Source organism: Anabrus simplex, chromosome 1 (assembly GCF_040414725.1).
Source record: "Anabrus simplex isolate iqAnaSimp1 chromosome 1, ASM4041472v1, whole genome shotgun sequence".
In the NCBI taxonomy this organism is placed as follows: domain Eukaryota; kingdom Metazoa; phylum Arthropoda; class Insecta; order Orthoptera; family Tettigoniidae; genus Anabrus; species Anabrus simplex.
This window is the reverse complement of record NC_090265.1, coordinates 678,931,631-679,075,809: the sequence shown is the minus strand read 5'-3', so window position 1 is coordinate 679,075,809 and position 144,179 is coordinate 678,931,631.

The window sequence follows — 144,179 nt, the reverse complement described above, 5'->3', positions numbered from 1 at the left end:
AACTGTAGTAATTGGTACGTGTAATAAGTAGACCGCGAATTTTTAGGAGCTAAAAATGTTATTTTAGGTGGCTAAAATAAGCTCTTAAATATGAAAAATACGTTCTAAAATATATTTTAGGTAGCTTCAGTTTTACGTATTCTAATAGGCATCATTGAAAATGCCATCTTTATTTTGCTAAATTGATAACTCGTTAGGGGTAAATGCAAAACAAGTTTTACTCATCTCTTTGCTGGAAACGTCGCAGAATATAATTTTACCATCCGATGTGAAACTCTTGTAACCACTGTTTAATTAAAGATGACTTGGAAGCTGACACTTTTGGGCATAATGCATACACTGAACAAACGGAAACAATTTCCCTGGCACGGGGCTGGGTGTATGTGTTGTCTTCATCATCATTTCATCCTCATAACAACGCGCAGGTTGCCCACGACCGTCAAATAAAAAGACCTGCACTTGGCGAGCCGAACCCGTCCTGGGATATCCCAGCACTAAAAGCCATACGTCATCTCATTTTTTGCTGAAATATTCTCACAGAAGGAAATGAAGAGTTGTTTCCATAGGTCAATCGACAAGTTCTCCCTCCTCGTGATATACACACTACGAGCGTGTTAACCGCGGGAGGACCTTACGGACTTCCGGGGAATGTAATTTACAGCTTCCTATATTTAAAATTTTGATTGTAAAGTATTTCAAGAATATACTGTTCAAGTATTATTGATGGAGCCGAAGGAGTATGCTCGTTATTCTATTCCTCGAGTATTTGATAACTCGAAGTGTTTTCAGACTTCACAAGCACTTCAAGATATCGGAGTTCGACTGTATTAATAATTTATTCATTTTCTGTAACAAGTATTACAGGAAAGCGGTTAACCAGAAACTGAAAATTGGATAATCACTTTGTATTTGTGAACAATACAATTTTTTTGTGTCTCTTCGGATGTTTTCTGTTACTAAACTGTGCTCTTTTTTGTCGTCGCAGAACGGCCTAAAGGAGATCGTTTTCAAATCTCGTCACTAAAAAGAGTTATTTTTTGCCTTGTGTTTTTATGTAAAAATCTTTTAATGTTTAAAACATTTGTTAGCAGACAAAATTGGGGTTCCTATACCACAAAAAACGTGAAATGAAGCAATTTCCTCAATTGTGCCGAAAGTTGGAGTGTTAAAGCCCCGGAAAGGTATCAAATTGTGAATCTTGGATAGATCTATCAAACCGAAAAAAATCGAAAATTACTTCTGGCCTAAATGCAGTTCCGGAAAAACAGCCTAAATCGCTTGTTTCTTTACTTGTTTCCTTTTTTATTCAAATCCTAGCCAAATTAACTTATTTATATTATTCTGTCCGTAATGTGTTTCTTGGTTCAATACCCTCAGGCTTTTTTTTATTTTTCTGAAAATTTCCACACCGAATGTAGTTATAAGGGCTTAAGTGAAACTCTGCACGACTTACAGTAGCGCTCGTAGTGGTATAAAAGCCAAACTGCTAATCTGATCGACCGGATGATGATTAAGAAAAGGAGTGCAATTTTTAGGAATAAATAAATAATATATTCTCATACATTATTATATTTTATTTACCTAAAATTCGTAGCTCATATCCCTAGGATGCTTTCAATATCGAGTTGCTTGCCTGAAGAGCTGTGGATTTTTTTTTCTTTCCTTGTATGTATGTTCAGTCTTCAGCCCTAAGGCTGGTTGGATCCTCAACGGCTCTGCCATCAGCTGTCATAGATGGCCTAGGCATCACTGAAGAGGCGTACTAGGGAAATGAGGAGTGAGGTAGTTTCCCGTTGCTTTCCTCACTGAGCCAGAAGTTGCTATTACATATCAGTCTGCCAAGCCCACTGAAATGCATGCACCGACCGACCCTATGAGCAACATTTTCATACCATTCATAGCAGGGACTGGCTGTACAAGGAATGGCATTACTAGCATTGCTCATACCTCAGTCACTTTCATATTGTCAAAGCCAAGGATAAGACAGAGACAGATCAATGAAAGTAACAAAATTGCTCTAGCCCATACCAGAAGACATAGTGCACTGTAAACACTAGGTCCTGCCAGCAAGGCATTTTCTTTCCTTATCAACAGTAATATGATACAGCGTGTTCCTATGATGTACGATTAAATACTACATTAAACATCAATACTCGTCATAATCATCTGCTTCTATTACTAGTTGTGACGCAGTTGCTGTTTCAGTACACCCGCTGTGGCTGTGGTGAGTTCTCTTGCGGTCTAAAATCCACCAAGAACGGTGAAAGAGTATTTTAAACCCACTAATTTCAGTCTTCCTTCCACTGTATTTAAATGAACAAACGACCCGCTTTCATCACCGTTCTTTTGAAGCAAACGATTCTCCCTTCTAATATAAATCTCAAAATTACGTCTCTTGAAAAAAGGAGAGGAATAAAGATAGTAAGTAAAGGCAAATATAATTGGCGTATCCTCTTTTATTTTGAATTTTATTACTGATCGTACTCTTCTATTTCGATCCGTTGTTAACTCTTACATTTTATTGTTGAAAGCTCTATTATCAGTTTCTGCCAAGCGAATTTGTTTTTAATATTCGAAATGACCACAGAAATCTAAGATTTAATGCATTTGAGCACCAATTATGGCGTTAGAGAGTTCCCAGTTATGTGTAAGTTAGTGGTAGCAATACAAATTCACAATTATTAAGGGGAAATGAAATGGCATATGACTTTTAGTGCCGGGTGTGTCCGAGGACAAGTTCGGCTCGCCAGATGCAGGTCTTCTGATTTGACTCCCGCAGGTGACCTGCGCTTTCTTAAGGGGAGTCGTGACTGAAATGTTGGACCAAAAAATAGAATTTGCGATTTTAACAGTAAAAATCTCCCGATTCTTCTTTAAAATCCTGTATGTATTTTGTCCAGATAAAGAGTTAGGCCTACAACCTCAAATATTTTTATAATGTACGTAATTAATTATAGTTTTCACTATTACATTTTAAGAGCCTTTTTAGAAACATTTCTAATATAATATGGAGTTAAGGTGTGGCTTGTGGTTGTTTGGATTTAAATTATCTGATAAACTCACCAACAATCCAATCATGCTTACCGGAAATAACATGAGTTAGTTTATTTATTTGAAGGCATACTCTATATCTATCTGGTAAATACACTTACATAGTTCTTGTACTTTAATCTTGGATAGAAAATATCTATGTCCTCACTCGTGATTAAATTTCCTCTCGCCATTTAGAGCCTAGCTATTATCATCGGACACCTGTTAAATTTTAAATACTAATTTCAGAAATTCATTGAACATGGAAAGTCACACAACACTGCAACACTGTGCAAAATCAAGCAGTAAACTTGTTGAATTATGTAATTGTATTACTTTTTGCTTAATAAATAGCAGCAATTTTACTTCTTTTTAAATGAAAATACTGTTTTGTCCATCCAAGGAATTGTAAATCGTAGCTTGTACGCTACCTTTGTAGATTGTTTATATCGAGCGCAGTATAAATCGAACCGGAATTTCTTGAATAGGTCAGGTTTGGGGGGGGGGGGGATTATAGCGTTTTATTTTAAATACTGGACCCTAGTTAGAGTTTCTCTGAGTAGTGGTGGAGAGCTTCGTAATCAGTATCGAACCTCAATGCTCCCTCCCTTCCCTGCAAAGTGTGCCCGCTCTCTCCCTCCACTGTGACGTATGCTTGTTACATAAGCTACCCGCATTTACGTCAGGCCAGCCCGGCCGGACTGGGCTAGCCTCAACAGGCGCCCAGCTGAGCACCTCTGATTTAAAAGAAAACTGTTCACGAATGTAGGCAGACCCGCAGCAAAGGAGGTGTGAAGTGGGAAGGCTATTTAAACCCTATACAATCTTTATACTTGCTTTCTACAAGATTATCGTTTTGTAGGTGAGCAACGTCAATTTTACGAGCAATTTTACGTTCGCTATGTCGTCCCCGGTGTCCCCTGCTCTTCGTAAGAGGCGACTAAAGATGCCCCAGGCCCCGCAGTGTTCTCCCCAGAAATTTACGTCAGCCGGGTGGTAGGAATGAGTAGCCAGGCGGGGAGTTATGCGTAACAAATGAATATGATAGTATTTCAATTTATTCCCCTCAGGGCATTAACAGTGATATCAGACAGGTAAGCATTAACTGCAAAATTGAACTATTTTATTGTTACTATCAAGAACAAGACATAACAGAGGATTTTGAACTAGTGTTCTAATCATGTAACACCGGGCTTACCACTCGGTTGTTGTGGAATGCCCTACGGGTTTGTGACGTCTTGTGGAATCGCGTGCTCGCATGCGATTCTACGCGAATCCAGACACCGCTCGCGCACGACACTACGTGATAGTCAAGCTAAACATTTAAACTCCGATCTAATTATGCTGACAATAATGAAGATTTATCATTTAAAGAGTGTCGGGCTGAGTGGCTCAGACGATTGAGGCGCTGGCCTTCTGACCCCGACTTGGCAGATTCGATCCTGGCTCAGTCCGTTGGTATTTGAAGGTGCTCAAATATATCAGCCTCGTGTCGGTATATTTAGTGGCACGTAAAAGAACTCCTGCGGGACTATATTCCGGCACCTCGGCGTCTCCAAATACCGTCAAAATTGTTAGTGGGACGTAAAGAAACAGTTATTTATTTACAGTCATTTTTACAGTATTTACATCCTAAATTTGAAGCACCCAATGACTCAAGTAGACTACTGTATGTATTGAAATGAAATGGCGTATGGCTTTTAGTGCCGGGAGTGTCCGAGGACATGTTCGGCTCGCCAGGTGCAGGTCTCTTGATTTGACTCCCGTAGGCGACCAGCGCGTCGTGATGAGGATGAAATTATGATGATGACGACACATACACTCAGTCCCCAGCCAGAAGAATTAACCAATAATGGTTAAAGTTCCTGACCCTGCCGGGAATCGAACCCGGGACCCCTGCGACCAAAGGCCAGCACGCTAAGCATTTTGCCACGGAGCGGGACAAATATGTATTGATATTATGTAACTAGCATATATCTAGGTTATGTTAGCCGGTCCTAGGGAGAACTGAACTTGGGAACATGGGTGACAACTACGGTGCCCTTGCTTAGCCTGGCATTGTTTCTACTTACTTATACCAGTCTCCTCTTACCGTCTGAGCCGCCGTTCAACCCGGCTTGAGTGTAATTAAGCATTGGTACCTCTGTGTAGAACTACAAAACCGTGAATTGTCGTCGTCGTCGTCATCATCATCATCATCATCATCTAGTAGGGGCATTGTGTAGTGTATTTTTTCGAAGATATCTTTACGTAGTTCTTCACTGACACTTCATATTACCCTTGTAAATTTAGACTTCCAGAAATGCTCCTTTAAACAAACTAACGAGACCTATAAAAACATCCGCATTTACACATTCACCATAGTGAAATCGGGGTATGAGAACTGAATGGAGCAAAACAGTTTGGCAGAGATGATTGCAGTGTTAGTATCCCACTTGTGGTAGCTACAAACTCGTTAGCCGAGCCATGATTGTTCGGTTGCTATGCGACAGGCCTGCCGTTGTCATCTGTACAAAGGTTCCACACTACTACACCTGTTTGTGGGAGTGAGTGTTCTGCCTCCAAATTGAATTGGGTTAATGTATCGGCGCCATGGGAGAATAGCACTGGCTGATTCTGAACGCGCTTCCATCATGCCTACTGTCACCACTGCACTCTCTGTGTGCGGGTTACAGCCGTGCTCAGAATAATATACCCTCTCCGCCGACATTGCAGCGCGTGCTAGTGATACGGCGCGGCAACATTTTGGTATGCGGCTAAATATTTGACAACATTTCGAGAATGGAAGAATAATATATAACCGGGCGAGTTGGTCGTGCGGTTAGTAGCGCGCAGCTGTGAGCGTGCATCCGGGAGATAGTGGGTTCGAATCTCACTGTCGGCAGCCCTGAAGATGGTTTTCCGTGGTTTCCCATTTTCACACCAGGCAAATGCTGGGGCTGTACCTTAAGGCCACGGCCGCTTCCTTCCCATTCCTGGGCCTTTCCTATCCCATCGTCGCCATAAGACCTATCTGTGTCGGTGCGACGTAAAGGAAAATAATAAAGAGAAGAAGAAGAAGAAGAAGAAGAAATTATCCGCTTCCCCTGCTTCTTCCAGACTCTGGGGTCGCAGTTTTGAACTGTGTCACATGTCACACGTGTGGACTTGGGCCTGTTTTACAGTCGAATTCCCTTCCTCATACCCAGCCTATGTGGAGGAATGTATTCACGACTGCGTGTTTCTGGTGTGGTATAAAGGAGAGCGTATTGGGACAAACACAATCACCCAGTCCCCGAGAAGAATTAATCAGACGCGGCTAAAATCTTCGACCCGGCTAGTAATAGAACCCAGGACATTCTGAACCGAAGGCTTCGACGCTGACCATTCAACCAAGGAGTCGGACAAAATATTTTTATCTCTGTAATGGAAATGAAAATCCTCAGCATGTTTCCAGTCATTCGACCGGGTCAAGAATGGAATGAATGAAGCCCCCCTCTAGCGGTGAAGATAGGAATTGTGCCGGCTGCCGAAGCCTGTCGCACTCCTCTGAGGCAATGATTAATGACTTGGCAGATGAAATGAAAACATGTTGGATAGTATTGCTGGAATGAAAAATGGCAGGGAAAATAGGAGTATCTGGAGAAAAACCTGTCTCGTCTCCGCTTTGTCCAGCACAAATCTCACGTGTAGTAACCGGGATTTGAACCACGAAACTCAGCAGTTAGAGGCCGGCGCGCTGCCGCCTAATCCACGGAGGCTTCTTTTTACCTGTATAAATTAACTCGAAATAGAATTTCAGAGTATTAGGTCGTGTTCAGTACAGAACACTGTGAGCTTGCATTCGGGAGATAGTGGGTTCTAATCCCACCGTCGGCAGTCCTCAGTATGTTTTCCGTACTTTCCCATTTTTACATCAGGCAAATGCTGGGGACCGAGCTCGATAGCTGCAGTCGCTTAAGTGCGGCCAGTGTCCAGTAATCGGGAGATGGTGGGTTCGAGCCCCACTGTCTGCAGCTCTGAAGATGGTTTTCCGTGGTTTCCCATTTTCACACCAGGCAAATGCCGGGGCTGTACTTAATTAAGGCCACGGTCGCTTCCTTCCACTTCCTAGACCTTTCCTATCCCATCGTCGTCATAAGACATATCTGTGTCGGTGCGACGTTAAGCAAAATAGCAAATGCTGGGGCTGTACTTTAATTAAGGCCATGGCCGCTATCTTTCCTATCTTTCTGTCGCCAAAAACCTTCCGATGTCTTAGTGCGACGTTAAACAAGTGGCAAAAAACAAAAGTAGAGAACAAAAATAGCCAACAGTTCACTCGTCAGGAAATAACAAACTCAACAATGTTTTGTTTAGGTACATGAAACGTATTTCGCACGGTAGTTCTGTGTGTGCTCTATGTCAGCATTGCCCAACTGGAGAACCGCGATATCTTACCTCCAAATGAGGGCCATCCTCATAGAGTGCGCCGATCTCTCTGGCCTAAGACGGAATCTCGGCCTGCTCTTCGTTACAGCGGAGAGTTGAAAGTATCTATAATTCCTAAGCAGTTTAACTATGGAACATTTCCGGCGCACCTTTTCCGCATAGGAGTGGTCAATTCCTCACAGAGTCAATGTCAATCCCCAGGAACTGGTAACTTGAATCACATTCTATTCCGATGTGCGTATTATTCTGCACCAAGGATTCAGAAATTTTCCTTGCTTCTGGATGTAAAAAGCTTAGAAGTTCTAGCAACATTCATGAAATTTTTGAAATCGTGTGGTATTAGAATATACAAGTGTAATTATGATGTGATGTTTGCTACTTTTACTGAGTATGGACACGAACTGTCTAAAGTTGGAATAAAATGTAAGTAAATTCTTGATTGTATTGTAATATGTGTTGCAAAGTTTTATGTATTGCTCTATGTATACTGAGTGGCCAAAAGTCATGGTAAGACACTGAACGTGATGTTAATAACGAGTTACTCCTCCGCGAGTCATCAAAACGGCAGCAATACAGCGAGGCATCGACTCTACAAGGTGTTGGAATCGTTCTGGAGTGATCTGGACCCATGCTCATTCACTGCTACCCACAATTGGTCTTGTGTAGTTGGTGCGGGGTTCATGGAGCGTACACTAGTATCGACAGCATCCCATAAATGCTCGATTGGATTAAGATTGGGGAATTTAGAGGGCCAATCCGTGATCGTAACTTCACTAGAGTGCTCCTCCAACCACCTGCGAGCCACCACAGAGCGGTGACAAGGCGCATTGTCCTGTTGAAACATGGCATCTCCGTCAGGGTACTCTAGGGCGAGGAAGGGATGCAGATGGTCTGAAAGAATGTCCACTTAACGTGCACCTGTCAGCGCTCCTTGCAGCCGGACAATGGGGCCTAATTGCGACCATGAGAAAGCCATCCACAACAGAACTTAGCCACCTCCCGCCTGAACACAACCTTGTTGACATGCAGGATCCATAGCTTCATGGGGCATACGCCACACTCCCACGCGCCCATCAGCTCGATACAACTGGAACCTGGATTCATCGGACCATACCACACGCCACCACTATTCCGTGGTCGATTGCCGATATTCGTGGGCCCATGTATGTCGTTGAGCTCTGGGTCGAGGTGTCAGCAAAGGGACACGAGTTGGTCGTCGGCTGATGAAGCCTATGCGGTGCATTTGCCTCCTTACAGTCTTGGTAGAAATGGGTTCCTGACTCCCAACATTCAACTGAGCGGTGATCTGACTCAGTAGTCCGTCGAGCGCCCAGTATGGTTCTACGGAGGCGACGTGATGTCCGTTCGTTAAACACCTGTAATCTTCCCGTACGGCGGTTTACACCGGTGGTAATATTCTCTCTGCGATATTGAAGATCCACCCTCGACACTGTTGATCTCGAAAACTCGATTTGGCGTGTAATCTCCGCAATGCTGTGACCCTTGCGCCGTGTGCCGATGATCATCCCACGTTCATAGTCGGTTAACTCGCGACGTGTTGCCGTCTTCACAATACTGGTGTCTGCGACAGACTGCTCAGCTAGCAGCAACGCTCAGGGGTCATACACAGCACATTTTCTAATGGGACACCCCTTCCCATGACTTTTGGCCACAGTGTATATTGTGTTATATTGATGTATGTGATGTCTAAATGGTAATGTAGCCAAATGCCAATAAAAAATAAAAAATACTCGGCCTGCTAGAGACTCTCGAACTCATACTAGCAGATGACGACAGTATCGCTAACCTCATCATTCGTTTTATCTGTGAGAGTGGGTTAATCAAAGGTTTCTAAATTTCAAGTTTTCAGTGTAGTTTTCGGCTTAATAAAATTATATTTTTAATTTTTATTCATTTCCAAATTATTCCATTCAGTACGCAGTTTTAATATAATTTTCATATTTTCCCCACTTAATTTGTTCGGAGAGAATGGTTACCGGTAACTCTTAAAACAAAATTCACCACCAGTACTACCCCTGGGGATCCTCAATGTGGTAATAAAGGGAGCGTGATTATTCTTCAGATGCTTTTATAATAATTCCAAGATCCGAAGATTATCTGAATAAAATATTGAAGCCGAGAATTATAAAGCACACATTCCTGCGAAACGAATATCAAGTTTGTTGTAAAAGTTAAGTATTTCATTTTTTATCGTCAGGCTAAAGATTCTTATACATTGTGAACATGGTGAGCGTTTGTGGCGTAATCAGTTTACAAAATACAGTCGAACCTCGGTACCTCCATTGCTCGAATTTTCAGTATGTATGTATGAATGAATGAATGAATGAATGAATGAATGAATGAATGAATGAATGAATTTATTGAACTGAACATAACAGGCTTTCGCCCAGTTACAATGTTCCAATATGCAATTCAAAATAAAACACTCACAGACTATTTATAGCTAGACACTAACTACTTAACTACTTCTAAATCTACTATGTAGCATCTTGCACATGGGCGGATCGCCAGCTCCACATGCAACACACCACCAAACTAAACCAACTACTTTACTACATGAATATATACTAAATCTATCCTAAATCTGTCTGGCCGCGACGTCACCCCTGGTGAGGAACTGCTACCACCCTTCCCTGGGATGTCACGACCAGACATGTCTCATGAGGCTCGGGAACCGATACCTCATAGACCCTTTAAGCTGTCAATGTTATTTCCTCACCACTCCTTCCTGTAACAACCCACATGTGTGCGGATGAATTTTCAGTATCTCGAAGTAACTTGAATTTCCCGGCCGTTTGTCCTATTCTTCACGTGTATTTACTTCTCTGTTACTCGAAATTCGGTTACACGAATTTCTGTATTTCTGGAAGCAAGCATTTCCTCCTTTGAAGCAAAAAAATACTTTGTAACTCGAATTTTGTACGACATTAACTGTGCAATACGGCATTTGTGGTGTGTGAGGAACAGTTAAGAAGTAAAGAAAGGGTTACAGGGATGCTGTAATGAAATGGCGTATGGCTTTTAGTGCTGGGAGTGTCCGAGGACATGTTCGGCTCGCCAGGTGCAGGTCTTTCGATTTGACTCCCTTAGGCGACCTGCGCGTCATGATTAGGATGAAATGATGATGAAGACGAGACATACACCCAGTCCCCGTGCCAGAGAAATTAACCAATGATGGTTAAAATTACCTATCCTGCCGGGAATCGAACCCGGGGCCCCTGTGACCAAAGGCCAGCACGCTAACCATTTAGCCATGGAGCCGGACGCAGTGATGCTGTGAGCTAATATGACGTGAACCGAAAAAGTGGAACTTCTAGTGATCGGAAAATCGGCAAAGCCTCGTTACTCGGGTGCGGGTGACAAGCTCCATTTACAAATCTCGGCTCCGTGGTATTGACGAGAAGTTTCAACGTGAAGGGAGGAAAGACTAACAGTAACGAACAGAAGAGACTAACGTATTTTTTCCAAAGGTTAACGGAGGTATGTTTCTTGTTTCACTACTGTATGTACTGTATCCTGTCTTCTAAGAAGTTACTATAATAAGGGTTATAATTACATTGATGCCGAAAAATAGTTTGTATATGTTTAAATACTGTTAAAAATAATGTATTCAGTATAAGCCCATAGACACATGTGATTCAGTTATGTGCTATACATGCTCAAAAACTGTATTCGAAACAGACTTTCAACGTATTAGGTCGAGTTACGTACATGTAGTACGTGTTGAAGAGATGTTAAATACAGAACAAAAATGGCCAGACGGACACCAGTGGGATCCGAACCCACAACCTCCCGATTTCGCGGCGGTTGCTCTACCAATTGAGCTATGGTGGCCTAGGCCATCTTTGTTCTGATCGAAAGGATCTGAGCTACAGGTCTGGCACTGCTGCTAGCACACTGTCGAGTGCGTTTAAGTCGCCCGTTGTGGGGCATTTCAATGAATATCCAATATTCAAAAACTGTATTCTCTATATCTCGAAATTTCGATATTTCGAAATAAAATTTAGCTCCCCAGATGATTCGAGATATCGAGGTTCAACTGTATATTGTTAAACATTTATTAATTTCAAGTACATTTGATTTTGAACTGTCGCCTTCGTTTTAATATTTTTTAATGCACACATGAACACTTCAGGGAGCCGCATGGATATAATGTATAATGATTCCATATTGGCTGTTATCTTTTCGTTCACATTTACATCTGTCACTCATAGGTACTTCCAGGGTTCTCATTCCTCAGCGGTTAAGGATATTTTCTAATACTCTCATCTTCATTGTTACAACCCGCGGTTAGTAGTAGAATTAGAAAAGGATAGAATGGAATACTCCTATCCCTAGTTCCGGATCGCCTGAAACTAGGAAGAGAGCACTCTTGTATTGCAGTTCATTAAAGTTCGATACATGCATAATTATTTTACTATTATACACTATAATTTATTTTGTCCTAGACGTTAACAATGTTATGTTGTCTAGAACAACATGTATCTTTTCCTTTCCTTAGCTTGTTTAATGCTCAATTTTGTGTCACAAGTCTTTTGGAATATCTTACCAATAACAACATGCCTTACTTAACGGCTGAATTAAGAATAGAAAATGACACGACAATTCAAACAATTTATATATTATTCACATTTGATGTATTTAAACTAGGCTATTAGTAATTATATTAATTATTCTACGACAAGGAGGCCTCTCATCCATCTTATCCTTATCCTTCATTATTCTCGTTAGTATTTGTTTAATTTTTTCATTTCCTTTTCCCATATACTTTTTAAAATACAAAAATGTGTTGCTGATCTTCCCGATGTAATCCAGTCTTTATTTAATAGTTTAACAATTGAATAGAATTCTCTTATATTTGTGTTTGTATTTTATATTCACTTCCCAAGAGCCTCCGTGGCTCAAGCGGCAGCGCGCCGGCCTCTCACCGCTGGGTTCCGTCGTTCAAATCCCGGTCACTCCATGTGAGATTTGTGCTGGATAAAGCGAAGGCGGGACAGGTTTTTCTCCGGGTACTCAGGTTTTCCCTGTCATATGTCATCCAGAAACACTCTCCTATATCATTTCATTTCATCTGTCATTCATTAATCATCGCCCCAGAGGAGTGCGACAGGCTTCGGCAGCCGGAACAATTCCTATCCTCGCCGCTAGATGGGGGCTTCCTTCATTCCATTCCTGACCCGGTCGAATGACTGGAAACAGGCTGTGGATTTTCATTCATTCACTTCCCAGTGCTTCGGCCTCCCTACAAACTCTTAATAGACGCGCTTCTTCCATTTCTTCTTCACAGAGTAGAAACTGATTTTCTTTATTTCTCTCCCCCTGACTCTTATTTTTATATATATTCCCATTAGCCACCAGAGTTCGTAAAGGCACGGCTCCTGGACCGGACAGAATCCACAGTCAAGTGCTGAAACATTTGAGTGACAGATGTCTCAAGGATATCCTCACCCTATTCAACAGAATATAGAGAGAGGGTGTGTTTCCATCTCCATAGCGTGAGGGAATTGTGATACCAATTCCCAAGCCTGGTAAAGATCCAAAACTTCTGGATAGTTGTAGGCCAGTATGCCTTACAAATGACCTTTATTAGCTATTTGAAAGGATGTTTAACCGGCTCTTGTGTGGGCCATGGAAAAGGAAGGTCTCTTGACTAACTACCAGTGTGGCTTCTCATCGGTCTGCCACTGATCATCTGGCCAGACTGGAGAGTGCCTTTCAGGAGGCCTTTCTCCGGAAGGAACACTTATTCGCCGTGTTTTTTGACCTGGATTAAGCTTACGATACTACCTGGCGATATGAGATTCTCTCCACATTACACCAGTGGGGATTTCGGGGAAATTTGCCAACGTTTATTGACAACTTCAAGTCCCCCCGGCTCTTTCGAGTCCGAGTAGGGAATGCATTTTCTCAATATTACGTTCAGGAAAATGGAGTACCTCATGGATTGATACTGAGTGTCACGCTGTTCGCAATCGCCACAACTTCATAATTGCCGTTCCATCGCTGTATGTAGACGATTTAGCTCTACATTACAGCTCCGAAAGGGTGGCGTTTGCTGAGAGACAGCTAAAGCAAGCTATTAACCGAGTCGACAGATGGACCCTGCAACATGGTTTTCGATTTTCAGCGGCGGAAACCTCAGTTGTACACTTCTGTCGACGTCGGCTTGTGCATCCTGAACCAGAGCTCCGCTGGCGAAACAGTGTCTTGCCAGAGGTAGACACCTGGAGATTTCTGGGTCTCCATTTTGATAAGAGACTAACGCGGCAGCCCCACAGCCGTCAGTTGAAGGTTGCCTGCATGAAGAGACTTAACATGCTTAAGTTTCTCAGCGGCACCTCGTAAGGGGGATGACCGTGTGGTGCTGCTACGTTTTTACACGGCAACGGTCCTCTCCCGAATTAACTGGGGAAGTGCGGCTTATGGCTCAGCATCAAAATCCACGCTGAGCCTTTTAGACAGTATTCACCACAGTGAAGTTAGGCTGGCAACGAGAGCTTTCCATACTAGCTCCATTCCCAGCCTACTCGCTGAAGCGGGAGTTCCATCTTTACGGATAAGGAGGCAGCAGTTACTCCTCACGTACACTGCCAAAATTCGTGAAATGCTGCTACATCCAAGCAACCTATGGATCTTTAGTATCCAATACCACCAGAGGTACCAAGACCGGCCGAATGCCACACGGCCGGTTGGGTTTCGAATTGATAGCTTTTGTCGTGATTTAAATATAGATATAGGTGGTTGTCTTGAACAAACTTTTAGGGAGGTACCTCCGTGGTTAGTTCCACTACCGGATATACGTCTAGATCTACTCCGTGGACCAAAAGTGAACACGGGTTCATCCGTTTACCAGAGGTATTTCCAGGACTTCGTTCACTAATATCCGGCCGCGAGACATATCTTCACGGATAGTTCTAAAATCGGAGAAAATGTTGGTTGCTCATTCGTCACCGATGATACGCCATCTTAGAAGCTCTGCAGTTCGCACTGGGTGACGAAAGAAGTCACTTTCTTATCTGTACCGACGCGTTAAACTCTCTGCAGTCTATTGAAACCTGTTTCTCGCATCAGCCTCTGGTGCAGCAGATTCATGACCTAGCCAGGTTAAGTGATGCTGTCACTAGAATCACTTTCGCGTGGCTTCCAAGCCATGTAGGGATTGCGGGAAACGAACTTGCGGATAAGGCTGCATAGGAAGCGGTACTTTTACCTCCAAGACCTGTCAATGTACACGATAAAGATATTCTCAGCTACGTGGAACCATCTTGGCGTCCTGGGATTCGGAGTGGCTAGCTATCCGAACTCCCAACAAGCTGAGGGCAATTAAGAAGACAGCTACCATGTAGCGGTCCTCTTTCCGGCCTTCACAGAGTTTGTATAGGCTGAGGATAGGTCATGGACCATCTCCGCACTTTTATCTCCTAAAGAGGGAAGACCCTTCCCCCCGGTGTGTTCTTGTGATGCCGACTTCACCGTGGCCAACATCCTCACAGTGTGCGCCGATCTCTCTGGCCTAAGACGGAGTCTCGGCCTACAGGAAACACTCGAACGCATACTAGCCGATGACGCGATGGCACGATTACTGCTGATCTCGTCATCCGCTTTATGGGCGACAGTGGATTAATCAAGGATATGCAAATTACAAGTGTACTGTTACTCAGGGAACACACGTTCGCTTTTGATTCGTTAGTAATTTTTCGGCCTAATTCAGTAATTTGTTGTTTTATTTTGTACTTCGTTTCCAAGTTCCTTCGCTTTTTCACTAATTTGTTCAGAGAGGATGATTACCTAGTTGTACTTCCTCTTAAAACAAAAATCACCACCGAACTAGGTCAGGATTATCGTTATCATCATCGCCGCTCCATCAAAAAGGCTGAGAAACACTGCTCTGTGTAATCTTGTCTGCCACTTTTCTGCGTTGTTGGCACATTAACTGTGACACAGTCCAGATAGACCCGTCTGTCTCCTGTCAACGCCATTAAATTTTCCTCCTCGAATTAAACCAATCTACGAGTTAATAACTATGCAAATTCACTCTAATAGATTCATGCTATATTAGAAAAGATAGGACGTTGGGGTTGGGTAGAGAGAGGAGGTGGGGAATTTCTTGAAACAGTTCAAATGTTAGGCGTACATTGTTAGGAAATGGATTCTACTTTTTAAAAACAAAAGTACACTTAATGTAACCAGAATAGAATTATTTCTGTCTCTCTCTTTCTCTTTTAGAAAGGATTTCTAAAACCTTCACTTCCATTTGAAACTAATGAGGGTGCTCTGTTTTGCTCCCCTCTGCCATTTATCGTGGCCGGGGGTAGATTAACCTGGCTGCCGTCTACCCCGCAACGGGAGACAAATGGCGGGCTCCAGACAGCGCTGAACCCTTTACAACGGCGCAAACATGCCTTTTATTACAAGAAGAAAATATCGGGGACTGCGTGAATCACATCGTGGAACATTTCAGTTTTGTAGGAAAATATATATCTCTCTGTCTTCCTGTAAGGAGTGAGCAACACCCAGATGCCAGTGTGTATACGAGGGCTTTAAATAAAGTATGGCAATATTGATAGAACGCAGTATTTATGAACTAACAAGTATACCTTTTGCCAAATGTCGGGAAGCCATTGAAGACCGCTGTCTCTGTTGATGACAGCGATTGAGTGCCCTACTGCACTGAGTAAAGAAGCCACGTCAGGGAATCCGCGGCCGCGGAGGGGTTCCTTCAACTTCGGAAACTGGTCGAAATCACAATGACTCATGTCTGATGAGTACTGAGGGTGTCCCAAGACCTCATTTCGACCCGCACGAAACGCCTTGACCCATCGTGCAACCACCCTATACGGTTATTCTCGCCGCAGGCTTATCCTCGATAACATTCCGATGGATTTTTGCCACGGGCAACCTCGATTTTATTACACGAACGCTGATCACCTTTTGAAAACATGCTTTAGAACGGTGAAGTCGACACTCTTCACTTCAACGCCACACAGCAACAACACTCCTAACTGGTTGCTCATAAAATACACACTACACATCGACAAGAGCGCCACCTGACCGCTCCCATATCCTATTTGCGCACGCCCGATCTCCTGAGAGTGCCTGGACTACGTTGTACTACCGCACTTTATTTACAGCCCTCGTATCAACAGTCATCACTACCAAACGAGTTGACTGCGCCGTTCGAGCCGTGTAACTGTTAGCATGCATTCGAGAGATGGTAGGTTCGAACGCTAATTTCGGCAGCTCTGCAGATGATTTTGACCGAGCGACTTGGCCGTGCGGTTAGGGGCGCGCAGCTGTGAGCTTGCATTCGGGACATAGTGGGTTCGAGCCCCACTGTCGGCAGCCCTGAAGATGGTTTTCCGTGGTTTCCCATTTTCACACCAGGCAAATGCTGGGGCTGTACCTTAATTAAGGCCATGAGCGCTTCCTTCCCCTTGTTTACCTAGTCTCCTTAAATGATTTCAAAGAACTGGGAAATTTATTGAACATATCCACTGATAAATTATTCCATTCCCTAATTCCGCTTCCTATAATTGCCCCAATTTGTCCTCTTGAAATTGAATGTTATCTTCAGAATATGTTCTTTCCTACATTTAAACACTCTAGTCAAATTTATTCGTCTGTTATTGTCATTCCACGCCATCTCTCCGCTGACATTTTGGAACATATTCTGCTGCTTGGTCGAGTCAAGAAGTGCTCATGAGAGCCAATGTTCGACGAGAACTTCTAACAACTCTAAACTGTAGGAAATTGACATACCTAGAACATATACTAACGCGTAATCGGTTCCAACTTCTGAAGTTAATCCTACAGGGAAAATGGAATATCGGTATTGGAAAATGAGTGTTTTGGCTGGTGAAATATTAAAGATTGGGCGGGTATACGAATTATTGCACATCAGAAACGAATACGCCATATGAACAGATTGCCAGCAATGGGGGTTCCGTCTCGTGGTGAGCTTTGCCTCTTACCCAAAGGTTCCGAGTTCGAGGGTAGGGCCGGGGTTCACTAGGTTTCCCGAAATCAGCTAGGGATTTATCTCAAATGACGGTCAAGAAAGTCAGTCAGTAGGGATGAAATAGCCATCATACAGGCCATGCGACATTCCAGTTTCTGCAGACCATCTGGTAGTAATTACGGTTCTTAGCGGAAGTGTAAAGTGATAAATCTGGCTCAACTGCAGACGTTTTGGCGTGCCGATAACGGACTTAATGGATCACAGATTCTTTCATTTAACATGGATATGTTTGTAGGGCGGTAGGTCTACCTGAAAAATTAGCGTCATCAAATTCCCGAAACCATTGTGACCATGTTCGCAACATTGCAACCGACTAACATGTTCGTCCATGTATGCTAGGTTAGTAGCGTCATCTTCCCACTGTGTGATTTTCTTACTATAACTAAGAGCTTGATAAAATCTCGTATCAAGTGAACCCCGTTCTACTCCTCAGTCCAAAATTACAATCTTTGAACTGGCCGGGAAACGAACCCAGAACCTGAGAATAAGAGCAGGCACGCTACCTCTACACCACAGGGCTAGCTAATAATAATAATAATAGATTAGTCTTATATTTACGAGGTTCAGCACTGTTCTGAGCAGGTGTTATGTTCGGCTGCCGTACACCACTGGTTCACATTCAAGGAAGTATGACGGCTGCAGTATTCGAACACATCATTCTCCAACCCATAGTTAGTGGTTTTTCGGAGACTCTACTGTAGGAGGTGGGTTTATTTTGCGGGATGAAAACGCTCGTCCATATCGTGCAGCAGTTGTGAATGGATACCTAGAGAATGGACTGGCCAGCGTCTTCTCCGGACATGAACTGTATAGAGCATGCGTGGAGCAAATTTCCAACCATTAACATCGATCACTAACAATTCAGGCACTAAAAGATGCTGGCATCGAGGAGTGGGACCGTTTGCCACAAAAAAATGCTCAATGGTTTGGTACTGAGCATGCCTAGTCCCATTCAAGATTTCCTTAGGATTCGTGGAGGACCTACACGTTATTGACTCAAGTGAGTGCATTGAGGACTTTGTTTAATTTATTGAGAAGGTTCCCTAATCTGTTTGGGTTAATCACATACTTAATGTTTTTCTTTTCGTACTCGGTCCAGAGTTACCGAGAAGTGTACGTTTCAGTTGTATGTTCTGTTCTGAGTTTCTTCATTAAATAATATGATGCTGGTTCCAGCTCAACACAACAGATCCTGGTATATGCTTAATTTTTTTTTTTAATGAGTGTATATCACATCCAACTGCCCCTACCCCTCCGTGTCGCTTGTTTTCACTCTGTTCGAATCCCACTATCGGCAGCCCTGAAGATGGTTTTCCGTGGTTTCCCATTTTCACACCAGGCAAATGCTGGGGCTGTACCTTAATTAAGGCCACGGCCGCTTCCTTCCAACTCCTAGGCCTTTCCTATCCCATCGTCGCCATAAGACCTATCTGTGTCGGTGCGACGTAAAGCCCCTAGCAAAAAAAAAAAAAAAAATGTTTTCACTCTTTCGAAAAGTTAACAACTTTATGAAGTACAGTCGAACTTCGATATGTCGAAGTTCCTGCAGAGGCTGAAAATACTTCGAGTCATCCAAAATTCGATGTATAGAAAAACCTGCGTAGGCCTTACTACTGCGGTTCCACAAAAAATGGCAGTGTTCTTTTTTTTTAACATCTGAAAATTCTGTGTTATTCAGTATCGCATTAAAAATGATTTTGCCATAAGAAACAATATTCTCATATCAGAATACTTACAAATTCATATTTTTGGAAATAAATTTGTAATTTTTTGTGCGTAGTTTTCTCTGTAACCGTGTGCTTTCTACAACATTCTCTAACAGATTAACAGCTCTATAGAGGGATTACGAACTCTGGGAGGAAAGTGTTGTTGAAATTGATAGTTGTAAGTGCTTAGTTGTTACTATTGGAAAAGACTTAAACAGGTCACACCGAGCTCGATAGCTGCAGTCGCTTAAGTGCGGCCAGTATCCAGTATTCGGGAGATAGTAGGTTCGAACCCCACTGTCGGCAGCCCTGAAAATGGTTTTCCGTGGTTTCCCATTTTCACACCAGGCAAATGCTGGGGCTGTACCTTAATTAAGGCCACGGCCGCTTCCTTCCCACTCCTAGCCCTTTCCTGTCCCATCGTCGCCGTAAGACCTATCTGTGTCGGTGCGCCGTAAAACAACTAGCAAAAAAAAAAAAAAAAAAAAAAAACCAGGTCAGAGCAAGTGGAAAATGTAGTTAAGAAATCCTGGAGGTCGTTACATTTTATTATACGGAATCTCAAGGAAGCTACTTCTGGTGCCAAAAGTAAAGCTTATAGGCCTAAATGTTTGGTAAGACCGATTCTCGAATATGGATCTGCGGGCTGGGATCCGTACAGGATAGGTTTAATAAATTCTCTAGGAAAAGTTCAAAGAAGAGCGGTGCGTTTCGTAAAAGGGAATTACCAATTCCTCATTGGGAAAGTCTTGAATCTAAAACTAGAGCTCGCCTATGTGGTCTTTATAAGAGCTACACGGAAATGAGTGCCTGGAGTAGTATTGGGAATAGGTTGCAAGTTCCCTCGTATTTATTGAGAAATGATCACAAGCATAAAATTAGGGCCATAAACCAGCCTACTGATGTGGGCAAGTTTCCCTTCGTAAACAGAACCATAAGGGATTGGAATAAATTATCTGCAGCAGCCTTTGATATATTCCCTTCCGGTATAAAGGCATTTAAGGAGATCATTAGTGCCAGTGTAAAGTGAAAAGTAAAAGTTGTAAATCACAGACACTGTATTTGTGATTTTCTGCTTGATATAGAATGTTAAACTAGTAGTATTTCTTGTAATATTTTCTTTCCATGGAATTGCTTGTTGTTGTTGTTGTTGTTGTTGTGGTTGTGGTAATTGTGTTTTTAACTTTATTATCACTTGTAATGTTCAGCTAGTAGTACCCACTATATGAGGAACACCGTGGGTTTTTCGTTGCCTGTGAGTGGCGCCATTATGTGAGACACGCCATAGGTCTGCGTTAATAACTGTGCGTAATACATTACCTGTGAGTAGGACCACAATGTGAGTAACACCGTGAGCCTACTTTACTCGTGATTAGTACCGGTATATATACACCAGGCAAATGCTGGGGCTGTACCTTAATTAAGGCCACGGCCGCTTCCTTCCAACTCCTAGGCCTTTCCTATCCCATCGTCGCCATAAGACCTATCTGTGTCGGTGCGACGTAAAGCCCCTAGCAAAAAAAAAAAAGTACCGCTATATGAGAAATACCATGGTTCTATTTTACTAGCGATAAATACCATTATGAGGAGCCGTTGACCTGGACTTGGACCCCTTTCGACAACAAGCCTCATCGATTCAGGATTGTGCTTTGGAAGCAGCCCCTTGATTAGTATATTCCATTGTTTTAAGTTTCTGGGAAGGTGGGGGATTGCGGGTCGGATCCGCTGATGGTTTTAAGTTCATAATCATTCTTCTCCGCCTGTTACCATTTCTTGATGGATGCAGTATTTTTGTAACCGTCTCTTGGCACAGGCCAGAGCAAAGTGTAGGTTCCACTGAAGTCCCTGTCTCATCCATGGCTGTGACAACATGGAAGCTGCTGGGGTATGGGTAGTGCTGAGTAATAACATTTGAAGCACAACTAGTGTGTGAGTGTTATGAAAGTTGTTGCTCATAGGATCAGTCGTGCTGCAGTGGCAATGACAAACTACCTCACTCCTCATCTTGCCTAGTACGCCTCATTTGGGCTCTGCCATTGGTTTTTGCTGTTTCCCTATAACTGCATAGCCTTTGGTGGTGCTATTTGAGGATCCAACCAGCCTCTGGGCTGATGACCTAACAGACAGACAGAATCATTCTTCATCGTCGTCTTTGAATTCTAGTCAGTGGATTAATTTTGGAATTATTTTCAACTTTCAGTATTGTGAGTTGGATCCGCTGATTATTTTAAATTCATTCATCCATTCATTCCTCATCATCAGGTTTTGAATTCTGGTCAGTGGATGAATTTTTGAATTTTAAATTGTCATTACATTTCGTCTTATTCCGTACCATTAGGGACCGATGACCTAGATGCTAGGCCCCTATAAACAATAATAATAATAATAATAATAATAATAATAATAATAATAATAATAATAATAATAATAATAATCTTTTTTGCTAGTGGCTTTACGTCGCACCGACACAGATAGGTCTTATGGCGACGATGGGATAGGAAAGGGCTAGGAGTTGGAAGGATGCGGCCGTGGTCTTAATTAAGGTACAGCCGCAGCATTTGCCTGGTGTGAAAGTGGGAAACCACGGAAAACCATCTTCAGGGCTGCCGACAGTGGGATTCGAACCCACTATCTCCCAGATGCAAGCTCACAACTGTGCGCCCCTAACCGCACGGCCAACTCGCCCGGTCTCTTCATCATCATCATCATCATCATTTAGCGTAATGGCCTGAATATACTTCGAGTTATAGAAGAAAATTTCACATCCTCGGCTTGAAATATCCTTCGAGATATCGAAGAATTCTAGTAATAGAACTTCGAGTTATCGAAAATATATAACACATGAATTATACAGGATTCCGTCAGGAAACGGAAATTCCTTCGAATTATAGATATTCGAGTTATAGAAGTTCCTGCGGAGGCTGATAATACTTCGGGTCATCGAAAATTTGAGGTATAAGAAAAACCTACGTAGGCCTTACTACTACGGCTCCACAAGAAATATCAGCTGTACTTCCTCATTTTTGGCAGGGTTCTTTTTTTTTTTTTTTTTTTCAACATCTGAAACTTCGGAGTTATTCATTATCGCATTAAAAATTATTTTGCCATAAGAAGCCATATTTTCATATCAGAATACTTACAAATTCATATTTTTGGAAAGAAATTTTCTCTGTAACCGTGTGTTTTCTACAACATTCTCTAACAGATTAACAGTATTCAATATAAATCTCAAACTGCCTTCTTTAATCAGAAATCATGTAAATACACAGAACTCTTTTGTTCAGTTTGAGCCTTTCGCGCCGAACTATGAAAGGACTCGCTCAACCAACTTGTACTGAGGTTCCCTGATTGATCTTAACTCTGGCTACCGGTATTGTATGTATGTTAATCAAACAAGAAAATCTAATTAAACTGCAAATTACGAAGATTTTGTTGTGTCAGACTAAATGGGGAAACTCAGCAAAATTGAGTGTAGAATACCTTAATGTAACTTTTGTGCTAACTACGTCCTAGGAATGCATTGACACTATTTCCGAACGTTGTTCAGATTCAGTGTTTTAAAATGTTTCACACCAAGTAAACTAATTAAGCGATTCGTGTTTAGTTCTAAATTAATGTTCCCATAGCCCATTAAACATTCCTGATGGAATTCTGTTTCGAAGTTGGTTGGTGTTTAAATTGGTTTCTCTCTTAGAGCTTTTCCTACAAATTACATCTGAATGTAGGCACTAATAGAGTTGTGCTTTTCAGATAAAGCAACAGCCTTGTAGAAGAATATGCACGCGCGAGTTTAACTCTCTGTGCTGGCACTAGTGATTCTTTCTTTGTAGTTTTTACAGGCTTCGCAACTTCTACAACTTAATTAAGGCCGTATTGAACACACTTCACGACTCTGACTCGGAAGTTAAATTGACATTACCAGATTGTCCTTCGCTATGCTTTGAAGACGGAAATTATGGAACGAACTATTCAAATATTTTCGTAGTGGTTGTGAACTTTTACGTCCACCGAGCAAGTGGCTGTGCGATTTGGGTCCCATAGATATCAGCTTGCATTCGGGAGATTGTGGGTTCGAACCCTACTGTCGGCAACCCTGAAGATGTTTTTCCGTTCTTTCCCACTTTCACACCAGGAAAATGCTGGGGTTGTACCTTAAGTAAGGCCGCTGCCCCTTCCCACTCCTAACCCATTCCGATCCCATAGTCTTTATAGGACCTATGCGATGTAAAACAGAGCATACGAGACCAACACCTTACAAATCACTCCCCCACCCCTCTTCCCCACCCCTACAACCAAGTAAACAACCAAAACTGAGCAAATTCAGGCCCACCTCGATGGATTGGGTAGCCGAGACCTTGAATAAACCAGTCATTCCCCCACCCCACCTCCACCTCTCCCCCGCCCCTCTTTTTCAGGCAACAGCCCGGCTGAGTGGCTCAAACAGTTAAGGCGCTGACCTTTTGACTCCAGCTTGGCAAGTTCGATCCTGGCTCAGTTCGGTGGTATTTGAAGGTGCTCAAATACGTCAGCCCCATGTCCGAAGATTTACTGGTACGTAAAAGAACTCCTCCGGGAATAAATTCTGGCAACCTGGCGTCTCCGAAAACCGTAAAAGTGCCGTAGTTAGTGGGACGTAAAGCAAATAACATTATTATTTATTCAAGCAATCTCCCTCCCACCCCCCACCCCCCGCCCCCGCCAAGAATACCCACACTGAAAAATTCTCACTTCTTCTATACCTTAACACTCCAAGTCTTCTTCAACCGCTCTCTTCACAGCAAAACAAAATACACCTAAAGCAACCAGATGAAGCACTGGTCCTCAGGACACTAGTTTTTCCAGTTTCCTATACAGAGAAGAAACTTGGACACGTAGAGTACAATATATGAAGACACTTTATGCTTTCGAGATATGGTCGTATAGAAGGATGATGCTATCCTTTGATCATATAATGCGTCGGCAAGATGAAAACCTAGAGAAAACGAACGAGTGGCCGCATGGTTTGGGGCACGTAGCTGTTAGCTTGAATTCTGGAAATAGTGGGTTCGAATCCCATTTTCACATCAGGCAAATGCTGGGACTAAACCATAATTAAGGCGGCGGTCGCTTCCTTCCCGCTCCTAACCCTTTCCTATCCTATCATCGCCATAAGACCTACGAGTGTCGGTACGACGTAGGAAAAGTTTAAGGTCAAATATTTCGAGAAAGATGCCCAATGCGATGGACTGACCAAGTGAAAAGGAAAACTATCTGGACACAGGGTCAGTAAAATTAATAAGCAGACCATTTGCAATGAAGACAAATAGCGAAACATATTTTATCGGTTGCCACCTTTCATCACTGAAATGGTGAGTTGATGAAGATGATGATGATGATGATGATTATTATTATGAATCTTTTCATGGTTATTATAATGTTGTTGCTTCTTATCACCAGGGTATTAGAAAACGAGTTATTGGCTAACATTAGGAGATTCTTCGTGTCATTGAAGGGAACTAATATTATCCAAAACCTTTGATGATCTTGTGTGGGGGTTAAAATATATCATAGTTGATGAGGATGAGGGAAGTGCATATGGCCGTAAAACATGGCCAAATCCATATGCGCTACACAGTTCGCACTCGCGACCCCACAGGCATGGGAAAAGAGAATGAAGAAGTTGGTAAGAAAGAGGTACATTTCTCCTCATAAATGTCGGGGAGTGTAGTAAAGATACATCTGGTGTAAACCTAGGACCTTTTTTAAATAAATGGGACGAATGTTTTTCTAAACTGCAGGATTGTGTAGCTTAGACGCTGGCCTTATGAGTTCAAGTTCGTGGTTTCGATCCTGGATCATTCGGCTGGTATTGAACGGTGTTCATATATACACCTGCTGCGTGTCGGTAGATTTATTGGCACATAAAAGAACGCCTGCGAAACCAAATTCCGGTTCTTCGGCGTCTCCGAAAACCGTAATAAATAGTTAGTTGGACGTAAAATTAGTAACATTATTATCTTCTTCCAAACTGTTATTTTTGGGTAATAGTGGGTTCGAACCCCACTGTCCGCAGCCCTGAAGATGGCTTTCCGTGGTTTTCCATTTTCACACCAGGCAAATGCTGGGGCTGTACCTTAATTAAGGCCACGGCCACTTCCTTCCCACGCCTAGACCTTTCCTATCCCATCGTCGCCATAAGACGTGCGACGTAAAGCGACTTGTAAAAAAATTATTATTTCTTTTTATTATCTATGATCGTTCAGCTGGCGGAACGGTGTTCTTATCTCTATAACGTGGATAGCGATGTGGAAGTCAAGTGCTTTGATCGCCATAATCACAATGAGACTGCTTTATTCTATGTTATTTTGTCTCCTGATATCCTATGAATTGTTGCCGTCTTCAGCAGAGATGTGGCATCCTCTGTGCCGTGACAAGTAACTGACCTCTTTCTCTTTCTCCTGAAATTAGCACAAGTAGAAACTGCTAATCCTGTTCTTTTACCCTTTATAAGTAACTCATCCACCTCTAGTGTTTTGTTGTTTTTAACGGATGAAAATTAATACATTGTTCGCCCATTTGTATCATGTCATCTTGAACACATTCATTAATCATTACTTAAAAGTATGCCACTGTAGCAGTGCCGAATTCTTAACGCTCGACTGACTTGACATACAGTACATCATTCATGCTTTAGCGACCGATTTATCGTGAACTGGTCATTCATCGCGACTATTATTTAACCTTTCATTCATCCTCTCTCTAATTGGGCGTCCTTTCAATATTCTCTTGACTTGGTTTCGTAAGCATTTGGCATAGCGCTTCTCTGAATGTTAGATTCACGTTGCGTGTGAGGTTCGTACTTCGAATCTTGGTCTCTGAACTGAGGGTGGCCATTTTGAGCGGTTGTTTTCTTCTGATTTTCTTCCCCCCCCTTATCCATTTCACGTAAATGCCGGCATGAAGGGGCGGTTTGTGAATGTTCATATTGGACCTTCATGTTATGTTTTAAAGACAGACACATATTGTTACACATGCAGCAAGTATAAACATTAAAAGACAATATGTCAAAACACACCTAAGCTTACCTTGTCATTAATACTTACGTCAGATCCACCCTTCCTTAATTAGCTGTAGCAAATCATAGCCAGCGCATTGTAATTTTGAAAACACTTCTTAGCAGACAAAGTAGGGATCCCCATACTACGAAAATGGTAACATTAAGCAATTTCCTCAATTGTGCCGAAAGTTGAAAAACAAATTTCGAAGATCACTTCCGGCTTAAATGCAGTTCCAGAAAAACAGCCTAAAGTCGCTTGTTTCTTTACTCGGTTGTTAAATTTAATTTCTAGTCAAATTAACTTATTTGCATAATTCTTTCTGTAATGTGTTCCTTGGTTCAATACCCTCAGGCGTTTGTTGATTTTTAAAAGCATGTCCATACCGAATGTAGTTATGAAGGCTTAAGTAAAACTCTGCATTGATCCACATTAGCGCTCTTATTGATCCTTAAGTAAAACAATGCATTGGCTCACATTAGCTCTCGTATCGGTAGAAAAAGGCAAACTGCTAATCTAATCGACCGGATAACGATGATTAAGAAAAGGATTGTAATTTTTAGGAATACATAAAGAATATATTCTCATACCTTATTATATTTTATTTACCTAAAATTCGTAGCTCGTATCTCTAGGATGTTTTCGACAATGAGTTGCTTGCCTGTGGATTTTTCCCTCTCAGTTGCCATTGCACTTCTCAAGAAAATTTTCAACAGTAGCACAGTAGTTACTGAACTGTGTAGCTTTCTTTTTGACATAAATATGTCTTATGGCTGGCGATCATCCGAAAATGTTTGTATTGTAACGCGACAAAATGTGTGACGGTAGTGTTACCTAGCAACCGTGCAGGCTATGTCCTATAGCTGGTTGCCGTCTGAAATTAGCAGCCGTTGATGGATGATCATGACCGGGAGACATATTTATGATAATTTGATTTCCGCTAAGAGAAAAGTGCTTTTTTTTTTTTTTTCGTAGGTCGGCCTCTTCTTTTCTTCTCTAGTACTTTGCCTTCTATATTGGCGATGAAGGTGTTGTGTCTACTTCTTTCATTTCTTTTTCCATTTCTTTTAACAACTTCGTCTCCTCTTTGACTTCTCTTAGTACTTCCAGAATTGTTTTTCTTTCAGTCTAGCTCGTTCTTGTCATTTCCCTATGTCGGGATATTGATGACGCAAATTCCAGATAGACCCCCAGGCCAAAAACTTATCAATGTTAAAAGAACTAACAAACTATATCTCAGTGAATTTGGTGTGAAATAAAGGCTATCCTCCAATTATTTCGGAGAATCCTGGAATTCTTTGGTCATGTTGTAGGCTACGTTTGGATCACGTAGCTGTGAGTTTGCATTCAGGAGATAGAGTGTTCGTCGACTGCCTTGAAGATGGTTTTTCGAGATTTCCCATTTTTTTACACCAGGCAAATGCTGGGACTGTACCTCAATTAAGGCCACGGCCGATTCCTTCCCACTCCTAGCCCTTTCCTATCCCATCGTCGCCGTAAGATCTATCTGTGTCGATGCGACGTAAAGCAACTTGTAAAAACATCCTAGGGATATGAGCTACGAATTTTAGGTAAATAAAATATAATAAAGTTAAGAATATATTACAATCATTTTCTTAATCATCGTTATCCAGCCGATTAGATAAGCAGTTTGAATTTTTCTACCACTACGAGCGCTAATGTGAGTCAGTGCATTGTTTCACTTAAACATCACTGTGAGCGCTAATGTCAGTCAATGCAGAGTTTCACTTAAGCCCTTTTTATAACTACATTCGGTGTGGACATTTATAAAAAAAATTAAAAGTTGATGAGGGTATTGAACCAAGGAACACATTACATAAAGAATTATCTAAATAGGTTAATTTGGCTATGATTTGAATTAAAAAGGAAAACTAGTAAAGAAACAAGCGATTTTAGGCTGTTTTTCCGGAACTGCATTTAGGCCGGATGTGATTTTCGATTTTTTAAAAGTTTAATAGAGCTGTCCAAGACTCACAATTTGAAACCTTTCCGGGCCCTGTAGCCCTTCAACTTTCGACACAATTGAGGAAATTGCTTAATTTTAAGTTTTTCGTAGTATGGTAACCCCTACTTTATCTACTAAGAAATGTTTTTAACATTAAAGGAAAAGAGAATAGGAATTAAGTAAGAGAGGTGGACAAGAAAGATTAAAAGTTAGAAGTCTGGCACTAGTAAATGGAAGCAATGCCTGACTCAGCTAGGGCACCTAGGCCGACCCCTACCTTTTACGACAGGCAGGGGATACCGTGGATGTTCCCACAGGTGGAAACAACACTAGACCGTCAATCTTCTAAAGCTCAGGCTACTGTAGATTGCTCCGTGCCTGCTAGGGAGACGGTTTGTGTTGCGCTGTTTGTTGAATGCGGAAGGAATGCATCTAGCAGGTGAAGAAGTACTATAGTAGTGTATGTTACGAGGTTCACAGATAACACAAAGCTACCGACACACACGGAGATTCCGGGAAGCACACCAAGTAGCGAGCTTGCCAGCACGCAACTGCTGTTCGGCGAGTACAGTAGGTCTGCTTAGCATGAGGCGACTGTAGGGCTGGCATATCAATATGTTGTACTCATAGGCCTACCATCTTCTACAAATATAACATCTTCCCCTTGTTTCTGTTATAGTTTCCTACATCACATTCCACTTATAACGTTGAATGAAGGACACATAGGAACAAGATCAAAGTCACAATTTCAAGTTTGCGTCACAGCTCCCTAAATAGTATTAAGGTAAAAAGTTTTAACGCAACTTTTTACTGTAATATTGCAGATAAGTAAAATAATTATTTCGCATATTATGAAGTTTCAATGATCCGACTCTGAAGAGAAGTACCGTTTTGAAAGTACAGTCGAAACCAGTTTTAACGACTCCGAAGAGAACGTCAGTTAACGATCGTAATAGTCGCATAAACCGTTCTTTCGTCGTTGTTGTTGTTGTTGTTGTTGTTGTTGCTGAAAGTGTCATATATGTAAGTTTTAGCCTGCACACGTATACGGTTAATTAACAGAATAAAGTTAAAACTTCAAAAAGCGAAACAAGTCCTGTATTTGCAATACAGTATTTGTGGACTGGAACTGAGTGGAATTTTTCTTCACATCTTTACACAGTATGTCCAGCAATAATATGCCAGCAAAATATATTATAATTAGCTGTTGTACCCGTGCTTTGCTACGGAATTTTCAGAAAGACTGTCTTTGTGGTTTTCCCAACTTAAGTCAACGTAGGACATTAACAATGATGATGTCAGTAGGAATGTAGCGGTTAGAAGCAATGTTATCATACAAAATACTCGATCAAACGAAAAGCCGCACATTGTTTCACTTTTAACGAACAGTACTACGCTGGCGATGTAACGGTCCAACGTTCCAGTGCGAGAATGACCAGGCTGCAGACAGCCGCAATCAATCCTCTGCCAATATTCCGTTAAATGTGCACACTGCTTATTCTAATCAGTGCCTCAGAGTAGAGATTGACTAGCTGGAATGCTTTGATGAACCAGTGTGTTACGTACCAGTAGTATCAGAAAATTTATGAACCAGAGGGATGGCATGCTAAAGAAGAGAGAGATCGAACTCCCCAGCTACTTCCCGCCAATATTCAGGCAGGCTGTTTTACTCGGTACGCAGCAATAACCCCATCTATCGGAGATGCTTGATGATGCTTGTTGTTTAAAGGGGCCCAACATCGAAGGTCATCGGCCCCTGTCGGAGATGAGTGGCAGTGAGGAGACACAAAGCACATCACAACAAACAACGGTCAATGTAATGTTATTGGTGATCATTTTTATGTGCTTTACTATATTGTAGAGGGGCTGCCTGGCCGGTGCAGTAAAGGCGTGTTCGGTTCGCCCGGAAAGACGTGGGTTCGAACACGGTCAGGAAGTCGTAAAATTTAAGAAAAGAAATTTCCTCTTCCGGAACTGCGCATGGCCCTAAGGTTCACTCAGCCTACATCAAAAATGAGTACCAGGTTAATTTCTGGGGGCAAAGGCGGCCGGGCGTAGAGTTAACCACTCTACCCCATCAATTGCCGAGGTTGCGGATAGTGAAAGCCTTTACCTTCCACCCCTCCAAGGGCCTTCAAGCCCTGTACGGAGATGACTGACTTTACTTTGCTTGTACTATATTGTAAGCGTTCACAGTTTTCTCCCGACTCTGTGACATTAGGGCGTCTTATACAATTATTTATAGTGTAGACTGTAGTTCCTTATTTCCCGAATTCAATACCGATTTTCATTAAATTCTGTTTACCCATTTTCTTGTGATTCGGCGCTGATATGGACTTTTAGCAACAAAAATCCAGTTTCATGAATCTGTTGTTATAGCCGGTACGGTAAAAATGTATAAGATATAAATTATCGAAAATTTAATTCTATAATATAGTGTATCGGGGTAAGATGGTAATCGGGGTATGATGCCTATTTGCTCCTGTTGCTTCACTGTGTCGAGAGAGCTCAGCACTGATCAGTCCACTACTTCCTTGAGTCAGTGTCTCGAACGGCAAGCGTTCAGTGCAGTTGTGATAGTCATTTTCCGCCTTTGTGAGCTTAAAATCGGTGACAAGTATTAAAATTTCCGCTGTGAAATATTTGCAGATGCATTTAAAAACAATAATAGTGATTTCTGTACACCTGTACCAGTTGTAACTATGTGTTTATCATGTACTGTATATCTTGAAGTGTATGTGTGTCAAGTTACTACCTGTTTGCTGCCATATTGGATCACATATTTCAACTGGCATCTCACCCCGATCCCTGGGAAAGACGCCATATTTTCTTCGGGGCAAGATGGACACTCATAATAATTTACCATATATATATTAATTGGCCTAGAAATTATGTAAGAACACAAATAGAGGTCAGTGGAGTGAAAAGAGTCTCCATTGAGCAATGGACCCTGTATAATCTGGTGGCATGAACTTTTTTTGAGCTTCTCAAGAGTATGACATTCCATATCGGACCGTGAAAAGGCGGATAGGGAAAAACAATGGCAAAAAACGAGGAATGGGACCTCAAAGTAAGACATTTAAACATATTTATTTGAGTTTAAAACCATAAATAAAAAAATAAAAAATAAATAAACAAATAAATAATAAAATAAAAGTCATAACTAATGACAATAATAATAATTATCATAAAACAATATTACTTTTTAGCAATAAATATTGTGTGTTGTTTCGTAGCCAATGAGCAGGAAATGAGAAACAGCTTGCACTGTACATTAAGAGACTACCGACTTCCGGATTTCCTGCTACTGGAGACGGTTTGCGAAGACTAGCATTTCAATTTGACGAAGCGAATAATATTCCTTATCACTTCAACAAAGGATGCTTGCACGGCAGGCTAGGATTGGTTGCAGTCATACTTGAGACGTTTTCATGATCTTATGAAGAGGAAACCCCAAGTTCTTTCCATCGATAGGGTAATGGGACCCAACAGAGAAGACATTGGAAATTATTTCAAATTATTAGAGGATGTTCTCTTGCAGAATAACAACTCTCAACAGCCTGCTCGGGAACTGAAACTAGTACAAGTGTTGCAGCTAAACCAGGGACCTCGTTTGAGAAGATTGCACCGATACCAATTTTGGAACCACTCGAAAAACGGAGGAAAACTAGATCTGTGTTGACAAACCAGAAAAAGCTAAAATGTTCGAAAGAAGCACAACACAGAACGACCGGCCCGAAAAAACTCCTCCTACCAGTAAACAAGAGAGAAAAGGAAAATCGACTGCTGAAGACAAAACTGTGTTGTGTGCAAAAGAAACTATTACGAAAGAAACGAACCACAAGTGGTCTGAATTCAGTACATTCACTGTAAGAAAGAGCTTCATGAAACATGCACAGATGAAGCAGATATGTGTAAAGACTGCGCTAAAAACAGTAAACATCAACCGTAGAAGGGTTGGTAATTACAATGTATTATTGTTATTTTGTATTATTTGACCATAAATCACAAACTAAAATTGGTAACATTCATATATTTGTATCCAATTGATTTTGCCATCTTACCCCAATCTTCGGGGTGAGATGCCTAGTACGCTAACCTGTAAAAAATATTATACTACAGGATACAGATATTATGCTTTTAACATATACAGTGGTTTTCAGTTTGAAAAAACCTTGCCAACCATGTGTGATAAATCTCGTTTTGAAAATCGCAGTATTTCCCCTCCTAATTTCATGTGGAAACAAAAAGTATGGCATCTTCCCCCAATGTACTCTACTTAATCTAAGTTATGCAGTTATTGGTCGATAGGACCACTAATAACATAAACATTTGAGAATTAAGTTTAAGGCCTTCCGCTAAACTATCATTTTAGTCAGCATGAATAAAATTATTTATGGCCTAGATTGTAGCGACTTATTGCCCGACTCTACATACCGATTTTTATTAAACTCTCTTCAGCCATTTTCTCGTGATGCGGGTACATACATACAGTACATACAAACAGAAACTACGGAAAATGAAAACGTGTATTTCCTTTTTATTGTGGACACGACCGATACAGAAATACTATTATTTTTAAATTCTGAGCAATGTACAAACAAAACTCTTTATTTTATATGTATAGATTTGGAGATTGCTGACAATAATGCTACGCTTGTTATTGTAGATTTCAAATCAGTCTGTCGGTTAAATAGTCAAGGCAAGCATTGCTGTGAAGATGACTCAAAAGAAAAGGAAAGTGTTTAATATTGAAGAAAAGTCAGATATAATATGGCAATTAGAAAATTGGGATACAAACGTTAGCATTGCGATGGAATTGGTGTGTCATACTGAACGATTTCTACAATTTGGAAGGACAGAGAGAAAAACAAATATCTTTTCGAAGAAAAATCTTAAAGAATCAAGCGAACCAAATTATCTGAGCACAAAGGTAAGATGGTTTAAGCAGCAAAGAATAAATAATGTGCAGATCAATGGACCTAGTCTTCAAGCGAGCGAAATCCAATTAAATTCCTCGTAGTCCTACTCCACAAATACTGTACTGTAAACACAGTACTTGTTTCAGTTACGGTTTTTTTTTGAAGTTTTAACTTAATTCTTTTAATTAACCATGTGAGTGTGGAGATTAACAGTTACAGATATTAAGTTTTTAGAAATAAAAAAAAACGATTTGTGCAATAATAATAGTAATAATAATAATAATAATAATAATAATAATAATAATAATAATAATAATAATAATAATCGTATGGCCTCAGCTACCATGTGCAGACGTTTCAATTTGACGCCATTGGCTGGCTGCTCGTCAATTTCGACGTTCCGTTTTACTCTAGGCCCACTAGATGGCAGACAGAGTAAATCGGATCTCTCTCGGGCGTCTATGGATGAGATTTAATGAATTTTGTCGGGTAAATACCAAATGTATCACCAGAGATCTTTTACATGCCGACATCGTACGAAATGGAGTGTCGAATGGACTTTTTTCCGCCCTTCAAAAATCCGGCTACCTCTGCCGGGTTTGAACCCGTTATCTTGGGATCCGGAGGCCGACACTCTACCACGGATCCACAGAGGCAGCTATTTGTGCGATTATCGGCTATAACGACCCTGAAGGGACCGCCAATGAACCGTTTTCAACTGTACTTGTCCCCACAGACCTCACCAGAAGAATATGGATAAATATGTTCAGTTATGCTAATTATTCGATCCAACACGTTTCTCTTCTTTACAGCTACAGGTAGCTTCAATGGCGTCAGGTCAAAATTCTTGCGCACTATAGCCGAGGCCATACGATTATTATTATTATTATTATTATTATTATTATTATTATTATTATTATTATTATCTGATGTACCCGTGCTTCACTACGGGATTCTCAGAAAGACTGTATTTGTTGTTTTCCTAACTAAAGTTAACATAGGCCACTACAAAAACGTCAGTAGGAATACAGGGATTAAAAGCAATATTATCATATAAAATACTCGCTCAAATGAAAAACCGCTCATTTTCTCACTTTTAACGAACAGTACTACGATGCCGATCTAACAGTCCAAAGTTCCAATGCTGGAAAATTTAAGAACCAGAGGAATGGCATGCTCGAATGAACCGTTGTGTTACGTACCAGTAGTATCAGAAAATTTAAGAACCAGAGGAATGGGATGCTTAAGAAGAAAGTTATCTAACTCCCCAGCTACTTCCCGCCAATATTCAGGCAGGCTGTTATACTCGGTACGACCGGGCGAGTTGGCCGTGCGGTTAGAGATTATTAGGCTGTACCGTAATTAACGCCAGGGCCACTTCCGTTCCACTCCTAGCCCTTTCCTATCCCATCGTCGCCATAATACCTATCTGTGTCGTACGACGTAAAGCAAATATAATTTTAAAAACTCGGTATACAGCAGTAATCCCATCTATCGGACATGAGTGGCAACATAAGACACAAAGCTCATCACAAAAAACAATGGTTAATGTAATGTTATTGTTGTTGTATGAGCTTTCTGTATTGTAGGCCTTTACATTTAGTTTTTTTTAGACTCTGTGATATTAGGGCGTCTTACAAAATTATTTCTAGCGTAGACTGTAGTTCCGTATTCCCCGACTTTACATAACGATATTTATTCAATTCATTTTACCCATTTTCTCGTGACTTGGCGCTGATATGGACTTAGCAACAAAAATCCATTCATGAATATCTTTGTTATCATAGCCGATACGGTAAAGATTTATAAGACACAAATGATCGGAAATTTAATACTATATAACTTTAGTAATGTAGTATTTGTCGATATGACCACTAATAACAAATATTTGAGAATTAAATTTTAGGCCTTCTCCTAAACTACCGTTCCACTCAGCGTGAATAAAATTATTTATGGTCTAGATTGTATCGACTTATTTCCCGACTTTGCATACGGATTTTCATTAATATTAACACAAACATTTGGGATTTTATGTTAGGCGTTCCCCTATACTACCATTAATATCAGCGTGAATAAGATCATTTATGGCCTAGAATGTAGTGACTTATTTCCTGACTTTGCGTACGTATTTTCATTAAGATAAGACCAGCAATAACATAAATATTTGATAATTAAATTTTAGGCCTTCCCTAAATTACCATTTATCTTAGCGTGAATAAGATTATTTATGGCCTAGATTGTAGCGACTTATTCGCGGACACTACACACCGATTTTCATTAAATTCTCTTTAGCCGTTTTCTCGTGATGCGTGTACATACATACAGACAGACAGAAATTACGGTAAATTACAAAGTGCATATCCTTGCTACTATGGACACGACCGATACAGAAAATACCATCGTTTTAAAATTCTGATTATTATTATTATTATTATTATTATTATTATTATTATTATTATTATTATTATTATTATTATTATTTCAAAACTCTCGATTTCCTTGGCAGCTTGTTCTTTATATGGCTGTATACTGACCCTGCAGCTGACAGAACGCAATATCATTCCTACAGTGGATGCTGACCCGTTTATGATGGCTCTTCGCGCTATTCCCAGGCGGTTTTCCTATATTCTTATCATGGCTGTAATGTAGTGTTATGGAGGAAACTGAGATCTTGCTCCCGGCGCAACATGCAGTCGCTAGGTCGGCATGAAACCTTAAAATCTAATCTAGTATCTACTCTAATTCTGTATTATATTGCGTACTGCTGCGCTTGCAGTGCATATCCAGAAGAAATATATCTGTTAATTTTTTATAAGACTCTACGCTGCAGTGCTGTAACTTATACTACTAATTTAGTAGAATCATTTGTTTCAGAATTTAATCCAGAAATGGAAATAGAGTTACCTACCGCCTCCTAATATTTTTCCCGTCTACATTGTTTAAACTTGCCTAGTTTCATTCTTGTATACGGCTCGATTTAGATGACGCTCTGATATTTATATCAGTCCTCACTGATCTGCATTTAGGGCAGTTGCAGGTGGCAGCTTCCCTATCTGTCGTTTACCTAGCTTTTTCTTAAATAATTCCAAGAATTTGGAAATTTATTCAACATTTCCCTTGGTAAATTATTCCAGTCCCTAACTCCTCTTCCGGTAAACGAATATTTACCCCAATTTGTCCTCTTAGATTTCAACTTTATATACATATTGTGTTCTTTCCTACGTTTAAAATCACCACTCAAAATTATTCGTCTACTAATGACATTCCACGCCATCTCTCTGCTGACAGCTCGGAATATACCATTTAGTCAAGCTGCTCGTCTCCTTTCTCCGTAGTCTTCCCAGCCCAAACTTTGCAACAGTTTCATAACGCTACTATTTTATCGGAAATCACCGAAAACACATCCGGCTACTTTTCTTCGGATTATTTCTAGTTCTCGAATCAAGTAATCGTGGTGAGGGTCCCATACACCGGAACCATACTCTAGTTGGGGTCTTATCAGAAACTTATATGCCCTCTCTTTTACATCCTTACTACAAACCCTAAATACCCTCATAACCATGTGCAGAGATCTGTACCCTTTATTTATAATATCGTTTATGTGATTTCACCAATGAAGATCTTTAATAATCGTCAATCTAGTCCGTACAAGTTATCAAGTCTATTGAAGTGCTTCAGAAGCACGCTTTCATGCGAAATATGTTTTGCTAATTATTAAAGGGAATTATTTCCAGTTATTTCCAGAGTCACTTAAATCCATTCTTATGGATTTCATACTTGAACCACTGTATGCTTTCATAAAGCACTAACCTACTATTTGTCCGGCCCCGAGGTGTAGGGAGCAACGTGTCCGCCTGTCACCCGGCGGCCCCGGGTTCGATTCCCAGCCGGATCAGGATTTTTTAATTGTACATGATTAATATCCGTGTCCTAGGGACTGGGTGTCTGTGTCGTCCTTAATGTTCCTTTCCTCATATTCAACACTTCACACTTCCGCAATTTCCAAATACACGCAGGTTCATAACATATGGTGCAAAGTAGGGTCCAAAGATCTTCTTAGGTCGACGCCCCGAATAAGTAGCTTTTTTTTAAACTACTATTTGATGAAGCCGTACTGTCGTAAGTGTCATGTATCATGTTACTACAGTATAAGAGAAGTCCGCCTCCGTAACGTAACGGATAGCCGATGTCCTAGGAGGCGGGGGTTCAATTCCCGGTACTGCCAGCGATTTAAATATGGCAGAAGGGTTGGTATGTGGTTAAAATGGTACATGTAGTTCACTTCCAATGCGGGTGTGCCTGAAAAGAACTGCTACCTCAGGTTTACCTTTACTGTAGGAGTAAGTTGTAAATACTCGTATATTTGTTGTGACCGAGCTCGATAGTTGTAGTCGCTTAATTGCGGCCAGTATCCAGTATTCGGGAGATAGTGGGTTCGAACCCCACCGTTGGCAGTCTCGAAGAATGTTTTCCGTGGTTTCCCATTTTCACACCAAGCATCTTAATTAAGGCCACATCCGCATCGTTCCCACTTCTAGCCCTTTCCTATCCCATCGTCGCCATAAGACCTGTCTGTGTCGGTGTCACGTAAAGCAAATTAATGGCGTGGGTCCGAGTCCCCAACAGGAACTCAAGGAATTTGGAATTTAGACTTCAACTTTTAGAGAGGCACCTGGTCATGGGGTTCGCTCAGCCTACATCACATATAGCCAATTAGGGCAGTCAACTGCTGCTGTCCAGTGGTACTTGAAGGTGCTCAAATATGTCAACCTCGTGTCGGTAGATTTACTGGCACGTAAAAGAATTCCTGCGGGTCTAAATTCCGCACCTCAGCGTCTCCGAAAACCGTAAAAGTAGTTAGTGGGACGTAAAACAATAGCATTATCGACAACTGCTGCCCAACCAGATGGAATGTCGAGTGGTTAGGGTAGCGGTATCCTCAGCCGTACTGCTTGACTTTCTTGGCAGGGTAAGCTGTCCCTCAGAAGTTCTTTAACGTTCCAGTAAATCTACGTGCATAAGACTTCAAATTCCACCCGACTGAGCCGGGTTCGAACCCGCAAACTTAAGCTTAGAAGACCAGCGATCTACCGCCTGAGCTACTCAACCCGGCCCTCTCATGTTAGACAGCACCAGACTAGGATTCAAGAGGTTGAGTGGAGCCCGTTCCAGCTCTTAGCCCAGAATTAAAATCCTGGACGAGGCCAGTAAATAGATCAACCCCGTTGTGTGGGAGTAGCGTTCCTGTCTCACATACGTAGGCTCGTAATTCGATTCCCAGCCACTCCAATTCTGGACTGAGAGCGGCAGCGAAGTTCACTCCGCCACGCAAGACCAACTGACGAGCTGTCTGAAGTGGTCACGAAAGCCAAGCTGTATGTCTGATTATTTCGTCACGCTGCTCACGTGTCACTCCATCTGGCCAAGGCCCTTAATGGACTGTACGTTTTTGTAAAGTAAATGTTGTGAGCAGTTAAACCACTCTTTATTTATAATCTGTTTGAGTGTAAATAATATAATCTACAGTAGAAATGATAGATATTAGATTAGTTATTTTAATAATAATAATAATAATAATAATAATAATAATAATAATAATAATAATAACATTGCCGCTGTCACCCCCGGAGGTCCAGGTTCGATTCCCGGCTCTGCCACGAAATTTGAAGAGTGGTACGAGGGCTGGAACGGGGTCCACTCAGCCTCGGGATGTCAACTTTATAGAGGGGGGTTCGATTCCCATCTGACCCATCCTCGAAGTGGTTTTCCGTGGTTTGCCACTTATTCTCCAGGCAAATACTGGGATGGTACCTAACTTAAGGCCACGGCCGCTTCCTTCCCTCTTGTATATCTCTTCTCTCCCCCCCCCCCTCCTCACAAGGTCCCTGTTCAGCATAGCAGGTGAGACCAACTGGGCGCTGTACTGGTCCTCCTCCCCAGTTGTATCCCCGACCCAAAGTCTCACGCTCCAGGACACTGCCCTTGAGGTGTTAGAGGAGGGATCCCTCGCTGAGTCCGAGGGAAAATTCAACCTTGGACTGAGCAGAGGTAGAGCGCTGGTCTTCTGAGCCTAACTTGGCAGGTTCGATCCTGGCTCAATCCGGTGGTATTTGAAGGTGCTCAAATACATCATCCACGTGTCGGTAGATTTACTGGTACGTAAAAGAACTCCTGCGGGAGAAAATTCAGGCATTTCGGTGTCTCCGAAAATCCCAAACGTATCGTTAGTGGGACGTAAAACAATTATTATTATTTTTATTTATTTATTTATTTATTTATTTATTTATTTATTTATTTATTTATTTATTTATTTATTTATTTATTTATTTATTTATTTATTTATTTATTTATTTATTATACCAAACAAGTGGCTGCGCAGTTTACGTCACGTAGCTGTCAGCTTACATTCGGGAGAAATGGATTCGTACCCCACTGTCGGCAGCTTTGACGATGGTTTGCCGTGGTTTTCTTTTTTCACACCATGCCAAATGCTGGGGCTGTACCTTAAAATACGCCACAGTCGCTTTCTTCCCACTTCCAGCCCTTTCCTCCCTCATTGTCGTCGTAAGACCTGTCTGTGTCGTAATGCTAAGTGTAAAAATAAAATTAATAATAATAATGAATTCTGTTACAGAATTGCTCAGTACAATTCCGCTTTCTTTGCTAGACAGTAGCCCAGTCGGAAGGTCAGAATTGGCAGGGAGGTTGCCTGTATTCTCTAGATGCTCTCACTTTAGAAAATGTACAGCTCGTTGCTGAGGTCATAGGTGATTATGATGATGATAATGAAGACGACCATGAGCAGCAGCAGCAGGAGCATCAGAGCTCAACCGATGCAGAGCATTTTTTCGTGCATACAAGTATGTCAACTTCGAAGGGAAAAGGATACGTAGGAAATATTTTGTTACAAGTTACAAAAAATTGTGAAGATTTCCCTAATTTGATGAGCAAGTTTTCCTGATGTGTCCCCATACCTCGGCCTATGGGAACTATGAAAGTGTTTTATGAGGATTTATCGTCAACGTGTTGGGCCATGCGTAAAGCTTAGTAGACTTCCTATTCAGTGACCTGCATTTACACTAAACACCGCTAAGTAGCACTCTCCAGGATTCCTGACACGGCCAGTAACTCTTCTAAAGCTTCTGACGGGGAACCCATAAAAGAGGACACTACTGATATTATTATTATTATTATTATTATTATTATTATTATTATTATTATTATTATTATTATGTTTAATATATTCTAAATACTACAATAGAATTGCAGAATATACACAAAGAACTTCAATACACACAAATTAAAAAATCAAAGCGCTGTTGTTACAGTGTTGCAGCACCCATGAACTTCCTCACCATCTTCGTCGCCGCCATTACCACGCCTTCTGCGTCCTTTGCCATAGATGTTCTGACATTTCCAGCTCTGTACTCGCTCTCTAGCTTTCTAAGCAGCAAAAATTATCCATGATTCTATATTTTTCCTTGTAGCGGAGAAGTTACGTATATCCTTTTTCACATGTAGGCTTACGTATAATTCTGTATTCTCGAAAATGTTCCGCACATTTTCTCGAGATTTTATGTTAAATATTTGTTTGGATTTTCAAGAAACTGTAAAGCACACGAGCGCTATAGACAATCACTTTGAAAAAATAAAGTGTGTCCCAATGGGTGCAAAAAATGCTTATTTTGCTTCTGAGCCCCAAATTTTAACCCGCTCCCAGCCTGAGCAACTCGGGCATTTTTTTTTAGAATTTTTTCTTTTAAATGGATTATGGGTAATCAGATTATGATGGACAACGTTTTAAGTCCTAGATCGCCTAGACGTACCTAATTAATTCTTGCAATTTTTATAACTACCCTTATAGTTCGCTACACTTCGTACAGATAGATGATGACAAAATACTTGTGTAATTGGTAACGGCAGTGTGAGATACTGCTCGAAGTAGACAGTGATTCACATCACAGCAAATAATGCACCTGCCACTGTGTGATTTAAGACACATGTAGATAAAACTCAACAAGAAGGTATTTGACAGTGTGTCATTGTTGCACGTTCACAACATACTAATGACAAGTGTGAACTGCAGGTGCACTATGAAATACCATCCATACCAATAATTGAAGGAGCTACCTCCCATGTCCTAGCCCTTGCGTATTTCCGTGTCGCCGAAAATCTCTTTGTGTTGGAGCTTTGTTAGATAAGAGAACATCCATGTATATTGCATGTATAGAGAGACGTCTGCAAATTATTAAACTGTCAATTTTCTGAGTTTTCATTTTTTAGTAGCAACATCTCTAGAAATGTTTGAGGAAATAAGTATTTTTAACATGTTTGAGTCTTCTTTGGTTCATGCGGTAAATTAAAAAGGGTCTCCCTGGCCGAGACTGTAAGGATCACCCGGAAGAACGCGGGTTCGATTCCCCATTAGGAAGTCGAAACATTTAAGGAACGAGATTTCCACTTTCAGAGGTGCACATGGCCCTGAGATTCACTCAGCCTACACCAAAAACGAGTACTGATCAAAGGCGACCAGGCGTGAAGCTGATCACTTGTAACGTGCTCCCTTCAGCAGTCAGTAAAGTGTCCAGTGATATCCGTAACCTCGGCACTTTGTGGGATAGAGTGTATTACGTACGGTGGAACACTCTCGTACATGTTGAGCTTCTCTGACATGTGACTAGTGACGTCAACGAACTTTCTTGAAGCGGCTCCATGCTTCCACTGTTCGAGGACATTCCATCTGTCCTCCTATAATTATGCCAATTGTCTCCCTCTCAAATCAGTCCGGCTTCGATAGCGGTCTGGTCTGGAGGGCCTTCGGTAGACGTGCGTGTCTTGAGCACGTACAGTGACTCGCATGATTATTCGGACAGACATGATTTACTATAGTTTCCTTTTTTTTTTTTTAGTAGTTTCTTTAATAATAAAGCACTGATATAAATTAGATACTTCTGTAAGGAATATAAAACTAAACGTCCATCATTCTTCTAATGAGCACTGTCAATGAAAATGTCCCGGGGATATTGTGGAGCAGAGAGGTGAAAGAAGGTGGATGGCTGGATATACGAAAACCGAAAGATTGAATTAAATCTTTAAAATTGGCAGTTGTATTTCTTTTCTTAACCTTTCCCTTTTCTTCTTTTCAAATCTTAATACTTTGCCAAGTAATTAACAATTATTTACAAAAGTTAGCTCGTAAGCTTGAAAAACACTTTTAGAGAAATCTGAAATAATCTGATGACAATTTCAAAGACTGAGCTTGAAGCTCCCAATTACAATTTTTACCTGAGCACAACTGCTCCTTTCAATCAATAGTCAAGGAGACGGATCTCCCAATTTCTTTTACACCTCTAGTAACAGCATCTTTGTTCTACAAATTTATCTAGGAGACTACTCTCCAAACATTATACTTTTCCAGCCTTCCAAAGACACCATTCAACCTTTACATCAATATAGGAAAAGCGTCGTTGCTCTATAACTTTACACTTTACAGGCCTATCCAGGCACAACCTACATTTAACAAAATTAAACAGTCTACACCGCCTTATACGCTCTACAGTCTGAGATCTTTAACATGGAAATAATGAAATAGAGTTTAACAGGGGTAACTAGTACCCATTCTACAAGGCCTTTGGTAAAAAAAAGGTTACAGTTACTGGCGGCCCAAAAACCAAAATGGTGAGTAGGCGAACACTTGCGCTCCTTAAAATATACATAATTGCATAAAACCCTATTTATTTGGGCTTACGGCCCGACGTTACAGAGGCTAAGCCTATACTACGGAGGTGACTAGATGGAGAAAAATATTTAAGTTACAGAAATTACAAGATAGAAAAGGTTACAAAATCATAGTCACCTCAAAATCAAGTTGAGAGGGAATCCGAGAGGGTACCTCACTCTCTATTCCCTGATTTTGGTTAAGTTCTTTCAGTTTGTTTGAAATGTTCATTTAAAGTTTGAAATTTACATTTTAGAAAATAAAGTTACATTACTAAAGATTTGAAACATTCCTCTCGAGCTAGCTGGATCTGCCATTACCTTGAGCTGGTTGACCTCCCGAAGATGGATGAGGCGACCCCCGCCTCCGTTACGAACACACACTAAGCTGTAGACTGGAGGCATCACCGGGCGAGTTGGCCGTGCGCGTAGAGGCGCGCGGCTGTGAGCTTGCATCCGGGAGATAGTAGGTTCGAATCCCACTATCGGCAGCCCTGAAAATGGTTTTCCGTGGTTTCCCATTTTGACACCAGGCAAATGCTGGGGCTGTACCTTAATTAAGGCCACGGCCGCTTCCTTCCAACTCCTAGGCCTTTCCTATCCCATCGTCGCCATAAGACCTATCTGTGTCGGTGCGACGTAAAGCCCCTAGCAAAAAAAAAAAAAAGACTGGAGGGATCACAAAGATAATCTGGTCCGAAACGTGCCAACTTTTATAGCAGAGGGGAAGGTTCCAGAAAACTCTAGGCCAAGAGCCCGACACACCCAAAATTCTCATTGGATAATAAAATAAATACCAGAAAGTTATGATTAGCTGAAAAATAAATGTACACAATTTTTCATTGGCCAACATCTTAAGTTGGCGGGAATTGTTGAAACTTTAGCACACTGAAAACAAAGTGTAAACAATTCAGTTTAAGAAACCTTAAAATACAGAATTTATCTAGAATTTTAATAATTCATCTTCACACCAGAGGGCACAACATAAGTTTATAGTAGCGACATCTGTTAACAAATGTTTCAACTTCTTGTACTAGTTGTTGCAAGCTTTATATTTCAGATGGCATTCTCCAAGGCACTTAATTTAAATGCGCGGGGCGGGTATATCTCCGGTACAGAAAATATAATAATTAAAAACCAAAATCAAAATCAAAACCAATATTGCACAAAATTATTCGGACACTTTCCGTTTTACGTATGGCCCGAAAGGTTCAGTATCTGGTCGGCTTTCCTTTCGTTTTAATTACTTCCCTGAGTCGACTTGGCATGCTCTCCACTAATTTCTTGGTGTAATCGGGAGATTTCTTCTGCCACTCTTCTTGAAGTCGGTTTTTCAGTTGTTCTCTAGATGTGATTGTTGTTTTGCTTATTTCTTTATCAAGTTTGTCCCAAAGGTTCTCAATCACGTTCAAGTCTGGTGATTGAGGGGGAAGATGAAGCACCTTTGGGCAATTAAACAATAACCACATCCTTACATTTCAGGCCTTATGCTTCGGGTCGTTATCTTGATAAAACTTAAAATGTTCACCAATCCCCATCTTTTCGGCACTCTTTTTCATGTTCATATTCTAATGTATTGAAAGTGGTCCATTTTACCCTCAATAAAAACCAATTCACCGACTCCATTCGTTGACATGCACCCCCACACCATTTTACATGTCCACCACCATGCTTCACAGTTGCTTTCAGATTATTCTCTTGAAACTCAGTATTAGGACGCCGCCAAACTGTTATCCTCCCATCAGACAAATAGGTTCAATTTACTCTCATAAGCAAATATAACGTCATTCCACCACTCATTCTCTTCTCTAACATGTTTTTTTGGCGAACTGCATTCTCTTTCTTCGATTTACTTGTTTTATGTAGGGCTTCCTTCTTGCAACGCGGCCATGAAAGTTACCTCTTCTGAGCACTCTCCGTATTGGAGCACTTAACTTGGGTTCCTTTTTCGTTTTTCTGATGATATAACACTCTTCCCTCACAGAAAAAGTTCTTGGATGTTCCGTATGCGGTAGATATTCAATCCTGTCTTCCTCCCGGAATCTTGTGATAATGTCAGAGACTGTACTTTTCTTCATTTGTAACATTTTAGCAATTTTACGACAACTTTTACCTTTAGCAGGGTGAAAAATTTCTAACTGCCGCTGTTCGATTGTGCTCTCTCTTCCTGTGAGACCCATATTCGCTTACTTTGTACACAGTACTCCAAATCACTGAACGTTTACGTTCACACTGTCCGTAGCTCTTCTACACACGACCTGTGCACTGCAACTGACTTGTGTCCGAATAATTTTGTTGGAGCACGTTAACAGCGTTCTGAGGTTCCGAGGTCACTGGTTCTCTCCTGCTTTCTAAAAGTACACATTTCAACGCCGTGTTGAATCTGTCAAACTTGGTTCTGTCAGAAACTAGTTTGCGTGTACAGTATTCCCTCTGAACCATAGAGCCAGTGTGTAGCAAATTATTATGTGAGTCACTGTACCTTTTAATTCCGTCCAACTGGAATTCTCCTTCATGTGATGCTGGGTGAGCCAAGTGTTATGTTTATTTGGAGCATTGAACATTGGGAGTTTGTCTCCCGGTTCGCCCTTCAGACTTTAGCTTGAATTACTATCATCATGAAAATTTTTCATTCCTCTCCCTAAGGCGGAGGGGCGGGCCACCTAGAAGGTAACGCCTTCTCTCTGGCCAGGAGATTCGGCGGGGTTGGGGGTTTAATGGAGTAGAAGGGTGGCCTACTTTTTCCTTTCTTTATCTTATATCACGTTCATTCCTCAATTGTGAGAAATTAATCTTCAATCATTCAAAATTTATTTCTGTGGAAGATATAGTGCGGAAACATGTGGACAAGGACTTGTTCTCTATATCACTACAGCAAGCCCTAAACATTGAAATGTGTTCCATTGCTTCCTTTTTGCTTTAATTAAATAAAACACCGATGCAGGATTCAACCTCCCTCCCCCACTTGCCCTCTCCCTGTTCCGTACTTGCTGGTTTTAGGTAATTATTTTTAGTAGGCATCTCCGCTGGCAGGAAATGCTCTAATTGTCACGCTTGCGTTTTATTCGAGTGTAATTCTATGTGGCTGGTCTGATTAATTGTGTAACCTCCTTTATGACCATTCAATTCTATCTTTAATACATGTTGTTCTTTCAATGTCAGTGCTATAGATTCTGTTACTGCCTGTTGTCTTTTGTTGTTGGGATGCATGTATTTTTTTTCTTTATATTTTAATAGTTCTGTACCTACCACGCACCCTTCTGGGTTTCCATTACTTTCCTGACACTGCTGTTGAATACTGGATCGGCTCTTTGAATGACGGAGCATGGCACGGTCATGGGTCTTCGACTTTCGTGTTTGAAAATAAAATCTTGGATGATCTTCTGAACTTAACTCTTTACCTTCTAAATTCCACCGTACGTAATACACTCTATCCCACAAAGTGCCGAGGTTACGGATATCACTGGACACTTAACTGATTGCTAAAGGTGATTTCTGTATCAACAAGAATCAAACATATTGCTAGAAAATTGTGTATTGCACTGGTATCGGATCAGGATCAACTCAGCAATGAAATCTGTTGAAACTCTTTGCAGACAAACGTACAATCAAAAGCCCTTGATGAACAGCAATATACTACAGAAACTGTTTCTGCTGTTTCTAAAAACAGTCGAAGAGCAATCATCTATAATCACAGGACAACTTTTGTGCTGCAGAACGTTCTGCAAATCTGCAGTGAGGCCATGTCCCCAAGCATAGATAACTCCTCCTACGTCTTGGAAAGGATTGTGGTAGGGTTAAGAAATCAATGGAGGCAAAAACTATGTAAAAAAAAAAAAAAAAAAGCACCTTAAGCTAGGTTGTTGGCCAAACCATAACAGAACACTGTGCTATAAGATCAAGTTTTGGAAGAAAATTATATAAAAATGTTGCCGTGGATTGGCAACCCCATTGAAAATCTCTGGAAATTCATAGCGAAAGATTGAAGGAAAAGACAATTAAATGAAAATCGAGTTCATAAAAACATCATAGGCCTGTACGGCATTGTGATTAAGAAGTACAGAAAATCTGCAAGTATCGTATTTCAAGCATGTCAGGTAAAAAAAGGGAATCCACACCAATTACTGAAAATAAACTGTCTGTAAATAAAGTATAATGAATCTGTTTCAGACCTGAACCATTTCCTTTTTTCTAATAATTTGCGGTCGTCTAAACATGACACTTCATTTTACATTTTTGTTTTCTTCTTCAGTTTGATCAGACAAAATGCAGTCCCTGGAGATTGTTCCGGACGCTGCTCCATGCTGTAAATAACACTGCAGTCCGCGGGTGGATTGCTAAACTAACAGGCTATTGATTTTATCCATTGCGGTTAGCAGATTTTAGTTTTTATTTTGTGACCAACTTTATTGGATTCGGTTTGTGCATGTAATGGTGTGGAAGTGCATTGTTAATATTTATCTGCGTTTGCTCGTTTCTGTTTATTTGGACCGGTAATTGAAGTCTAACAATTCCTCGGCTTGATCATGGTCGGTGAAGTTCCATTAAAATATGATTACGTTGATGATGACAGTGGTGATGATGATAATAATAATCTATAATATATTAAAAGAGTTTACTAAAGACAGCTTTGACAAATCCGTTCGTCCGTTCTACAGGTCTCTAAGTTCAACCAACTTCGAGTAATCATGAAATCAAATCATTAAATATCACTCCAATAATTACAGGCGAAGGCTTACCCTAATCCGCAATACATTCTGTACTTAGCAGATTGCTAAACGACTCTTTCATTAAATACTGTATTCTGATATAAGTTATGTGATTTTCATTCTTAGTGATGTGATTGCATGCAGCCATGTTTGATTACTACCTGTCAAGCCAAAGAGTATACACTTCCTCTGAGCACGGAAGAATAATATTCCTTGCTAGTTACTCTTTGATTCTCTAACCTTTCCCAGCTTCCAAATACTGTATATTCAACAGATGGCAGAGCGTTCCTAGTAACTTACACACTGCTAAGAGAAAAAATCTACATGCAGATAGACTCCATCATGACATACGTCTTAGACATTTTCTGGGAACACCTATGGAAGGATAACCTAGCTACACTAGAAAGAGGGAAGGTAATGTACCTTAAAAAACGTTCTGTGCCTGTCAAAAAACGCTCCTTAAAGACTAACCTATGAGCTTACAAGACAACCGTAGAACTGCGAGTAAAAATACCATTGCCTTCTACGACACAATACCAAGCTTTACGTCAAGAACTGCAGAATGAAAAAGCGAATATATAGATATATTTTTACCAAACAGACGGCATGATGACGTCAGAATGGATGAATTCTGACTACGACCTGCGGCTCACCTTAACGCATTTCTTATTTTTTTAAAATTCATAAAGCCCTTGAAAAGGGCTGGCAAAACAAGATGACTGCAATAGACATATCAAGACGAGTTATCTGACCTATGTATAACTGATGTTTTAAGCCATAAAGAACAGACGCTATAGTTATCAATATAGTCTAGAAAATGTCAAGGAAAATGATACACGTTTTGCTCTGTTTAAACTTGTTTATACCTGAAAAAGAGATGGCACACAATTGGAATGCCTCCTAGGAAACCTTGGCACGCATCTCAGACATTTTTTCTTTCCCGCATGCATTCATAAACACTGCCGAGGCCTTCCTCTTCTTAGGGCTGCCGAAAACGACTGTAAAAATTTTTTAAAAAAAAAGGAATTGTACCCTACCGGTGTGCAATTTGACGCACCGATGTTCCCGAATGAAAGGCTCCTGCGATCACATACTGTAATAATTTGTGATGTTCGTTTCGTGATGGTGTTCTTCCGATTGATATTTATAAACCTAGATCAACTCTACACCATGATAAAGTTCATCTCACTTGCAGAAGACCCTTCAACAAAAATCAGGCAAGTGACCGTGGAAATTCTAGAAATATTGGATCATCAAGAGTCGGCTTGTTGTTTTTTTACTCCGAGGCACTTTACACTTGTTTTACGTCAAAACTTTAACGGCACTTATTTTCTACACCATCTAGGTCTAATTATTATTATTATTATTATTATTATTATTATTATTATTATTATTATTATTATTATTATTATGCCTTTGCTGGCGAGATGTAGTGTTTAAAGTTCACGATGTCGTCTGGTATGGGCTACAATAAATTTGTTACGGTACCTTCATTGTCGTGTCTTAGTCTCATCCTCGGCTTTGACAATATGAAAGTGACCGGAGTATGAGCGATGCTAGTAATACCATTCCTTATGCAGCTAGTCCCTATTATGAATGGTGTGAAAATATTACTCATAGAGTTAGTTGGTGGACTTGGCACACTGATATGTAATAGCAACTTCTGGCTCAGTGAGGAAAGCAACGGAAAACTACCTCACTCCTCATTTCCCTAGTATGCCTCTTCATTGACGCCTAGGCTATCTATGACAGCTGTTGGTGGTTCAAACGAGCCTTCGGGCTGAATACCCAGTATTATTATTATTATTATTATTATTATTATTATTATTATTATTATTATTATTATCAGGCGAGTTGGTATCCGGGAGATTGTGGGTTCGAACCCCACTGTCGGCACCCCTGAAGATGGTTTTCCATAGTTTCCCATTTTCACACCAGGCAAATGATGGAGCTGTACCCTAATTACAGCTACGGCCGCATCCTTCCCTCTCCTAGGCCTTCCCTATCCCATCGTCGCAATAAGAGCTGCATCGGTGCGACGTAAAGCAAATTCTAAAAAATAAAATGTTATGTTATATTATTATTATTATTGTACCAGGCGGTACACCTCTACTCCGGTCATTTAAAAGTTGCGCCAGTTGAAATTCCTCTTCTGGTGGAAATCTGAACTTTATCTACTCTATTGATTTTCTAGTTTCTCAGAAGATGTCACCACTTGGAAATTTTTGAGTTTGTGAACTGTGTCATTTTTGATGTGTCTTTGTTTCGCTTGAAGTAAGAAGTGTGAACTTTCTCTTCTAGAGGACACTACTGAAGAATTACGATAGTGCAACCTAGTGCGAAATCAAAGAACTATTTTGTTGGAGAAATTTTTATTTCAAGAGTTTGTTCTTTGTTAAATTTCTTTCTGTCATGGTTTAAGTTGGCTGTATACCCCTCTTTTTCCCCTTATTTTGGATCTAGCCAATCCCGAATTTCTTTAATTAATTTTCCACCAATAATGTGTTTCTTCTTCCGCTATGTAGGGGTTTCTTTTCCCTAGCCAATAAAAACTTTGAGGGAGGGTGTTTTATTTCCCCTAACGCCTAGAATCTTCCGCGAGAGGATATAAACTGCTGATTTTAGGGTCTCCAGGCCACTTCTGTTCCATCTTTCAGTGTATTAAGTACATAGCAGGAGGCGGGAAGCGCCTCTTTCTTCTTCAGCCGTTCAACACCAGGTAATGGCCTATTAATAACTTCTTTTCTTGCTAGGTCGGCAGTTTAACACTCGCGGCGGGTTCGAAGCATTTCCATCATGTAACCTTTTCCTAAAATGTAATTACTCTTTTCATCTTTTTCTTAAAAGCTACATATTGGGATAGAGAGTGCTAACCCTCTCGAGCTCCCACTCACATTTGTTTTGAGGTGAACGTATTTTCTCAAACTATTCTTCGTTTATGTAATGTAAAGTGTTCTTCTCTAAGTCACCTCTGTAGTATGGGATTAGCCCTTGCGTTAGCGGCCCAGAGCCAGATTAGGTTTTAAAAACAAAGTGTATTAGGAGTGCAAGATCGCCTCCTCTCAAATTGTTATTTTAGAGGTCATGTAATCAACCTTCTTTTCATGTAATAGACCTCAGTAGGTTGGGTATTTTACCCCTGTGAATACGTCCTTAGAGGACAGCTTGAAGGTAGATTCTGGTGTGGCCTTGTGATAGGCTTACAATTTTGAGAGCGGATCGCTCTTTAAAATTTGTTTCTGTATGCCTCGTGCAGGCTTTATGTGTAATGTTTGGAGCCAGTGCTCCTGGGCATGAATGGGGTTTTCTGCCCCTTGGCTAAAATTTCTTTTTTTTGGAGTAAGGCGGGGCTGATTGCCCGAGAGTTATGAAGTAAGGGCACTGAGCCCGAATCCAGTAATATTGTACCTACATTTTTGCTACTCTGTACCTGTTATGATTGTTATCTCTTGTTTTTGAAAAGAAAATATAACCTAGTTAAATTTTAAATTAATTTTACATCGCACGTTAATTTCGTAGCTTGAAACCCATTCACACCCGCACCTTCTTTCACCTCTACCTACCACGGATATCTCCGTAACAAGTGGTAGCAGAGCGTGGTTGAATGGGTCTCAATTTAGCCCCTTTTGACGGCTAAACATTGCTTTGATTCGAACTCTAATAATTTTCTCAGTTGCTGGAATTTTTTGAGTTTTTCAAAATTGTTCTGTCATCATGCCCGGCCCTCGCGATGTTCTCCTCCTTAACTACTTGCGCAAAGAGGAGTTGATATACGAGTTAACTATCAGAAATGTGCAATCTGGAGGCACGGTTGCAATCGACACCAACAAGCTTAGAGAGTCCCTTGATTTGCCCATTTCCATCCCCAATTTGGGAGAGAAAGAAATTGATGACTCTCTTTCCACGATCGTCGAGAATATTACCGGGCTAGCATCTGTAGTCAGCTTTTTTGATGAAAACGATCCGTCTCCTAATCAAATTAAGCGTGTGCAAGGCAGGCTGTATCACTTTGCAAATAGAGTTAATGATCTGTTGTCTCTAAAGGTGAATGACGTTCAGAGGAAGGACGCTAATACGCTCCTTGAAACTATTTCTGAATTGTCTAATAAGGTCACTCAATTGCTAACCGGCGAAGTTCCTCCCAAAACTGATCAACCCGCCGCGGTGAATGTAGGTAACGAGGAAGAGCCTCCTCAGGGAGAAGTCAATAGGATAACCGTTGCTGCTCAAACTATCTCTGCCCCATCGAACAACGAATCTGAACGCCGTGCGTCATTGGGTAACATCCGCTCTGAATTAACTTCTTTGCCATTGAAACCTTTAACGACTATGTCACCTGGGTTCAGTAGCTTGCCTCATCCATTGGCAATGTTGCTTAGAGGTATCTCTAAGTTTTCCGTCAACACCACCAGTGATGTAATTTCATTTTTAAGATTTCTAGTGGAATTTCAGGATCATGCTCTTGTTTTTTCTCTTTCGCCATGTCAAATTTTGCAAATTATCTATCCGTATGCTATTGGTATTCTCTCTGATAAAATCGTAAGAGCCATTGCCGAGCAATCATCTATTGAGGATTTCCATGCCCATTTGCTAGCTAACTTCATCCCGGCTAGGGCCAGGTCCTCCCTGATTCAGAAGTACTATTACCGTGTACAGCGCTTGGATGAAAACTTGGCCGATTTCATTCAAGATATCAAATTCTACACTAGGGTGTTTGCTCTGCACTTTCCTGAAGATCAGATTGTGCAGGCTATTGTAGAAGGTATTTCGCCATCCTACAGGTCATATTTGTGTTTCGCGGCGTGTCCGCAAACCTTCTCTGAACTTGAAGCATTGGCCGTCTCAGCGGAAGGAGTTAGATACGCCGATTCTTTGCGTGTCGCGAAAGAACCCCCGCCTTCCTTTAGTAACACTCGGCCTCCACCTCGCCGACCAGTCAATCCCCGTAAATGTTATGCTTGCGGGTCGCCTGACCATCTGCGGAATAAGTGTCCTCTGATCAAGTCAAGTGGGACAAGGAATGGAGCAGGGTCATCACAAGGCTGTTTTAAGTGTGGGGCCTTCTCACATATCGCCAAGAATTGCCCAAACTCAAATAGCACCCCCTCCTGCTCAACTTCTGGTGCAAATTCCAGCTATGCCAATAATAAAAAGTGACTAGTGGCGTCGGCTGAGCCGACTAATCCATCTTCCCGAGACTTAGCCCCTAGTAAACAGGTTGTAAATGCAGAGAACGACCAGCCTTCAAATTCATCTTTTGAATGCCCTAAAGAGTGTCTTAGGATTGCGGCGGATACCTCCGCACCTGTTCCTTTTCTTAAGATTGAGTTAAATAACGAGCCTATAACAGCTCTCTTAGATTCAGGCAGTGTTTGTTCCATTATTTCGGCTGATTGGTATTCTAAATTGAAATATGTTTGTAAACTCCCTGACTATGACTCATCTCCTGTTAAATATGTTTCGGCTAATTCATCTCCATTAGAAATTCTAGGTTCCTTACATGTCAAAATTCGGGTTTTTAAATTTACATGGAAGATCAAATTGTTTGTGGCCAAGCGTTTGTCTTGCCCCATCATATTGGGAGCGGACTTCATTTCTCACACTGGTCTTGTGCTCGATCTCCAGAGCAGGTCGTGCACATTCAAATTTGCGTCCAATTGTAGAATTCCCTTGTTAAAGTGTAATTCTGTATCATGTTCATCTATTTCGCCTACCCAGGATGAGATGTTGTTAGACCTTAGACATCTACCTGAGGAGCAGGCTGATAGTATTCGGAAACTGTGTCAGTCGTTTCCCGAGGTGTTCTCTGATACTCTTGGTGTTACTGACCTTATTGAATACAAAATTGAGGTCACGGATTCGATTCCTGTCCGTTTTCCACCGTATAGGCTATCTCCACCTAAAATGAAGGCTCTGAAAGAAATCATCGATCAGATGTTGAAGGATGGTATTATTAGGCCCTCTAAGTCAGCGTATTCTTCGCCTATTTTTCTAGTCCCGAAACCCCAAGGAGGCTTCAGGCCTGTCATTGATTACAGGGCTCTCAATCGGAAGGTGGTGTTGCAATCCGTGCCCCTTCCCGACCTTCATTCTTGTTTTTCATGGTTTCGTAAGGCCAAGTTCTTCACGATCTTGGATTTGAATCAGGCCTACAACCAAATTCCCCTTGCCGAAGAGTCTAAACATCTTACAGCGTTTGCCACGGACTGGAATTTATATGAATACAACCGCGTGCCTTTCGGGCTCCCCACGGGGGCAGCTGTGCTCACTAGGCTACTAGATAGGGTCTTTTCCGACATCAAATTTGAGTACTTATATCACTACTTGGATGATGTCGTCGTATTTTCCGAAACCTTTGAAGAACATCTATATCATTTGCGAGAAGTTCTCAATCGCCTTCGTAAGGCTGGGTTAACTGTTAAGTTGTCCAAGGTTGCCTTTGCTAAGCCCTCTATGTCATTCCTAGGGCATATTGTGTCACCTGATGGTGTAGCAGTCGATCATTCTAGAACACAGGCCATCCGTGATTTTAAACCTCCCAAGGACATTAAAGGTATCGCCAGGTTCATTGGCATGGTGAATTTCTTCAGGAAGTTCATTCCTAATTTTGCTAATAGAGCGGCGCCCTTAAACCTTCTCCGTAGGAAAGGCATCAAATTCGAGTGGGGACCGTCTCAACAAGCCGCTTTTGAAGACCTTAAATTAGCTCTCTGTAATGCCCCTGTACTTGCTATGCCTGATTTCTCGAAGAAATTCATCGTCCAAACCGACGCGTCGTCGTCGGCGGTAGCTGCAGTCCTTCTTCAAGAGACTGAACTAGGGAGGCGCCCCATCGCCTATGCATCTAGGACTCTCTCGGCTCAAGAAGCAAAGTACTCCATATATGAGCTTGAAGGTTTGGCAGTTTTATTTGCCTTAGAAAAGTTCCGTCTCTATCTGGAACATGTCAAATTCGACTTGGAGACAGATAATCAAGCCTTAAGCTGGGTCTTAGGTAGGCCGCGTCGTACTGGTCGTATAGCCCGTTGGGCCATCCGTATTTCTGCCTTCCAATTCGATGTACGACATATCAGAGGTACTGAAAATGTTGTTGCTGATGGACTCAGCCGTATGTTTTCTAACGACGTCGAGATCCATGAACCTGTCGACAGTTCATCACCTTCCGAGTCCATACTATCTGAGGTTAATGCCATCCTAACAGATGCTCCCATGCTCTTTAGGGATATCGAGAAATACCAACGTGAAGATCCGACGCTGGGTCCGATAATGGAAACCCTTTCTTCTGGGGAACATGTCGTCCCTTATGTTCTGAGGAATGGCGTTTTATGTTGCCCATCGAGGCATGATAAGATGATGAAGGTTGTCGTGCCAGCGGTTCTTGTGCCTATGATCTTCAAGTATTATCATGAGACCCCATTAGGAGGGCATCTTGGAATCTTTAAAACCCGTGAAAAAATTCGTGAAATGTTCATTTGGAAAGGTATGGACGGTGAAATCCGTGAACTTGTAAAAGCTTGTAAATCTTGTTTGCTTAGTAAACCCACCATGTCCACCAAGGTAGGCCTTTTGTCTTCGCATCAAGCGTCGCGCCCCATGGAACGCCTGTATATCGATTATGTTGGACCCTTCCCCCAGTCAAAGGGTAATGCTAACAAGTTCATCTTTGTGTGCGTAGATGGCTTTACTAGATTTTCTTGGTTATTTCCGACTAAGCTGGCTACCGCTCAGTCCACCATTACTTGCCTAAATTCTATTTTTGCTTCTTTTGGTCCGTGCCAATACATTGTATCTGATAATGCTAAAGCTTTTACATCAAATCTGTTTCGTAAATTCTGTTTTGACTTGTCCATCTCTCATGTAACTACATCTGCTTATTACCCTCAACCATCTCTGGCTGAACGGGTTAACCGTAATCTCAGGTCCGCACTTATTGCCTATCATCATGAAGATCATTCTAGGTGGGACACGTCCCTGCATTGGTTAGCTTTTGCTTTGAATTCGGCGGTTCATGAATCACACAAATTTACTCCAGCTTCTTTGATGTTTAAGTTCGTTCCCAACACGCCGCTCTCTAACCTCTGGTCTCTGAATGACATTCTGCCCGAGACAATAGATCCGGACAACATTAAAGATCTTTGGAAGAAGGCTAAAGCCAATCTTAAAGTATCTCATGAAAAGGTTAGGGAAAGGTATGATCGTGGACGGAGACCCACCACTTTGAAGGTAGGTGACCAGGTTATGGTCAAAAATTTTGTTCCCGCGGGCAAGCTTGCCCCCAGATTTCATGGGCCTTGTATCATTCTCGATTTTCTTACGCCGGTTACCTTATTGCTAAGTAACCCAGCCACCGAGAGGATATTTAGAGTTCACCTGTCCCAGGTGAAACCGGTGTAATTTCTGTGTTAACTTGCTTCATACTATTTTGAAAGGATATGAAGGTTATATTTTTTTTTTTGAGTTTCACTTTTAAGGCATTCTGCCCCTTCTGTAATATTTTGGTTTTAGATGTAAGCCTTGTGTAAAACCTGCCCCGACCCGTTAAACTGCCATCCTATTCTTGCCACGGCCATTACCACGCTCCCGTCTCCTGCTCCACCTTACACTGTGGCTTCATAATAGTAAATGCCATGGATATCTACACGCCGCTGGCCCCTCAACCTCTCCACAAGCCTGTACCCTCAAAGAAGATGATTGTCCAACACAATTCTGCCGCCTAGCTTTAATGTTTCAGCGCCCCCGCAGCCGCGCAGCGCCGTGCAGCGACTGGGGAGGGGGATGGGCCCCCTCCTCTCCAGCGAGGACGACATGTGCACGGCGAGCCGGAGCTCTCCTCCCGGCCAAGGCTGATGTGCGGCGCACGACCTGCTACATGCCCGCAGCCTGTATCTGTTCACCGCGGGCGCGGCGTACTTCAACACCTCTGCTCCCCTCATAGTGCGGGCGAGCGGTATCTCAGGGTACTTGAGGGGTCCGAGCGGCCTCCGTTGGACGCAAGCTGAAACGGCCGGTCTGGCCATCCGACTCAATCTACATCAACTACATGGACAGTCACCATAAGCAATAACTACACTTGGGAATTCAACAACAATATTTGGTGGACATTGCAAAATTTTTCTTCACCTTTAAGTATTAAAAGTTTATCTTCAGAAATTCAAATTCTACAAACATAAAGACTTTCATTCACCTGCAACAACAACATTTTGAAACTGAATTAAGAAATCTTGTAAATGCTACTGCAAACTATCTTCACATTCACATTAAAACTTGGACCTTACTTTCAATCAAAAGTTATGCTCTTCTGTGTTACCCCTTGGAGGAACTTTTGGGGGGGGAGGTCTGTACCGGGCGGTACACCTCTACTCCGGTCATTTAAAAGTTGCGCCAGTTGAAATTCCTCTTCTGGTGGAAATCTGAACTTTATCTACTCTATTGATTTTCTCGTTTCTCAGAAGATGTCACCACTTGGAAATTTTTGAGTTTGTGAACTGTGTCATTTTTGATGTGTCTTTGTTTCGCTTGAAGTAAGAAGTGTGAACTTTCTCTTCTAGAGGACACTACTGAAGAATTACGATAGTGCAACCTAGTGCGAAATCAAAGAACTATTTTGTTGGAGAAATTTTTATTTCAAGAGTTTGTTCTTTGTTAAATTTCTTTCTGTCATGGTTTAAGTTGGCTGTATACCCCTCTTTTTCCCCTTATTTTGGATCTAGCCAATCCCGAATTTCTTTAATTAATTTTCCACCAATAATGTGTTTCTTCTTCCTCTATGTAGGGGTTTCTTTTCCCTAGCCAATAAAAACTTTGAGGGAGGGTGTTTTATTTCCCCTAACGCCTAGAATCTTCCGCGAGAGGATATAAACTGCTGATTTTAGGGTCTCCAGGCCACTTCTGTTCCATCTTTCAGTGTATTAAGTACATAGCAGGAGGCGGGAAGCGCCTCTTTCTTCTTCAGCCGTTCAACACCAGGTAATGGCCTATTAATAACTTCTTTTCTTGCTAGGTCGGCAGTTTAACACTCGCGGCGGGTTCGAAGCATTTCCATCATGTAACCTTTTCCTAAAATGTAATTACTCTTTTCATCTTTTTCTTAAAAGCTACATATTGGGATAGAGAGTGCTAACCCTCTCGAGCTCCCACTCACATTTGTTTTGAGGTGAACGTATTTTCTCAAACTATTCTTCGTTTATGTAATGTAAAGTGTTCTTCTCTAAGTCACCTCTGTAGTATGGGATTAGCCCTTGCGTTAGCGGCCCAGAGCCAGATTAGGTTTTAAAAACAAAGTGTATTAGGAGTGCAAGATCGCCTCCTCTCAAATTGTTATTTTAGAGGTCATGTAATCAACCTTCTTTTCATGTAATAGACCTCAGTAGGTTGGGTATTTTACCCCTGTGAATACGTCCTTAGAGGACAGCTTGAAGGTAGATTTTGGTGTGGCCTTGTGATAGGCTTACAATTTTGAGAGCGGATCGCTCTTTAAAATTTGTTTCTGTATGCCTCGTGCAGGCTTTATGTGTAATGTTTGGAGCCAGTGCTCCTGGGCATGAATGGGGTTTTCTGCCCCTTGGCTAAAATTTTTTTTTTTTGGAGTAAGGCGGGGCTGATTGCCCGAGAGTTATGAAGTAAGGGCACTGAGCCCGAATCCAGTAATATTGTACCTACATTTTTGCTACTCTGTACCTGTTATGATTGTTATCTCTTGTTTTTGAAAAGAAAATATAACCTAGTTAAATTTTAAATTAATTTTACATCGCACGTTAATTTCGTAGCTTGAAACCCATTCACACCCGCACCTTCTTTCACCTCTACCTACCACGGATATCTCCGTAACAATTATTATTATTGTTATTATTATTGTTATTATTATTATTGTTATTATTATTATTATTATTATTATTATTATTATTATTAGTTTTCTTTTGCCCATTCAAAAAATACGTTCTTTGGTTCTTACCAGTTTTTTTTTTTGTTTCACCGTAAATTTTTGCTTAGTTGCTGTTGTCCATCTTGCATATGTATTCATAGAATTTCAAGCGTCTCTTGCATACGGTGTTAATGAACCTGTCTGGTAGACTGTAGAGGTTTTTCAGTTCTCCTCTTGATTTATACGTAGATTCCATATTTCTTCTTCTTCTTTTCAGTATTTTGTGAACCACGTTATTTCAACCGTTAGCACCCTTGAGCTTTAATTCTTCCTCCATACTCCCGCATTCGCTTTCTGTGTGCCTCATTTATTTCATCAGTCCACTTCTTGCGTGTTTTCAATTTGGCCTTTCTTGGAATCGCTGGCATGCTCGAACTTTCTTCCGGAGAGGAACACGTTCCTGGATGTCTACATTTGTGATCCTTATTTCTCAGATTCGGGTCCCTTGGTTTTCTTGTTCACAAAATAGGAAAATATCTGGTTGGTCGGCCTCTGCGAGCTAATACTGTTATGTGATCATAAAAGTTAATCACCCTCTTCCGAATGGTGTCCGTTATCCTTTCCACATGCACTGTACTGACTGACCATTTTCTCTGATTGGTCTTAGGATCATTCTCAGGATTTTTCTTTCTTTGGTTTCTTATTCAGTCAAACTCTTCTTATTAGGACCTCTAGATCAGAGGTGCTCACGCTGGGCATTCAGTCCCGCGGGCGCCCAGCACTCTAAGTGGGCGAGCTGGCAGGCGAAGCCATTCAACCACAGTGACGTCGTTACGTCACAGTCCGTGAAGGATGGGCGAAGTTCTCCCAGTCACTCTCTATCACTGCTGCGATACCCAAGTTTGAAATTGAGCCAGAAAATAATTGAAGAAGGCAGAAATCCACGTCATTTTCAGTTTGTTATAAGAATGATGTCCATTGCAGTTTATGTATTTTGACCGGATACAATAAAGAGTTAGGCCTACAGGCTACAAACTAAAATATTTTTATAATGCACGTAGTGAATTAAAAATGTCACTATTTATATTTTAAGAGGTGCTTTAGAAACAGTTTTAATATAAGACATGATACTGTATAGGCTTTTGGGTTTATGCCGTGTCAAGAAAGTAAGGTGAAATTCTTAACGTTTCGCAGGGAACTGTGCTCTGCGTCCTCAGAAGAAATCTCGAGTGTCCACGAGAAACGCACGAGAAAGGCTTCTTAAATAATGACACTTTAAATTGGACGTTATAATAGAAGTGGAAAAATGGTACGTTCATTCGCCACCAGATGGCCCCCAGGACGCGGCAACGCTAGCGTTCGCAGCGGAAGCTGACCGAACCATCACAATCAGTCCACGGCCGACTGGATACCTCGCTGCGCTCCTTATACCGGCCTTGACAATCGCTTGTGAAGCCCAGCATAAAGCTGTAATCGGAAAGTTTCACCATAATGCCGCTGGAGCGCTGGCCTACTACCCATTGACAGGATGCTGTAGACCGCAAATTGCCGCATTTCCAGTTTTATTTTTTTGGTTTTGCTGTCGTAAATGTTAGCAATGTATTCGCAATGATGTGCTTGTTGGCTTGATAATGAAATCTGATAGTTATGCGCTAGTGAGTTTATTTTTTATTGTGTAGTGTGGTGATTATATTTTTTTAAATTGTGTTTACAAATCTTGGAATTTGAGACATTCTTGTGCACCTTTTCGTACTTCGAGCAGAAATTTTATGGAAACAAGAACAAAGTGATTTCTCGCTGTAACTTCGTCCTGAACAAGGATTTTAATTTATGTGCTAATTCGTTTTTTAATGGTGTGTTGATTTGCTTTTCTTTAACTGTGTTAGGAAATACTCGAATATATATTGCTGTGTGCCTTTTTTGTATTCCGGACAGGAAAAAAAAGCAAAGGGACACTATCATTTTACGAATTCTCTGTAGACCAGGACAAAACTACGTCTTAGTTTTCCGTTTCTATGTCGGGTATTTACCTTCGTTCTTTCTTTCTCTTTTCTTACTCTGTTTACCCCTCCAGCATTTGCTTTTCTCTCGGACTCAGTGAGGGATCCCACCTCTACCACCTCAAGGGTAGTATCGTGGAGCGTGAGACTGCGGGTCGGGGGATACAACTGGGAAGGATGACCAGTACCTCGCCCAGGCGGCCGCAATTTCTATGCTGAACAGGGGCCTTGTGTCGGGGATGGGAAGATTGGAAGGCATATCCAAGGAAGAGGGAAGGCATCAGCCGTGGCCTTAAGTTAGTTACCATCCCGGCATTTGCTTGGAGGAGAAGTGGGAAACTATGCGAAACCACTTCGAGGATGTCTGAGGTGGGAATCGATACCACCCTCTACACATCTGACCTCCCAAGGCTGAGTGGACCCCGTTCCAGCCTTCGTACCACTTTTGAAATTTCGTGGCAGGGCCAGGAATCGAACCCGGGCCTCCGTGAGTGGCCGCTAATCATTTTTACCCATGAATTTTCTTTCATAGAATAATCCTTTAGGCGGTGTCCTATTTGCCATATGACAGCAACACAACACATTTTTGTTCAAGATAATCTGAACTTTAACATTTAAACATTGACAAGTAAGAATCACTACTGCTATGACGGTAAGGCCAGCGTATGAAGTGTTGTTACCTGAGCAATGGGGCCGATGACCTAGATGTTAGGCCCCTTTAGACAACAAGCATCATCATCATCATCATCATCATCATCGAGCAGAGAACAGTTTACATTTTATTTACTCAAAATACTTTTCTCTCACTGAATTTTTATTTAAAATTCTTCTTCTTTCGCTATTTGTTTTACGTCGCACCGACACAGATAGGTCTTATGACGCCGGTGGAATAGGAAAGGGCTAGCAGTGGGAAGGAATCGGCCGTGGCCTTAATTGAGGTACAGCCTGATGTGAAAATGGGAAACCACGGAAATCCGTCTCCAGAGTTGCCGACAGTGGGGTTCGAACCCACTATCTCCCGGATGCAAGCTCACAGCTCCACGCCGCGCGGCCAACTTGTTCCATCCTACTGCATTTCAAGTAAAATTTATTTTCTGAATTTAGCATGGAGAGCTTGCTCGGTATTTAATATTCTAGTGAAAGGTATGAATGAAATATAATCTGAAACTATATATATTGAAATTAACATTTAAACATGTTTGAGTCAAAATATTTATGTTCTGCATACAACGAATATGGAAAAAGTAAGACTCTTATGTTTTGTCCAGCCCCCTTCCTGAGAGCAGCGCTTGAAGAATTTTAAAACTCTAATTGAACAATGACTCTTAATCTCGATATTAACATCAGAAGACAAAAGCATTGTGGTAAGTTCTGCTATGTATCTAAATGCCATGATAATAAAAACGATTACTATTATTCCTCACAATTAAGGAACGTCAGTTGGACTACTCCATCCTCCGCAGTTTCATTTCACGACGTTGTTTTGGCACATATCAATGAAAGTAGCCTTTAGGATTAATCATTTTAACAATATTAGTCCATGTAACATACTATTTTATTCCCTAAATTAAGATACATCGGCAATGAGAGTCAATATCAGAACGTCAGCTGGACTAAGTCATCTCCCCGCAGTTTCATTTCACGACATCATTTTGGCAAATATCAACGAAAGTAACCTTTAAGATTAATCATTTTAACAGTATTAACCCATGTAATATTCTCCATAGCTCTAAATTACAATAAATCGGCAACCAAAGTCAATATATTTTCCATAAAGAAGTATGCATTTCTACCGCAAATAGGTCGGCCGCCAGCGCCACGTGGCGAGTTGTGTAACTACTCCGATTACAGTACGTGGACCCGATTGTCAAGGCCGGTAAGGAGCTAGCTAGAGCGACGCATCAAGTCGGCCGTGATCAGTCTAAGCGGTTCACATAACGTGTTTGCGTAATACATGGCATTGGCAGGTGTATGGCATAGACACAAGCCTGGAATGAAACATCTGGCGACGAGGAACGTACGAATTTGGAAAACACCGAGACGAAATAACAATAGTGAAGGGACCAGGAAGGGAACTACCTACGTAAATTCTTACTGGCTGGCAGCCAGGTATTAATTGATAGCCGGTGTCCCTGTTGAAATTGTTAGTTTTAATATAACTCGGAGTTAAGGTGGATTAGCTGTTGCTTGTGGTTGTTTGGGTTTAAATTAACTGATAAACTCACCAACAATCCAATCATGCTTACCGGGAATAACATCAGTGAGGTTATTTATTTGATTGTTTTTGTACTTTAATCTTGGATAATGAATATCTATGTCCTCACTCGTGATGAAACTCCCTCTCGCTATTAAGAGGCTAGCTATTATCGCCAGATGTCTGTTAATTTTAGATGCTATTTTCAGAAATTCAGTGAACAGCAAAAGTCACACAATACTAGAACACTGCAAAATAATTGTTGCATTGTGTAATTATATAATTTTTTGCTTAATGAATAACATGAATTTTACTTTTTTTAAAAAAATGAAGATACTGTCATTCCCATGCAAGGAATTGTAAATCGTAGCTTGTACGCTTAAACCCTGTACCTTTGTAGATGGTAACACAAACATTACAACGTGTCAGTTTTCTTTGAATGAATAAATATAAGAAAATTTAACTGACCGTTTATATCGAGCGCAGTATAAATCAAACCGGAATATCTTGAAAATGTCAGTGCTTTTTGTTGTTACGATTATATGGTTTTATTTTAAATAATGTATCCCAGTCAGCACTTTGGTGAGTAGTGGAGGAGAGCTTCGTAATCACAGTCGAACATCAATGCTCCCTCGCTTTCCCTCCAAAATGTGTTCGCTCTCTCGCTTAACTGTGACGCATGCTTGTTACGCAAGCTGCCCGCATTTACGTCACGCCAGCCCGGCCGCACTGGGCTAGCCTCAACAGGCGCCCAACTAAGCAACTCTGCTCTAGACGAATGACTGAACAACAGTGCCTAAGCTTGGCGTTAATGGACACTGATCTTTTGTTTTAAATATATCTAGTTAGCTGGTAAGCCACTTCTATCCTGTTGATCCTAGATGTGAATGCTTCTTTCTGAGAGTTACTAACCACTCGCCTAAGTACTTACAACTTTTCTGCCCGTTTGATTTTCCGCTGTTACAAAAATTAACTCTCTAGGAGCCGGCTTGATATTAGTTATAAACTCCGTTTTTTCAAAGGAGATTTGGAGGCCAATGTTCGCTGCTTGGGTTTTAAGTCTATTGATTTCTTTTGCTGCGGTATCGGGGGAATCGGAGAATATCGCAAGGTCATCTTCAAAAGCTAGGCAATCTATTACGAGGTCATTTCCCTTGTAAGCTATTCGAAGTAAATCTCGACCGCTTCTTTGCATATCCCTTTACGCCATTCGCGAATGATTTTCTCCAGTACACAGTTGAAGAGTAGAGGCGTTAATCCATCTCCCTGTCTAACACTTGTCTTGATTCCATATTATTTATTTATTTATTTATTTATTTATTTATTTATTTATTTATTTATTTATTTATTTATTTATTTATTCGTTATGCCCAACTAAGGAGCGCGTGTGAACTTATTTAGCATGTTCCTTCTTGTCTTCCCCAAATCTCTTCATCCTTTCGCTGTGCTTCTTTCTTCGTTCTTACGTCCATCCTGTAGCTTGTCTTTTAGGTTGATCAGCAAATTTGTGTTTGTTTATGAGAATTCTGATTTTTTTCGTCTTGCAAGATTTCATCATTTATACAATTTTTCTGAAGATCTTTGTTTATTTCTGTAAGCCAGTTGTGATTTTTAGAGATACTGCGAGATTTAGTATTTTCTTTGTTAGCCTATTGTTATCCATCCTGATTAGGTGAACATATAATTTTAATCTTTTTTTTTTCTAATGGTGTCTGTGATTTCTTGTGATTTCCTTTTCATCCAAATACCATTTTCGCATGTAGGTCCTAGGATTTTCCTGAGAATTTTCCTCTCTTGCCTTTCGATGCTTTTTATTTGTGATCTGCCACCAATTATCTGCCACCTTTGATGGTGCCAAGTGAGGATCCAACCAGCGTCTGAACTGCCAAGCGTCAGACAAATACCAGGGTTGGCTTAAAGACGTAAAATAACAGCCAGGAAATGTCTTGAGGCAACCTCTAAGGCTCAGACCGACTTCGATCGATCTCCCCACTATCTTCAACTTGTTAGCATGATGGAAATGTCAGTTGACAAAACAGTTATTATTATTATTATTATTATTATTATTATTATTATTATTATTATTATTATTATTATTATTATTATTATTTCCCCATGGATACATTCTTTCTGCCTCGTGGCACAGGCCAGAGGAGAATGTAGCTTCCAGTAAAAAGGATTCCCCCGCCTTACAGTACGGTAAGATTCGGTTGAATATTTCATTCTCCAACTCTTGGACCTTTATTCTTAAATAAAACGGTTTTTTTTTCTTCTTGTTAAAGCTTTCCTTGACTAAGGAAATTCGAGCGTTTATGTCTGTTACAGAGTGAATGTCTTCAGCCACAATACTTCCATGATACTTAGACTTATTCACCTATTCAATAATTTCTCCACCTATCTCCATTGTCGCTTTTTCACCTTTACCTCCAAGTATCATGAATTTAGTTTTCATTTTGTTTATGCTCATTCCATGCACTTCACACTTTTTGTTTAATTCTTTCAGCATTTTCCGGAGGTCCTTCATATTTTTAGCTATTACTGCCATATCATGAGCAAATGTTATGCATTCGATTATCTTACCTCCAATGTTGACACCTCTTTTACCATCCAAACATTCACAATTAATTTCCTCCAAATAAATATTAAACAAAGTTGGTGATAAGCAGCAACCCTGTCTAACACCTCTCCCCAGTCTGATTTCTTCTGTTAATTATCCTCTTATTCTCACTCTTGCTGTTTGGTTGTAATATAATTCCTTGATCAGTCTTTTCTCTCTCCATTCCAAGTACCTCCAAGAGCTTATCCCAACTCACGTTATCAAATGCCTTCTCTAAGGAAGGAAGAACAGAGAATAGTAGAGGCATTTGACATGTGGATTTGGAGAAGAGTTGAAGGATTAAGCTGGGAAGATAGGAAGTTCTGAAGAGAGTGGGAGAAGTGAGGAGCAAGCTGACCGCAAACCAACTAGGGAAGAGAAATTGGGTAGGGCATAATCTAGACAATACTACGAGTAGCAATGGAAGGGATGATGAAAGGAAAACGAGGAAGGTGAAGGAGACGATATCAGTTATTAGACAGCATTAGAAAAAGAAAGGAAGATTATGCAGAAGTGAAGAAAAGGACACAAGATCGAGAGATATGGAGGCCACAGCCATGATTGGACCTGCCGGATGGCAGAACAACCTATGATGATGATGATGATGATGATGATGATGATGATGGAACTGCTAATTATAAGTTTTAGTTATATTTAAGCGCGTATTTTAAAGGCTTTTAGTGCATAGTTACATCCTAATTATGGACATTTGTACTACATATAACTTCTCAGTCTACTATTGACATTTGGAGCACAAGAGTAGTGCGTCTGGATGTTACACAAGGTGCTACTCATAGAACCAGCCGTGCTGCGATAGCACCTTTTGGCTTACTGAAGAATGCAGTGGTAAACTACTTCACTCCTCGTCCTACCTAGTGCGCCTCAGTTTAGTTTCTCTACAATCACATAACCATTGATGGCGCTAATTTAGGATCCAGCCAGCATCTGAACTGCCAAGCATCAGACAAATACCAGCCGTTATCGTCGTAATCATCATCATCATCATCATCATCATCATCATCATCATAATCATCCTTATGTCCGCCTCCGTAGCGTAACGGTTAGTGTTATTAGCTGCCATCCTCGGAGGTTCGGGTTCGATTCCCGGTACTGCCAGAAATTTAAGAATGGCAAGAGGGCTAGTATGTGGTTGAAATTGTACATGCAGCTCACATCCATTGAGGGCGTGGCTAGAAAGAGCTGCACCACCTCATGATGAGGACGCGAGTTTTTTTATCATCCTTATTGTCATCACATCGTCATTTAAATCGGGAACTTGGAATTGAAGAGGGCAAAATGTCTCTGCCACTTCTATCGAAGTGTAACATACGGCACTGCTGTAGAAGTATATGCCTTTCGTCTCTGTCTGATAGGTACGTTAGTAGCATATGTATTTGCCCAGGTGAAACTTGGGTACTTTATCATCACTAAAACGTGAGTCTCTTGATTTCTAGTTATTCTGTATGCAGTAGGTGTTCTGTGACTAAACTCTCTTCTATTACACATGCAGTTTCCATGTTCTGAAGATCTGTTATTTTCTTCCTTTGTATACGTTCCCTTCAATTTATGCTTCACTTTTGAGTGCCTGTTAACAACATTTAAACTTTGGAAACACGTACTGTATGTTATTGAAATGCCACTTGGTATAGATCTGGGTTTCATAGGTGGCCTTGGAACGAATTTAACCCTTTTCGTACAAAACATATTTCAATACAGTGATGACTTGAAAAACTGTAATTTTTATTTACAATGTTATCATTTGAATAGGTTGAGTGTTGGTATCAAATAACATCTAATATTACGGTTCTAAGTGGCAGATACCGCGCAAGTTTTACTACACAGTGAATAACAGTAATTCCAATTTAGACTGTTGGTATATACAGAATGGTCGGAAATAACGTGAACCGAGTATATGAGCGTTACAACATTCGTCATGCTAATAAGTAATTTGAAAAAAATACGTCGATATCTCGCACCATTGTCATTTTATCATCTGCTGAAGTAAGACAATCAGATCCCTTCGCGGGCGAATTCAAATGGGCTTTACAAGGCGGTGTTGCTAAATCTGCTAAATCGGGCTTCAGAGCCATGCCAAGAAATTAGCATCAAACACTAACACACCGTGGTTTTCAGCCAACGCCACCGTAGTGTGCTTTCTGCGGGCTGAGCCTATCGGCAGAGAGGTTCTTGTTCAAGTCCCTCACCTGGAGAAGTTTCTTCTATTGGCGCTCTCAAGCCTGTCATAAGCCACGTGCAGATTTAGCAACACTGCCTCGCAAAACATACCTGAAGTCACCCGCGAAGCGATCTGGTTGGCTAACTTCAGCAGCTGATAAAGTGACAACGGCGCGAAATATCGACGTATTTTTTTCGAATTATATACCAGTACCCGCCTGTTGCCATTTCTTGATGGATGCAGTACTCATGTATCCGTCTCTTGGCATAGGCCAGACCAAAGTGTAGCTTCCACTGAAGTCCCTGTCTCATCCATGGCTGTCACGATATGGAAGTTGCTGGGGTATGGGTGGTGCTGAATAATGACATTCGGAGCACAAATAGTGTCTGAGTGTTATAAAAGATGTTGCTCATAGGATCAGTCGTGCTGCAGTGGCACATTCTGGCCCAGCGAGGAAAGCAATGTCAAACTACCTCACTCCTCGTCTTACCTAGTACGCCTCATTTGGGCTCTGCCATTGGTTTTTGCTGTTTCCCTATAACTGCATAGCCTTTGGTGATGCTATTTGAGGATCCAACCAGCCTCTGGGCTGATGACCTAACAGACAGTTATACCAGTACTAGCTGTTGTACCCGTGCTTCGCTACGGAATTCTACATTTTATACAGAATTCTAGGTTAGGTGTGAACACGTTGTGAGTAACATTGTAATAAATTGCATAGCTCTTAACGTTACACGTCTTTTATTTTGTGAAGACTGGGTTAGGGAATTTTCATTATAATGGCAGACTCACTCTTCACCTGCCTTTTTACATCCTCAGAAAGACTGCCTTAGTGGTTTTCCCAACTGAAATCAACATAGGTCATTGTAATGACGCCAGTAGGAATGTCGCGATTAAAAGCAATGCTATCATATGGAAGACGCGACCAAATAAAAAAAACCGCACATTTTCTCAATTTTAACGAACCGTAGTACACTGCCGACAGTCCAAAGTTCCAGAGCTTGAATGACCAGGCCGCAGACAGCCGTGAGCCGTGAACACTCTTTCATTTCTGGGGGTGAGGGATGGGGGTCGAAGAGTGGAGAGTCCCAGGGCAAAAACTATCCCTTTTTACTCTTTGTTTCCTAGGAGTAACCAATGAGTTGGAAAATCTCAATTCACTACACACGCGGGGGAAATCTATCTGACTTGGAGGCAAATTTTTCCTCCAAGCCAGAGGAGAAACCCCCTCTTGGCTGCTAATTTGGAATAAAATGCATGTAGAATTTAATAAAAAATGAACAGCAATAAGCTTCTCTTAAGAAACGGCTCATTTCGGGATTGAATTTTGAGTTATTTATTGAATTGCAGTGCTTTAATTTGGAATAGACCGAAATTGTAATTCTACACCGGGTCATAAGTGACCCTCTGCCATTATTCCGTTGTCCGGCTCCGTGGAAAATTGGTTAGCGTGCTGGCCTTTGATCACAGGGGTCCCGGGTTCGATTCCAGGGAGGCTCGGGAATTTTAACCATCATTGGTTAATTTCGCTGACACGGGGGATGGGTGTATATGTCGTCTTCATCATCATTTCATCCTCATCACGACGCGCAGGTCGCCTAAGGGAGTCAGATTAAAAGGCCTGCACTTGGCGAGCCGAACATGGTCTCGGCGACTCCCGGCACTAAAAGCCGTACGCCATTTCATTTCATTATTCCGTTAACTGTGCACACTGATCAATCCAATCAGCGCGTCAGAGTAGAGATCGAATAACTGGAACACTATTTATCTGTATTTGTACACTCCAGTAACCTGTCCTTTCCGCAACGTTTGATGAAGGTCGTAGCTATTTCCATGTATGATTTTTTCCATTGTACCCTGCTGTGGTATTTTAATTGTAACCTCTCATTTTTAAAATACACCGTATATACTTATCAGTTGCGAAGCAATACGTTTCGTCTGGCATCATACCTAAGACCAGCTGATCGGTACTGTGCAGCTTGCCCACTCTAGCGCTGTCTGGCGGGGCGCGCTTCAACTCGAGAAGTCCTCACACTTGTTCTTGTATATTCGTCATGTTATAAGGTAATATTATACCTTGATAAAGAGTTAACATTGCCAAGGTTTTAGTACGTTGAATATATACCTTGACCTTCACGAATACAGGACGAATTACAGCTATCGTGTCGTTATAGATAATAGCCTATTCTTTCTAAGTTTATGAAGGTCAAGAAACATTTTCATTTGTGAAATAGTATCTCTTTGGATTTGCATTAACCTTACTAAACTGTATTGACATAAATATACTTTATGGCTGTTTGACAACATAAAAATTGAACTAATGTTTCATTCGGGATTCTGCAGTCGTAACAGTGTGTTGATAAATCCCGTTGAGGGTGTTCTCATTTTGGGGTTTCAGAATATGGTACCCGTACACATCCTCAGTACGTATGTAGAGTTAGAGCTCACATGTCCGGACATAAGAAGTGTTCTCGAAAACACCTGTGTCAAATCTCAACGGCAAAATTTTAGGAATGGAATTCTCATATAGGGAGAAGAAAAAAAAAAGGATATGACGACATGGGTCCGGAAATGCATAATTCCAGAGTTATCCGACGTTTTATATGGTTCATAATCAACTGCAATAGAATATACGACAGTCTTCGTGTACCAAGAATTAAAAGTCCAGGGAGGTTCAAGTCAGGAAAGCATGGCGGCCAAGAAACTGGTCCAGGATAACACGCACCAAGATGCCGGCGGGATAAAAAAAACTGGCATATACGGAAGCACCATCACGCATGAAGTACAGCTTCGACAGGATGCTAGTGGTACGTCTTCCAAGTAATCAGGCAAACGTGCACGCAAGAAATCTTTGTAGATCTGTCCGGAAGAACGCAGAGTCCCATCAAGCAATTACTAAGGTGCAGTAGCGGCGATTGGCAACTAGAAGTGGGGGGATAGGGGGCGGCACAAAAGTGTATAAACAACAAGTACCGGTGGTCTGACGGATATAGGGGTGAGGGTTAAACAACAAAACTTTTATATAGCTGCAAAATTGTAAGTTTATAATGCTCTCTGAGCGAATTCCAACAGACAAATAAAGGTTGACGGTTTACACGCTTATCTTTTTCTTTTTCTTCTTCTTCTTTTCCTACCTCTTTTTTCCACACCTGTGGGGTCGCGGGTGCGAACTGCGCCGCACATGTGGATTTGACCCTGTTTTACGGCCGGATGTCCTTCCTGACGCTACCCCTATATGGAGGGATGTAATCACTATTGCGTGTTTCTGTGGTGGTTGGTAGTGTGGTATGTTGTCTGAATATGAAGAGGAGAGTGTTGGGACGGAAACAAAAACCCAGTCTCCGAGCCAGAAGAATTAATCAGGAGCGATTAAAATTCCCGACCCGGCCGGGAACCGAAGCCCAGTACGCTGACCATTCAGCCAACGAGTCGGTCTACAGTTTACACGCTTATCTGGGGTAATAATAGTATTTTTGTTTGTTTGCGATCTTGATTTTATACTATACAATAAAACTTTTACCAAAGAAACAATTACACATGTATTACAATTAAAGAGAAGTACGGCATGATTGTACAATATAAAAATGTAATTTAGTATTTGACTACACACTGAGTATCAGACACTATGGAACTACACAGAGTGAGACTGCCTGGTAAGGGGCAAAATTTGGCAAAAGTATAATCCTGCAACCCTTTCACACAACACATGCTAGATGCTGCTGCGCGAGGCTTCACTAATTGCTAGGATGCTGTACGAGTCGGTTAATCGCGACGCATGACATTTTGTGCGTATTTCCGCGAAGTACATTTTTAATTGTACCGGGCGGTACACCTCCACGCTGCTTATTTAAACCTTGCGCCAGTTGAAACTCCCCTACTGGGAGAAGTCTGAACTTTGTCTTATGTGTTAATTTTCAAGTTACCCTGAAGATGCCACTACTTGGAAATTTTGAAGTTTCTGAACTGTGTTGTTTTCGATGTATTTTGTTTTGCTTGTAGTAAGAAGTTTGAACTTTCTCTTCTAGAGGACACTATTGAAGAACTACAACGGTGCACCCTAGTGCGAAGTGAAAGAACTGTTCTTTTGGAGAAAATTTAATTTCAAAAGTTTGTTCTTTGCTAAATTTCTTTCAGTCATTGTTTAAGTTGGCAATATTAACCCTTTCTTTCCCCTTGTTTTGAATCTAGCCAATCCCGAATTTCTTTAATTAATTTTCCACCAATAATGTGTTTCTTCTTCATATTGTGTAGGGGTTTTCTTTATCCACCAATAAAATTATTGTGGGCGGGTGTTTTCCTTCCTGAAACGCCTCGAACTTTCCGCGAGAGTATATAAACTGCTGATTTTAGGGTCTCTGCGCCACTTCAGAACCATCTTTCAGTGTGTAAAGTACATAGCAGGGGGCGGGAAGCGCCTCTTTCTTCGGGGAGCAGTTCTACACCAAGGTAATGGCCTTTTAATATCTTCTTTTCTTGCTAGCTCAGCAGTTTAACTCTCGGGGCGGGTCCGAAGCGTTTCTACCATGTAACCTTTTCCTAAAATGTAACTACTCTTAGCATCTATTATCTTTTAAGGCTACATATTGGGATAGAGAGTGCTTAACCCTCTCGAGCTCCCACTCATTTTGTTTTGAGGTGAACTTATTTCTCACAACCGATTCTTCATTAATGTAAAGTAAATTGTTCTTTTCTAAAGTCACCTCTGTAGTATGGGATTAGCCGTTGCATTAGTGGCCTAGAGCCAGATTAGGTTTTAAAACAAATGCATTAGGAGTGCAGATCGCCTCCTCTCAAGTTGTTATTTTAGAGGTCATGTAATTAACCTTCTTCTCATTTAATAGACCTCAGTAGGTTGGGTATTTTATCCCTGTGTATATGTCCTTAGAGGACAGCTTGAAGGTGGAATTAGGTGTGGCCTTTGACAGGCCTGAATTTTGAGAGCCAGTTGCTCTTTCTCGAAAATTTTGTTTTCTGCGCGCCTCAAGGAGGCCTTACTGTGTAATTTGGAGCAAGTGCTCCTAGGCATGAATGGGGTTTTCTGCCCCTCTGTTGAAACTTGTGTTTGGGGTAAAACTGGGCTAATTGCTCAAGAATTGTGAGGTTGGGGCTCGAAGCCCAAATCCTGTAAATATTGTAATTGTATTTTTATTGCCTTGCCACTCTGTACCTGTCTTTCGTGTTATTTCTGAATTTTGGAAAGAGAATATAACCTTGTTAAATTTTACATTAACTTTAATTTCGTAGTTTGAGACCCGTTCACACCCGCACCTTCTTTCACCTCTACCTACCACAAAAATACGGTAACATTAATAATTAAAGAAATTAAAGGAAAGAATCATGTGATAATCCGACAGGGTTTGTATTTTTTTTATAACTCCTAGTTTTAGCGTACTAAAATGAAACCAATATGTATTTTTCCCAAAGGGGGACTGCACCCCATCGTCACCACCCCCTCCCGCTAGTCGCCGCCACTGCCAAGATGGTGGTGGTGATTACTGTTCTAAGAGGAACTACAACTGAGCGGTCATCCTCTATTAACACTATTTCAGAGAGGAAAAGATGAAAGGAATCCAACACTTGGAAAAAATGAAGGTATCGGCCTAAGAAAGACAAGGGGGCGAAGGGTGTGAAAATGAAAGACCCCCTAGGCCTCAACACTTAATACCGTTGGGGTCGGAAAAGAACAAGAGTTGACCAAGAGAAGTCGGATAGGCCTCGTGTTCGCCAACCCGCGCTCGCAAGTTAAAGACATGTGATGCCCCTTTTAGTCGTCTGTTATGTCAGGCAAGGAATATCGTGGATGTTATTCTACCGCCCCCACCAATAAGGGGTAAGCAATCACCAAGAACTGGAGAGGACTGGATGTCGTGTGCGGTGGCCGATAGCATGACGAATATAAGACCAAGTGCGAGGACTCAGCCATTATAGCATGATAGTTTGTGGTCCCGTCACTACAAGCACTGCAAGTGATTATATCCAACACGTGCGCTAGTAGTTCCGGTTAGTCGGGTATAGAAAAGTGCGAGAAACTTTATTGTGCGAGATATTTCAGTGAAAGAGTTGAATTTTATCTGCTTTCAGTTACTAAACTCAGTTCATTGTGTGTTGTGTACTTCAAATATATATCTTATGTGGCTTGATTAATTTAAGAGTTTAGCATGCGAACCAAGGACCCCAATGACCGAAGGTCAGCACGCTAACCATTTAGCCATGGAGCCGGACGCCTGTTCACCTTGTGGAGAAATAAGAAAAGTTTGTACCACGCGGCTGACAAACTGAGTAATGTCGTCCTGATGCCGACCCCGCGCTTAGGTAGCAAGCCTGCCTCCTACCCGGAGCTCCCAGATTCGATTCCCCGCCAGGACTTTTACCTGGACCTGAGTGTTTTGTCGAGATCACTGAGCCTGCGTAAGACAATTATTTAGGAGTTATCTGACGGTGAGATAGCGGTCCTGTTCATTGTCAAGAGAATCGTCTCGCTGGCTACGGATCAGCTCGTAATCTGCAGGCTTTAGGGCTGAGCAGCGGTCGCTTAGTAGGCCAAGGCTAATCAGAGCTGTAGCGCCATGATGTTTGATGTCGTGATCATAGTCACAGGAACGTGTTTCGATTTCAGACATGACACGTGCGTTGGTCTGTATTCGAACCACGGCTGCCTTGATGGGAAGCCAGAAACGATGTCACCCAGCTATCACGCCTTCACCCAAGGAAGATTTGCTATTTGTTTTACGGCACACCGTCACAGACATGACTTAGGAAGACGATGGAATAGGACAGGGAAGGAAGCGACCATGGCCTTAATTAAGGTATATTAACTGGTGTGAAAATGGGAAACCACCAAAAACTATCTTACAGGGCTGCGGACATTGGGGTTCGAACCCACTATCTCCCGAACCCAAGCTCACAGTTATGTGACCCAAACCGTATAGCCAACTCCCCTGTTACCCAAGGAAGAATTCTTTCCTGAGCTGACTGTGAGCAGATCACTCCACACTTTACAGTTAAGTAGGAAAGGGAGGAGGAATTGGAATGTACCTACTTGAAGTTTCCGGTTCTTCATAACGAAAACACGCGGTGTGTCAGCAGGTGAATAACGAAGTCGCGATTTTTGTGTGACGCCGTCCAAACAGCGCCTCGATTGTGATCTATTTTTACTGAGCGGGACACTGAAATAGTTTGTGCATCATTAGATGGCGTGAGAATAGGAGTACAGCGTTGCCATATTTAACATAATGAGGAGTAGTTTAAATATATCGTCCTTGGAAATTTTTATTCTTCGATTATTTTAAGACTGGATTCCTCTTTTCCAGCATTTTATCCAACTCGTCTCTCTCTAAAATAGAGCTATAGGCTTGCTGTATTAGCTGCGGTACCTTGATTGATTAGAAGCCATGTTCTGAAATTGCACGTGTAACTTCGACCAAGTATGCTGTGTTTCAGAATTTTTAAGTCCGGAGGGTTATTGGATCCTCTACTTGTTTAGGTTTAATTATTGTTGTATCTTAATTATTCAGCCCTTAGGCTGGTTTCATCCTTAACAGTTCCTCTATCATCTGTCATAGATGGCCTAGATGTTACTTAAGAGGCATACTAGGGAACGTAGGAGTGAGGTAGTTTCACGTTGCTTTCTTCCCCAAGTTGATATTACTATCCGCGAAATTTTCAGTGATACTTCGGTTCCCTAGTGCTGAATCGGTAAACTCAGCCTATGACAACAAAAATGAACCTATTATGCATCGCCGTGAAACGTTTGGCGGTGTAATTGCAAAACTTCAAATGCTATCGTTATTTACACAGCAAAAAACAAAGAAATATAGACAAAACTGAACTTTTAAAACCAATGCCTGAGGAAAATCCAAGTACATCACAGGATTACAGTAAAACTGCGTTTTTGTTTTTTTACATCGCACAGACACAGATAGGTCTTACGGCGACGGTGGGATAGGAAAGGCCTAGGAGTGGGAAGGAAGCGGCCGTGGCCTTAAATGAGGTACAGCCCCAGCATTTGCCTGGTGTGGAAATGTGAAACTACGGAAAACCATCTTCAGGACTGCCGACAGTAGGGTTCGAACCCACTATTTCCCGGATGCAAGCTCACAGCTGCGCGCTCCTAACCGCACGGCCAATTCCCCCGGTCGTAAAGTCCTACCTGGAAGCGAACACCACGTTCTATACACAAGGAGGACAGAAAAATAATAACTAAAGTACTGTAGCAGATTTCTGTGATACAGAAAGAAAGAAAATAAACAGTTACGCTTCCCCTCAGTAAGTCGATTGAACGAGCTGCCGCATATACGAGAAAATATGTTTCCATGATTAAGAGAATTAAAACATTTCCTGCTTCTCTTCTGGGGAATTTCCAGGCACCCCTTGTAAAAAGAGGTAGGCCAGTCCAACTATTTTATTATGATTGATATTATTATGGATAATGAAGAAGTCACAACGAGACATGATATGTACTGTATGTGCGTGTGTGTGGCGCAGTTGTGGGCTTTAGATAATAAAGGTTTGGAGAATTCGTATCGATCATACTATCGATTCAATTCCGATTTCAGTTCCGTTCAGGTGGCAGTACTACCGGAATCGTTGAATCCGTCTCCTTGTCCCTCACCCCCGTACTAAACGTTTCGCGCCCACTGAAATGCATGCACCAATCAAACCTATAAGCGACATTTTCACACCGGTCACAGTTCATTAAAGGGTCTGGCTGCATAAGGAAAAGCATTACTAGCATCACTCATACCTCAGTCACTTTCAAATCGTCAAAGCCAAGGATGAGACTGAGACAGGTCAATGAAAGTAATCGATTTGTTCTAGCCAATGCCATCAGACATAGTGCACTGTGAACACTAGGTCTCGCAAGCAAAGAGCTTCTTCTTCTTCTTCTTCTTCTTCTTCTTCTTCTTCTTCTTCTTCTTCTTCTTCTTCTTCTTCTTCTTATTATTATTATTATTATTATTATTATTATTATTATTGATGATGATGCTTGTTGTTTTAAGGGGCCTAACATCGAAGGTCATCGGCCCATTATTATTATTATTATTATTATTATTATTATTATTATTATTATTATTATTATTATTATTATTATTATTATTGTGTGTGTCCAACCCTTGTTCCGTTCCTCTACTGTGTCGTATATGAAGTGAGATGAATCTTTGTAGCAAATTTTACGACCGGATGCCCTTCCTGACCTTAACCTCTTCAGAGGAATTAGTGAGATGAAATGAATGACGCGATATATGATAGGAAGGGAGATGGTGAAACCCGATGCCGGCACAAAGGCTACTCCTGTCGAATAGCACCAAGGGGTCTGTTCAAAGCTTATCGTCCCCATCCGACGGATGCATCAACAGTGTAATATGCATTCGCTCTATATGAACACTACGCAAAGGTTTGGAATTTAATCCAGGCTTTTGGCACGCAATCTAGTGATTATAAATTGTATACCACCACCTCTCCTACCCTGCCGGCCAACTTTCTGATAGTGAAATTTCTTTCTCGGCCAGCGGGACTCGATTCGGCTAATCACGATGTCAGACCATACAGACTAGAAACCTTAATATGTTATTATTATTATTATTATTATTATTATTATTATTATTATTATTATTATTATTATTATTATTATTGTTTCGTTTCGGCCAACTAAGGACCACGTCATTCCAACTGTTTCCCTTGAGCTTTAATGTTGGTCCAGTACTCCTTCATTCGTGTACGGTGTTGCTCCTTTCGCTCTTCCGTCCATGCCTTTCCAGTTTTCATCTTCGGCTTTGGTAGGAAACTCTGATGTTCTTGGAGTTTTTTCTTAAGTGGGACACGCTCCTGGATATCTTCAAATGAGATCCCAATCTCCTGCAGATCTGTCTGTACCTCACTGAACCATGCCCCCTTTGCCTTTATTATTATTATTATTATTATTATTATTATTATTATTATTATTATTATTTCAACTGGGAGAATTTCGATCGTAGTGCATGTTTATAGTACAGCAGTGAAAAATTAAAACTTAAATTACTTAAGAACAACTAACATAGACTGATCAGGCGAGGAGGCGCGCAGCTGTGAGCTTGCATCCGGGAGATAGTGGGTTCGTGCACCCCTCCCCCCCCCCGAATTGTCGGCAGCCCTGAATATGGTTTCCCGTGGTTTCCCATTTCCACACCAGGCAAATACCGGGGCTGTACCTTCATTAAGGCTACAGCCGCTTCCTTTTCAATCCTAGCTCTTTCCTCTCCCATACGTGTGTCGGCGCGACGTAAACAACAAAATAAAAACAAAAAAACTATAGACTGAACAATTACACACGAAAACAAAATATTAAATTAATTATATCAAAACATGTCCGCCTCTGTGGTGTAGTGGTTAGTGTGATTAGCTGCCACCCCCGGAGGCCCGGGTTCGTTTCCCGGTTCTGCCACAAAATTTGAAAAGTGGTACGACGGCTGGAATGGGGTCCACTCAGCCTCGGGAGGTCAACTGAGTAGAGGTGGGTTCGATTCCCACCTCAGCCATCCTGGAAGTGGTTTTCCGTGGTTTCCCACTTCTCCTCCAAGCAAATGCCGGGTTGGTACCTAACATAAAGCCACGGCCACAACCTTCCCTCTTTCTTGTCTATCCCTTCCAATCTTCCCATCCCCCTGCAAGGCCCCTGTTCAGCATAGCAGGTGAGACCGGCTGGGCGAGGCATTGGTCATTCTCCCCAGTTGTATTCCCGGACCCAATGTCTCACTCTCCAGTACACTGCCCTTGAGGCGGTAGAGGTGGGATCCCTCGCTGAGTCCGAGGGAAAAGCCAACACTGGAGGGTAAACAGATTAAGAAAGAAGAAAGAAAGATATCAAAACAGGATGTTTTTTTGATAACGAAAGAAGAATAAAGACGAAATAATTAAGACCGGAACAGGATGCATTATTAATAAGAATTACGTCATCATCTCATCATCAGTTTCATTCTTGTTTTTTTTGGCAACATTTCTCCATACTTCTCTGTTTTTGGCCTGGTGGCGTGCCAGATGCGACCGTGCCGCATGCGACCCGTGCCACTAGCGACCGCATAATCTGTAACCGTGCCGGATGCGACCGGCGTTGACAGGATGCGACCGGCGTTGACAAGCAAATTGTCATTTGATAAGTTGTGTCATCACCCAAGATAAGGTAAGCTAAACGAAGTGCAATGTAATTTCAAAAAGTCTTATAAGCAGCTACTGCCCCTACTTTACGTAACACTTCTGGGGGAAACTCGTTTTACAACACGAAATATGGTGATGCGTTTACGTCTTTTCCCACCGGGCGAGTTGGCCATGCGGTTAGATGCGCGCGGCTGTGAGCTTGCATCCGGGTGATAGTGGGTTCGAATCCCACTGTCGGCATCCCTGAAGATGGTTTTCCGTGGTTTCCCATTTTCTCACCAGGCAAATGCTGGGACTCTACCTTAATTAAGGCCACGGCCACTTCCCTCCAACTCCTAGGCCTTTCCTATCCCATCGTCGCCAAAAGACCTATCTGTGTAGGTGAGACGTAAAGCCATTAGCAAATAAATAGTATTTTCCTAAAATATCTCCATATATGGAGCTGCGCATCCATGTCTGGGAGAAGGTACCAAGCAGGTTAGGTCAGTGCGTTGCCGGACGACTAGTTACAGCTACTTCGGTAGGCTGCTGGGTTCGAATACCCCGTCGGTCATCCTCAAAAATTATTTCTCGTGGTTTCCCATTTTTCATCTCCAGGAAAATGGGCGTGGTATTTCATTTCGTAAATCCCACAAATGTTGGCCGGGAATCAAACCCGGACTGCCTTGATTAGAAGCGAGCAGTGATGCCACTGGGCTCGTTTCTATTACTCCCCACTCTATCCGGTTCTTACTGCGGGTCAGATTTGGCATTTACGGCTGGATGCTTTTCTTGACGCCAACCATTAGAGGAGAAATGCTACGTGTTAATGTGGTGGTGGTGGTGGTGGTGGTGGTGGTGGTGGTGGTGGTGGTGATTATTGTTTTAAGAGGAAGTGCAACTAGGTGACCATCCTTTATTTAACACTAATCAGGGAGAAAAATGGAAGGAATCCGACACTACGAAAAAGGAAGATATCAGCGAAAGAAAGACAAGAGCCACGAAGGGCGTGAAAATGAACGACTCTAGGCCTAGAAAGTTCTAATCCCGTCGAGGTTGGAAGAGAACAAGATTTGACCAAGGAAAGTCGGATAGGATAGATGAAAATGAGGAGCCTGGCACAAGTAAGTGGAAGCAGTGCTAGGACTCAACTCAGTGCCCCGTGGTCACTAACCCACGCTCCCAAGTTGAGAGCCCATTACGACACGCAGGGAATACCGTGGGTGTAATTCTACCGCCCCCCTCCACAGGGGAATGTGGAGTTAGATAACTTTCTTCTTTAGCGTGACTTTCCTCTGGTTCATCGATTTTCTGGTACTACTGGTACGTAACATACTGGTTTATCATAGTACTCCACGCATTTGATTCCTTCTCTGTGACACTGACTGGAATGAGCAGTGTGCACACTTAAAGGAATAATGGCAGAGGATTGTTCACGGCTGTCTGCGGCCTGGTCATTCCAGGTCGGGAACTTTGGACTGTTAGATCGGCAGCATAGCACTGTTAAAAATGAGAAAATGTGCGGTTTTCTATTTTATCGAGTATTTCATAATTATGATAGCATTGCTTGTAACTGCGACATTTCTGTTGACTTCATTGTAATGACCTATGATGATTTCAGTTGGCAAAACCACAAAGACAGTCTTTCTGATGATGTAAAAGGACAGGTAGAGAGTGAGTGCCTGCCATTATCATCAAACTGCCCAACTCCACTGACTGGCAGTAGGCAAGTGGGCCTACCATCATAATGAAAACTCACCAAGTTTATTGTGACTGACAGTAGGCAAGAGGACCTGCCATTATAATTTCCTAACCAAGTCTTCACATGCGAAAATACGTATGGTGACTTGCCCGTCGCTTTTCTGAGTAACTTTAAGAGCTATGCAGTTTAATATAATCTTATTCACAACGTGTAGAGTATTTAACCTAGAATTCTGAATACAATGTAGAATTTGTAGCAAAGCACGGGTACATTAGCTAGTCATATCTAAATTTGTATCAGAATCTAATTATGCTGTACCGGGGACTCCAAAATTAAGTTTGAAACCCTTTCAGAAAACAATCGATAATGTTTGGTAACAAAACACACGAGTAGCGTTGCGAAAATATTGCAAATCTTGGGCTAGGAAGACTTAGAAGTAAGAAAACGAGCTGCTCGACTAAGCGGGATGTTCCGAGCTGTCAGTGGTGAGATGGCGTAGAATGATATTAGTAGACGAATAAGTATGAGTGGTGTTTTTAAAAGTAGGAGAGATCACTATATGAAGATAAAGTCAGAACTCAAGACGACATATTGCGGCAAAATATTCGTTTATAGGACGAGGAGTTAGGGATTGGAATAATTTACCAAGGGAGATGTTCAATAAATTTCCTACCGGGCGAGTTGTCCGTGCGATTAGGAGCGCGCAGCTGTGAGCTGGCATCCGGGAGAAAGTGGGATCGAATCCCACTGTCGGCAGCCCTGAAGATGGTTTTCCGTGGTTTCCCATTTTCACATCAGGCAAATGTGAAAGTCGATGTGTACTTTAATTAAGGACAAGGCCGCTTCCTTCCCACTCTTAGCCCTTTCCTAGCCCATCATCGCCTATAATATATATAATTTCGTGTGGCTATTTCTAGCCGAGTGCAGCCCTTGTAAGGCAGACCCTCCGATGAGGGTGGGCGGCATCTGCCATATGTAGGGAACTGCGTGTTATTGTGGTGGAGGATAGTGTAATGTGTGGTGTGTGAGTTGCAGGGATGTTGGGGACAGCACAAACACCCAGCCCCCGGGCCACTGGAATTAACCAATGAAGGTTAAAATCCCCGACCCGGCCGGGAATCGACCCGGGACCCTCTGAACAGAAGCCCAATACGCTGACCATTCAGCCAACGAGTCGGACATCGTCGCCTTAAGACCTGTCTGTGTCGGTGCGACGTTATACCACTAGCAAAAAAGAAGATCCTAATTCTCTGAAATTATTTACGACTTAGGCCTACTTACTCATCGTGTCCTATTAGTGCCGGGAGTGTCCGAGGACGTGTTCGGCTTGCCTGGTGCAGGTCTTTCTACCTGACGCACGTGGGAGGCCTGCGCGTCTGGATGTGAGATTATGATGAGGTAGAGAAAGATGAAACCCGGTGTCGGCACGTACCCTACTCCTCTCGAATAATACCAAGGGGTCTGCTCAATGCTTTACGTCCCTATCCGACGGCCGAATCACCATCAACAGCATCATATTCCCTCACTTCATTTGAACACTGCGAAGAGGTTTAGATTTGAATCCAGGCTTTTGGTACGCAATCTAGTGATTACAAATTGTATACACCAACTTTCCTACCCTGCCGGCCTACAATCTCATGGTGGAATTTTTTTTCATCCCGGCTAAGTGGCTCGACGGCTCAGACGGTTGAGATGCTGGTCTTCCGACTCTAACTTGGCAGGTTCGATCCTGGCTCAGTCTGGTGGTATTTGAAGGCGCTCAAATACGTCAGCTTTGTGTCGGTGGATTTACTGGCACGTAAAATAAGTCCTGCGGGACTAAACTCCGGCACCTCGGCGTTTCCTTAAACCATGAAAGTAATTACTGGGACGTAAAGCCAGCAACACTATCATATTTTTCTTTCGACCAACGGCACTCGAACCTGCTAACAACGGTGTCAGACCTTTATTTTAGAAAAGACCAAGTTAGCTACTGATAAGCAATCTGCCACTTGGTGACAGCCCTTAATGCAGATCAATTGTAAGTGATTGATGGGTCGCATGCGGCACGGTGCATATCCGCTCGGTCGCTATTGGCACGATAATGGCCGGGTCGCATCCGGCACGGTCGCATCTGGCACGTAACCTTTGGCCTCCCTCTTCATTTCCTAGTAGGTATCCTCACAGGATATCCTTGAGAAGCTCGTCATGTCTTAATATGTACACTATCAGTTCCATTCTTCTTGTACAAGGCTTCCTGCAGATGTTTTTCTTTCCTCCAATCTTTTGAAGGAAGAGTCTCCTTATGTGTAACTATCCTGTAACATGCGTCTCACGCACTACAGTTCTAGCGCTTCTAATAGCTTTCTTTACTCCCTACTTACTCCCCCCTGTCCAGGATCCACAGCCATACAGACCGATGCTCTGTACAAAAGTTAATTATATTTTCTTAATCTCAGAGAATCTAATTTCAGAGAAGCTGTCGAGGATGTTAACCTAGGGATCAAGATAAATGGCAATATCATTAATAACATCCGCTTTACTGATGATACGGTTGCGTTAGCCAGTAACCTTGCTGATCTTCAAATTATTATTACCGGGCTGAGTGGCTCAGACGGTTGAGGTGCTGGCCTTCTGACCCTAACTTGGCAGGTTCGATCCTGGCTCAGTCCGATGATATTTGGAGGTGCTCAAATACGTCAGCCTCTTGTCGATAGATTTACTGGCACGTAAAAGAACTCCTGCGGGACTAAATTCCGACACCTCGGCGTCTCCGAAAACCGTAAAAGTAGATAGTAGGACGTAAAGTTATTTATTTATTTATTTATTTATTAAGTTAGTTAGTTAATTAATTAATTTATTTATTTATTTATTATTCGCTAATCGACCAACAAGGGATCATGTTAAGTTTCATTATACATTCTGACGTTTACTCAATTTTCGTTTGATCCAGTAGGTTTTCATTAGCTTGCTGGGTCGAGCACGGCCATCATCCGACCACTTTGCACCAGCTGTCCACTTCACACACCGGAAAGTTCCTAAAGTCACAATGCTTGTTCTGAAAAGGTCTTGTTTTTGCTTGTCATCGGGTCGTAGGCCCATGTCTTCGAGGTCTTTCTTGACGTTAACGTACCAGGGAATTGTTGTTTTTGGTTTTGAGTCAAAATTGCTAAACATGCGTTTTGTCCGTGGAGAAACGTCCATCCGTCATAAGTAACCGTAGAAGTGAGCCCTGCGTTTGCGCATTGTGTCCGTGATATTCTCTATCTTAGAGTAGATTTCCTGTCCGCATTTTGTTATGTACATACCGTTTTTGTAGTTTGGGCCAAGAATGTTGTGGAGACTCTTTCTCTCTTTTTGCTCTAACTTATCGAGCGCACGTATCTGAGAGAGGATAAGGCATTCTGACGCTTAGAGAGATACTGGTGTTATAATGGTTATAATTTTGGTATTTATAGAAAAACACCTTTTGTTATATACCCCTATGTTCCGGGTGGTTTGGAAAGCTACCTCCAATTTCCTTGCTCTGGCTTCTAAGGCCTTTGGATCTAGTGGATCTACTCTTCAAGGCATTATAACTTACACGGTTTATTTTTACATACGTATTTGGTGTTCAGTTGGGTCGTGCTATTTTTGATGTTTGATATTACTTCCGTCTTTTCAAAGGATATTTTCAAGCCTGTTTGTTTTACTATCTCATTCAGCAGATTAATTACTTCTGTTGCAGTTTCAAAATTTTCTGTCATTATCGCTGTATCATCCGAAAAAGCTAAGCAGTCAATTTCTGCTCCTTTCTTCTTCATCCCAATCCTTATTAAAGGTCTCAACAAGTTTTTACCTTGTAGTATTTGGCTTGGCGATTGTATAACTTTCTCCAGTACGCAGTTGAACAAGAGTGGTGAGAGTCCATCTCCCTGCCTAACACCCGTTTTAATTTTAAAGGGTGCAGAGTAGCATCTTTAGAATTTTACTTTGGTATTAGTGAGGGTTGCTCGTATTGCCGCTAGCAGTTCATTGTTATTATTATTATTATTATTATTATTATTATTATTATTATTATTATTATTATTATTATTATTATTATTATTATTATTATTATTATTATTATTGACATTGTTAACATTAACATATAGCCTAATTCCAATGTACTGTATTAATAATAAAGAAAAATCATTTTAAATTAATAGATTTAAAATATTTTCATAAGCGATATTTTCTTCTTCTTCTTCTTCTTCTTATTTATCTGTTTACCCTCCAGGATCGGTTTTTCCCTCGGACACAGCGAGATATTTGTGCATTAACCTTTATGTATTCAAAATGTTAATCATTGCAGCATTTGGTATGTTCATGAATCAACAAAACAATTGTTCAGCAGGTGTCTTGGGACTACAGGAAGTGAGCATGCAGTTTCATCCCTTTAACGAATTGTATAGAGATTCTACGATAGATGTTATGCATTGTTCCGAATGAGGACAGTGAATATTTACGAGTTAGTATATATTTGAAACTAAACTTAGCCTGAAAACTGATGCTTATTGACTTGGATGTAATGGATACTGCGATACTAACAGCCAGTCCAGGAGCTAAATAGCGCATTACGTTTGTGTGGCCGAATATCGTTGTTTCTCACAGTCTGGTTATTTTACTCTACATACCATATTTCTCTCTAGTTGTTATCTACTTTGCATTCGAATGTCGTGATGGTCATAATAAAAACTACAGTACCAGAACAGGCTATAACTTACTGGAGTAACCTGACTATTGCCTCGTGCAGCGGAAGAAAATATTGTTTGAATAAGCTTTAGCTGTATCTATGTGTGACCGTTTTCAGCGGCGCACGTTCCATATGCAAATTACATTTGTATGTTTCAGCGGCGCGGTGTTCTACGTTTATCGCGCACACATACATAGTCTAGTCCGCAGGAGAGCTAGCTTTATAAAAATCTAGGTTAATATTTATAGTAACTACATGGCCAGCATAGATATGTAGCTGTGAGAAGAGACGGTGTTATTCCTACAGGATTAAGAGAATTTATAACAACTGCCCCAATTATCATGCACCATATATCTTACATAATTTTAAATAATAGTAATAATATTTTATTTTATTTTTTGCTAGTGGTTTAACGTCGCACTAACATATCGAAGTTTTTCGGCGACGCAAGAATGAGAAGGTAGCGTACGTGGCCTTAATTAATTAATTGCCACATATAAATATGGAAACCCACGGAAAACCATCTTCAGGGTTGCCGACGGTGGGATTCGAACCTATCATCTCCCGAATGCAAGCTCACAGCTAAGATACTCTAACCGCACGGTCAACTCGCTCGGTAATTTAATTTTTGCCTCAAATCTAATCTTTATATTGGATTAGGCCTATAAAGTTGAAAAACATGTTGCTGAATTTTTGTTTATTATGACTAGAGCTCGGAAGTTAGGCAAAATGCCTTTTTAATCTGGTATATATCGAAGTGCCACATAGAGACAAACATGTTTCCGTACGTTTGGGAACGGCATGAGCAGTTATTATTTTGCCTTTTTAGGTTCCGTAGCCTATTTGATGGTTTAATGCCTTTTTTTTTACCTTTTTTAAGTTCTTGTGGATAATTTCTGCTGTTATTTATGTGTTAAAATTAATCAGTGGAAAGAAAAAATATGATTCCAATGTACTGTATTAATAATAAAGACAATCATTTTAAATTAATAGATACAAATATTTTCATAAGCAATATTTTTTTCTTCTTCTTCTTCTTCTTCTTCTTCTTTATCTGTTTACCCTCCAGGGTCGGTTTTTCCCTCGGACACAGCGAGGGATCCCAACTCTACCGCCTCAAGGGCAGTGTCCTGGAGATTCAGATTCTGGGTCGGGGGATACAACTGGCGAGGATGACCAGTACCTTGCCCAGGCGGTCTCACCTGCGATGCTGAACAGGGGCCTTGCGGGGGTATGGGAAGATTGGAAGGGATAGACAAGGAAGCGGCCGTGGCCTTAAGTTAGGGACCACCCCGGCATTTGCCTGCAGAAGTGGGAAACCACGGAAAACCACTTCCAGGACGGCTGAGGTGGGAATCGAACCCACTTCTACTCAGTTGACCTCCCGAGGCTGAGTGCACCCCGTTCCAGCCCTCGTACCACTTTTCAAATTTCGTGGCAGAGCCGGGAATCGAACCCGGGCCCCCGGGTGCAGCAGCTAATCACACTAACCACTACACCACAGAGGCGACAAGTGACATTTTCATATTACACAAATCTCTAATGAAAACTCCACAAGCCAAATGGTCTAGAAGGTTGCCAGGTCTCGTCCTTGCTACGTGAAATTAAGTGCTGGTGGTGATTGTCGTTTTAAGAGGGAGAACAACTTGGCAACGATCCTCTGATAACAGTAATCAGAAGGAAAATGGAAGAGGTCCGGTAGTTCGAAAAATGAAGGTATCGTAAAAAGGAAGGGAAGGACCACGAAGAGCGTGAAAATGAAAGACTGCCTGAGCCTCGCAAATCTAATACGGCCAAGGTCGGAAAAGAACAAAAGTTGACCAAGGGAGATTGCCGAAACCCTTGGTTGTGTTAGTGCGACGGTAAACCACTAACAACAAAGAAAATATTAGTATTATGTTGACTTCTGTAAGACGTGTGATAATTGGGGTAGTTGTTATAAATTCACTTAACCCGGTAAGAATAACACCGTCTCTTCTCAAAGCTGCATATGTCTGTTGGTCATGTAGTTGGTGCCACATTGTAGATCACTTCTGATTGTGCTTCCTAAATATATGAATGCAGATACTTGTTCTATTTCTTCACCCTTTGCTGTTACATCCTTCTTACTCATTATCACGGCCTTAGTCTTCTTTCTGTTAATTTGCATACCATTCATACGATCTGCTCAATTTTTCCAGCATGATATTCATCATTTTCTCAATTTCTGCTAGGCCCACCATGTCGTCAGCAAATCTGATGCATTCAGTTTTCTTTTCTCCCACATTAACACCTTGCTTACCTTGATAACAACTTCGAATTATTTCTTTAAGGTATATATTAAACAAGGTTGGTGAAAGACAACAAACTTGTCTAACCCCTTTACCAATTTTGCTTTCTTCTGACAAATTCTGTCCTACTCCAACACGAACTGTTTGATTTATGAAAAGATTCTCTATCAGTGGTCTTTCTTTCCAAGTATAGTATTTAAAAATATCGTCCGACTCGTTGGCTGAATGGTCAGCGTACTGGCCTTCAGTTCATAGGGTCCCGGGTTCGATTCCCGGCCGGGTCGGGGATTTTAACCTTAATTGGTTAATTCCAGTGGCCCGGGGGCTGGGTGTTTGTGCTGTCCCCAACATCCCTGCAACTCACGCACCACACACAACACTATCCTCCACCACAATAACACGCAGTTACCTACAAATGGCAGATGCCGCCCACCCTCATCGGAGGGTCTGCCTTACAAGGGCTGCACTGGGCTAGAATGAGCCACACGAAATTATTATTATATTTAAAAATATACTTATCTGAGGGTGTTAGTTTCTATAATACTCGTCACGTACGTAAGGCTGTACACTAAAAGGCAAATATCGCCGCCCTTTTCACTTTCTTTCTAAAGTGGCTCATCATTGGTGCCAACCTGACTAGTTACGTATTAAAATCACGATACATAACCATCAACAAACTAACCTCAATGTAAGTGTCAATAATGGACGTTCTCTTACCCGAGTTAACAATCAGTCAGGATATTCATATTTAAGTCGGTTTTCAAGCTTAATGAGGAAAGGAAATACACACACTCACTCACTCACACTCAATTTAATGTTAGGTATTTCTGCCTTTATTCTGATATACACATTACTATAACCGTATACTTGGGTGTTTGCGTTGTGTAAATAATTTAGTTCCCTTCTTGAAATTTCCTATTATTTGTTGGACAAGAGAAACCACGTTGTAATAATACATACAAGCAAATATATTACATGTCCATATGCCGTAAGTCAATAAGAAAATACAAAGGCGAAGTCTGCAAACTGTGCCAAAGTCGTGACAAAACAAGGTTAGTTTAAATTGGGTTGATAAGGAAATTTCCTTCCATTTGAACTGAACTGATCTTTATAGGTAGGTAAGGGTTAATCTGCCCGAAGGCAGGTCCGAACCTCCGCAGAGGTGTTCCTGAGCCGGAGTTTACGTGCAGTAGGGTGGCCAGTTCCTTTCCGCTCCTCCATTCCCTTACCCCTCACCAACAGCGCGTGGCAACCCATCCAACTCCTGACCACGCCCAATGTTGCTTAACTTCGGAGATCTCACGGGGTCCGGTGTTTCAACACGGCTACGGCCGTTGGCCTGATCTTTATAGAGGAGGTAATGTTACTTTCCTTTTTGGAGGAGCTCTTGCAGATTTTTGTTACTTCTTAGACATTCTAATCGAATTCTGTAAGTAAGTATTGGACGAAATAGGACCGTAATTAATAAAATGCTGCGCTCATTATTTCACGCCAACTACGTTATTAAATGCATTATTCGAACATGCTACAAGTCTACTCACCTGGTATTGTTACCCAAACAGACTTACAATACCACAGAAAAAGGAAATATGCTTGAATTATGTCCACAAATGTAACATTAGTGATTTTAACAATACGGTAGTGGCAATACGTAACTCTCGCAAGTCACGAAATAATAATAATAATAATAATAATAATAATAATAATAATAATAATAATAATAATAATAATAATAATAATAATAATGTTATTTGTTTTACGTCCCACTAACTACTCTTTTACGGTTTTAGGAGATGCCGAGGTGCCGGAATTTAGTCCCGCAGGAGTTCTTTTACGTGCCATTAAATCTACCGACACGAGGCTGACGTATTTGAGCACCTTCAAATACCACCGGACTGAGCCAGGATCGAACCTGCCAAGTTGGGGTGAGAAGGCCAGCGCCTTAACCGTCTGAGCCACTCATACCGGCAGTCACGAAATAAACCATGACTATATAGTGCCAACGTACCGGATTAACAGTAACTGTAAGACGTCGTATCGGTAAGTAGAGTCCCTAAACTGTATGGTTAGCGACACTGAATCGAACCCAACAGTTAGAAAATAACTAAAAATCACTACCTTCAGTATTAACAGTGTATAGGCTTACGTCTCAGGGGGTATAGTTTATGCATGCATTTTTCGTAAACGTTCTGTGTTTATGGCATATCCAGATGTGGATCATGTAATAAATACATTTTAAAACTCTTCTTTGCTGCCCACGTAGCCGCTTGCCAGTGAATAAAAATATTAACATTGTAGACAATGACTGTGCGATGTTTCATGGACTGAATGGAAAGCTAGGGAATGCACTTGTTGGCACTTTTTTCTTTAGTGATGTTATTTTGGTTTGTTGCGAGTGCTGTCGGTGCAGAAGTGGGAGCGCGTTTGAAAGTGGTCAGCGGAAAGCTCGACCACTACCTAGGCTGCGGCTACGGGATTTAAAATAGCGACGCTCCGAGTTTGCTAAAAATAAAATTAGGTTAGATGAGGATGATGTCTTGCCAAGCAAGAAACACGTGGTCACCTGAGATGTTGGTATGTCGTAGACACACAAGGTCGCTGGCTCGCTTGTAACATTGTATACACTGAACACATCAGACTATATAATTCCATTTCTTTTGCTCTTCGATCAGTACGACAGTCGGTTATGCTTCGTTTGTCGACGTGATATCTTGTAATGTCCCGTAATAATCTGCCTGTACCGGGCGAGTTGGCCGTGCGCGTAGAGGCGCGCGGCTGTGAGCTTGCATCCGGGAGATCGTGGGTTCGAGCCCCACTGTCGGCAGCCCTGAAGATGGTTTTCCGTGGTTTCCCATTTTCACACCAGGCAAATGCTGGGGCTGTACCTTAATTAAGGCCACGGCCGCTTCCTTCCAACTCCTAGGTCTTTCCTATCCCATCGTCGCCATAAGACCTATCTGTGTCGGTGCGACGTAAAGCAAATAGCAATAATAATAATAATAATAATAATAATAATAATAATAATCTGCCTGTTGTCTGTGATAACTCGTTCCTCTTTCCACCGTAGAACAGTATCGTACCTTTTATGAGAATACCAGGTTGATTGACTGTACGTGATCTGACTTCATGTAACGAGTGTTTCTTTTATGTTGCAGGTAAGTCTATTCTGCTGAGATTCTGTAAACGTCAAGAAGATGTGGTGAGTTCTTACCATACTGTCATTCTTTAAACACTTACTTACCTTACCTTACCCCATGGCACTACAGCCCTTGAAGGGCCTTGGCCTACCAAGCGACCGCTGCTCAGCCCGAAGGCCTGCAGATTACGAGGTGTCGTGTGGTGAGCACGACGAATCCTCTCGGCCGTTATTCTTGGCTTTCTCGACCGGATTTAAACACTTACTGGTCTTGAAATTTGCTACAACTTAACCGAGAATTTAAAATGTAATGAGAAAGCAAATTATAAAAGTGCTTATAAACCTATTAGGGGTGATAAAATGATTGAAAGATGGCAGATACAGTAAAGACATATCTGTACAGGCCATGACAACCCTTGAAGGAGCGGAAAGATTAGTATTACACTATCCGTAAGGTGGTTCTCTTTGGCCGGGAGTCTTTGCCTCTGGGAACGTATCTGGTACTCCTTTTCGGTGTACGCCGATTGAACAGAAAAAATTCAGACCCCTAGCGACCGCTGCTCAGCCGAAAGAAGGCCTGCAGATTGAGATGTCGTGTGGCCAGCACGACGAATCATCTCGTTGTTATTCTTTTCTTTCTAGACAGGAGCCGCCATCTCACCATCAGATAGCTCCTCAATTATAATCACGTAGGCTGAGTGGACCTCGAACCAGCCCTCAGATCCGCGTAAAAATCCCTGACTTGGCCGGTAGTCGAACCCGGGGCTTCCGGGTAAGAGGCAGGTACGCTACCCCAACACCGCGGGGTCGGCAGGCTGAGTGAACCTCAAGGCAGTATACCTCTCTAGAAGCGGAAATCTTGTTTCTACATTTTTCGGCTTATTTTACGCTCAGGAATACACACAGCGGCCAGCAAAGGTTCCTCAATCGTATAATCACTTTTATAAGCCATTCTTTCAATATCTTGGCACCAACTGCTGTCAACAATCGAATTCTATAACAATGGCTATCTTACAATAGAAATAAATAATGAGTAGGGGTACACGGACTTTTTACGCATCTTCATACATAGGTATGTCTTCCTGTGGAGGTTCTTTAGGCCAGAAACAGTCTTCTAACCTTAATGTGTTTATTCATTACTTTTGCTCTTAGTAACTTTTTCTCTTAATAACAGCTGCCGCTGATTCAGAATTATTTGATAAGAAAATCAGCTATGTTGGAAATGATATGGAAAGGAATGTGATAGTAGCAGGTGATCTCAATTTACCAAATGCCAATTGGGAAGGTAATGCGAATGACAGGAAACATGACCAACAAATGGCAAATAAGTTAATATGGGAAGGGCAGCTGATTCAGAAAGTGATGGAACCAACTAGAGGGAAGAATATTCTGGATGTGGTACTGCTAAAACCAGACGAGCTCTATAGAGGAACCGAAGTAATATATGGTATTAGTAATCACGAAGCTGTTTTTGTCGTAGTTAAAAATAAATGTGAAAGAAAGGAAGGTATTAAAATTAGGACTATTAGGCAGTACCATATGGCTGATAAAACAGGCATGAGGGAGTTTTTAAAAAGTAACTATGATCGCTGGAAAATGGTAAATAAAAATGTAAACAGACTCTGGGATGGGTTTAAAGCAGTTGTTGAGGAATGTGAAAATAGGTTTGTTCCTTTAAAGGTGGTAAGGAATGGTAAGGATCCACTATATTATAACAGAGAAGTAAAGAGACTAAGAAGAAGGTGCAGACTGGAAATAAATAGAGTTAGAAATGGTTATGGAAGTAAGGAGAAATTGAAGGAACTTACTAGGATCAAGCAAGAGCGCCTCTATGGATTAAATCTTTTAAAAATTAAGGCTGAATTTAGGCAGTATCCTCCGGCTCATTGGCTGAATGGTCACTGTAGTGGCCATCGGTTCATAACGCCCCGGGTTCTGTTCTCGGCCGGGCCTGGGATTTTACGCACCTTTGGTTAATTCCTCTAGCTCGGTGTTTGAGTAGGTATTTTCAATTACACACACACTACTACAAACCACCACAGAAACACTCAACAGTGAATACATCCCCCCACGTAGAGTTCGTCAGAAAGGGTAACCGGCCTTAAGGTCCGGCTCCATAGCTAAATGGTTGGCATGCTGGCCTTTGGTCACAGGAGTCCCTGGTTCGATTCCCGACAGGGTCACGAATTTTAACTATAATTGGTTAATTCCGCTGGCAAGGGGGCTGGTTGTATATGTCGTCTTCATCATCATTTCATTCTCATCACGACACGCAGGTCGCCTAAGGGTGTCAAATCAAAATACCTGCACTTGGCGAGCCGAACATGTCCTCGGACACTCCCGGCACTAAAAGCCATACGCCATTTCATTTTTTTTTTATTACCGGCCGTGACTAGGCTTAATCGCCATTTTTGCCGACCATGAATAATTGGACAAAAGGCTATGAAAGAAGAAGAATGTTATTGTTTTTACGTCCCACCAACTATTTTTGACAGTTTTCGGAGACGCCGGAGTGCCGGAATTTTGTCCCGCAGGAGTTCCTTTGCGTGCCAATAAATCTACCGACATGAAGTGGACGTTCTTTGAGCACCTTCAAATACCACCGGACTGAGCTAGGATTGAACCTGCCATATTCTGCCTCAACCAGCCATTCATTCCGGCAGAAGTGTGGAGGATATGCCATTAATATGCAAGACGAACAATAGGGGCCCTAGAACAGACCTTTGAGGGACACCGGATGATTTTACAGCCCATTGGGATCTTTGATTGTTTACCACTACGCACTGGCGATAAATTGTAAGGTACGACTTAAAACATTTTGGGCTATCGGACCGATATGCAGAGAGCGGAGCTTGGATAATAGTATGTCGATATTTACCGTGTCGAACGCACTACTAAAGTCAAGGAGCGTCAGTATCGTCACCTGCCGTTTGTCCATTGCTAGTCTTATGTCATCTGTTACCCGAAGAAGTGCAGTCGGAGTACTGTGTCCCTTTCTAAAGCCAGATTGCAATGGGTCAAAAGAGAATGGTTAAGAATTCTACTAGCTGCTCGTGTACAACTCGTTCACGAACTTTCGAGAGAGGAGGAAGAATCGAAATAAGCCGGTAATGAGATGGCGCATTTGCTATGGTATGCTTTAATATTGGGGTTACTAGCGCATCCTTCCATGTAGTTGGAAACGTCCCTATGGTGAGACAGTAGTTTACAACGTGGGTAGTAATTGGTAGGACCGCGCCAGTAATGTTTTTTATAAAGCCATGTCATGCGAGGCAACGATAATACTCTGATAAAAACGACCCTCCAGTTTGACCCAGGAGAACGGTCACCAAAAGGGGAGCGGTGGATGGACTACGTTGTGAAAGACATACGTGCAGTGGACCTTAATCCTGAACAAGTCCTAGGCAGGGCCAAGTGGCGAAAAAGTAGCTGAGCAGTGGACCTTATTTTATGAGAAAAACTCTATGAAAGAGAAAAAAATGAGTATTGGCCCATTTTTTGAACACTCGTAAGGGATTTCTACTTTTTCTTCTCACTTCTGTTCGGAGTCGTCATCGAACACTCGTATGGGATGCTCAAATTTATAATTGCGTATCACTTGTAGTACTGGTTAAGAGGGGACCAACACATTTAACTACTAAAACGCACGCTTAACGACACATTTTCTTCTCCAGCAGCAGCAACCGTGACTGTAATGAAATTTGATAAAGAAATTATAAAATTATTTCCCAACGTGACCATATAAGTAAACTAGCTGATGTACCCGTGCTTCGCTACGGGATTCTCAGAAAGACTGACTTTGTGGTTTTCCTAACTGAAGTCAAGATAGGTCATTACAAAAACATCAGTAGGAATGTAGCGATTAAAAGCAATGTCCTCATATAAAATACTCGATCAAATGAAAAACCGCACATTTTCTCACTTTTACCGAACAGTAGGCCTACTACGGTGCCGATCTAACAGTACAAAGTTCCAGAGCTGCAATGACCAGGTCGCAGACTGCCGTAAACACTGCTCTAACATTATTCCGTTAAATATGCACACTGCTCATTCCAATCAGTGCCTAAGATTAGGGATTGAATAGCTCGAATTCTATGATGAACCAGTTTGTTACGTACCAGTAGTATCAGAAAATCTATGAACCAGAGGAATGGCATGCTAAAGAAGAAAGTTATCTAACTCTCCAGTTAGGCCTACTTCCCGCCAATATTCAGGCAGCCTGTTACACTCGGTACAACCCGGCGAGTTGGTCGTGTGGCTAGGGGCGCGCAGCTGTGAGCTTGCATGCGGGAAATAGTGGATTCGAACCCCACTGTCGGCAGCCCTGAAGATGGTTTTCCATGGTTTCCCCATTTTCACACCAGGCAAATGCTGGGGCTGTACTTTAATTAATGCCACGGCCGCTTCCTCCCCACTTCTAGGCCTTTCCTATCCCATCGTCGCCATAAGACTTATCTGTGTCGCTGCGACGTAAGGCCACTACCAAAAAAAAAAAAAAAAAAGAAAGAAAACTATGAACAACAAAGGTGAAAGATTACAACCTTGTCTAACCGCTGTAAGTACCCTGTACCACCAACTCATTCTACCATCAATTCTCACTGCAGCTCAATTGTCAAGATTACTGCTTTTGTGTAATTTTAATAATCTACCCTTAATCCCATAGTCCCCCAATATGGCGAACATCCTTTCCCTCGGTACCCTGTCATATGCTTTTTCTATATCTACGAAACATAAACGCAACTGTCTGTTCCTCTTGTAGCATTTTTCAGTTACCTGGCGCATACTGAAAATCTGATTCTGATAGCCCCTTTATGGTCTGAAGCTACACTGGTTTTCCTCCAACTTCCTCTCAAGCACTGATCGCACCCTCCCTTCCAAGACGCCAGTGAATACTTTGCCTGGTATACTAATCAGTGAGATACCTCGATATCTGTTGCAATCCTTCTTGTTCCCTTGTTTAAAGATAGGTGCAATTACTGCTTTCGTCCAATCTGAAGGTACCTTACCAACACCCCATGTTAATCTTACTACTCTATGAAATACAACCTAAAACCGAAAGAAAAGTCAATTAAGTGGGTTCAGAAGGCCATTGCTTCAGCCACTCAGCCCGGCTCTCCGCCTCTCAATAATAAAAACCGATCCCAAATTCTGCAAACCAACATTCATTAAAAAAAAAAAAAAAAAAAAAAAAAAAAAAAGACACTATCGTGCAACTTAACATTATATATCGTCGCTGCCGGGACAAAACCTCCTATGTGAAATATTGCAGCTTAGAACTTTGGCCACCGAGCTCGATAGCTGCAGTCGCTTAAGTGCGGGCAGTATCCAGTATTCGGGAGATAGTAGGTTCGAACCCCACTGTCGGCAGCCCTGAAAATGGTTTTCCGTGGTTTCCCATTTTCACACCAGGCAAATGCTGGGGCTGTACCTTAATTAAGGCCACGGCCGCTTCCTTCCAACTCCTAGCCCTTCCCTGTCCTATCGTCGCCATAAGACCTATCTGTGTCGGTGCGACGTAAAGCAAATGGAAAAAAAAAAAAAAAAAAAAGAACTTTGGCCGGTAAGGTTCTGTCATCTAAGGTGCAATATTGTGTGAATGTTATCAAGGCATTCTCGCTCTTCATAATGTATGTGGTGCGGGTCAGTATATCTCCAAAAATATTATCACATAGGATGTTTTGTCCCAGCAACGCCGATCTGCTCCAAAGTCAGAAGACAAGTCATATTATGCAATATAAATGTCCCAATATTCACTGTTAAATCCAAAAAGTGTCCAAATATGCACTGTACGTGAATTTTCTTCTAAAAGGTCGAAAACATGCAAACATGGAAGGAAAAAGAACGATTATTTGGAACCGTTAAGTCAAAAAACGAATATTTACAAAGTTTGAGAAGTGTAACCAAGTTATTTAAAAACATGCATTTGCTTGGAAATCCGGGCTCTAGTGATCAGTATTTCTTCATTCTTTCCGATCTCCGTTTCCTCTCGTCTTCCGAGATAATAGGTTTGGCTTTTAGTGAAGATTTGTCTTGGAGCCTTATATTTTCCTCTTTAGTTCTTAAGCTGTTCAATCGAATAGTGAATTTTCTGTCATTTTTAATTCTGTTAGGTCTTTTTCAGTTTCTTTAAACCTGTTGGGTTTTGTTTCGTGGTTACGGAGGAAGTCAAAGATTTGTTTGGTTAATCTATTGCTCTGGGAAGATGGCCGTAAAAATTTTTCCTTTTTTTCACATAGTATCTGAGTTTTTCAATCTTCATTTTTTTAAATTTGCTTTACGTCGCACCGACACAGATAGGTCTTAAGACGACGATAGGAGAGGGAAGGGTAGGAGTTGGAAGGAAGCGGCTATGGCCTTAATTAAGGTACAAACCCAGCATTTGTCTGGTGTGAAAATGGAAAACACCGGGCGAGTTGGCCGTGCGGTTAGAGGCGCGCGGTTGTGAGCTTGCATTCGGTGACTATTTTCCGAAGGAAAACTTGAGCGTTCAGTTCCTCCTATTACCGGGCGAGTTGGCCGTGCGGTTAGGGGCGCATAGCTGTGAGCTTGCATCCGGGAGATAGTGGGTTCGAACCCCACTGTCGGCAGCCCTCAAGATGGTTTTCCGTGGTTTCCCATTTTCACACCAAGCAAATGCTGGGGCTGTACCTTAAGGCCACGGCCGCTTCCTTCCTACTCCTAGGCTTTTCCTATCCCATCGTCGCCATAAGACCTATCTGTGTCGGTGCGACGTAAATCCACTAGCAAAAAATGGGAAACCACGGAAAACCATCTTCAGGACTGCCGACATTGAGGTTCGAACCCACTATCTCCCGGATGCAAGCGCACAACTGCGCACCCCTAACCGTCTCCCCTTTGAAATTCATGTTTAGTGTTTCTGCTGCGTGTAGTGCTTCTGGTTTAATCACTGTTTTATTACGTTTAATTTTGGACTCCCATGGAAGTGATTTCTTGTTGTATGTATCTTTCGTTAGTTGGAAAGTCAGTTCAAGTTTATTTTTCCTGAATTCCATTGCTTTGCATTCCACAGCATTCCAACTAATCCATTCTCCTTGATATTTGAATTCTTTTACTATTTCAATCTTCTTCTTCTTCTTCTTCTTCTTCTTCTTATTATTATTATTATTATTATTATTATTATAGAAAGCACTTAATTCTTGAGGCGACGGCGACCGTTTCTGATGGACTCTCACAACGGTGGTCGGTTTGTGTACAAGCTTGGCGTTTTGTTGTTCTAAACTCACTTCAGAACAATGATGCGTGTGGCAATGTGTTGACCGAGCTTTAGAGCTATGTGTCGTGTTATTTGCCTGCTTTGTTTAGTGTGTAGTATTTCAATGTGATAAATGGAAATTCACATGCATGTGGTCCGAGTTAATGTGTAATTTTCCGAAAGGTCTGTGTACAGTTGAGAGCTAGAGTAGCCTACTCTACTGTATGTTCGTCGAGAGCCTGTAGCAGTCCCAAACAAGGTAGTGCAGCGCACTGGAGCAGAGTTTAGTGCGGCGAGTACCTTCACGCTGCACGCGAAGGTAAACTTCCCGTCATTCTCCAGTGGACAAGGTTTTCCCTTGGGAATCAAACTTGCGCATGCGAACTGATGTTGTGCTGAGCTTTTAGTGGTGTCATCAATGTAACCTGAAAGTAGGATAGGTCATTCGTAGGGTCGAGGCGATGGAGTACGTACACGGGGTTCTCTACCTGTCATAAAACGACGAATAAAAGGGGGATCGCCAGGGGCTGTCTACTTCAATCAATCAATCAATGAAATGAAATGTCGTATGGCTTTTAGTGCCGGGATATCCCAGGACGGGTTCGGCTCGCCAGGTGCAGGTCATTCTATTTGACACCTGTAGGCGACCTGCGCGTCGTGATGATGATGATGATGATGAAATGATGATGAAGACAACACATACACCCAGCCCCCGTGCCATTGGAATTAACCAATTAAGGTTAAAATCCCCGACCCGGCCGGGAACCGAACCCGGGACCCTCTGAACCGAAGGCCAGTACGCTGACCTGTCAGCCAACGAGTCGGACAATCTATCAATCAATCAATCAATCAATCAATCAATCAATCAATCAATCAATCAATCAATCAATCAACCAATCAATCATCATTGATATGCATTTAGGTCTGAAATTATTCCAATCCCCAATTCCTCTTCTTATGAATGAATATTTGCCACAGTTTGTCCTCTTGAATTCCAGCTTCATCTTAATATTGTGATCTTTCCCACTTTTAAAAGATACCTCTCAGACTTATTTGTCTGCTAATGTCATTCCACGCCATCTCTTCACTAGCTTGGAACGTACCGCTTAGTCGAGCAGCTCGTCTCCTTTCTCCCAAGTCTTCCCAGCCCGAAGTTTGCAGGATTTTCGTAACACTACTCTTTTGTCGGAAATCGACCAAAATAAATCGAGCTGCTTTTCTTTCGACTTTTCCTGTTCTCGAATCAGATAATTCTGTAATCCTTACGAGGTTCCCACATGGTAGAACGGTAATTGTGGTCTTACCAGAGCTTCATAATCATGTGAAGTGATTTGTAAACTTTATTTACAATCCTGTTAATGTGATTACCCCAACAAAGATCTTCCCTCATATATTAACATCTAGGCACACCGAGCGAGTTGGCCGTGCCGTTAGGGGCACGCATCTGTGAGCTTGCATTCGGGAGATAGTGGGTTCGAACCCCACTATCGGCAGCCCTGAAGATGGTTTTCCGTTGTTTTCCATTTTCACACCAGGCAAATGCTGGTGCTGTTCCTTAATTAAGACCACGGCCGCTTCCTTCCCACTCCTAGCCCTTTCCTCTCCCATCGTCGCCGTAAGACCTATCTGTGTCGGAGCGATGTAAAGCAAATGGTAAATTAAAAAAAAACACCTAGGTACTTACTGTAATCCCCATAACGTACTTTCACCCCATCAACGCAGTAATGAAAACCGACGGAGGCCGAGCCGAGTAGCTCAGACGGGTCAGCCTCGTGTTGGCGGATATATGTATTTACAATAGGCTTTACGTCGCACCGGCCGGCTCCCTGACTGAATGGTTAGTGTGCTGGCCTTTGGTCACAGGGGTCCCGGGTTCGATTCCCGGCCGGGTCGGGGATTTTAATCTTGTCCGATTAATTCTTCTGACCCGGGGACTGGGTGTTTATGTTTGTTCCAACACTTCCCTCTTCATATTCAGATAACACACTACACTACCAACCACCACAGAAACACGCAATGGTGATTACATCCCTCCTTGTAGGATTGGCGTCAGGAAGGACACCCGGGCGTAAAACAGGGCCAAATCAACGTATGCGAGAGTTCGCACCCGCGACCCCACAGATGTGGGAAAAGCGGTAGAGATAGAAGAAGATTATACTAGAGGACCCGTACCGCTCCGCAACATTCCTTATAAATAGGTCAGATAACTCGCCCTGATATGCCTGTCGCAGTCATATTGTTCTGCATACCCTTTCCAATAGTTTAATGAACATTTAATATCGGTATATAATAACTGATTCATTCGTTATGTAGTTTATAACACTTCTTTCCATACAATATTATCTGTGCTTCGACCATTCGGCCGTATCTTGCCCGAGATAGTGCAACATACAGTTGGTCGTGACTGAATACTGGTTCCGGTAATTAGGCTACCCACTTTTTCAAACATTTGTCCCCGCGTTTTATTAATTGTCATGCAGAAGGCTAATCGACTTGTTACCTTACCGTCTGTACGAACGTAATCTGTTTTTCATCTGTTGAGGATATTCAGAAGCTGGGGAAGGTCAGACGTTCAAAGAGTATCTAGCAGAGAAAAGTGTTCTTCCATCATCAGACGAAGTGTAGGCTATGCTCTCTGGCTTGATAGGTAGTAATCATCAATGAAAGTGTTAGTCGCTTAACAACTTTCCAGCTACAGGATGTATTGCGGGTTGGAGTAAGCCTTCGCCTGCAATTATTGGAGTGATCATTTAATAATTTGTTCTAGAAAATAAATATATTTCCGTTGACTTTTCAAGAAATGCAAGATTTTTTTCTGTAGGCTCCTGTTGAGGCGATTTGGAAAATGTTGATACAACCCGCACCTTTTAACTACCTCTGGTTTAATAGCTTGAGTTTTGCGAAACATACACGTTAGTGTTTTATATATATAGATGGCTATACTCACATCTGTAATCGCATACCTGCGGACTCCATTTGTGAAACTTGAAATCCGTACACACCTCTCTTGCGCATATTTCTACGAGCCACACAATGTTGGAGAAGGTCGAGTTATCACTTACCACGCCGGTGTAATTGCACTCCCACACAAGCGGCCAATCAAAATTAAAAAAGCGCCCCAATTAATTAAAAATCCTCCATTCTCCCTCACACGCTCTAAAGCTTGAATCGCTACACAAAAATTTCCGGCCGCTACAAACTAACTTTCCCAAGAGTTTAATTTCTGAATTCAGCCGTGAATGACAAATTGATTGGAGCGAAAGCATGAAGGCGCGGACGAGATTACGTGCTCGGAACTCAAAGTTAGTGGTGCCCTACAGAGATTCCTTAACTCAGAGGAGTGAGGCGGTAACCGTGGGAACCTCTAATTAGAACATCATATGAATCCATAAACCCCTGCTACATCAGCAAGTTTTATATTTTAACTTCCGATTATTCAGGTTTACAGGGAGCTGAGAGTACGTGGATAATCGAAAACAAGGGCATACTTTATCTGAAATTAGCATTGGAATCGATTAGATCAGTGGATATTTTTCGTGTATGTTTATTATTAAAGGTGTCTCCACACCAAGATGTTTTCGTCAACTTTGTTGATAAATACTGTTAATCAACAATGTTCATGAACATTTTTGCTTTTAATAAACCAAATAGCGTGTCCGTAAACTTTTAGGTCATGTTTATAAACAAAATATCTAACTTTTGTGAATGAAACTTTTCATTAACTTTTCGTGTTTTAGTTAACGTTTGGGTTCGCACATGCGCGAAGACGCAATTAGAACATGCACATTCGTCGCGCGGAAAACGGTGCTTTCTCATTTCTAAATATTGAGTACCAAATCGCAAACGAAAGTTCTAATAGACATACTATTTTTTATTCTGTGTTATATTCTTTTCGCTATGTTCTAAAATTTAGTTTCATTTCCAGTTTCATTCCTCACAGAATAACCTAACCTTCCAAAATCATTTCTATATCATCAGAATACTACTATCCTAACTTAAATTAAGATTTTCTCTATTTCGTACCTTTACCAATTCCTTGAGATTGTTGTATAAAGCTTAGGCACAATAACTGAAATTGCTTGTTTTGATGCTCTTGGACAAATATATAAGTGAAATGTAGGAGTTATCAGTTACTGTATGTATGTTCAGTCCGTCAGCGATGCCGCTGGTGGGATCCTCTACAGCTCTGCCATCAGCTGTCATAGATGGCCTAGGCATCACTGAAGAGGCGTACTAGGGAAATGAGGAGTGAGGTAGTTTCCTGTTGCTTTCCTCACCGAGCCAGAGTTGCTATTACATATCAGTCTGCCAAGCCCACTGAAATGCATACACCATCCGACTCTATGAGCAACATTTTCACACCATTTATAGCAGGGACTGGCTGCATAAGGATTGGCATTACTAGCATCACTCATACCTCAGTCACTTTCATATTGTCAAAGCCAAGGATAAGACAGAGACAGATCTATGAAAGTAACAAAATTGCTCTAGCCTATACCAGAAGACATAGTACACTGTAAACACTAGGTCCTGCCATCAAAGGCATACCAGTTACTAGGAATCTTAAAATTATAGGTAGCCTGGAGGCGACTTTTCGATAATCTGTATCATTTCTTGCAATTTCAGGCCCAGTTACTGTCAACAAGAACTGAAAGGCATGTGGGGGGCATTCTCAAGAAAATTTCGAAAGCCTGCTGCATCACGAATTAAAAGTTCTAACATTAGTGCTCTTTTCAAACCTAATGCCACCGAGCTCGATAGCTGCAGTCGCTTAAGTGCGGCCAGTATCCAGTATTCGGGAGACAGTAGGATCGAACCCCACTGTCGGCAGCCCTGAAAATGGTTTTCCGTGGTTTCCCATTTTCACACCAGGCTGTACCTTAATTAAGGCAACGGCCGCTTCCTTCCCACTCCTAGCCCTTCCCTGTCCAATCGTCGCCATAAGACCTATCTGTGTCGGTGCGACGTAAAGCAACTAGCAAAAAACCTAATGCTAAACGCCATTCCATATTGAAAGCTGTAGCTGTTAGATTTTCTTCTTTCCTACCCTATGCATCATAAACTCACATGTGGACATATTGTTGAAGAAGTTTTGAAAAAAATGTTTATTAACTATGTTGAGAAGTGTTTTCATTCACATTGTTTGTTAACTTTGGTGTGAACTAGCCATAACGTGCGTAACTGAATGTTTAAGGTCGTTTTCAGGGAATAATCGTCCATTCTTTTCTAGTTCAGCTTCTTTTTTATGGTGGTTGTTGATTATTGTCTTAAGAGGAAGTACAGTTCCCTTAACAATAATCAGAATGAAAAAGGAAGAGGTTCGTTCCTTCAAAGAATAATATCGGCAAAAGAAAGAAAAGGAGCCACGAAGGACGCGATAAAGAATTACTGTGCTAATTGTTTTAAGAAAAACCCTTTAACGATAATCAGAGGGGGGATATACAGAGAAGATCAGGCGCTTTGAAGGTTGATGGAATCGGCTAAAGAAAAGGGGCTGGTTAAGGGAGGAAAATAATTCTAAGTCTTGAGAACCCAATACCGTCGAAATCGGAAGATAACAAGAGATGGCCAAGAGAGCTCATTAATGAAAGATGTAAGTGAAAGTTAGGAACCTGGTATAAATAAGGGAAAGCACTGGCAGAATCAGTTGTGAGCGTGGTGGTTGTGAGCTCCTGCAATAAGCCCCTTTTAGTCGCCTCTGACGATCAGCAAGGAGTAATAATTCTATTGCCCCAAACGTAAGGGGAATGAAAGCCCTGCTGGCTCTGTCCAAAGTGCATGAAACACAAGGAAATACTGTTAGTAATTTAGAATACTGAATAGTTCACAGATAATCTTATCAATAGCAGGAACTTTTTTGCTATTTGGTTCACGTCGCACCCACACAGATAGGTTTTATGGCGACGATGGGATAGGAATGGCCTAGGAATAGGAAGGAAGCGCTCGTGGCCTTAATTAAGCTACAACCCCAGCATTTGCCTTGTGTGAAAATGTGAAATCACGGAAAACCATCTTCAGGGCTGCCGACAGTGGGGTTCGAATCCACTATCTCCCGGATGCAAGCTCACAGCTATGCGCCCCTAACCGCACGGCCAACTCGCCCGGTAATAGGAGGAACTGAACGCTCAAGTTTTCCTTCGGAAAATAGTCAATTGTTTTGTTTCGACTTAAAACTGTTATGTTATTATAAGCGAGTTAACGCTACGGAGCCAAGCTCTGCATTCGGGAGATGCGTGGGTTCGAATCCCACCGTCGGCTGTCCTGATAATGGTTTTCTGTGGCTTTCCATTTTCACTTCCAAGCAAATGCCGGAACAGTTCCTATTCACAAGACACAGTCGATTCCTTGCACCTCCTTACCAGTTTCATTCACCATAATTAATTTGATCTTCATTGGCTCCTCAACTGAGGTTAGCGTCAGGAAGGGCATGTGGCCGTAAAACATGCCATATAAGTTCATCTCACCTCATTCCTTACCCCATATCAAGAAAAATTCAGTTTGTCTCTTCTCCTACCGCTCTTCCCACACCTTTGGGGTCGTGGGTGAGAACTGTGTCGCACATGTGGATTTGGCAAGGTTTTACGGCCGGATGTACTTCCTGACGCCAACCCTATGTGGAGGGATGTAATCACTATTGCGTGTTTCTGCGGTAGTTGGTAGAATAGTGCAGTCTTTTGTCTGAATATGAAAAGGAAAGTGACGGAGTAAACACAAACACCCAATCCCCGAGTGAGAAGAATTAATCAAATGCGATTAAAATTCCCAACTGCCGAGTTCGATAGCTGCAGTCGCTTAAGTGCGGCCAGTATCCAGTATTCGGGAGATAGTGGGTTCCAACCCCATCGTCGGCAGCCCGAAGATGGTTTTCCATGGTTTCTCATTTTCACACCAGGCAAATGCTGGGGCTGTACCTTAATTAAGGCCACGGCCGCTTCCTTTCCATTCGTAGTCCTTTCCTGTCCCATCGTCGCCATCAAACCTATCTGTGTCGGTGCGACGTAAAGCAACTTGTAAAAAGAAAATCCCCAACTCGGCTGGGAATCGAACCGGGGACCCTCTGAACCGAAGGCCTCAACGCTGACCATTCAGCCAAGGAGTCGGACAAAATTTGAGCTTGTCATTTCTAAATACTATAGGCCTACCCGTCTTTCTTTCCTTATCACGACTTCAGCACGTGATTCGAACCCAGGGCATTGAGCTCAGAGGATGTGCACCTTATCAGATGCAGTGAATATGATGCCTGGCGTGATCTAATGTAGGTCCTACTGTATCGAAAAAGCGTGTATTGCCTGTTAATGAAGAATCAGGAAGCATGTGGTATTCCGGGTGGAACTTCGAAGAATTCATTCTTAGCAAAAACCCTTAAAATTGCTAGTATAAAATACGAATGTATATCATAAACTTTGTTTGCTCTTTTACTGTGTATTTTTAGTACAATTTTGGTTTACGCTGAAGTTCTATGAGCTCTCCAAGAACTGCAGTAGTTTGTAGAGTCGTCGTCTTCTCTCTCTCTCAAACACGTTGAATCATACGGAGCGGACGCATTTCCTTTTTTTTTTTACCTCTGCGATAAAGTCTTTAATGAACTCCCTCGCGTTCGTACAACTTAGATACACATGCTTTTGAAGGTGAAGAACATCAAAGGGGATATTCACATGTACTGCGAGCGTTTGTCTTTATGCTATAACTTGATTCGTTATTGCTAATTTCTATACGGTTCCTTAATTTATCAGCTCATGTAGGGAACGTTTGCATAATGTAATAACGTGTTTCGTAATTTCCAAGCATAGGCTTTTATAGGCTTCCGTATGGTAAGCGTGTGATTATGCCATGGCGCTTCTGCAGCAGTGTTGCCAGCACGGTGGTTTTCCCACTAAATCTAGGTTTTTAAAAACTTTTAGCCAGTGGGCAAATTTTTACATCATCATCATCATCATCATCATCTACTGAAGGCAGTGCCTTGTCGCTGTAGCCACATCTGACGATCTTCTGCTAGCCTCTTCATGTTGCTATATGAACCACATGGCAGTTCACCGACGAAGTTCCTGATGTATGACATCCTTGATCGTCCCCTGGGTCTCTTTCTCAGTACTTTACCTTCAGTGATTGTTTGGAGCAGAGAGTCATGTCTCAGTACATGTCCAAGGAACTTTGTTTTCCTCTTCTTTATCGTGTTTAATAAACATCAATCTTCTTTTACGTTCTTTAAAATGGCCATTTGTTTTTTTTATCCATCCAACATGTTTTTGTAATTCTTCTCCAAAGCCACATTTCTGCAGCCTCAAGTTGTGTTTCTTCCTGTTTCCCTAATGTCCAGGTTTCGCATCCATACAGTAGCACACTCTAAACATAAGTGTAGAGAAATTATTTTATGGTTTCCAAACAGAAAGCTGGTTTTGCTGCCACTGTTATTTTCTTGATGGACAGTGGGCAGTGGGAAATCTTCCTGCTTATGTCAGTGGATATTTTGGTGGTTTTGCAATTCAGATTTAATGTACAGTACCTAGCAAAAGTTTAAGACCACCAGCAAAAATCAGTTAATGAACACCTGGTCCTACAGTTATGGTTCGAATTGGTCTGCACATATTTTTTTAAAAATTATTCATGTTGATATTCAAATTTAAAGAACAACGTTGAAATATCGAATTAAGTTTGAGTTATAATTTTTGAAACATTTTGAGAAACTATAAAAGTACCCCACTTTCGAGTGTAAAAGCTTTTTTTTAACACGTTGCTTTACATCGTACCGGCAGAGATAGATCTCATTGCAACGATGGCACAGGGGAGGGTTTGGAGTGGAAAGGAAGCGGCCGTAGCCTTAATTACACAGCCCCAGCATTTGCCTGGTGTGAAAATGGGAAACCACGGAAAACCAGGGCTGCCGACAGAGGGACTCGAACCCACTATCTCCCGAATACTGGATACTGGCCGCACTTACGCGACTGCGGCTATCGAGCACGGTGTTCACTAAAGTACAGGAGGTGAAAAAGAAAATTAAAATCCACAGCCTGTTTCCAGTAATTCGACCGTGTCAGGATTGGAATGAATGAAGCTCCCATCTAGCGGAGAGGATAGGAAGTGTGCCGGCTGCCGAATCCTCTGCGGTAATGATTAATAACTGGCAGATGGAATGAATGATATTAAAGAGTGTTGCTGGAATGAAAGATGACAGGGAAAACCGGAGTACACGGAGAAAAACCTGTCCCGCCTCCGCTTTGTCCAGCACAAATCTCACATGGAGCGACCGGGATTTGGAGCACAGAGCCCAGCGGTGAGAGTCCAGCGCCCTACAGCAGGTAGTATGATATTAATTTTTTACTAAAAGCATATCCAATAGAGCCAACGGCCGTAGCCGTGTTGAAACACCGGATCCCGTGAGATCTCCGAAGTTAAGCAACATTGGGCGTGGTCAGGAGTTGGATAGGTTGCCACGCGCGGTTGGTGGGGGGTAAGGGAATGGAGGAACGGAAAGGAACTGGCCAACCTACCGCACGTAAACTCCGGCTCAAGAACACCTTTGCGGAGGTTCGGACCTGCCTTCGGGCAGAATAACCCTTACCTTATATCAAATAGAGAGCCGAAGGGTGAAAATTTCCCTGTGTCGCTTTTTCTGCATTTTTCACGACACTCACTTCCCATTTCGGACAATGACTGTAACCTAAAAAATAAGACGCCAATCGGTGATAATTCTCAATCTGTAACATGTAGTAACAAGTATCGGCCCCTGCGATCTGTCCAGTGATGGTGATGGTACTTCATTCCAAAGAGTTTTCAAGCCTTTCTGAATACGGTGTTAGTTTTTATTATTTAAATGCGAAATTTCAAAAGGAACATCCCCAGAAAATAACGATCCTATGATATTTTCATCTTTCGGATTTTATACCAATATACAGTCTATTGGATATTTATTTAGAAACAAATAACGTAGCTTAGTAGTTTAGTGAACAGGAATGGTCTTCACACCCGAAAAAGGGGTATTTTTATAGCTTCTCAAAATGTTTAAAAAAATATAACTCTTGAACATTCGATATTTCAACGGTTATTTTTCAATGTGTAATTCAACACAAATAGCCAGAAAAAAATTTAGAGACCATTTCGTAGAACCAGGAGCTCATTAGCTGATTATTGATGGTGGTCTTAAACTTTTATTTATTTATTTATTTATTTTATTACTTATTTATGTATTTATTTATTTATTTATTTATTTATTTATTTAATTTATTTATTTATTTGATAGTACGAAGGTATACAGGCTGAGTCCAATCACGTTCCTTCATGATATATGGGATTTAAACTTTAAATACATCAAACAAACAAAAAATAACAATAATAACAGTAATAGCAAGAAGAAAACTAATAAGCAGGACACAATTTAAAATTATTACTACAAATGAAAAACATAATAATATAGGCTATACATCAGCCGTAGAAAATTACTAAGACTAGGTAGAAAAATAACATAAAAACAAAAATCTTATGAGTGCCTAGCATTACAGCATAAAGGAGTTTAATATTGATTATGATTTAGTAGGAAAATACCCGTTATTTTCTTATTGAACAATTTAGCGCCAGCAAATAAACTTCGTGTTTATGTATTTACTAGCTGATGTACCCGTGCTTCGCTACGGAATTCTACATTGTAAAATACCCGTTATTTTCTTATTGAGCAATTTAGCGCCAGCAAATAAACTTCGTATTTATGTATTTACTAGCTGATGTACCCGTGCTTCGCTACGGAATTCTACATTGTATACAGAATTCTAGGTTAGGTAGTGTACACGTTGTGGGCAAGATTGTATTAAACTGCATAGGTCTTAACGTTACCCTAGAAACGTGACGGGGAAGTCACTAAACATATTTTCTTTTTTTTTTTTTTTTTTTTTTTTTTTGCTAGGGGCTTTACGTCGCACCGACACAGATAGGTCTTATGGCGACGATGGGATAGGAAAGGCCTAGGAGTTGGAAGGAAGCGGCCGTGGCCTTAATTAAGGTACAGCCCCAGCATTTGCCTGGTGTGAAAATGGGAAACCACGGAAAACCATCTTCAGGGCTGCCGATAGTGGGATTCGAACCTACTATCTCCCGGATGCAAGCTCACAGCCGCGCGCCTCTACGCGCACGGCCAACTCGCCCGGTAACATATTTTCTCATATGAAGACTGGGTTAGGGAATTTTCATTGTAATGGTAGGCCCGCTTGCTTACGATCAGTCACAATCAGGTTGGAGAGTTTTCAGTATAATGGCAGACACTCACTCTCCACCTGCCTTTTTACATCCTCAGTGGTTTTCCCAACTGAAATGAACATAGGTCATTGCAATGACGTCAGTAGGAATGGCGCGAATAAAAGCAATGATTTCATATGAAGTAGGGCCTACTCTATCAAATGAAAAACCACACATTGTCTCACTTTTAACGAACAGCACTACGCTGCCGATCACAGTCTAAAGTTCCAGGGCTGGAATGACCAAGCCGCAGACAGCCGTGATCCATGTACACATTCCGTCTTTCTTCGGCGGGAGGTGGGGGGATCGAATGGAGGAGAGTTCCAGGGCAAAAACTATGCCCTTTTACTAATATGTTTCCTAGGAGTACCTGACGAGTCGGAAAATCTCAGTTCACTACTGGCGGCGGAAAAATCTATCTGACTTGGAGGCAAATTTTCCTCCAAGCCGGAGGAGAAACCCCCTCTTCGCTGCTAATTTGAAATAAAATTAATGTAGAATTTAATAAAATTGAAGAGGAAGAAGCTTTTCTTAAGAAACGGCTATTTTCAGGATTGAAATTTGAGTTATTTATTGAATTGTGGTGCTATAATTTGGAATAGCCTAAATTGTAATTCTAGACCAGGTCATGCTGCTGCTGCTGCTACTACTACTACTACTACTACTACTACTACTACTAAGTGAGCCTCTGCCTTTGGCCTAATCTAAGTGTGCACACTGCTCATTCAAAACAGCGCGTCAGAGTAGAGATCGAATAGATGGAATACTATGATGAACCAGTGTGTTATCTACCAGCAGTATCAGGAAATGTATGAACCAGAGGAATGGCATCTAAAGAAGAACGTTTTCTAACTCCCCAGCTATTTCGCACCAATATTCAGTCAGGCTTTTATACTCGGCATGTAGCAGTAATCCCATCTTTCGGAGTTGAGTGGCAGAATAAGAGACAAAGAACATCACAACAAACAATGGCCAATGTAATGATATTGTTGATCAATGTTATGCGCTTTCAATATTGTAGACCATCACATTTAGTTTTCTCCCGACTTTGAAATACCACTCTTATCGTAGTCGGTACGGTAAAACTGAATAAAACATACATGGTTGGAAATTGTATTCTCTATAACTTTTGTTATGTAGCACTTTTCGATAGGATCAATAACATAGATATTTAAAAATTAAATTTTAGGCGCCTTACCCTAAACTCCAATTTCGTCCAGGATGAATAAAATGGTTTATAGCTTAGACTGTAGTTTCTTATTCCCCGACTCTATATACCGATGTTCATTAAATTCTGTTAACCCATTTTCTCGTGGCTCGGCGTTCATAGGGACTTAGCAACATAAATACAAATTCATGAATATCTGTATTATCATAGCCGGTACGGTAAAAATATATAAAACATAAATGATCGGGCATTTAATTCTATATAACTTCAATTATGCAGTATTTATCGACAGGACCACTAATAGTATAAATATTTGAGAGTTAAATGTTAAGCCTTCCCCTAAACTACCATTTCACTCAGCGTGAATAAAATGATTTATAGCCTAGATTGTATGGCTCATCCTCTGATTTTACATACCGATTTTCATTAAATTCTCTTCAGCCATTTTCTCGTGATGCGTGTACAGACAGACAGACAGACAGACAGACAGACAGACAGACAGACAGACAGACAGACAGACAGACAGACAGACAGACAGACAGACAGACATTACGGAAAGGTAAAAAGTGCATTTCCTTGTAATTATGGACATGACCGATACAGAAATACCATTATTTTTAAATTCTGAGCAATGTACAGACAAAACTATTATTTTATATATAGAGATTTCATACCACCAACAGAGATGTTTCTCCAATTACAGGTGACTTAGTCCCTATACATTAATTATATAACAAAAATGTCAGGAATAACTTAATATCTAAAAATAGAAATACACAGCATTATTAAGAATTAAAGCAGTAATCGGAATTTACAGTACCGTACATTAATACTGTTTCAAGTTCGATGTGGACTTATGACCTAAAATACTTAATATCTAAGAATAAACAATAATGAAAGTAGAAATAAAGGAACAGCAAAGAAATTAAGAATTTTGTGCACTAATTGAATTTTTTAGGTGCTGTAATATGGTAAAGAGTATAATAACGTAACAGTTCAAATTTAATTTTTTTCTTGCAATTTGCTTTACGTCGCACCGACATAGACAGGTCTTATGGCGACGATGGTATAACGAAAAGGCTAGGAGTGGGAAGGAAGCGGTCGTGGCCTTAAGGTACGGCCCCAGCATTTGCCTGCTGTGAAAATGGGAAATTACGGTAAACCACCTTCAGAGCTGCTGACAGTGGTGTTCGAACCCATTAACTCCCTAACTGCACGGCCAACTCGCTCGGTACTACTGCAAGAAGGATAAAGGGTGTTCTTTAGAATGAAGAAGGCCCCCCCGGCACGTAGGCTACAACACATTTTGGGTCTTGGCCTGCAGGTATTGGAGTGTAACGCGGTCAGTGTGACGACATTCTTAGTCTATTACTTGAATTCCATGCGCGGGTCCGCTGCATTTCGTATCAGAGAGCTCCTCAGTAGGTCTCACGAGGCTGAATGAACTCGGTTTAAGCGCTCACTCCAGAATTAAAATACCGAGAATCGATCTGTCCGCTTCTGTGGTGTAGTGGCTAGTGCGATTAGCTGCCAACTCCGGAGGCCCGAGTTCTATTCCCGGCTCTGCCATGAAAGTTGAAAAGTGGTACGAGGGCTCAGCCATCCTTGAAGTGGTTTTCCGTGGTTTCCTGACTTATCCTCCAGGAAAATGCCGGGATGGTACCTAACTTAAGGCCACGGCTGCTTCCTTTCCTCTTCCTCGTCTATCCCTTCCAATCTTCCCATCCCCCAACCAGGCCCCTGTTCAGCACAGCAGGTGAGGCAGCCTGGGCAAGGTACTGGTCCTCCTCCCCAGTCGTATCCCCCGACCCAAAGTCTCACGCTCCAGGGCACTGCCCTTGAGGCGATAGAGGTGGGATCTCTTGCTGAATCCGAGGGATGGTAAACGGATTAAGAAAGAAAGAAAGAAAGAAAGAAAGAAAGAAAGAAAGAGAATCGAACTCAGAGCCTGGAGGTAAGATAAGAGACAGGAAAAGGCGGCTGACCAATTGTAGTACCCTTACTCGAAACCCATGCTAATCGTATTGCTGCATCACTCATTTTGTCAAAAGGCAAGATTGCTAAAAATGTATTCTACAGTTTATCTCAATTTATTGAAAAGATTATTTTTCATTTTTTTTCCGTACTGCATTTGCAGCCTACATAGTCCGTTACTGATAGTCTCTTTTCGATACGTTTTTCCTCTTTGTGTGGCGATAAATATTCTGTCAGTGCAGTGCGAATAGCTCCTTTTTTAAGGTAGAATATAATATTGCAAATGTTGTTGCAGTGGGTAACTCCATACGAAAGAGTGTAAATTTATGCGCATAATCGTTGTGTTATGTTAGAATTGGTAACATTCCAAGCATTGAACATGTTATTCTTTTTTTACTTCCAGTCTAGTGTGCCTAGGTGCTGCTTTAGACGTTAAATGCTGTTCACATCCGAAATAAAGTGCTTTTTATTTGCATTTTATATATTGAGATAAAGCTGCATTTATTACAAGATCGGAGTATATTGCTGTAGATTCCTGCCATCCGATCCTACATTTCTTGTTCGTAAAGGTGCATCCACACTAAGATGTTTTCTTCAACTTTGTTAATAAACACTGTTCAGGTGGTTACACACGTAACTGCAAGCTTGACAGGCATACATGATCCATCTTTTTGTACAGGAATGCCAAATTTGCCTACGACACCACACGGTACAAGTGTGTTTGAACATGCGTCACTTTGAGCTTGGACTATGTCGAGCTCGGACGACGATGCACTCGCTTTGGCTGCTTTTTGTCTTGTCCACAAGAGGAAAATGCGAAAGAAAAAACGTGATGTGCGGTGCAAATAATGGTTGTTGAAAAATACTTATTTACTGAGTGAATTGAAGATATATCTGCGTGATTGGCATAATTATCTCAGAATAAATGAAGACTCTTATCTGAACCTTTCGTCACTCGTAACACCTTTAATGAAAAAGGATACGATCATGAGATAAGCCATAACTCTCCAAGAAGGATTAACAACAACATTGCGATTTCTCGCGACCGGAAGGAATTATGAAGATCTCAAACATTCAGCTATAAATTCACCACAGGATCTGAGTTACATAGTTCCTGAAACCTGCTGAACAGGGATTATTTGAAGATAAGTAAAACGCTTGTTGTCTTAGAATAATTTATTAACACTTTACATTTTACAAGAGAGATACAAGAAAGGAAAGACAATCGTGAAACTGTTGTCACAAAATATTAAAAACTAAATTACGCATCGCTGAAACTTGAAACATGCGAAGTGATTGACTGATTGGGATTGTCGCTATTCACGTTCAAAGAGGAGCTACTCACGGCTGACGTGTGCTTGTACACGAATGCATAGAAATGGTGTTCCGACATAAACAATCATCACTGCCCCACTCCAGTACTGAAAAGGAGGGGAGGTAGTAAAGGGTTAGTGTTGAAGGCCGCCTAAGTACCGAAAAGGTGGGGAGGGAGTGAAGGGGCAGTGTTGTAGGTACAGTGTGTGTGCCGCTATACAGCCATCACTGTGCCTATGCACAGAAATGGTGTCCTGACATAAACAATCAACACTGGCCCACTCCAGTACTGAAAAGTAGGGGAGGCAGCAAATGCAGTAGAGACAATACGCGACACTTCCGGATTTAGCCTTGTTAAAATGGAGGACAATTCGCAAGTGGCGCTCCTAGTGGCGTGACCTGAAAATTCGCGCTAAATTCAAATATCAATGGAACTTTATATACGGAAATGGATAAATAAATTACGTCTAGAAAGAAAGTGTTGCTAAAATATTAAGTTCAAAGTTGCTAAAGCAATTCTGGATACATGAATGAAGAATTATTTAACAGGTTCTTATTTAAAGACTGAAATTAGACATATAATCAAGATGTGAAATTAAAAGCATTGTACATCACATTAGGACACTTGTTAATAAAAATATCAGCACATTCCTTACACATATGATTCAATGAATTTACATTTAAGAGCTGGACAATTTTCCTTTTAACTTGAAACCTACTAATAGAAAGAAAATCTATAAATTTAGCCGCAGAAAACATTCAAAATTTCCCTATAAGCAATACTTGCCATTACACTAGGGTAAAGCAAATTTGCATAATCATCATCACATTTCTTCATCACATTTCTTAAATCACCCATATTTTCTTCAGTGCTGGACAACGCATTACGGCATTCCAAATGGGGTAACTTGGAACACAACCAGCCACACGCATATGCAGATGCATTTTCCTGAATTAAATCAAAACCCACAGATCACACCTACAACAACACATCGGTATTGAAGGTTAACTGCTGCACTAATACAATAAAATAAGCTTATTATACTGTTTTTTAAGCCAGTTAAAATATGGGCCGCGCAGGTCAGAAGTTTAGGAAGTAGGCCTTCTATAAAAATATCTTTGTAACTGGAAGAATATATATGCAAACACAGTATTTACTTCCGTTTTCTTGTCACGAGGAAAACGGAAGAAAGACCGCGAATCCTTCTGCACTTCATAGTTATTGCAGCCAAACGCAGCACACATCTTTCCACTCACATTGACAGGATATGTAAAGGAATGACACACGCTACTATTTACTTATGTCAGCTTAATGCAAACACATAAATAACCCCCAAAAATTCACAAACAAATACACGTGCTCTTATGACAGAATCGGTAACTCTCAGGTCACTCCGCTAGACAGAGCTCTAATCGCTGTACCTCGATATCTCGCAGAGTGTCGCGAATTGGGGGTAGTAAAGGCGTAGTGTTAAAGGCCACTCTAGTACCAAAAAGGAGAGGAGGAAGTGAACGGGTGGAGCTGAAGGCACAGTGTATGTATTGCTATACATCCATCACTGTGCTCATTTCAATCACAACGAAGTCTTGTAGCGGGCTGTCTACTTGCAGCAATGCGTTGAGTGAGGAGGTGGGGGGACGCGATGCTTTGTTTATATCGGGACACCATTTTTGTACATGCGTGTACAAGCTTGCACATCTTGGTACACACGCTCCGTTTCGCTTGGGCAAGCACGACTTGCACAAAGCGGCTTGTACAATTAAAATGCTTCCTACAGACGCTAAAGCCTGCTTGCACAAAAATAATAATAATAATAATAATAATAATAATCTGCATGCTTGTCAAGCTTGCAGTTACGTGTGTAGCCACCTTATTAACCAACAATGTTCAGGAACTTTTTTTATTTGTCATAAACAAAATGGCGCGTTCGTAAACTTTTCGGCTTTGTTTATAAAAAAATGTCTTTAACTTTTGTGAATGAAACTTTTCATTAACTTTTCGTGTTTTCGTTAACATTTGATTTCGCACATGCGCGAAGACGCAATTGGAGCATGCAAACTCGTCGTGCGGAATACGATCCTTTCGCATCTATCAAATCGCAAACAAAAGTTCCTATATACAGTATTTTTAATTCTGTATTATAATTATTTCAGCTATGTTCGCTCCTCGCTGAATAACGTAACCTTCCATAATCACATGTGTATCATAAAAAAAATATCCTAACTAGGTGCTCAAATACGTAGCCTCGTGTCGATAGGTTTACTGGCACCTTCAACAACTCCTCATCAAAACTAATAGAAAACTAAGTATGAAAATGCAACTTTCAAAATACTTTGAGAACAACTTAATGAATGCTTCCCAGTTTGGTCTCAGAGCAGGAAAATCAACCACTAAAGCTGTGGATTGTGTTATCTCTGGAGTAATAAATCGTTTTGAGTCCCACGCAAATACTGGTGCCACACTTATTGATCTTAGCAAAGCTTCTGATATAGTATCACATGAGATACTGATTTCTAAATTTAAGCACTATGGTGTTAAGGGTCTTGAACAATCGAATTAAATCTTTCCTCACAAATAGAAGCCAAAAGGTAACGGCTGACAATCAACACTCGGAGTTACTCCAGGTAACAACAGTAGTAGTCCAAGGGTCAGTAGTCGGACTTTTCCTGCTTCTTATATATATATATATATGTGTGTGTGTGTGTGTGTGTGTGTGTGTGTGTGTGTGTGTGTGTGTGTGTGTGTGTGTGTGTGTAACTTTCCTGGGACGCCTATCAGGCAAGTCTGTACTCTATGCAGATGGCATTACTCTCATAACAACATATAAAGTATTAGAAAAAGTAGTTAATCAAAACAGGGAGCGGTTTCAAGAGTTATTGGCGTGGATAAAGGGGAATAAATTGGTCTTAAATAGCAACAAAACTGAAGGAGGGCAACAACTAAGGAGGGCAGCAACAAGCCAGTGATAATATTAGGATTCCCATGTACACTCAGAATTGAGCTGGGATGTTCATACACAGCAACTACAGTATGTAACATACTGTCCCGAGTGATACTTTTACTGCGAAAACTAAAACGTGTTAGCAAACCTCAAACAATATCTGCTTACAGTGCTTTCTTTCATTAACATCTACAGTATGGAACAATAATGTGCGGGGGTCAGGATGTTTCTATATGGCAGGGAGTTTCAGACAAGCAATCATGTAGGGCCATTTTCCAAACCAAATCTAATGGTGTAACAGCCCCGGAGGGCCATGGCCTACCAAGCGACCGCTGCTCTGCCCGAAGGTCTGCAGATTATGAGGTATCGTGTGGTCAGCACGACGAATCCTCTCGGCCGTTATTCTTGTCTCTCTAGACCGGGGCCGCCATCTCACCGTCAGATAGCGCCTCAGTTGTAATCACGTAGGTTGAATGGACCTAGAACCAGTCCTCAGGTACAGGTAAAAATCCCTGACCTGGCCGCAAATCGAACCCGGGGCTTCCGGGTAAGAGGCAGGCATGCTACCCGTACACCGCGGGGGAATATTGAATGACTCTTCCCTCAGTATAGCCTATACTTACCAATGCATAATGGACATCAAAGAAAACCTGATTAATTACCCATTAAGGAAGGAGGTACATCAATATAATACAAGAAGGAGAAATTATGTAGACACTCCTCATGTCAGGTTAAAGGAAATGCAAAAATATCGTAATTACACAGGAATTATACTATTTAATAAGCTTCCATTGGAATTAAGAGATATGTCAGCGAAATCCTATCAAAAGACTCTAAAAAGCTGGCTGATGGTAAACAGCATTTACAGTATACAGGAATTTGAAAACAATTGTTGCACCACCATATAAATCAATAAAGATGTGTAAATATGTAGATATATTACTTGTAGTTATAGAATAACATATTTAGTATGATTGCAAGGGAATGAATGATGTTTCATGTCGATAAATTATATTCAAGTAAACAGGATCCATGGTTAATATAGCTATATAGTGAAACCTTGTATACAGTCATGATTTTTTAAGAACATATTTTTATGGATTGCTGAACTTTTGTCTGTTACAATTTGCATTCTTTAATGACAATAAATTCTACTCTTCTTCTTCTTCTTCTTCTTCTTCTTAATCTGTTCACCCTCAAGGATCGGTTTTTCCCCGGACTCAGCGAAGGATCCCACCTCTACCGCCTCAATGGCAGTGTCCTGGAGCTTCAGACTCTGGGTCGGAGGATACAACTGAGGAGGATGACCAGTACCTCGCCCAGGCTGCCTCACCTGCTATACTGAACAGGGGCCTTGAGAGGGGATGGGAAGATTGGAAGGGATGAACAACGACGAGGGAAGGAAGCGGCCGTGGCCTTAAGTTAGGTACCATCCCGGCATTTGCCTGGAGGAGAAGTGGGAAACCACGGAAAACCACGTCCAGGATGGCTGAGGTGGGAATCGAACCCACCTCTACTCAGTTGACCTCCCGAGGCTGAGTGGACCCCGTTCCAGCCCTCGTACCACTTTTCAAATTTCGTGGCAGAGCCGGGAATCGAACTCGGGCCTCCGGGGGTGGCAGCTAATCACACTAACCATTACACCACAGAGGCGGACATAAATTCTACTCTTTTGGACAAAATTCTGGCACCTCGGTGTCTCCGAAAACCGTAAAGGTAGTTAATGGGACGTAAAATAAATCACATTCATTCATTATTATCTTTATCCTGTTGGTACCGAGTTATTTTGTCCATTTTTCGTTCGTTACTTTCATATCCGAGGATGGCATTATATTGAAATATTTCATGGAGGAAGTTTTCTACTGCTCCTAAACTACAAGAATCCCCTCTGCTCTGCGCTGCATTAGCTGCTTCTCCTGCTTCGCAGTGTATGCCCGGTCTCAGCCGCCAGCGTCTTGGGAAGGTGTGGCAATGCGATTGATGAGCACACTTGCCACACTGGAGCGAAACGTTGATAATTTCACAATTCAAAAGGCCTAAAGATCTGAATGTGTTTAACGTTTGCAATCGATGAAATTAAGTTATTATACCGAACAAGTTGGCCGTGTGATTAGGGTCGCGCAGCTGTGAGCGTGTACTCGGAAGATAGTCGGTTCGAATTCCATTGTCGGCAGCCCTGAAGATGGTTCCTCTGTGGTTTCCAATTTTCACACCAGGCAAATAATAATAATGGCGTATGGCCTTCGGAGAGGCCTGGTGTGGGTCTTTTTCTCGTAGACGGTCTATTAGGTGACCTGCATGTCTGTGAAGGCGAGGGCCCTACCTAACATGATTTCTAATGCTGAATACGCCACACACTCCCAGCCTCCCGATCCATTGGAATTAACCAATTAAGGTTTAAATCCCCCACCCGGCCGGGAATCGAACCTGGGACCCTCTGGACCAAAGCCCAGCACGCTAACCATTTAGCCATGGAGCCGGAAATGCTGGGGCTGTACCTTAATCAAGGCCACGGTCGCTTCCTTCTCATTTCCTGCCCTTTCCCATCACCACGTCGCTCATGTTAAACAACAAAAAAAATCTGAACATTTCCTTCTTTTAGATTTTGCTTTACGTCGCACCGACGCAGATAGGTCTTATGGCGACGGGGGATTAGGAAGGGAGCGTCCGTGGCCTTGATTAAGGTACAGCCCCCGTATTTGCCTGTTGTGAAAATGGGAATCCGCGGAAAACTGTCTTCAGTGCTCCCGACAATGGGGTTCGAACCCACTGTCTCCCGAATGCCTTGATAAATTACATCATTCCCTAACTCCTCTTCCACCGAGCTCGATAGCTGCAGTCGCTTAAATGCGGCCTGTATCCAGTATTCAGCAGATAGTGGATTCGAACCCCACTGTCGGCAGCCCTGAAGATGGTTTTCGTGGTTTCCCATTTTCACACCAGGCAAATGTTGGAGCTGTACCTTAATTAAGGCCACGGCCGCTTCCTTCCAACTCCTAGGCCTTTCCTATCCCATCGTCGCCACAAGACCTATCTGTGTCGGTGCGACGTAAAGCAAATAGAAAAAAAATTCCTCTTCCTAAATGAATATATTTGCCACAATTTGTCTTCTTGAATTCCAACTTTTTCTTCGTATTATGATCTTTCCTACACTTAATAGCTTCGATCAAGCTTATTCGTCTAGTGGTGGTGGTGGCGGTTATTGTTTTAAGACTAAGTACAACTAGGCAGCCATCTTCTGTATAACACTAATCACAGAGAAAAAATGAAGGTATCGGCCAAAGCGCCACGAAGGACGAGCAAATGAAATACTTCCTAAAATTCGCAAATCTAATACCGTTGGGTTGGAAAAGAACAAGAGTAGACCAAGGGAGGTCGAATAGGATAGATGAAAGTGAGGAGCCTGGCACAAGTAAGTGGAAGCAATGCCAGGACTCAGCTGAGGACCCCGTGGTCGCCAACCCACGCTCCTAAGTTAACAGCCCCTGGGACCCATTTTAGTCGCCTCTTACGACAGGCTGGGGATACCGTGGTTGGTTATTTTACCGCCCCCCCCCCCCACAGGATCTAATTCGTCTACTCTCAGTAGATTGATTGACATGCGATTGAAAGAGAACTTGGCAGTCAGGAACTCAAGATTATTCTCGGTAAGGCGTCATCGGGTGATGCAATAGTGTCGCCATCTTGCGGTACTAAAATCACCATGTCACGCGGCTAATAATAGCTCTAGACTCCGGCGGGGTAGACGTATTGTCCGTCAAAATGTATGTTTTCATATTTAAAAAAAAAACTGTGTAACATTTTGCTGTGGTAATTTACACTTGGAATTATGGTATCCGAAATCAATGATATGCGCTGTCTGGAGGGAGCGTGTAAATTGAAATAGAAGATAGTTTCCGGTATTCACTTTGCTCCACGGTCGAACTACACTACTCCCTGGTCCTCACGCGCCAGGAGAGCTCACGCATTGCTATAGATGTCAGTTCATAGTCCAGAAAGTGGCTGTACCATAGACAAGGTAGGTAAGGATTACAGGTGTGTGCAAAGTGTTACACCTCAGCCGAACGACGTCAGTACTACGTGAGCGGGCGTCCTCGTGCAATGGAGGCGGCTCATAGCGTACGCTGGTACCGGCCAGGGACTTGGTATTGATTTGTGCTAACTTGGTATCTGGCGCTCTCCCCCTCAACCCCCCGCCCCCCTCCACTAAACTAAAGTGGAACTGTGGAATGAACTCGGCCAGGTCAACAAGATTTATCAAACACTTAATTAAAAATGAACCTGCTGTTTTAACATACGATCCCATGTTCTCTCCGCCTTGTGCTCCCCACAACTTATTTCCAAATACCCCCTTCCTCACTTACCACACCTCAATTCCTCTCTAGCTCCTCATCGCGTGCCTTATTTGTAACACCGCTGTGACGTATTCAAGGTTTAATTATTCATCACACTTCCCTTGTTAAAGGGTCCTTTATATTCTGAATGTCCCGTTGTTGGTTTCATGTTAGTGACTTGTGGCATATGAATCAATCACTATGGTTGCTAGTTGTCTCGTATATATCAGATGTTCCGGATTTGTAGCCAGAAAAGCTTGACCCTTATTCGCTCCATACGGGGACGGTCAAAAACCTGTAATTGTGGACTAGTAAAGTACAACCATTTTGTTGTTTTATTATTTCTTTAATTTAAGTCGAAAGGTGTCGTATGTAGAAACATTACCCCGAAGACCGAAGGCAAATGACAGAATATCACTTTTTTTTTTTTGCTAGTTGCTTTTACGTCGCACCGACACATATAGGTCTTATGGCGACGATGGGACAGGAAAGGGCTAGAAGTGGGAAGGAAGCGGCCGTGACCTTAATTAAGGTACAGCCCCAGCATATGCCTGGTGTGAATATGGGAAACCACGGAAAACCATTTTCAGGGCTGCCAACAGTGGGGTTCGAACCTACTATCTCCCGAATACTGGATACTGGCCGGACTTAAGCGACTGCAGTTATCGAGCTCGGTATAACACATTATTCAACATGTGTTAACGAATACAGGCCTTCCTTCAACACCTATGTTGGAATGGTCGATAGCATTTTTTTCCTACTAAAACAAGGGAATTTCCTAAGAAACTCCCGTACGCCAACATTTTTGACGGATAGTACAGTATTAAGTATGTAAGAATAAAATTACGCAAAGTAATGCCAATGAACATTATCTGCCTGATGTAAAAAACAGTATATCAAGAAATATCTTTTCTTATCATCACTAGTAGGCCTACGCCTCTTCAGTGATGCCTAGGCCATTTATGACAGTGGAGTTGTTGAGGATCCAGCCAACCTTCGGGCTGAGGACTAGACATACATACATACATACATACATACATACATCATCACTAGTCCTGAAATTATAGATTTCGTGCTATGCAAGATGTAGTTATATCAAAGCCTTGTCTCTTTACTCTAATTAAATATCACAAATTATACCACTATTTCACAGTCTTATCCTTTTCTATCTAAAATGTATGTATTGTCGTCACAACTTGTTATACATCACTGGTACAGGAAATAATTTGTCAAATAGAACTTTTAAGATAAACATAAACGTTTACAAGGATTGTTAGCATTTTCTTTTTCCCTCTCTGTAATTTTTCATTAAATTTCCCCTACGCCGACAGAAATTTCCCTCATCTAACAACACTACAGTATTTTACTCCTCCTTTATAAGTTTAATTCGTCCGTACTTGTGGCTGTTGAATGCAGAAGGGCGGCGTAAGAATACAAAGAAATCGATTTTTTCCTTTTTTTTTTTTTTTTTTTTACAATTTGCTTTACGTCGCACCGACACGATAATCTTACGGCGACGATGGGATAAGAAACGGCTAGGAGTGGGAAGGAAGCGGCCATGGCCTTAATTAAGAGACAGCCCCAGCATTTGCCTTGTGTGAAAATGGTAAACCACGGAAAACCATCTTCAGGGTTGCCGACAGTGGGGTTCGAACCCACTATATCCCGGATAGTTTTAACATTTGCAATCGATGAAATAAAATTATGGTTTCCTTCTAGGAACTTTATTTGTGAAATAATACAGCTTGATTCTCAGATTTATTTTTAACGAGGCTTATGTGTGGAGTTTTCGATAATATTCACAAGTAAACAGAAAAATGGTTTTCATAAATAGATATCTTGAAGGAATGTTATACCGTATATACGAAGCTATCAAAAATAACCACAAGTAAAAAATATTAGAACGTGCTTCATAAATACATTTTCTTAATAAATGTGCTATTACTGTATCTTATACATTTCATGATATGAAATGTGAAAAGCTCTACCAACAAATGTATCGGCTGGACAACTTCCATTGGGAAGTGTAGTTCTTTGAAGGAAGACCGCTTTCTAATCTCATTTCTTGATATAAAACCATCTACCACCTTCTCCAGAATTAACAGCTTAGCAACCTCCGAAGATTACCAAACTCCACGTTTTGAGAGGACTTTACATCTAGGAGAATTTGGGGGGACAGAAAACGTCTCACCCCCCCCCCCCTAAGTCGGCGCCACGGATTGGCGATCCCTTCGAAGTAATTATAACCGATTTCGACTGTATTTTCACAGAAACAAGGATGCTTGGAGTAACAAACCGAATAAATCATAATTACATTATTACTTTGTAAGGGCGAGTTGGCCGTGCGGTTAGGAGCGCGCGGCTGTGAGCTTGCATCCGGGAGATAGTGGATTCTGGGGCTGTACCTTAATTAAGGCCACGGCCGCTTCCTTCCAACTCCTATGCCTTTCCTATCCCATCGTCGCTATAAGACCTATCTGTGTCGGTGCGACCTAAAGCCACTAGCAAACTTTGTAAGGAACCACCGGAGACCACGAGTCCCTTATACCAATGTACTCAGAAGGTATCCGTGAACAACCTAAAATTTGTCGCTGGAGTTCGTCTTCACACTGTATAACTGATTCAGAGACTCACAGGAAATGATAGCCTATATTTCTCTCCATCCGCCCAAAATTCACCAGTCGCTTCTTCCACACAATGTGAAAATAAAATTAATTCAGACGCTTGTGTTACCCATCCTCAACTACTGCGCTGAGGAACAAACAAAGAAACTGCAGAAGGCAATGAACTCTTGCATCTTTTTTTTTTTTTTTTTTCATTAAAGTACTCACAACTCGTGTCACTCCCTATTACGGAACACTCGGCTGGTTAAGGATTAAGCGGATGAGATATTTACACACTGTTACACTCATTTACCGACTTTTGAATGAAACAGTACCGCAGTTCATTCTTTAGGTCTTCGCTTTCTCTCCTCCTCTCATCAAGCAACTCCTCGCTTATGATACCTTATAACTCGTATATCAGTGTACAATCGTTCATTTATCGTGTCTGGCGGTGGGCTGTGGATTTCTCTTCCACTGCACTGCTCTACATTAGCGTCTTTTAAACGATCTGGCCAGGATTTCCTCCTAAGTGCGTAGCCAGCGTGTATGAATGTTAGAGTGAATAACGCAGTACTTGAGTATTTCCATATAATTACAATACGTTAAATAGATAAATAAATAAATAAATAAATTAATTAATTAATTAATTAATTAATTAATTAAACAACCAACCCACTAAATCATGTAAACCACCAGTCTGCTACGAAGGGTGAATATTGTTGTTGTTCTTCTTATTCTTTTTTTTCGTTTTGGCCGACTATGGACCCTATTAATTCGAATTCGGCTTCATTTGTTTCTGGGCTTTAATCCCCGTCCAGTACTCCTTCATCCTTTCACTCTGCAATCTCCTCCTTTCTTCTGTCCATGGCGCTTGGGTACGGGATCTAACTTTTCCTTGAAACTTCTTCGTCGCCTTGATCCTCGACTTGTAAGCATCCCTGTTGCTGATTTCCGTTCCGTGTGTTCCCATTTCTTCCAGGTCCTTCTTCACTTCCTGATACCAGCGCACCGTAGTTTTCCTGATGTCAAAAAATCTTATTATCTGATTGGTCAGTCTTCCCGGATTCATTCTGTAGATATGTCCGAAGAATATGGCTGCCCTCTCCCGGGTGATATCTGAATATTTTTCATCTTGAGATATAATTCTTGGATTCCTTTCTTTCTGTATGATCCATGGTGCATGTTATGTTATAAGTTACAAGCGATCAAGTTATTGCCCTGTCTTCCTACCTAGAAGTTGGTTTTGTGAAGCAGCTCAAAAGTGTTTCTGCCTTCTTGGATCTCTCAGCAGCCTATGAACAGTCTGGAGAAGGGGAATTCTCCTCAAACTTATAAAGGCAGTTCCTTGCCTTAAATAGTCACACTGATTGGCAATATGCTGAGTAATAGGCTATTCCAAGTTCTAACTGAAAATGTTAGGAGCAGGTTCCATACAATCAGTAATGGTCTACCGCAGGGATCCGTTCTATCCCCTCTGCTATTCAACTTGTATACTCATGATCTACCCGAACTCTGTCTCGCAAATTCATCTATGCAGACGATATATATCTTACAGTTCAAGCTACTACCTTTGATGAAGCTGAGGATATATTAAATGCAGATCTTGGGAAGATGGATGAGTACTTCAGAAACTGGCGGCTCCAGCCAAGTGCCTCAAAATCTGAGGTTGCACCATTTCACCTTAGTCACTTACAAGCAAACTATCATCATACAGTGAAGTTTAGGAATCGATACCTAAAGCACAATAGCTGTCGTAAGCATCCCTGAATAGTCGTAACAACATACTTAGTAGGTTAGCTGGAACATCATGGGGTGCCGACGCCAGTACACTCACGACCACTGCTTTTGCTTGTTGAATATTCCCCAGCTGAATAATGTGCAGGCATTTGGTTAAATAGCTCTCACTGCCAACTAGTGGATATTCAACTTCGACAGACAATGCGTATCATCTCTGGTACTCTGCGTTGTACTCCATCCCACTGGTTGTCTTTACTATGTGTACCGGGCGGTACACCTCCACGCCGCGAATTCAAATATTGCGCCAGTTGAAACCTCTCTACAGGAGAAACCCTGAACTTGAACAAACTGTATTAACTCAACGGTTTCTCGGAAGATGTCACTACTGTAAATTTGGTAATCATGAAGTGTTCTGAACTGTGTCTATTTTGATTTGTGTTTGTTTGCTCCGTATCAAGAAGTTTGAACATTCTCTAACAGATGTCGCTACCCAAACTATGGTAACACACTCTGGTGCAATGGAATGAACTTTCTTGAAGAAATATTGTATTCCTAAGTATTATTTTTTTTTTTACTGTCCGACTCGTTGGTTGAACGGCCAGCGTACTGGCCTTCTGTTCAGAGGGTCCCGGGTTCGCTTCCCGGCCGGGTCGGGGATTTAAACCTTAATTGGTTAATTCCAATGGCCCGGGGGCTGGGTGTATGTATTGTCTTCATCATCATTTCATCCCCATCACGCCGCGCAGGTCGCCTACAGGCGTCAAATAGAAAGACCTGCACCTGGCGAGCCGAACCCGTTCTGGGATATCCCGGCACTAAAAGCCATACGACATTTCATTTTTCATTTTTACTAAATTTTGTTCTGTGGTTTGTGGGTTGGCAATATAATCCTTTCCTTCCGCCAGTTTTGAAATTAGCCAATCATAAATTTCTGTAATTAATTTTCCACCAATAAGGTGTTTCTTCATCGTCTTGTGTATTAGTTTTTGCTGGTAGCCAATAAAAGTTTGTGAGCGGGTTGTTATCATTCAGAAAAGGTCTCGAATGTTCCACGAGGGTATATAAACTGCTGATTTTCTTGTCTCGGTGCCACTTCTGTAACATCTTTCTTAGTGTATGGATATGTAGCAGGGGGCGGGAAGCGCCTCTTTCTCCAAGCAGCAGTTCATCTACAAGGTAATGGCCTGTTAACATCTTAATTTCTTGCTAGCTCAGCAGTTTAACTCTCGGGGAGGGTTCGAAACCTTTAGTATGTAACCTATCCTTTTAAAATGTAAATTCTTTTCTGTCTATCTACAAATTACAAGTCTGTAAAGCGGGGATAGAGAGTGCTTCACCCTCTCGAACTCCCCTTCATTTTGAATTTGAGGTGACTATGTTTTCGTAACCGTTTTTCTCTTCCTTCTTAAAGTCTTAAACTTATTTGCCGACTAGTCACCTCCATAGATTGGGATTAGCCCCTGTATCATCGGCCTAGCGCCACATAGGTTTTTGACAAAACTTGGTGTAGGAGTGCAAGTTATCGCCTCCATTCTATTTTTGCATTATGGGCCAATAACTTAACCTGATGTTTCGTTTTCTTCATGAAGATTTCGAAGAGAAAATATAACCTTTGTTAAAGTTTTAAATGAACTTTAATTTGGTAGTTGAGACCTATTCCAACCCGCACCTTCTTTCACCTCTGCTGTTCCACAGTACCCTCGGAACACTATGTAACATCGCTCCACCCCATCTTAGGAGGCAGCAAGCTCTTGTTCGCCTGAGGTGTAGGATCATGGAAAATAATGCTCTTCCAATTCATCATGACGTCAAACATATTTATAAACTGAGATTGAAATCAAGAAAACCAGCTTGCAAGACGGCTGTAGATCTTATGTCAACCAGGTTCAACCTCCGAAATGCCTGGAGAGATGAATGGTTTAACTCGACACCCCATGGCCTACTTTCAATCAGTGATCCCACTACAAGGCTTGCTGGCTTTAATCTACTTCGGACAGTCTGATCAAGGTTAAACAGGATTCGATGTGGTACTTCGATGTGCAAACCATCAGGCATATTGTGCAGGAGTGCCCTCTACGTGCATATCCTGGCTCCTTGGATGAACTACACTCAGCATCTCCAGAAGGAACTAGGTGGATTGCAGATCTTTCTACCCATATTTGAAAAGTGGTCCTAATGCTGTAAATTGTATATACGTACCAATATGATTTATTGAAGCCCGCCTGGTGGCCATGATCGTTAAGGCGCTGAAGTCTAAAACGGTCTAACACCGAGGTTAGCCGGTTCGAGTCCCGTTGGTCGAAAAAATTTTCACCATCTGAATGTTGGCCGGCAGGGTAGGGGAGGTGGTGGTATACAATTTCTAATCACTAGATTGCGTGCCAAAAGCCTGGATTAAATTCCAAACCTCTCCGCAGTGCTCATATGGAGTGAGGGCATATGACGCTGTTGATGGTGATTCGTCCGTCGGATGGGGACGTTAAGCCTTGAGCAGACCCCTTGGTGCTATTCGACAGGAGTAGGCTATGTGCCGGCACCGGGTTTCACCCTCTCCCTACTATCATATATCACGTCATTCATTTCATCTCCCATTAACTCCTCTGATGAGGTTGACGTCAGGAAGGGCATCCGGTCTTAAAAAAACCGCCACGACAAATTCATCTCACCTCATACCCGACCCCGTAGGGAAACGGGACAAGGGTTGGACAAACAAACAAACCAATATGATTTATTGTAATTCTTATTGTCTTGTAAGCATCATACGCTAAATAAATAACTATCGTTATTATCACCATTATTACCTTTAGTAATCTAGTTACGTACAGAACTATGTTTTAGTCTATAAGTTACCATATTTCCTGTTTTCATTGCAGGCTGAATGTTAAAGCCTCCTGTCCACTGTCATCATCATCATCATCATCATCATCATCATCATCGTCGTCGTCGTCGTCACAATCAAAATCGTCACTTTATTTATTTAATCCAACCTGCAATCAAGAATGTAGTTGGCCCTAACTTACCCCACTTGTAAAGATAAATACGTAACTAAAGAAATAAATGCATATTTTTCAATGACGATGATTTTCTGTGGTTTCCCATTTTCACCCCGGGCAAATGCTGGGCTAAACCGTAATTAAGGTCACGGTCGCTTCCTTTCCAGTCATAGCCCTTCCCTATCCCATCATCGTTGTAAGACCTACCTGTGTTGGTGGGATATAAAGTAAATTGAAAAAGAAATCAAGCCATGTTTGTAAGTTTTGAAATAATTCGGTGGCGATTATTGCGTTTGCTTTTGTAAGAGGAAATACACGGAAATTTGGTTGAGCTCTGACCCACTGAAGAATGAGCGTATCGCCTAAAGCAGGGCCTCTCAGGGTGCATGCGTCAGTGCCTACTGCACGGCGCAAGGTGCAGGAGACGTCTTCATTAGGTTGACCAGAGTGCAAACCCCCACTCCTCTTTCCGTACACCTGTCTCACCCGTTCGGCCTGTCTTCACCTTCTTCACCTTCCCCGCTGATTCTTCCTTCACCGGGCGAGTTGGCCGTGCGCGTAGAGGCGCGCGGCTGTGAGCTTGCATCCGGGAGATAGTAGGTTCGAATCCCACTATCGGCAGCCCTGAAAATGGTTTTCCGTGGTTTCCCATTTTCACACCAGGCAAATGCTGGGGCTGTACCTTAATTAAGGCCACGGCCGCTTCCTTCCAACTCCTAGGCCTTTCCTATCCCATCGTCGCCATAAGACCTATCTGTGTCAGTGCGACGTAAAGGCCCTAGCAAGAAGAAGAAGATTCTTCCTTCACTGCGAAATGTTTATATGCAGTGAGCGAGGACACTCTATTGTATGGGACAATGTTACCGGTGTTAAAAAACTCTTCTTTCAATTTGGTTTGAGCAGACAATTTATCTTCTGTAGCTCTTCTTTTCCTTTTTCTTTGCAATTATACCAGTATGAAATGAAATAGCGTATGGCTTTTAGTGCCGGGAGTGTCCGAGGACAAGTTCGGCTCGCTAGATGCAGGTCTTTTGATTTGACACCCATAAGCGACCTGCGGTCGTGATGAGGATAAAATTGTGATGAAGACGACACATACACCCAGCCCCCGTGCCAGCAAAATTATCCAATTAAGGTTAAAATTCCCGACCCTGCCTGGAATCGAACCCGGGACCCATGTGACCAAAAGCCAGCACGCTAACGATTTAGCCATGGAGCCGGACATTATACCAGTAATTTCTGGAACAAGGGATCGGCTGACAGCAATTCTGAGAGCGTTTTTAAAATTACAATCAGAAATACTCGCACACAATCTAGTTTTCGTACAAGTCAAAACAGAAAAAGAGCTTTCACATATACATATGGAACCAAACATACAGATAATCTTAGCTGCTTCTCGATGCAGCTTAGGAAAATCTTCCTTCGACAAATTCTCATAGAATTCGAACAAAGCCTTTGTGTTGAAAAATAGATCCTTTTGATGATCACGTAATTATTGTCCCACAGATTAAGCATTTGGCTTTATCGTCACGACTGAGAAAAAATGCGAAGTTTCCAGTTCGATTAAAATGGATTTTCGGAAGTCTGTGCTTTCTTCGAAACAGGTTGCTCCATTATTATGTTGTTGTCTTGCGCTTATCTATTTCACTTATAAACAAGCCGTGTGTCACCAAACGCTTCGTCGCTCTCAGCACACTACACCATCCGAGCCAAGCCGAGTTGAGCCGAGTCGGACCGATGTACCAGTGCACGGAGCCTCTGCGCCTGTGTTTGCACGCGTGAGATTTTGAGCATTTGAGAGGCCCTGGCCTAAAGAAATGGAAGAGCCTAAGAGGTGTAAAAATGGAGACTCTTCTAGGTCTTGAACGGTAAGAAGGGAATGCGAGTTCATGAGAGCAGAGTGAATGAGGAAAGATGAAAGAGAAGAACTTTGCACAAGAATGTGGAAGCAGTACCAAGGTGAGATTGGGTCTAGCCATTTCATATGGGTTGTGAGCATCTGAGCGATCCCCAAACACTCAAGTACTTGACATTTATGCTCACATCTTTTCCTATCATCTTAACAAATACGTAACACCACCACATGAAAACAGTATGGCAAGTTTTTTTTTAATCTTCAGCGCCATAGTAAATACATATCATGCCATCTAGAATATAAGTATTACGGGAAGCGGATTTTTAATATATAATTATTTTTTTATGTAGGTCCCAAATCTAAACTTTGCCTACGCAGTCTAGCTTACAAGCTACGAATGCGTTGGACATGCAGTTAGGGTCGCGCGGCTGTGAGCTTGCATTCTGGTGATAGTGGGTTGGGATCCCACCGTCGGCAGCCCTGAAGATGGTTTTCCGTGGTTTCCCATTTTCACACCAGGCAATGCTGTGGCTGAACCGTAATGAAAACCCCGGCCACTACCTTCCCAGTTCTAGCCCTCTGCCGTCATTCCGACACCGAAAACCTTCGATGTATTAGTGCGACGTTAATCAAGTAGCAAACAAAAGTTAAAATAAGATTTTGCTGCTTTTTCTTGATATCTCGTCTGCGTGTAGCATAAATATAAGTACTTTTCTTTCATCACTGATTTTATAATAGAATAAATGCTTTTTAAAAAATAACTAGAGGACCCGTGCTGCTCCGCAGGATTCGTTATAAATAGGTCAGATAACTCGTCTTGAGATGCCTATCGTAGTCATATTGTTTTGTCTGCGCTATTCGATCGTTTTCTCAACATTTAAGAAGAAGCGCATTATGGTATGCCGCAGTTCGTAGTCAGAATTCATCCATTCTGATGTCATCACGCCGGCTGTTTGGTAAAAATATATATCCATATATATAATCGCTTTTTTATCCTGCAGTTCTTAATCTAAAGCTTGGTATTGTGTCGTGGAAGGCAATGGTATTTTTAATCACAGTTCTTCTATATAGAACGGTTGTCTCGTGAGCTCCTAGATTAGTCTCGAAGGTGCGTTGTTTTTTTGTTGTTTTTTTCAGGCAGAGAACTCTTTTAAGATACATGGCCTTCACTCTTTCTAGTGTAGCTAGGTTATCCTTCGACAGGTGTTCCCAGATAAAGACGCATGTCATTATTGGGTCTGTTTGTACGTAAACTTTCTTCTCTTAGCAGCATCTGGGAAACTGGGAAAGGTTAGAGAATCAGAGAGTATCTAGCAAGGAATAGTATTCTGTGACTTGACAGGTAATATTCAAATATGGCTGCATACACTGACATTACTAAGGATGACATTCACATATATCAGCATACTAATGAAAGTGTTAGTCGCTTAGCAACAGCATGTATTGCGGGTTAGGGTAAGCCTTCGCCTGCAATTATTGGAGTGTTATTTAATGATTTGATTTTATGATTATTCAAAGTTCGCTGAACTTACAGACCTATCAGTGTCTTACGATCCACCGGCAGGTAAACCCAGAAAGAATAAAGCAAAAATGAAGCAAATAGGTCCAGTAGAACGCACAAACAGATTTGCCAAAGCTGTTTACTAAAAACTCTAGATGTATCTGTTTTGACTGATCCAAAGGTCATTTATTATTACAGATCTCCGAATGTAATTTCATTTTTATATGGAACACAAAGGAGATATTTGCTCTAAACATGTAACTTGGTGTGAGATTTCAAATTGTCTTTTAATGCAGTCTACGAAGACATCGCTGAAAGTTTTTATTGTTGTCTTTTATTATAACTATACGTGGTAGATGCATCCACGTTTAGTGACCTTTCTGAATTAAATTGAGTATGCACGTGATAAAATGTAGTATATTTCGATCATGAAAGAAATGTCTCTGACTGCGAATGTTGAGAGGGGGGCCATACTGGCGTTTATCCAGAGCACTCTGTGACGAGATAACCTTATCTTTACGACACGCCAGTTTATAATCTCATCTCTACTGCTCTGTTTATCAAATGGACCCAGGCGCAATGCCGTCCTTTTACTGCTGCCGCATTTAACGATTCGTGAATATAGTTCTCCGCGGTAGCGCTCTCTGCCGCACCGTACGTGGCGAACCTTTCATATTTGGAGACTGGTGCTGTACCTCTTCTCTTGTTCCTCGGTGTTCTTTCTCTCTTCCAGATGAGAATTACGCTGCGCCAGTGCTCGCCTGTTTTAATAATGAAATGTTCCGTTAAGCTGTCCAAATATTTTCAACCTTATCGTACGTATTATGTAATTTTCCTTTACTAGGGTTACTTCATCTGTACGCTGTGCCCACAGTCATAGTGTAAATTAAGTCATGGTATGAACTTCTCATATCCGTTGTGGGTGGTGGCTTGAAATACGGTATGTCCACGGTGTCCTCTGCCTGTTGTAAGAGGCTGGTAAAAGAGGCTCTCAATTGAGGAGATTTAGAGCCTTAACTACGACTGTCAGATAAACAGCCAGATACGTAGGCTGTAGTTTTACAAACTAAAGGTTAAATACACTGCCTGGCAAAACAATTGAAGCACCCAGAAGGGGATGAGGAAATAAAATGAAACTTCAAGTGTTGAGGGGGTGTGTGATGTTATTTCAGTGGTTACAAAATCGAGTCAAATTCACAAACAACTTGGCGGTACGAGCCCAATCATCAGTATGACTTGGCACCCCCATTGGCCTGGATGCACGCTCTGATTTGGTTGGGAAAGTTATCATAAAACCATTGTATCCTCTCCTGAGGCAAGATGGCCCACAACGGTTGTAACTGGTCTTTGATATTTTGGATACTGACAATAAGACGGAGTTGACGTCCTAGCTATCAGGGACAGATCTGGGGATCTTGCTGACTACGGAAGTACCTCAACATCACGCAGACGGTTCATAGAGACGCGTGGCGTGTGTGGACGAGCATTGCCCTGTTGAAAAATGGTACCACGCTACTGTCGCATGAGAGGTAACACATGAGGACGCAGGATGTCCGTGATGTACCGTTGTGCCGTCAGGGTTCCCTCAATCACTACCAGTCGTGACCTAAGTCATATTCGATGGCTCCCCATACCATGACGCCAGGAGTAACACCGCTCTGCCTCTCCAAATCATTGAAACATTGGAAGAATGGTACCTCTCACCAGCTCGCCGCCATACTCGCAGACATTGGTTATCCAGGGCAGGGCATATTCATCACCGAACACAATGCGACGTTATTCATTAGCAGTCCACGCTTCCCGGTGACGGTACCACTCCAAACGCAGACGCTTGTGTTGTGGTGTTAACGGCAGCCTACGCACGGGATGGTGATTCCTTAGTCCGGCTGCTGCTAGTCTCCCAACCAATGTTGCGGGATGACGCAGAATGTTGCAGGGAGTCCATTACTTGTTTTCAGATGGTAGCCGCAGACGTGAAGGGGTTACGACGTGCTTGGTGCACAATACGGCGATCCTCCCTTTTGGTGGTCAGAAGTGGTCGACCGGAACCTTAACGACGAGTGTGCCTGCCCTCATGTTTCCATGCAGTCCAATATCGGGCCACTGTTACATCCGAATGCCCCACAAATCTGGATGTTGATTCGCCCAGCTGGCCAAATGGAGACCCACAACGAGGCCCCTTTCAAACTCTGGCATGTGCTGATAACGCTGTCTCACACGAGTACGCGGTATCTGCGTATCCTTCACAGTGATCACTAAATAGTAGTAGTAGCAGCCGTCTCATTGGCGCAGGTGCGGCCTGCACCGTGAGATTTTAGCCCGTCAGCCTCATTTATGGGCTTTTTGAGTGCTATTTCTGGATATATTCATTTCCAACGATGACGTTCTGTTGTTTGGTGGCCGATTTCTCTTCATTCATAACTGGACAGAATATGCCCTGCGCCCTGGCGGCCGGGTTGAAGACGAAGTGCAGCAAACATCAGGTTTAGTGGCCACATACCCCACTGCAAGGACTGATTCCTTTAGCATCCAAGTGATGGCCACGCCCAATGTTGCTTAACTATCGTGGAATTGATGTCGTAGTCATGACGCTTTAATTAATCTAGTGCTTAGGTCATAACGAGGAGGTTGTTTAGTAGAAGGGGTTGGCGTTGGCCGGACAGTATTGGGGTGGTGGGGTGGGGGGTTGAGCTGTAAGGACTTTCTTGCGTTGAGGAGTTAAACTGTCTTGGCGGGGGATTTACTGCAGGATTAATTGTTTACTTGGCATGGTAAGGGGGAAGGGCTGGTTTTGGGCCGTGAGCAGTGTGATGAGGAGGTTTAGCAGGGTAGAGTTTTCTTGACTTGACTGGGCATTGAGTTGAGGGGTGGATGGTCCTGGGTTCGAGCGAGGGGGACTTGGAGATTAAGCAGAGGTGGAGGGTGTGAGTGAGTGTTTAGGTGTTTTGAACGTCTGTAATGCGCTCTAATTGCCTTTTTTTTTTTTTTTTTTTTTTTTTTTTTAGAAAAGGGCAGCCAAGAAAGGAGGCGGCGTGGCTGCCTTGGCAGTTCGCACACCTCGCCTGTTCCCTAGGTACCGCGCAAGCAGTGTGACGGTGAGGACCACCGCACCTGTTACAGCGGGTAGCATCTGAGCACGAGGTTGCAGAGTGGTTCAACTTAAGGCAATTAAAGCACTGTGTTATGAGTGCAGGTCCGTAAGGGGGGCAGTGTTGGGGGTGTGAGGTGTTGGTGCAAGTTTGCGACTGGGAGCAGGTTTGTTACGCCTGCTACCAGTCTGAGTGTATTTGGTTAGTGTTTCCTTACTCGGTTGCGAGATTGAAGCGGTCTCACTCCCGGGTTCGGAAGGTGGTGGGGGGGAGTGAGGGGAAGTTAGAGTGAGGTGGAAGAGTGATAGTGGTTTGTGTTGTCTGTGAGGTGTTGTCGGGCGTAGAAAGAGTGGTTGGTGGTTGGGGGGGGGGGAGGGGTGGTGAGGGGAGTGACTGAGTCAGGTGGAAGTGTGATATCAGTTTGGGTGGTTAGATGGTTGTCACAAGCTAGGGATTGGGTGGATCTTGAAATCTTAGTGGGAGGGCGGGCGGTTTGGATGCTAGGGCGAGTCTGGGTTTCGGCATGGCTGGTAATTGGGGTGGTTTATGTTTCGGCATGTGAGGTGGGAGGTGAGGTTTGAGTGCCTGTGTCATCAGTTATGACATCATCTGCGCATATTTTATAGAACACATAATGTAGTTCTAGCTGGTCTCTGATATTGGCATAGCCCGTAGTATCGCTGGCGAAGATGGTGACATAACCGTTATCTATTTCTTGCTGACACTGTTCATGCCCCTTATATACCCTGCCAGGCCTGGTAACAACACTAATGCACTCTAGTGGCCTTTCTACCTATCCAGAGAATTGCAACTCTTATCATTTATATACCCAACGATGGTGTGTACATGTACGAAGTTATATTGACATCCGACCATTTCTTATGGGTGCTTCAATTTTTTTCTCAGCCAGTGTATTTTCTTGCGTATTACCAACGAATTTTAACTGCGGTATTGCTATGCGGAAGATATAGTAAGATTATAGTGTTGGCAGTTAAGTTACTGAAAATATAGTGAAATTTAGCGCGGTCGTAGGCCTATACATGTTCCCTGATATTTTCGTTTGTTTAGCGCTATTCCTTTTGAAAAGCTATCATGTGGAAGTTCAGGTCAAGAAAAGAGTTAAGACTGAAATCTACACATACGAGGAAATTTTAAAATTAATTAAATATGTAACGAAACTCAGAATTTGTTGTAGAAAATAAAAAGACTGAAAATGTTATCTGGACGCAAAAATGTAGGATGCGGGTTATGCATCTATCAGTCTTACCAAATAATTTCGTTTTTTGTCTAATACTATTCACAAGGCTTCTTCCAACTCGTTGACAGAATGCTCAGCGTACTGCCCTTCGGTTCAAAGGGTCCCGGGTTCGATTCTCGGCAGGGTCGAGGATTTTAATCGCTTCTGATTAATTATTCCGGCTTGGGGACTGGGTGTTTGTGTAAGTCCAAACACTCTCCTCATCATATTCACACAAGACACCACATTGCTAACCACCACAGAAACACGCAATAGCGATAACATTCCTTCATATATCGTTGGCGTCAGGAAGGGCATTCGGCCGTAAAACAGGACCAAATCCACAAATTCGACGCAGTTCTCGCCCGTGACCCCACAGATATGGGAAAAACGGCAGTAGAAGAAGAAGAAGAAGAAGAAGACTACGAGGCTTCGCGTTACGGCGAAAGTAAAGTTTATATTCGTAATCAATGCCTCCGTATGCGGCGGAGGATTATTATTATTATTTTTTTTTTGCTATGGGCTTTACGTCGCACCGACACAGATAGGTCTTATGGCGACGATGGGATGGGAAAGGCCTAGGAGTGGGAAGGAAGCGGCCGTGGCCTTAATTAAGGTACAGCCCCAGCATTTGCCTGGTGTGAAAATGGGAAACCACGGAAAACCATTTTCAGGGCTGCCGATAGTTGGATTCGAACCTACTATCTCCCGGATGCAAGCTGGGAGATAGTAGGTTCGAATCCCCCGGATGCAAGCTGGGAGATAGTAGGTTCGAATCCCACTATCGGCAGCCCTGAAAATGGTTTTCCGTAGGTATTATTATTCAATTTATTGTTGCTAATTTAACGACAATGAAGGGAGACACCACCCGCTTCCTTCAAGGCAACAAACGTAATGTATATGTCAACTCATTGAGGGTCAAATTCTCCAGTTTCTTTGTAATTCTTGTGTGCGAAGTCTGGCTGAAATGTTAGCGGTGTCGATTATGACTTCATTATCGAATGGCATCGCGGTCAACCACTGTAAGAAAGAATGACTATTATTTTCGTCAATATAGGCCCTGTTAAGTACTACTACTACAACTACAACCACTATTACTACTACTAGTAGTTATCCTCAAAAACCAAAGTAAAAAAACCTGGCATTAAATAATTATGATTATTAGGGACGCAAGGGCGTTTGGAAAACCGTTCCTATGAAGTTATTGTCAGCGCTGATCAAACAATAAATGATATATATATATTGGGGTGGGATTACATCGTGCACACTTCATCGCAATTCAGTTACAGTTAATTAATTGTTTTCCTTGATTAACCATAGAAACATATTAATCAGTTCCCACATAACACTACCCTCCACCACAGTGACACGCAGTTACCTACACATGGCAGTTGCCGCCCACCCTCATCGGAGGGTCTGTCTTACAAGGGCTGCACTCGGCTAGAAAAAGCCACACGAAATTATTATAATCAGTTCCCGATTGGGAGTGGCCCTTGGTTGCGCAATGCCGCAAGCCACACCTTCTGGAAGACTAACACATGTGACGTTGTCTTGGTTACTTCTCCTTCATCCTCATGTTGGCCAAAATCTTCGCGCAAACGTTACCTGTTTCCTTTTCCATCCGGAATTCTTGTGATCGCGATTGTACAGTAATCTCTAGTACCCTGCCGACTAACATTTAGAAGGTAAATTTTTTGGACTATAAAATAACGGCGTAGCAGTACCAAGGAATCACGCCGTAACGACTATAGCTACGTAAAAAGCTTGTAGTTGTAATGCTTGCGTGCAAGTCATATAGTTAGTGGCAACAACTTGCTAGCGTGGGAAGTCTTTAAATATTCTGTGATAGCTGGACAGAGAGCGTATTATATTTCATAAATATATGCATAGATTGCATTATAACAAATTATTTTTCGTATATCATCATGCAAATGTAGATTCATCACGAAGTGTAACCATCTTTGATTCTTACAGCAGCGTCCCCGATAGGAGCAAAGTCCCAGATAAGAGCGTCTGCCTTTCCAACTTCGGCATAGCTAAACTGGAGAATATTCACCCAGATTGCACATAAACAAAAGTCGTAGTACGCCAATTTTCAGCCGAACTTCCAGATAAATGTGCAAACTGCCGCATAAATTTAAACCGCACTTTTGTGTGGCTGTCGTTGTGGCTTTTAGTGACCATGAGGCCCCTGGCTGAGTATGACATTGCTTCCATTTACTTGTACCTGTCTCTTCACCTTCATCGTTCTTATCTGATCTCTCTCGTTCTCTTCCGCGCCCGCCGGTTAAACCCTTGTATTTCTTTGGACTATATCCTCATTCTTCTTTACTCTGATTCCTGAAGGGGGACCCCAGGGGCTCTGAACTTTGGAGCGTGGGTTGGCGACCACGGGGCCCTTAGCTGAGTCCTGGCATTGCTTCCACTTACTTGTGCCAGGCTCCTCACTTTCATCTATCCTATCCGACCTCTCTTGGTCAACTCTTGTTCTTTTCAGACCCCGACGCTATTAAGTTTGCGAGGGCTAGGGAGTCTTTCATTTTCACGCCCTTCGTGGCCCTTGTCTTCCTTTGGCCGATATCTTCATTTTTCGAAGTGTCGGACCCCTTCCATGTTTTCACTCTGATTAATGTTATATAGAGGATGGTTGCCTAGTTGTACTTCCTCTTAAAACAATAATCACCACCACCACCACCACCACCACCTGAAGGGGGGATGGTTGCCTAGTTGTACTTTGCCTTAAAACAATTGTAACTACTGCCACCATAGTAAACTGCATCGAACAAATTGGCCGTACGACTAGGGTCGCGCAGCTTTGAATTCGCATTTGGGGGACACTTGATTCGAATCCCACTGTCGGAAGCACTGAAGATGGTTTTCAGTGGTTTCCTATTTGCTAAATGCTGATGCGTTTCTAAATTCCTAGCCCTTTCCTATCCTTTCGTTGCCATAAGATCTATCTGCGTCGGTGCGACGTAATAATAATAATAATAATAATAATAATAATAATAATAATAATAATAATAATAATAAGCTTATTGTTGCTTGTTGTTTAAAGGGGCCTAACATCGAGGTCATCGGCCAGGAAGAAGAAAAAGAAGAAGAGTGTTATTGGCTTTACGTCCCACTAACTACTTTTACGGCTTTCGGAGACGCCAAGATGCCGGAATTTAGTTCCGCAGGAGTTTTTTTACGTGCCAGTAAATCTATCGACACGAGGCTGACGTATTTGAGCACCTTCAGTTACCACCGGACTGAGCCAGGATCGAACCTGGCAAGTTGGGGTCAGAAAGCCAGCGCCTTAACCGTCTGAGGCACTCAGCCCGGCAGGTGCGACGTGAAGCCAGTTGTAAAAAAAGTAAACTTCAGTCAAACTTCTAAACTAGAATTTTCGATATCTGTGATTTTTTTTTTTTTTTTTTTTTTTTTTTTTTTTTTTTTTTTGCTAGTGGTTTAACGTCGCACGCACACGTCGGAGGTTTTCGATGACAATAGTGGGAAAGGGCTAGGAGGGTAAAGTGGCCGTCGGCTTAATTAAGGTACAGCCCCATTATTTGCCTGGTTTGAAAATGGCAACCAACGGAAAATCATCTTCGTGGCTGTCGACGGCGGGATTCGAACCCATTGTCTCTCACAGCTACGCGACCCTAATCACACGGCCAACTCGTTCTAATTATTATTATTATTATTATTAGAACCCCATGTCGTTACAGCCCTGACGGACAACCGTTGCTCAGCCCGAAGGCTTGCAGATTACGAGATTACGCATGGTTAGCACGACAAGGTCAGCGTACTGGCCTTCGGTTCAGAGGGTCCCGGGTTCGATTCCCGGCCGGGTCGGGGATTTTAACCTTAATTGGTTAATTCCAATGGCCCGGGGACTGGGTGTTTGTGCTGTCCCCAACATCCCTGCAACTCACACACCACACAACACTATCCTCCACCACAATAACACGCAGTTACCTACACATGGCAGATGCCGCCCACCCTCATCGGAGGGTCTGCCTTACAAGGGCTGCACCCGGCTAGAAATAGCCATAGGAAATTATATATAGCACGACAAATCCTCTCGGCCGTTATTATTGACTGTCTAGACCTCGATAGCTATCTTACCATCAGATAGCTTCTCACTTGTCATCACGTAGGTTGAGTGGACCTCGAAACCAGTCCTCATATCCAGGTAGAAATCCCTAACCTCGTCGGGCATCGAACCCGGACCCTCCAGCTATGAGACAAGTGCGCTACCCGTAGACTGCAGGACCGATTATTATTATTATTATTATTATTATTATTATTATTATTATTATTATTATTATTATTATTATTATTATTATTATTATTATTTACCATGCTAATGAACTGAATCCTTTGGAATCTACTTGTTTAAGGGCAAAGGTTTTTTTTTTAAATGCAGAAAGGATCTTTATGGAGGTAACGTGTAGGCTTGATGTAAAATAAACGAATTATCCCTTATTGACGTAATTTTTCACGCGCCTCAGATACTTCATACAAAAGAGTTCCGCGTCCTGGGCATGGGGAGAGCTATTAGTGTACCTTGCTTGTATCATAACTAGCGCATGCGCTGGCTGTATTTCCTTGCGTCATGTGCAAGAGATGGGCAATACGTGCAATTAAAATGCCTTTATGTCCTCTTTGATGTTTATTTTGCAGTTCTGCATCATTACTTCTGTTCCTTCTCCATTACATTTTTATTACTCTTTCATTAGTAAAATACTGTGAAATTAAACTTTATAGTCAAGTCAATACATACAAAGCTTGTAAATTATGTAAGATTGTATTTCATCCTCATTACTGAAATATTCGTAAGCAGTATGTCTTGAATACGATGTACATCCGAGGACAGAGTTTTGGAAACACACGTGCTAAACTTGAGCTTGTAAGATAACAGCTGCTTAAAGGCTTCACTTAAATGTTGTAATTACACTTCTTATTCTTCATATTCTTATTCTCCTTGTTCTTCTTAAGGCCAGATTCACGTGTGGTGAGATATCTTCTTCTTATTCGTTTTACCTCATGACTGAAGCGTCTTGACAACCATAATTCATCTTTCTAGCTGCTGCTGCTGCTGGTGGTGGTGGTGATTATTGTTTTAAGGGGAAGTACAACTAGGCAACCATCCTCTAGCTGATGAGCCATTCTTCTGTACCGTTATTCAAAGCCTACAGTGTACGAGTAGTTACTCAGAGAGAACTCTGCAACGGGCCATTCACCATGCCGATCCATCGTGTTGGTACTCCCCCTCGCGGTCTTGTTCCTTGGATTTCGCCCTCAACAGACGACCTTCTCGGTGCGTAATACAGAGTCTCTCATATAAACTCAGACCGAACGCACGGTGTTTGTACACCGCGCTACGGCAGTTGCCTCAGCCGAACTTAAGCCGCGCGCGGTCACCCTGCTTTAAGTGTGTATACAATTTTATATGGAGTCTTACCTTGTAAAAGATGCTGGATGTGTCGTCCTTCCTGGGTTATACAGGCATTGTATCTGGTAACCACACTCTGGCTGAGACGAGTGAGTTCTGCCACTGTAATGTTTCTGATTTCATTCGTAATGTTTGTTTAAAATTCTTCCAATGTGTGCGGATTTGTTCGATACACTTTTTCTTTCAGTTTACCTTACAAGTAAAAAATCGCACTGTTAGGTCTGGAGAACGAGAAGGAAATAGACCAGCACTGATCACTCTGTCTCCGAACACTTCCGAGATTGTACAGTAAGAAGGGAATCTTCCGCTGTATGAACAGGCGATGAATCTTGTTGAAACCACCCACGCGATATTTCTTCTTCCGTTAACTGATGGAAGAATGGCGCCAAAATGCCATCTTGGTACCTCTCTGGATTTAATGTTGTCTCGAAAACAACAGGCCCAATTATTCGTCTTGCACTAACAGCACACCAAACAGCAATCTTCCTGTCATAATGAGGGACTACATAAACACCATTAGGATTTTCTGCACACCAATAGCGAGAGTTATGACTGTTCACACGACCATTAAGATAAAACCAGAACTTTAACATACAAAAATGCGGTGTTGCAGTGATAACTGTCTCACCATGTTAACAGCTGAGATTCAGACTGGCGACTCATGTTTGCCGGGTCGAACACGTGCAGGCTGCTTGCAAGGTGAAGAACTATGCGCCCCATACTGCAGCTGCCGTAGTGCAGAGTACAAACACGCTGCGTTCCGTCTTGGTTTATATGAGAAACCCTGTACGTCCAAGTGGTGTATGATGCGCTGGGAAATCTTGCATGATAGACAAACATTTATCTGACGTTTTTTCAGATTCGACATGTTCGTGCAATGAGCTGTCCAAAAAAAATCCTCAACATTTTCCATTTATAAGAGACTAGTATGAATTTATGAACAATGGCAGGAAATGAAATGTGAATTATTATGAATCCTAAACGTGCAAAATATGAAAAAGATAGAAACACGGAGTATACCGGTTGGAAAAAGTAAAACTGGCCCGACAAATATTTACAAATAGAACTGATACGGGACAGACTCTTGTTAATGAACATTACAGAAATGCTGGAAATGACGTCATCTGTTGAAATGAAAAGCTGAGGATCCAAAGTCCTCCAATTCACTCAAAAATCACCGGCAGAGCTCAACACGCGAAGGTTCGTCTGGACGCTTTAACGCATGCACAACAGTAAATGTGTAAGGATATAGATCAAGGTTCTCTTTGATCATGTTTAGACATGACGATCTCTTAACCCCACTTGCACAGATAAATGGCGTTGAGATTTCGTCGGATTTCGTTCCAGGTTCACCTTCACTCGCGCAATGTTTTCTTGTGTTCGAACTCTTTTTCGGATATTTACGGTTTTTATTCGCTACAGAGCCCGTTTCACGGCGTTTGGACACTAAGTTTTGCTTTGCAGACTTAGCTGAAGGGTTTGCCAAAACACTTCAGTCTGAAACTCTTGCGCCGACCCAGTGCCTGAAGAAGAACTGTGCAAAATGACGTGGTCGCATTCACTAATGAATAGGCTACTCATTTCGCGCGTAAGTTGGAGTCACGTGAAACCGTGTTCTAAATCAATTATTCATTTTAGGCTCTTTATAGTGAAGAAACTGTGAAACTCTCAAATAACTGTTATGTGATTCAGTATGCTCGGCCGCGGAGATTCGGTGATGAAGCGTTCGTCCGGATAATCTTCTTCTTCTGTCTCCTTCACTCCCTGCTTGTAGGGGTAATTGAATACAGCCACGGTATCTCCTGACTGTCGTTGAAAGCGACTAAAAGGGGAACCCAGCGTCTCTCAACTTAAGACTATGGGTTGGGGACCTCGAGTTGTCTAATTTAGCCTGGCATTGTTTCCATTTAATAGTAATACTTCTAATACCTCGCAAGTGAATTTTTGGCGAAAGTGAGATTATGGTATGTGCTGAAGAAGAATCTAATGCTCTACAAACTATTCTAATTACACGATTGTAACAACTGATGCAGTGTCTTAAAATTTTCTAATATCTCATATGAGATTCAAGTAAAAAATCTACGGTTATGGCCCTTCAGGCAAGCAACTCAGTGTTGAAAACATCCTAGGGATATGAGGTACGAATTTTAGGTAAATAAAATTGACTACAGTATGAGAATAAGGGTTGCCTGGCCGAGGCGGTAAAGGTGTGCTCGGTTCGCCCGGACGGACGTGGGTTCGAATCCCCGTCAGGAAGTCGTAAAATTTAATAAACGAGATATCCACTTCCGGAGGTGCACATGGCCCTGAGGTCCACTCAGCCTACAACAAAAATGAGTGTCAGGTTAATTCCTGGGGGCAAAGGCGGCCGGGCGTAGAGCTAAGCACTCTACCCCATTAAGTGCCGAGGTTAGGATAGTGGAAGCCTTTACCTTCCACCCCTCCAAGGGCCTTCATTGCCTGAGCGGAGATGACTTTGCTTTGCTTTTACAGTATGAAAATAGATTATTTATTCCTAAAATGTACAGTGTTTTTTCTTGGTGATCGTTATCCGGTCGATGTGATTAGCAGTTTGCTTTTTTCTACCACTACGAGCGCTAATTTAAGTCAATGCATTTTCGCTTAAGCTCTTATAACTTACATTCGGTGTGGACATTTATCAAAAAACGCCTGAGGGTATTGGACCAAGGAACACGTTACAGAAAGAAGTATGTAAATGAGTTAATTTGAATAAAAAATAAGAAGAGTAGAGAAACAAGCGATTTAGGCTGTTTTTCCTGAAGTGCATTTTAGCCGAAAGTGATATTCGATTTTTTTTCTTTAAGTTTGATAAAGCTATCAAAGACTGACTCATAATTTGAAACCTTTCTGGACTTTAGCCCTTCAACTTTCGTCACAGTTGAGGAAATTGCTTAATTTTACGTTTTTCGTAGTATGAGAACCCCTACTTTGTCTGCTAAGAAATTATTTCACCATTAAAACTAAGTGCTAATATGTGCTAATACTATGTAAGTTGATTCATTCTGACACAATGTATGGGCCGTACGTTTCACATTACCCGCAATTGCCAATACTATGTATCAGAGATATTTGCGTTAGGTGTAAGCCTACTTAATTCTTTCTCCCGCTCACTTTCAATCGTGACACTTAAAAATCCATTTCTTCACGTTAGGTGAGGAACGTTGAACGTTAGCCGTCCTTGTCTTTACATGCAACTTATAGTTCAACTGTAATGTTTAAAGCACGTGAAGGGAGGATGGCTGCTGAGATGGTGTTAATT